The sequence below is a fragment of the Schistocerca cancellata genome, chromosome 2 (assembly GCF_023864275.1).
Source record: "Schistocerca cancellata isolate TAMUIC-IGC-003103 chromosome 2, iqSchCanc2.1, whole genome shotgun sequence".
NCBI lineage: Eukaryota > Metazoa > Arthropoda > Insecta > Orthoptera > Acrididae > Schistocerca > Schistocerca cancellata.
The window spans coordinates 916,593,297-916,737,475 of NC_064627.1; the positions used below are offsets into that span (position 1 = coordinate 916,593,297).

The 144,179-nt window shown below is 43.8% G+C and overlaps 1 protein-coding gene and 1 non-coding gene across 2 annotated transcripts; both read left to right on the top strand.

The window, feature by feature from the left end:
• Positions 1 to 43,287: 43,287 nt before the first annotated feature.
• LOC126159898 (uncharacterized) lies at positions 43,288 to 116,048 on the top strand. Its single transcript, XM_049916707.1, has 2 exons — positions 43,288 to 43,555; positions 115,648 to 116,048. The coding sequence occupies exons 1-2, from the start codon at positions 43,288 to 43,290 to the stop codon at positions 116,046 to 116,048; spliced, it is 669 nt and encodes a 222-aa protein (XP_049772664.1).
• Positions 116,049 to 125,149: 9,101 nt separating this feature from the next.
• On the top strand, positions 125,150 to 125,224 carry Trnas-cga (transfer RNA serine (anticodon CGA)). The gene has a single exon. It is a non-coding gene; the product is annotated as a tRNA-Ser (tRNA).
• The last annotated feature ends 18,955 nt before the right edge of the window (positions 125,225 to 144,179 follow it).

The following is a 144,179-nucleotide window of genomic DNA, read 5'->3' on the forward strand; positions in this document are numbered from 1 at the left end:
ATAGGCCTTGAAAAACTGAACACAGATCAATCGAGAAAACAGGAAGAAGTTGTGTGTAACTATGAAAAAAATAAGCGAAATATACAAACTGAGTAGTCCATAAGCAAGATAGGAAACATCAAGGTTAGTGTTAGCTCAGGAGCGCCGTGGTCCCGTGGTTAGCGTGAGCAGCTGGGGAACGAGAGATCCTTGGTTCTAGTCTCCCCTCGAGTGAAAAGTTTAATTTTTTTTATTTTCAGACAATTATTATCTGTCCGTCCGTCCGTCCGATGCGAGGTAACTGCGCCGTAGTATGGGGCGCTACACCTAAACAAACATCGAAACAAAACATATGTTTTGCCGGCCGAAGTGGCCGTGCGGTTAAAGGTGCTGCAGTCTGGAACCGCAAGACCGCTACGGTCGCAGGTTCGAATCCTGCCTCGGGCATGGATGTTTGTGATGTCCTTAGGTTAGTTAGGTTTAACTAGTTCTAAGTTCTAGGGGACTAATGACCTCAGCAGTTGAGTCCCATAGTGCTCAGAGCCATTCAAAACATATGTTTTGACAGAGCACAGGGAAAATTGTGCGACTGTGAAACTGTTGCATTCATTTGTTGCAGTTTATGTGACAAACTCTTATGTTTTCATCACTTTTTTGGGAGTGATCCACAAGAAAACCTAAATCGGGCAAGGTAGAAGAATCTTTTTACCCATTCGCCAAGTTTACAAGTTAGGTGGGTCGATAACATATTCCTGTCATGTGACGCACATGCTGCCACCAGTGTCGTACGGAATATATCAGACGTGTTTTCCTGTGGAGGAATCGGTTGACCTATGACCTTGCGATCAAATGTTTTCGGTTCCCATTGGAGAGGCACGTCCTTTCGTCTACTAATCGCACGGTTTTGCGGTGCGGTCGCAAAACGCAGACATTAAACTTATTATAGTGAACAGAGACGTCAATGAACGAACGGACAAATCATAACTTTGCAAAAATGAAGAGGGAAAACTTTTCACCTGAGGGAAGACTTGAACCAAGGACCTCTCACTGCGCAGTTGCTCATGCTAACCACGGGACCACGGCGCTCATGAGATCATATTGTCATTGATATTGCCTATCTTGCACATGGACTACTCAGTTTGTATAATATGCTTATTTTTTACATAATTCCACACAACTTCTTCCTGTTTTCTCGACTGATCTGTGTTCAGTTTTTCAAGGTCTATCCACTGTGCCAACTTATAACTAAATCTGAGGGGGGTGCGATGGGGATGTTCCCTTGTAAGTAGAACGTGGAATCCTGTTTTATCAGACATGAAGAAACAACGGCATCTGAATCGGCCGGCTACGAATAATCATTTGTAACGATATATCATTTTCAACAGTATTCACCACCGGAGGCGCTGCAACTCTCTTGGCGCCAGGGGGCAGCAGGAATGATTGAGTGCGTGCGCACTGCATCTAGCGCATGAGCTGTTGTACTTCCGATGCATGTAAAGGTGCAGTCATTTGCGTGTGGAATCAGCGTAGCTTTCCTCACCTGATGATGGCGGCCAGGTGGACCGCTGAAATATTGTGCTCAGATGACAGTTTGATCCGGCTGGAAACCCGACAAGAATTTGATAACGAGCCGTTGATTTTTGCACGCGATGATGGCGCCCGACAGCGACTCACGTGTGTTCCATAGGATTTGTATCAGGCGAATTTGCTCGCCGAGACATCAAAGTGAGTTCACTATAATGCTCCTCAAACCGCTGCAGCACTTTTCTAGCTCTCAGACACAGACAATTGTACTGCTGAAAAATGACATAGTCGTCGGGAAAAACATCAAGCCGCCCGGGGTGGCCGTGCGGTTCTAGGCGCTACAGTCTGGGAGCACGTGACCGCTACGGTCGCAGGTTCGAATCCTGCCTCGGGCATGGATATGTGTGATGTCCTTAGGTTAGTCAGGTTTAAGTAGTTCTAAGTTATAGGGGACTGATGACCTTAGAAGTTAAGTCCCATAGTGCTCAGAGCCATTTGAACATTTGAAATATCAAGCATGAAGGGATGCAGATGGTTCGCAGCTGCTAGCGTGTCTTCCATTACTACGACAGGTCCCATGCAAGCGCATGACAATGTCTCCCATAGCGTAAGACTGCTCCCACCAGCTTGCGTCCGTGGCACGCTGCACGTTTCGGGCCGATGTTCACCTCGATGACGCCGTTTGTGGGGACGAGCGTCGACCTAGTGTAGCCGAAATGTGATTCACCCGAAAAGCCGACACATTTCCATTCATCTACGGTCGAATTCCGATGGTCCCGTGCCCACTGCGATCATAATTGGGTCAACTTGCGAACAGTTCGTGGTGATGTGCTGTGGAGCTCCATGTTCAACAATGTACGATTCTGCTCTCTCGACGAAGATGCCACCGATCACCATCCATACTACTTTACAGAGCAGACAAGCCTCTGAACGCCACGTTCTGTAAAGAGTCGTGCATGTCCAATCATTTAGCGCCTAGTGGTAGTTCGACTGTCCTTCTTCCTCTTCCCATAGATGCTTACGACAGTAGCACGTGAACGTTCGACCAGCTTCGCTGTTTTGGAGATACTCGTTCACAGGCTCCGCGTAATAATAGTCTGCCCTTGTCAAAGTCACTTATCTCAATGGATTTACTCATATGCATCCCATATCTTCGCTAGCGTGATCCTCCGTCCGTGTCTGCTCCGCTTACATACTTTTGTTACGCGTCAAATGTTCACAACGCCAACAGGTGGCATCCAACGTCGCAGTGGACGGTGGTCATCGTGTTTTGGCTGATCACTGTATATTCGCTCTTCAGTGTGACGCTCTTTGCCCAACTATGGAAGACTTCGTTGGGCCTCTATCAGCAATGAGGAAATGGCTCGCTACACAACACTTTGATACTGACACTGAACTACATACCGGTATAAGCCAACGGTTACAATCGCAGGCTGCAGATTTTTGCAGAGACGGTATTGAAAACTTGTGCCACTTTATGGTAAGTGCCTCAGTTTGAATGGCGACTATGTAGAAAAATAGCTTAAGAGTGTACCATTAAAATACATACAATAAAATTTGTTTTTTTGATATAGTTAATTTTTTATTTCGAAACGTCTGTTACTCTCTGGGTAACCCTCATACTACCCCTCGTATTGATTTTCCGTCAACGTCAATAGTTCACAACCACTTTACGGTTGGTGACAGTGGGTGAGTAATTCGTTACCATTACAATAGTTCTCTCTCTTTCTCTTTGTATCTGTGAGTGGTGATGATGATGATGATGAGCGTTTGGCGTCATTGGCCGGGAGGCCCCTCGCGGGGCAGGTCCGGCCGCCTTGGCGCAGGTCTCATTACATTCGGCGCCACATTGGGCGACCTGCACGCCGGATGGGGATGAAATGATGATGAACACAACACAACACCCAGTCCCTGAGCGGAGAAAATCTCCGACCCAGCCGGGAATCGAACCCGGGCCCGGAGGACGGCAATCCGTCACGCTGACCACTCAGCTACTGGGGCGGACTCTGTGAGTGGTAAGAGGGAGCGACTGACAATAAGACGCAGTATCTGCCTGGATAACTCTTATTTTACCGCTATTGCCATATCTATGGATGTATGTGGCACAAAACAGAATGTTCACAACACTCCATTAATAAAATGTTCTCGGTCTTACATCCGTATCAAGTGCTTTAAATGCAACAACATTTCAACCAAGTATTTCTCGGGCATCGTGAAGGAAAATGACTGCTGTTGGTTTGTTTGTGTGCGCTTATACAGATTGTTCGGAAATTCCCCTTACAAACTTCTAGGACTAGTAGAGGGAAGTAAGTACTAAATATTCTGAATAGGAACCATGTCCGGAAACGTACCGTTTCCGTTCTACGACCGTTTCATTTCGGATTTGTAACGCATCCACGTCTGACGAGGGAAAGATAAAAGTTGCAGAGTTGCTTGTTCTGGTACACAGTAGTGTAGACATGAAGCAGTGACACTGAATGTCCGTCAGGAAATACAGTTTCAGGGTCATGATGCACCACCTCACTTATCACGTGCGCTTCGGAGACATCTCAACAGACGATCTGGTGAAACATGGATAGGCCGAGGCTGTCCACCCGCGTGGCCAGTGCAATCACCTGATTTAACTTGGGAGGGGGTGAGGGGGGGTCGAATTCAACGTTTAATTTATGAGACTACAGAGGAACACCTGCCGGCATGAGTTCTGGCCACCGCACTAGAAACTGAAGGAGACTAGGTGGGATGGAGAGTGCGTACCAGAACATACTTTGTAGGTACAGTACGTTGTTTGTAACAACGTTGATAGCCGCCACATGCACCAGTACCGTTCTGTACATACAGTATGCTGGGTTCTTTTTTGTTTTGGAATAATGTAAATACGTAATTTGTAATTGTCAATACTAACAAATGCGCTTAAAGTGACAAATTGATGTTTCGATATGTTTCCTTTCGAACTGTTAGCAATAATGTAATATGTTACGCCTCATTCAATTGCTCAAGTACAATTGTATGAGTGAAACAAGTGAACCGAAACGGTCGTAGAACGGAAACAGTACGTTTCCAGACATGGGTTCCTATTCAAAATATTATGTACTCACTCGTCTCTACAACTTCTAGAAATTTGTAACGGCATATTCCGAACACCCGGCGTACTCTCCTTACCGGCTGGGACATGCTGAAAAGTAATGACTACGATTTTTTATCTCAAACTTTTAAAGCTCTTTAAATAAAATAGACGTCACTAACATTCTACATCTTTATTCTTCATGTCTACATGTTTCCAGCCCGCCACCGCTAGAGGGCTCCGAGCTGCAATGTATAACATGGCGGTATGTAACATAACAACCCGTACGACGTTGCGTGAGAAACGGCGTACTGTAATCTAGTTTTGAATTGTAAGAGTTGGTCCGCACGCGAAGCACCCTCTCCTTCAGCATGAGAATGACAGAGCACACACGGGTGCTGCGATATCTGCAACAGTCCGACGCTTTGGGCTGGCTATCATCGATCATCCTCCATCCCTCCGTACACCGCCGGCCGCTGTGGCCGTGCGGTTCTAGGCGCTCAGTCCGGAACCGCGCGACTGCTACGGTCGCAGGTTCGAATCCTGCCTCGGGCATGGATGTGTGGGATGTCCTTAGGTTAGTTAGGTTTAAGTAGTTCTAAGTTCTAGGCGACTGATGTCCTCAGAAGTTGAGTCGCATAGTGCTCAGAGCCATTTGAACCATTTGAACCTCTGTACACCCATCTTTTTAGAGATGTATGCTGGTCTTGGCCTTTCAGTACAGGATGTCAAATCAAACGCCTTGCACCCGTCTAATTTCCGATCCCTTATTTTATTTGGCTACCAGCTTCGGCGATTTACTACGCCATCTTCAGGCCTGCTGACCGACGTGTAGGAAGATTCCAACTTAGGTTCTTGTCAAAATAGGGGTCAGCATAAAAATGCTGGTATCTGTAGATTTCTGCCTGATAACAGCGATCACTTCAACCATCATCTGCCGATTCGGCAAATTATAGTTGAAGTGAATGCTATATCAAGCATAAATCTACAGATACCAATATTTGGTCGCTGATCCCTATTTGCACCGAGTCGGCAGTTGATGGTTGAAGTGGTCGCTGGATCAAGCAGAAATCTACAGATACCAGTATTTGAATGCTGGCCCCTATTTTAACCAGAACCGAGCTTAGAATCTTCCTACACGTCCGTCAGGTGGCCTGAAGATGGAGTAGTAAATCGCCGAAACTGATAGCCAAATAACATAACAGTTCGGAAATTAGACGGCTGAAAGGTGTTTGACATCCTGTCTCCCCCATACCATCCATACTTGGCCCTATCCGAGTTTCATCTGTTTACAAAATTTAAAGAGCGCTTTCGAGGACTGCCCTTTGATGGCGACGAAGCGATTCAAGCAGAGGTGAGATTGTGGAGCCATTAACTAAGTCAAACATTGAACAGTGAAGTTATGAACAAACTGGTCTCTTGTTGTAAGAAATGTGTTGTCGGCAGGATGGTTCAAATGGCTATGAGCACTATGTGACTTAACATCTGAGGCCATCAGTCCCCTGGAACTTAGAACACCTTAAACCTAACTAACCTAAGGACATCACACACATCCATGCCCGAGGCAGGATTCAAACCTGCGACCGTAGTAGTCACGCGGTTCCGGACTGAAGTGCCTAGAACCGCTCGGCCACCACGGCCGGCTGTCGCCAGGATGACTATGTTGATAAATAATTATGCAGACGTGAAGAATAAAAATATAGAATGTTAATAAAGTTTGTTTTATTTAAAAAAGCATTAAAATTATGGTTGTCAAACTGCGGCCCGCGGGTCGCATGCGGCCCGAATCATGTGTTCGTGGGGCACGAGGTTCTCTGCCGTATTTTATAATAATATGCTTCTACCTATTAACAACAGAATCCACAAGAGACTCATGGATTCAGCAGTAGAGGGTAGGAGGAGTTGGGGCAGACCGAGGAGAAGGTACCTGGATTCGGTTAAGAATGATTTTGAAGTAATAGGTTTAACATCAGAAGAGGCACCAATGTTAACACTGAATAGGGGATCATGGAGGAACTGTATAAGGGGGGCTATGCTCCAGACTGAACGCTGAAAGGCATAATCAGTCTTAAATGATGATGATGATGATCCAAATACGTCAGCTTACCTTAAGAGCCTCTTAAGAGTATTTTTTCTTACTCAGTAACAAGTAAAAATAGTTACAGGGACAGTAAAATATCAAGATGTGCTTAATTTTATCTCAAGTTGGTGAATATGGCAAAATTTGGTGCTTACCTCAGGGGCTGACTGGTTATGTAGCGCCGACACTGCGGGTTTAGTGTAAGTGACATGGGGAATACTTTACCGTTTGTCTTCCAATGGTGACAACTCACGAGCGTGCGTAATTAACACCCATCAGTGCGGAGGTATAGATGTCAGACAGAATTAACATGGATTCGTGATTGAGCGTTATGGAGTCCGCCATCTTCAAATGTGCTACAAGTCGGTAGCAACGAATATGAATCCAAGTTGGTAGCAACTGATAGAAATCAAATTAAATTTTTTGCAATACAATGCACTGAGCGAGAGAAAAGCGACATTCAAAACATTTAGTAAACATCTGTGAACGTGTTTCATGTGACAGTTACTGATCTTAATTAATAACATACTAATTTATGTAGGCTCCCAATTAATAGTAAGATCGATAAGGGAAGGTGGGGTTCAGTGACCAGGACGGAAAAGTGACCACAGCATATTCTTTGTCCTGAACAGCGCTCCTGCGTGCCTAGAAGTGGTCAGACTAATTCTATTATATATCGCCACGGTTGATAGTGAGTTTAACAGAGGAAGCTTGTTCCATTATTTTCCAGTACAAACTTTTTTGTTAGTCGTCTGATATAAGATAAGTCATTTATATTATTTTGTTGCCTCGGTTGCATGGAAAGTAATAACTTCTAAAAATTTAAATTTTTAAAGAACGTATTTTGGTGTGCAAATGTAGCTCCTTGTTATTTACTTCACTTTGATAATTTGTCCTGTGGGTCACTAACGCCGACATGGCGCCCGATCGGGAAAAATGGCCAAGGTATTCACCGAAAGAATAGTTAGTTACTTCCAAAAGAGACGCATAAGGCGACAGATAAACCTCTGTAAACCCTTTATACACAAAGGTGTCATCCGCTATACCGTTCTTTTGTAACAGTTTTGAATTATCGGTAATTGAGTCATATCATTTAAAACCGCCTCTGTCCTGTTATATTTGCCCTAATACAAAAACGCGAGTGAAAACGGTCTGCTGCAGCCACTTGGTATTGTTTCTGACACTAGGACGTGAATATGCCTTGAAGATATGGCAGGAAATCAGAAAAACTAACATGGGATCTGTTGCCATGGCGCTGCCCACGGTATTCGCTTAGCTACGGAAAACTTGTCACTATGTAAGCCTTCGGAAAAATGCACGCAGTTCCAATATAGCATTTTCTTTTACAGTTAAAAACATTCGGTGTAATATGAGGGTAGTTCGAAAAGTTCTCGGAACGGAATAGAAAAAAAGTACTTACATGACTGAAACTTCTTTTATTTTTCTATGTAGTTCCCTTGTAGATTAATGCACTTGGTCCAATGATGTTCCAGTGCCTTGATCCCATCTCGAAAATGAGTTTCCTCCAGGCCTGCAAAATAGTTGTCAGCTTCGTCTGTTATTTCTTCGATTGAAGTGAATCTTCTTCCACCAAGAAAAATTTTCAGTTTTGGGAAGAGATGGAAGTCTGACGGAGCCACATCAGATGAAAAAGCGGGTTTGGCGACGATTCATACCTTAGTTCGTATAATTTTGTCATGGCGACGGCACATATGTGCGCGGGCATGTGTCAAGAGTCGCAGCACCAATCTTGCAGATAAATATTTCATTTCTAATTCTTCAGTTAAAATGTGATATACCTTGTCAGATGACATCTGGCAATCGTGAGCAATTCCACGCGCTTTCAATCGGTGATCCTCCACGACCATTTCGTGCACTTTTGCAGTGATTTCTGGAGTAGTGACACATGTTGGCCGACCACTGTGCGGGTCATCATCTAAGCTCTTCCGACCAAATTTGAATTCATTTATCCCCTTGGCAATAGTTGAATATGAAGTAGCAGAGTGCGCCAGTGTATTTTGGAAATCGGCATGAATGTCCTCTGCTTTCACACCTTTCATTTCGAAGTACGTAATCACTGCTCGAATCTCGATTTTTTTCCATCTCCGCAAATCACCGCGCGGGAACAACAGAGCCACGTCACCGACACAGCTCCCTTCCAAGAGCTCTGACGTGTCACTTGTTTACAGGCAACAGTCCAATGATTATCACGTGAACAACTCGTTGCGTTAACGCTGACCTCTCGTGGTGATTCTGAGAACTTTTCAGACCAACCTTATATCTTTTAATATGCAGATTCAGAATGGATAAGTGGTACCTTGAATGGCCACGTAGCCTTCCCCCCCCCCCCTTTCCCCCTCACCATTTTCACCCCTTCGCTTCGTCTCTAGGTGATACCCTAGAATGTCTAGAAAGTCAATGTTGACTCTTAAGCAAAAACGTTTGACTACTACTGCTTTAAGAGGATCCACATAAAAAATTCGGAGGCATTACTTTTCCTACGTTTCGTAGAAATAATACTGTATAAAAACCACATTTTTGTGCTTTCCGCTTATAAATAAGGAACTATTCTCGCAAGCAGCGACAGAAGACTCACTTGACATCATTCCCTACCACTTACAAGGGAACCTCCCCATCGCACCCCCCGTCAGATTTAGTTATAAGTTGGCACAGTGGATAGGCCTTGAAAAACTGAACACAGATCAATCGAGAAAACAGGAAGAAGTTGTGTGGAACTATGAAAAAAATAAGAAAAATATGCAAACCGAGTAGTCCATGCGCAAGAAACGCAACATCAAGGATAGTGTGAGCTCACGAGCGCCGTGGTCCCATGGATAGCGCTAGCAGCTGCGGAGCGAGAGGTCCTTGGTGCAAGTCTTCCCTCGAGTGAAAAGTTTATTTTCGCGAGCTATATTTCCTGGATTCATACTGCCCACGGAATACATCTCACGTACTTGATGCACTCTCGTCCAAAGCAGCGAACAGTCAACTGCCAGCCAGGGAGCCTCGTTAGCAGGAATACTCTCTCTTCCGTGCGCTGTAGTCGGCTGACGTCGTGTTTCGATGTTTATTTAGGTGTAGCGTCCCCATACTACGGCGCAGTTACCTCTCATCGGACCGACGGACGGACAGATAATAATTATCTGAAAATAAAAAATTAAACTTTTCACTCAAGGGAAGACTTGAACCAAGAACCTCTCGTTTCAGAGCTGCTGACGCTAACCACGGGACCACGGCGCTCCTGAGCACAAACGCTCAATGATGTTGCCTATAGTGCGCATCGACTACTAAGTTTGTATATTTTGCTTTTTTTTTCATAGTTCCACACAACTTCTTCCTGTTTTCTCGATTGATCTGTGTTCAGTTTTTCAAGGCCTATCCACTGTGCCAACTTATAACTAAATCTGAGGGGGCTGCAATGGGGAGGTTCCCTTGTTAGTAAAGGATAACAATTGCATCCGCTTGGAGGTGTGTACTTGTAGCTATTTTCGAAATCCCGCAGGAGTATCGCACCCAGTGACAGAGGAGCGAGTGCCAGAGAAAATCTGCGCCATTAGCGATTATTTCCACGCCGCGTTCCGCGCTCCCCCCTGGCGACGTGCGCGCCGTGGGGTGATAATCAGTGGAGTGTACGGAGCCAGCGGCCGCGCCGTCGTATCCGCGTAATCAGACACGCCGTGGGCGGGCGGTGACGAACGCGCCGCGCGGCTCGGCGGCTGGACGGCGATTCGCGACGCTCGCTTCCGGGCGCAGGGCACCCCTTCCGTCCACCCCCGGCCGCCACTTACTCACCACCCGGCGGAAGTGAGCTCATGCCCGCGCGGGCACTGCCCCGGCGCCCTGACAGCACGCGCAGTACTGCAGGGGCAGCCTCTGCTCGCAGCACTGCTGCAGCCGAAGCTACCGTCTGAGAAAGTACACTGCTGGACATGAAGGCAGGCCCGGATGAAGGAGGTGGCAAATCGGGGTATCTACCCTGGGCGGCAATTTCAGGGGACGCCAAATTTACACTACTGGCCATTAAAATTGCTACACCACGAAGATGGCGTGCTAAAGACGCGAAATTTAACCTACAGGAAGAAGATGCTGTGATATGCAAATGATTAGCTTTTCAGAGCATTCACACAAGGTTGGCGCCGGTGGCGACACCTATAATGTGCTGACATGAGGAAAGTTTCCAACCGATTTCTCATACACAAAAAAAGCAGTTGACCGGCGTTGCCTGGTGAAACGTTGTTGTGATGCCTCGTGTAAGGAGGAGAAACGCGTACCATCACGTTTCCGACTTTTGATAAAGGTCGGATTGTAGCCTTTCGCGATTGCGGTTTATCGTATCGCGACATTGCTGCTCGCGTTGCTCGAGATCCAATGACTGTTAGTAGAATTTGTAATCTGTGGGTTCAGGAGGGTAATACGGAACACCGTGCTGGATCCCAACGGCCTTGTATCACTAACAGTCGAGATGATAGGCATCTTATCCGCATGGCTGTAACGGATCGTGCAGCCACGTCTCGATCCCTGAGTCAACAGATGGGGACGTGTGCAAGACAACAACCATCTGCACGAACAGTTCGACGACGTTTCCAGCAGCACGGACTATCAGCTCGGAGACCATGGCTGCGGTTACCCTTGACGCTGCATCACAGACAGGAGCGCCTGCGATGGTGTATTCAACGACGAACCTGGCTGTACGAATGGCAAAAGGACATTTTTTTCGGATAAATCCAGGTTCTGTTTACAGCACAATGATGGTCGCATCCGTGTTTGGCGACATCGCGGTGAACGCACATTTGAAGCGTGTATTCGTCATCGCCATACTGGCGTATCACCCGACGTGATTGTATGGGGTGCCATTGGTTACACGTCTCCGTCACCTCTTGTTCGCATTAACGGCACTTGGAACAGTGGACGTTACATTTCAGATGTGTTACCAACCGTGGCTCTACCCTTCATTCGACCCCTGCGAAACCCTACATTTCAGCAGGATAATGCACGTCCGTATGTTGCAGGTCCTGTAGCGGCCTTTCTGGATACAAAAAATGTTCGACTTCTGCCCTGGCCAGCACATTCTCGAGATCTCTCACCAACTGAAAACGTCTGGTCAATGGTGGCTGAGCAACTGGCACGACACAATACGCGAGTCACTACTCTTGATGAACTGTGGTATCGTGTTGAAGCTGCATGAGCAGCTGTTTCTGTAAACGCCATCCAAGGTCTGTTTCACTCAATGCCCAGGCGTATCAAGGCTGTTATTACGGCCAGAGGTGGTTATTCTGGGTACACATGTCAGTTATAGTATAATATATTTGTCCAATGAATACCCGTTTATCATCTGCATTTCTTCTTGGTATAGCAATTTTAATGGCCAGTAGTGTGTATTCTTGAATAAAACGCCTAGGATTCAGCGGACGTTGATTTGTCAGTTATTTATATGATTTTGAAAAGCACCTAGTTTGTTATTGAACATTTCTGAATACATTCTGAGTTGATTTCTGAACGCAGCTGAAGTTGATTTTTGAATGCGTGCATAGTGTACGTGATGTCTCTGCCATGGGAATCCCCGTCCCATTTAGAAATTAAAAAAAAAATTCCCGCATACAAAAGCGGACGGGGCTATACGAGCTGAGCCAAATAAACTCAAACGGGTTAATGCCAACTGCTGTTTATTTATATTGTTGATTTGGTGAGCGAATGATCAGTGTTGTTATAATTATTACCGAAATCCGTAGATTCAGACTATCAGTGTGGAAATAAATGACTAACAGGAACAACGAGTAAGAAAGATTGCATATTGTCTTCTCGGAGTATCCAAGAAAATGAAATTTTGACAGAAAACTTTTGCCAGATTGCTACACTATTACGGGCCAGTGGTGCAGTCCCCGGTTAGCAGCAGCTTAAGTTCTACTCTCGGAATAGCCAGGAAAACGCGTTGTATGAACACATAATAACGCCTAACCGCAGATTAAACACGGGGTAACTGAACTGGTGATTCTGGCAGAGTTAGCGAAGAAAACGTTTTGACAATGGCAGGAATAGTTACAGAATTAGTGACCTTAAGACTGTATGTTAAAACGAGGAAGGAGAAGAAACGGGGACATCACACAAATTATATGGATGAATATGACGATTCCAAATTTATATGAAAATTTCATACTACTACTTTTCGATCTCATTCTTGAGAAACTGGAGCGCATGAATAAAATGTGAAACTTATTTCTTAATACAAACCTTTTTACTTTCCTAATAGGCATTTTATATTGGTACTTCGTGAACTATATATTCTGTCGTGTTATTTATGTAAATCAGGTACATAAAACTGACCATTTATGCCAAAGCAGTCTCATTTATTTGGCCTGTGTTACAAATACTGCCGGCCGGAGTGGCCGAGCGGTTCTAGGCGCTACAGTCTGGAACCGCGCGACCGCTATTGTCGCAGGTTCGAATCCTGCCTCGACATGGATGCGTGTGATGTACTTAGGTCAGTTAAGGTTAAGTAGTTCTAAGTTCTAGGGGACTGATGACCTCAGGAATTAAGTCCCATAGTGCTCAGAGCCATTTGAACCATATTTTACAATTATTGAAATATTAGAAAGACTTATTTTGTTTTATCTAGTAAACAGTGACAAAATAGACGAAATCAAATCGATAAGCAGCACTAGTCTTTGGCACTATTCGTATTAACAGCTTCTTCAGTATTAGACCACGACATTTTGCTTTTTCATGTAGCAGAATGTTTGACGATTTTGATGAGGTAATAGATTCTTTCGCAGAGATGAAAGCACGCCGGAAAAGCTGTAGTAAGTTTAGAGAGAAAAAAATGCTGAGACCTAAGGATTGAAGAAATATGTACTGTTTTGCTTGTCTCTTGTCTTTACTGGTTTTATATTTCTTGCATTTAATTTTATGTCATACAAAAAAGAATTATTAGCTAATAGCCAATAGAGAGTGCTAATTTTCTGAAGAGTTCCTATTTCCTGGTTGCGAATAATCCCACTCAACATTAATTGTGTTTTTAGATGTGGGGTAGGATGTCATACCGGCCGACTGGGAGCAGGAGAGGCACCATAGACATTTTAATTTCCATTGTCCTGAATATAAGTTTGATGGCTTCCAGCCGGCCTGCATGACCGAGCGGTTCTAGGCGCTACAATCTTGAACCGCGCGACCACTAGGGTCGCAGGTTCGAATCCTGCCTCGGGCATGAATGTGTGTGTTGTCCTTAGGTTAGTTAGGTTTAAGTAGTTCTAAGTTCTAGGGGACTGATGACCTCAGAAGTTAAGTGCCATAGTGCTCAGAGCCATTTGCACCGTTTGATGGCTTCTATTACAGAATCAGTACATTTGAATTCCACAGAGCGAAATCAATGACGTGCGATATAAGAATACTATGTAAAGAGGCATGCCACTGCACTTTGACACACTTAAGAACAAATAACACGTCTTACATTTCCTCGAACTTGTATGTCTTGTACATCAGACTCATCAGAATCATATGCGCTACAAGATGAACATATTTTTGAAAATCGGATTTTTTTAAAACTTTTGACGTCCTACCTTAAATACTCCAGGGGGGAGAGGGGGCGCCGCAATCAAGTTTTTCTCCCGGTTTGGAAATTAATAGATGCGGGGCACATTCAGACAGCATGCAGTAAACGTCAAACTGGTACAGAATGTACAACAAGATGGATGCGCAGATGTTTTTCCTTCCAGCGCGACCGTGCAACGTAGGTACTACACGACCGCAGTATTATTGAACTTGCCCTCCCGTGGCCGGTCTCGTCAACATGTGCTGACGTTGCATTAAACAAGCACTAAGGGAAACTCATGCCACTGTGAGTGCCCTCAGTACAGTTATGCGTATACTATAATGTGGTTCAGGGAGTCCTCTTTAAATATCACAGTAAACCGACCGAATCACCCTCACTTCCAAGTGTGGTAATATTGTGGTCGTCTAACAGCAGTAGCGCTGTCTACATTCTGTTACAAGATTATGCAACGGGCTTTCATTCGCTAAACACATTTGAATATTATGTTCGTGGTTTGCCAGAAGACCGTGTCACGTCTCGTATTAGAAATGGAAGCGTCTGCCCAGTGTCGGAATTCGACAACGGCAGGTCCGTGGCCAATCGAAACTGCGGTTTATCGATATTGCTCCGTAATATTGCAGCCCGCATTTTTCAGGATCAGGCGAGCATGGAATTGATGGTATCTCTTCCATAAGAATGTACACGGGTTTCACAAACAGAAAGCTTGGGAAACTCAGCTCGCTATTTTCCCCCATGAGTTCCACAATGCTGTCGACATCAGCACTCAGGTTGATGCCGTGTTCCTGGATTTCAGGAAGGCATTTAACACCGTCCCGCAATGCCATTTAGTGCAATACAGACGAGCTTAACGAGTTTCAGATCACTTTTGCGACAGGGCTCTCTCTTGCAGAGAGAATTCAAGACGTCACTCTCAATCGAACAAAACCGACAGATGTAAACATGAGGGCGATTCAGCTGCCTCTAACATTGCGTTTTATACAACCCACAACACCTTCAAAACCCCCACGCGAGACATTCATATTCTTTTGCTCGCTGTGTGCAAACTATTAGTCCTACAGAAAAAATGAACAGGACATTTTTTAGAAAATTTATTGCAGTTAAAGTTTCTACTGTAATACATTTTCGTTGGTGGGCACGGTATTCAAGTTCTTTTAAGAAAAACGCGTTTGAAAGTCGGTTTTCTATGCTTTTCTCGAATAATTCGAAAACTATAGCCTCTAGCGAAAAGTGTTGCAAAATAAAATCAACTACACTAAATTTCCTACAAAGAGGTACAGGTATTTTTTCTGCGGGACTAACAGTTTACATGTAGCGAGCAACAAAATATGAAAATCTTGCGCCTGGCATTTGAAAGCGATGTAGGTTGCATAAAACCCAAGCATAGGCGCAGCTGAATCAACTTGTATATAAATGATCTAGTAGAATTCGTCGATAGCTCCGTAAGACTATTCACAGATGATGTGGTTGTGTAGAAGAAGATAGCATTGAAAGAAGACTGTAGTGATATGCAAAATAACCCGCACAGGATTGATGAATGGTGCAGGGATGACAGTTGACGCGAAACATAAATAAATGTAACATGTTGCATGTAAATAGAGAAAGAAATCCACTACTGTACGGCTACACAATTCATGACAAAGTGCAGGCAAGACTATCTATCGTAATGTGTGTAAGAATAACTATTAGGACTGACCTTAAGTCGAATGTCCACATCAGTGGAAAGTAGACGCCAGATTGAGATCCGTAAGGAGAAACTTAAGGAAGTGTAGTTGGTTGGTTGGTTAGTTGGTTGGGGAAGGAGACCAGACAGCGTAGTCATCGGTCTCATCGGATTAGGGAAGGATGGGGAAGGAAGTCGGCCGTGCCCTTTCAGAGGAACCATACCGGCATTTGCCTGGAGTGATTTAGGGAAATCACGGAAAACCTAAATCAGGATGGCCGGACGCAGGATTGAACCGTCGTCCTCCCGAATGCGAGTCCAGTGTCTAACCACTGCGCCACCTCGCTCGGTTGAAGTGTAGTTCATCCACGGAAGAAGTGGCTTACAAAACATTTGTTCGACCGTTTCGTAAGTATTGCTCACCAAACTGCGACTGTTACCAGATTTGACTAATAGAAGAGATGGGGAAGATTAAATGAAGAGCAGTGCATTTCGTTACATGGTCGTTTAGTTGGTGCGAGAGCTTTGAAGACATCCTCAACAATCTTCAGTGGCAGACGCTACAAGAGAGGTGTTGTGCATCATGGAGTGGCTCACTATTGAAATTCCGAGAGAGTGGGTTCCTTCCTCATACGTCTTACGAAATGGCCACAACGAGAAAATTCGACAAATTAGACCAAATACACGGGGGTTTACCGTCAATCATTCTTCCCGCACCACATTCATTGTAGAACTGCGAACTATTAGTCTTACAGAAAAAGTGAACAGGACCTTTTTGGGATACATTTTCGCTAGAGGCTGTAGTTTTCGTATTATTCAAGAAAAATATACAAAAGTTACCTTCAAATGGGTTTTCGTGAGTAACTCGAAAACTGTGGCTTTCGGTGAAAACGTATGACAGTACAAAATTTAACTACGTTAAATTTCCTACGAAAAGTTCCTGTTTATTTTTTCTGTAGGACTAATACTTTGTGCATAGCAAGCGAGACTATACGAAAATCTTGTGCGTGGTATTAGAGGGTGTTACGGGTTGCATAAAACGCAACAGTAGAGGCAGCTGACTCACACTGTATATAAACGATCTAGTTGGGTAGGTTATAAGCTCTATAAGGTTTTCACTTTAGAAACCATTAGTCGTCGTCTGTGGATGTGACATGTTACCCCTGATATTATAATGGTTTGCTTAGATAAATTATGTTGTTCTTGTAGTCTCCAGTCCAAAGACTGGTTTAATGCAGCTGTCCACGCTACTCTATCCTGTGCGGACCTCTTCATCTCCGAATAACTACTGCAACCTACATCTTTCATGATCTGCTTACTATGTTCATCTCTTGGTCTCCCTCTACAATTTTTACCCCCTATACTTTCCTGCAAGGCTAAACTGCTGATTCCTTGATGTCGCAGAATGTGTCTTATCAACTGATCTCATCTCCTGGTCAAGTTGTGTCATACATTTCTTATCCCCACAATTCTGTTCAGTACTTCCTCATTAGTTAAGTGATCGGCCGATCTAATGTTCAAAATTCTTCTGTAGCACCACATTTCGCAAGCTTTTAACGCCTTTTTGTCCAAACAGTTTATTGTCTACATTTCACTTCCCTACATGGTTACACTCCAGACAAATACCTTCATAAAAGACTCCCTAACATTTTAATCTATATTCGATGTTTACTGCTGTTGTTTCATCGAAGTTTCTTTCACAGTCACATTACCAACAGTCTACTGTGACAGCCTTAGAAGGGTACAAATATCCCTGATAGCTTTGTTACTCAGATGAAATCCAGTGACTAGTCCACGTTTGAAGTCACTGAGCTCTCTCACTGATCTCATTCGGCTGTGACTTCTTCTCTACTATCTTCTCAATACTCCCATCTTCCTTTTATATGGTGTTTCCACATCTACTGATATCTAATGGTCAAGTGGTCAGTCGTATTTTGGAGCAAAACAAGTATCTGCCTAGACAGTGAGACAGCTTTACGAACTAAGCAAGTCAACGACGCATTCGTCCATTTCTTGCCATTATGCTTCGCACTGATAATAAGGTTACTGGGTGTCCCCTTGAGGGGTATCATGTTAAATTTTGTCTAATTTTTGCGTTAGATCATCAAAATCCCTGGTTGGTTAGAGAACTCTGTCAATAATGACAAACTGCCTATTGGCTTCTGTCTCGGGTTCTTCGGCCGACGTTCATATAATGATTTTTCTGACGTTTCGCCAGCACGAGTGGCTGGCATTGTCAAAGGTTCACCCTCCATTGCCGGTGGTGAATGGAGGGTGAAGCTTTGACAATGCCAGCCACTCGTACTGGCGAAACGTCAGAAAAATCATTATATGAACGTCGGCCGAAGAACCCGAGACAGAAGCCAATAGGCAGTTTGTCAACAAGTGGCCACGAAAGCCTTAGCAATTCTGTCAATAATGCTCCAAAATGTTCCCGTTTGGTGACAGGGGGGGGGGGGGACATCCGGCGACTTGACAGCCAAGGCAGGGTTTGGCAAGTACGTTAGACAAGCAGCAGAAACTCTTGCCGAGTGCGGGCGGACATTATCTTGCTGAAATGCAAGCCCAGAATAGCTTGTCATGAAGGGCAACAAAACAGTGTAAATACTATTGTCGACATATGGATGTGCTGCAAGGGTGCCGCAGATGACAACAAAAGTAGTCCAGCTACGAAAACAAATGATACTCCAGACAGTCCCTCCCGGTCGTCATGCCATATGGCAGCCGACCATGTGGTTGGTATCCCACCACTATCTGGACGTCCCAGGCATGTCTCTGTTAATCACTGGGGCTCAGGTCGAAACGAGATCCGTCACAGAAGACAATACCACTCCAGTCAATGAGATTTCAGTCTGAAAACTTTTCTGGAAACGTCCAAGATAGCAGTGGGTACCAGCCTGACTGTCAGGTGCCATACGGTCCAACAACCAGGAGTGATCTTCTGGGGTGCCATTTCTTTTCATAGCAGGACCACTTTGCTTGTCATCCATGGCACCCTTACAGCATAGCAGTACATCGACGATATTGTACACCCCGTTTTGTTGCCTGTCATGGCAAGCCATCCTGTGCTTTCATTTCAGCAAGATAACGCCTGTCCACACATGGTGTGAGTTTCTACTGCATGTGCCCATTAAGTATGGCTATGTTTCTGTCATTGATAAACAAATATACAAATTGGTTTAAATAATTTATTGAAAATCTAGCCTTTTAACAGCAGCTTCACTCACATATGCGTTTGACACATATATTGAACACATTTTCTCCTCCCCCACTCTTTATGCACCTCTCCCTCTGCGCTGCCTGTCCACCTCATCCTGCTGTCTATATCCTGCTTCCCACTCCCTCTGTGTCTTCTTCCCATCCTCTCCTTCTTTTTATCCATTTTCTCCACCCCCTCTCTATGACCACAACTTCCTCCCCCCTCCATCTAATCATGTCTTCCTCCCCTTCTCCCTTTCCCTCTCTACCTCCCCCTCTTCTTTTCCACCTGTCCACCTCCTTCTACATCTTCCACATGCCTCATGCATCTGGCTCCTCCTCCCCTCTCTCTGTTTATTTCCTCCTCCCCCTGGTTCTGTTAATCCACTCCTCGATCAGCCTCACCCTAATCCAGCATGCTCCACAGCACATTTAGCCCCTGCCACACAGTTGAGTAAAGCAGTCTGCTACTACTCTGACAACACACCTGTCATACAGGGCAGGCTACACAATAGGCGCTTGAAAATAATTTATTTGCCTCTGATGTACAGGGCGCCATGCAGGCCAATAAGGGTATGTCAACACAGTATGCCTGTCACGAAGGGCAGCCTATATGTTGGGGCCAGGAAACCATTCCTTCTCCATGATACCTAGGCTGCCATGCAAAGCAGGTTGAGTTGGCAGTCCGATAATGTTTCCACATAACATTGCTATTGTGCAGGGTAGCCTATATGCCTAGGTCTGGAAAAACGTTTTTTTCCCTATTTCCACTACTAATGGAGCTAGCAGATTATAAATCCCACTGACGAGGCCTCCTGTTTTTGTGCTATATTTGGTTGAAATAGGTCCAGGGGTATGGGGGAAAATGCCAGACATACACATATACACCCTGCTTTATATGTATAACAGATAGAACAATACCAAAACAAAGCTTTCTCCACATTTGCACTAACAATTAGTCAGCATGAGAGATTTGTCCCATTATCCCATTATCCTGACATTATTTCTTAAGAATTTCAGTAACATAATATTCATAACATCATGCTTTAAATAATATAGAACTGCAGTGTCAAGTTGAATAAAGTCGTCAATTTGACCAGATTCCTGCAGGTCTGTTTGTGGTATATAAGATTTAAATAAAGACAGTTATTTAGCTATATATGAAAATGGATGACATAATATCAAACAGCTAGTCAGCCAAAAGTATGTGTCATGTATTTATGAAATACATAAATGTTATGCCATATTTAATCTTTTAAATGGTGATCAGGTTGCTACAACGATTCAAGCAATGGCTCAGGTGACCAACTTTTGAAATAGGCAGTCAGAGCATAGTTCAATGTCTTCAATCTTCGTGTCTTGGAAGGTGAGGTTGATTTTGGTAATGTTTACACATCCAGAGAGCCATTTGGGCCTAAGTGTTCCACAGAACTTATAAATACTTAGATATGCATCTGTCTGGCATTTAGAAATATTTACGTGTGATCCTGTTCTGGGCTTGGAAATATTTTGGGACTCGAGCCTTAGTGGGCACAGGTTCATAATCTGGCAAACATTTACTGAACTTTTCAGTGGAGGTGAATTTTGTTATTGTATGAAGAATTATGTGTACTTGTTGAACTTCAGTATTTTGTTACAGCTTAAGCGATTCGATGCACGACTCCATGCCTTCAATATAGTTTCGTAACTGCATGCAAAGACTACTTGCTCTGCAAAGTCAATGACTTTGGTTTGTTGTTTTTTTTGTTTTGTTATAATAACCTGTGGGAGGCTTTAATTAGGAACAAATCTGTGTGTGATTTGAATAAATGAAAAATGAAATTAACCATTTGCTTGTATCTCACATTATTATCCTACAGGCTCACACTCTTAACGCTTTCCTTTGAATTACACTCTCTTAACGCTGTCCTTTAAATTACAATCCACTTAAAAATTCATTTCTTTATTTTACTAATATGTCTGTGCTAAATTAAGGTGCCCCGTGAGTGGCCATGGTTCTTTAAGGGCTTAAAACAACAGTACATGGTTGAACCTCTCTCGCTCAGAAGAGTCATATTCAAATCTAAGGTCGTGTGCTCACCCACTAGTGTTTAGGTAGCAACTAAGCGATCCCCAGTGGCAGTTAATTTCTCGTCTTCGATTGTTTCCGAGCCCCAGTAGCGTTGAACGCTTATCTATACTACTGGTATTAATCACGGTCCTGGCATCTTGCTGCATGCGAGTTGGAAAATTTTCTGCCGAAATCGGACTGAAACAGACAAGTCTGTTCATTTTTCCAGTTATAATCTTTCAAGAAATCTGCCCTGAGATCTTCACAAACTAAACAATTTCTCCTTGTCTGATAATGTACACAGAGGTCTCATAAATAACTGAAAGTTTCCTGGAGGTGACTTGTACCTGGGATCTGTGCCATTATGGGCAAGTGCTTTACCAACTGTGCAATCCAAGCGTGACTGACGTCGGCTCTCACTACTTTACTTCCAACAGTACCTGATCTCCCAGCTCCAAGGTTCGAGAAACAGTCTGGCACACAGTTTTAATCTACCAGAACGTTTCAAATAAACGCGTGCTCCACTGCAGAATGAAAATTAATTCTAGACTCGAGAGAAATATTATGCAATAACAACTCACAAGCACATACTTCTAGGTTCAACTGATTATTTCAGTATTTATGAATTTGTGTCGAACTTTTACATATTTGCAACTCCTTCTTTTTCTGTGTTAACTCTACACAAAAATGACGGTAGTATATGATTGCTGATGTTTAAATTCTCCATCCCTGTGGTTACTTAGTGTTCAGAGAGGCACAAACATCTATTATTTCACGTTTTTCTCCATCTTCTAGACACACAACAAGCTCATATATCTTGTTTTTCAGCCCACTAATGGTACGATGAAACGATCTTTTTCATACTTTTCTGGAAACTGTTACGTATACTACGGTCCTATTGTAACTGCTTTCACGATTTTCTGTCTGAAACCGGACTTTGAACTACAAAATGTGAGTCCAGTAAACATAGGGACTTTGTCTTATGTGCTTGTGGGCCCCTTACCTTTCTACGTGATGCTCAGCGAATCTGTCCTTTAGCTTCCTATTCACGCCATTATTTACGTACCCCGTCTCCCAATTGCAGCAACAGTTATAGACAGATATGACACTTTGTTTCAGCCAAAAGCGATCCATTTAACTCTTTATTAACGCAGCTGACAGCTGTCTTAACCTAGGGCTGGTCATAGTACTGCGAAGTCTCCACATACCCTCATGAGTGTGTGGTGTTGCTGCTCCTACTTCCTCAATGTCAGCTTCACTACTATACTCTAATTTGCTAGCAAGACTGCTTGCAGCTCCTCCTTAAAAAGTGCCTGACTTTCTTCATCGAAATCTGTAACACCTGGCTGAGTTTGTCATTAGATTTCACAGTTCTTGTGACCTGATGTTCTATTCCTAGCTTTTCTGGTGGCCTTTGGCCTACACACCTTTGTTGACTGCTGTCTAGGTGCAGAACTTGACTTTTCTTCAGATCTAACCTTTAAGTTGTTCCTACAAGTCTGCTGCACTCTACGTTGCTCAAAAACTGATGGAAGCTCTTCTAATATTTCAAGTCAAACAAAGTGCTAACTTGAATTTGGAATCTGATTTCATAGGTTTACTCCTTTTCCTTTCTATATCACTAATGACCGCGTTGTCGATGGGACGTTAAACCGTAATCTTCCTTCCTTCCCTTTGCTTATTACTCGTTATTTTTTCCCAGTTCCCACTTTCTCTTTTCCTTTCAGTCCACCTAATTCAAATTACGATGTTTATAATTCTGCCTGAGCGGCACAAATCTTTCTTCCTTTTTCCACGATTCTCTTGTATCGACTGCATGATCTACAACTGCATGGGCGAGACTCACCAGATACTTGACTGGCCTCCCCACTTTAATTGCCCCGAAGAAACATCAACCCGCAGTCGTAACCTGTTTCTCCCAAACTAACTGAACTACTCCAACATCCACATTAATCACACATTATGCCATTTTTACAGTAAACCGAAAAACACTAATACACAATATGCAATAAAGTAACAATTACTGAACACCTATTTTCCGATGAGCTACACAGTTAACTTCCAGACTGTGAGCGGACATAAACACGACAATGTAAACTCCATACAGATATTCGAAAAATGTAAGTTTTAAGTCACAGCAGACGTAGAATGACTGAAAGGTCAAAATCACTAGATATTTAAGAACAATAGTAAAAAGACACTATCAGGAAATTATGCAAAAGCACTGTAATGTATCCGTATAAGTCTTAACGACTGGACGGCGGGAAGTCGTAAACACAACAATGAATGTGTATCGAACTAGAAGTCCGCCCCTGGTAGCTGAGTGGTCAGCGCGACGGAATGTCATACCGGGTTCGATTCCCGGCTAGGTCGGAGATTTTCACCGCTCAGGGATTGGGTGTTGTGTTGTTCTTATCATCATCGTCATTTCGTCCCCATCGGCACGCAAGTCACCGAAGTGGCGTCAACTCGAAAGACTTGCACCAGGCGAACGGTCTACCCGACGGGAGTCCCCAGCCTCACGGCATCGAACTAGAAGTCATCATTGTTGGTGGAAAGGAAAAGGTCTTTCCTTCATGATGCCAGCAGGTACCATAGTCTTCTTTTCCACGGCCATAAACAAACTAAGCAATTTCTATATGTGCAGTCCGTATAACCAGTTTGTTCTCCCCTTTTCTGCAGCTTCTGTGACTATTTTTCGTTCATTTTTGTGCAATTGTTAGTATATTCCAGAATGAGATTTTCACTCTGCAGCGGAGTGTGCGCTGATATGAAACTTCCTGGCAGATTAAAACTGTGTGCCCGACCGAGACTCGAACTCGGGACCTTCGCCTTTCGCGGGCAAGTGCTCTACCATCTGAGCTACCGAAGCACGACTCACGCCCGGTACTCACAGCTTTACTTCTGCCAGTATCTCGTCTCCTACCTTCCAAACTTTACAGAAGCTCTCCTGCGAACCAGTGCTTCTGTAAAGTTTGGAAGGTAGGAGACGAGATACTGGCAGAAGTAAAGCTGTGAGTACCGGGCGTGAGTCGTGCTTCGGTAGCTCAGATGGTAGACCACTTGCCCGCGAAAGGCGAAGGTCCCGAGTTCGAGTCTCGGTCGGGCACACAGTTTTAATCTGCCAGGAAGTTTCATGTTAGTATATTATTTGGCCTTCCTCCCAGGTTATCACCAATTTTCCCCTATCACGATCCCCTCTGTTAGATTTAGTCTTGACATCTGATTTAAAACCAGCAACAACATTGTCACTGTGTGCAGCCTGAAGATGACTACTTACAGTGGTGGAAGGCAGTCTCCTAATAGAAGGCGACCAAAATAAATCTGGTTAGAAAAATATTTGATGCTCCTTAAGATAGGCAACTCAACTTACAACTAAGCGTGGATGAGAAAGTTGTATTGACTATCTTAAGGAGCATCACATATTTGTCCGGCCAGTTTTATTTTACCGGCCCTGCAATAACTGCAGCGATGTAGACATATTACGAAGTATACTGCTCACGCTAAAGGCAGTTGTAAGCAGGACAGGAATACGGCAAACATTTACTAATGTCCTTGGCTCAACAAATTTATGGACTCGCAAGTATCGAGCAAGGAATGTTGGCGGGTTGTGATATTATGACTTCTCAGTCGAAGAACTTATGGGGAGGAATTTATGGTTGCATTGCTTAAGGCTGGCTCCTCTCGCAAGTAGTCATCACAACATGAAAGGGAACGGCCTAAGTCCGATGCAAAGGTCTTACAGCGCGGCAATATTTCCCTTCAGTGATCCAGGATACAACAGGAAACCTGATTCTCTGAAGCTGAAAGGGGATGTGAACGCCACTTCTCCCGGTTGCGAGTCTAGTGTCCTAACCACAGTGCCTTCTTACTCTGTTAGGTTACTGCTACTATGGACATCGAAGCTTAACATTGGTAATTGTGCTTCTGGTCCCTATAGGCCGAGACTCTCAAGATTTCCAAAGCTATGTTGGCCATGGTCAGTAAAAAACTGAGCACTGTGTCTATGACGATCAATTGATTACCCTCGATTCTGATTCTTTTCCTAGCGAACATACATTCAGAAATGAATAGCGTAAGTAGTAGCGAAGGTGGAATGCTGATTGGTGGCACAACTTTGATCAAAGTCTAGTGGTACCCTAAAAACTAATTGGCAGGGTATTTTTGATCAGCGTCTAATGGTAAACTCCATCAATGAACCACCCGATTGTAAAGTCCATCTAGTAGTTTTTCGGATCTGCCATTGCCATTTTCTGTATTCTCGTGAATGAGAAGTTGTACTGAGGAATAGGTGCGTACGATGAACATGTGTTGATGCTTTAGAGAGAAGTGAAACTAAGTATTGCTGTAGTCTGGGCTCCCTACGGCAGTAATGTAATAATGTGACATTTCAGCAGCGACCTACGAGTCGTGTTGCATTCGAAAGTAGTGAAGCGTGTGTTTTTCTCGGCGACCGTGGGATGTTACAGTATGTCGAAAAGTATTGCACTGGTGAATGTAAAATGCGCTTCTCGTTCTAGGACTCATTGCGTCAGCTTTTCATAAGCCTCATACGAACTGTCTGGCAGGTGGGAGTTCCGAAATAAATTCTAGTCTGCAGTGTTGGAGTGGCTTTTGTTTACTGGAATGGAAGTTACATCCTCACTGGAGCATATAGAACAATGTTGTGCCTGACTGCATTTAGAACAGGACGCAGTAACCCGTTCGCTACAAGTAACGAGGTGACTGTTTCAACTTAATACCGCCGTTTGTTATCCTTGTTACTTGTATCCAGTGTCCGTTAGTTTTAAAAACACATAAAACGATGATAGTTTTCCTTTGGCTGATTTTGTAAATTTCCTGAACAAAAACTTTTATTTGTTGTGAACTAAAGGTGGACTGGTTCCCTCTCTTGAACTTTGTGTATCGACTTTCTGTTTTCGTGGGAAGTTGCTGTCTGCTGTCACAGTGAGTAAAAATGTTGCAGTGGGAGAATCAAGTTTTTTTTTTTTTTTTTTAACGAATGGTTCTTCGATAGTCCCGCCTATGAATGCTTTCAACTTCGCAGTGTTAGCTTCTGCAATTGTTTTTCTCTTGACATGTATAAGTCACTGGCGGCTGACGTAAGGAATCAAGAATGAGACCGCAACGATTTTTTGTTATTCTATCCGAGAGCACCCAATGCGTATATGGGGTCCATATGTAAAATTGACAAAGAAAGTGTTGAAACGTTTACGTGCTAAGTTTCAGTCAAATTATGTGAGAGGAATTAATCGAAATTTCTGCCCTACGTGTTACCGCCTCCAGAGACAAGCTAAGCTAACGTACTTGAAGATCTTCTGTCTCCTGACTGTAGCATCAGAGATTGAAACTACAGCTTATGTACCAGCCAGATGGCGCTGAAGGAATGGACCTGGGGAAGGCCACAAGCATATAAGAAAAAAGCAATAAATCAATAGAATAATTATATATTCTTTAATGAAAACAAAATCGAATGTGACGTAGAGCTTTCCAGCGTGGGACATCAGTGACCAATTCCGGAGAACGCCTACGTGTTACACAGCCGGTTCTAGGGTGCTAATTAGAGGTTCACGAAGGAAACAATCAAACAGTAAATTAAATGAAGATACAAAGGAATTAAAGACATAAGCTACCAGTGGGTATTGATTTAAATTAGTGGGGCAGATTGAAAATTTGTATTGGACTGGAATTCGAACCTGGATCTTCTGATAGTTAAACAAATGCGCTGACCACTACGCCAGTCGGACACAGTGGGATGTATGTGGACACTACGTCTGGATGGCGCAGTGGTCAGCGCATCTCTTTTGTAAGCAGAAGATCCAGGTTCGAATTCCAGTCTGATCAAATTTTCAACATGTCCCATCGACATAAATCAATGCCCACTCGCAGGAAATGTCTTTAATTTCTCTTTGGCACATTCATAGCGGCTGCAGCATCATTATAGTGTCTGTTCTTTCGGACATGTCCGAAAGAACAGACATGATGTATGTAAGAAGTTAAATACTCGTTCATCCCTTAGAAAGACATAAGTAGAAGAAAAGTCGAAAAACATCTTAGTAAAAAGTAGGAGACTGTTGCTGACCAAAAGAGGTACACATTTTGATTACAAAGGGCGGATGGAATGGCAAATCATATCCCATGGGCATTTGGTTTGCAGATGAGTAGCAGGGCATGCTGTTTACGTCCATAAACACGGCGGTAACAGTAGGCACGTGCATACTCTCGCAGCGTGACCGAATCCCTGACCCACGTGATTCTACACACTACTGACTCCAAAGCAATGGAGGTCAGTGCTTATTAATTCTTGGGGAGACGATAGTAGAATTTAAATTAGCTAAATGATTGAAAGTAAATTAATCTTTTAAAAAACTATATTGTGAATACTGAAATCATTACAATGCTCTTTACAAAAATCAAAAATTACTTTTTATACCAAATATTACTCTGACATGAGATTAATTATTGCAATGGTAAAGGAGTAGTAAATATATAACTTCTGGAGGCCAGTCATGTGAAACTAACTAACTAACTCGAACTTATAAAAGAAAAACCTCACTAAAACTTTGTTGTAATTTTGAACATTGCAAGTGATGTACTTACAAGAATACTATCTGATAAAAGAGTCACCAGAACTAAGTGAAACTGTATGACTGCATTTGAATAAATTTTTACCAAAATGTAGAACTGTATAATAAAAAGGGTGCCCAATGAAATTCTGTATTGTGCAGTGCAGTGGACAGAGCTACAATGCGTGACGTCACATTACGTGACTTGTCACGTCAACACACAAAACTAATAGTATAAAACATTAAATTATGAAACGAATTTTTGAAGGAATATATAGTCCAAAATGATTCTGTGAAAATGCCCTGTAATTCTACGAAGACAGACTGACTAAACAAATTTCCAAAAACAGCGTGATACCGAAGTAAATGTAACAGTGCACTTTGAGTATGAGACTGTCTGCAAAATAAATGAGATCTAAAATTAACTTTAACTGACATGAGTTCTTAAATGCAACGCCTAACTATGACTGATCCTAGTGTTTCCTAACGGTGTAAGGTAGCTATAATTTCACATCTTACAAGCACTCATCTACATACTTTGCCATTATTTACAACCGGAATTAGGTATCATTTGATAGGTTGTACATAGTATATATGAATATTTAAAGAAGACTGACAGTGTCACGTACACATTGTAAAGAGTTGTTAACAGTTATTGCATGAATGGTGACGGAGTGTCTTTATTATCAAAACGGCGTAATGAATGATTGCCTATGCTAGTAGAGCTTGGAACACCAGTGGAAATGAAACAGCAGGCGTAACTCAAGTCCAGGGTGGAAAAGCCCGCGCAGGAGTGTTGGTCCTGCTTGACACAGGAAGTAGCCAAGATGGACGGTTTGGGCACCTAAGTGCTGAAGCACAATACAGCAGCGGCCGGCTAATATTGTAGTGGGTCCCGAAGGATAACCAGATAATACTTTGGAAACTCTGAAAATCTTGGACGCAGCACAGAGGAACGAGGAAGCATTACTTCGGAAATCACGCAGGCTGGGTTATTTCTGAGGTTTTTTCCTCTGAGAAGCGTACCATTGTATGTATTCCTAATTAACGAGGACAGGTATTTCCTCGCAAACTTCCCGCGCTGGATGACAAAAGACAAAAATATGGTTGGTCGGTATTCGGAAGAATTTGCAGAGAGGGAGAATATTTCGTGTTTTTGAGAAGTGGATTCGCCTTCTGCAGTTACGAGGGAGGGGAGGCAATCTTTGTTGGGGAGCCAGCGGTGGAGAGAAAGGGGTCTTCCGTTTTGAGCGTCAGTGTTTGACGGTCGCTTAGTAACAGCTTTTGTTGGTACAGGCGGACTTGACGTGTTTGCTCTCGGTAGATTTTATAGTTAGAATGGTTAGGTACTGTACTGTTGCGAACTTATACGACTCTGGATTTTGTCTCCGAGTAAAGAGTCGTCGTTGACTACGTAGCGTTCAGTGATTGAGAGCACTTCTCCTGCCGCTACTCATGCTGAGACTTCATCTGAACTCCGTCCTTGTGGCTGGCAGTTCGCGTTTCTCGTCTGTAGAACACAGATAGCAGGAGACACTATTAGATTATACTAGTCAGAGGACTGCCTACTGCCATCCTAGTGTTTGAATGAGTTTTTTTTTTTTTTTAATTTTGTGGCTGGAGTTCTTCCGTTATTGCAGACGTGTACGAGAACCATCACTCAGATGCACTGGACGCAGGACATATGGTGATATTGCTAATTGCTTTGGCTTATTAGGGCTACAAACCTAAACAGCTATGATTACGTAAATTTTATTTCTACTGAGCTTGCACACCACTGTGGATCATCTTTGAAAGTAGTGTCTTGTAGTGTTTTGTACGTAGATGATGACAGTCATCTCGCGTTATTTATGTTAGTTCGCGTAGGCATAAAAAGGGGCAGATTTGGGCAACTGGTCAATTGTACTAGTGAGGAAATTAATTTGTATTCTTTACGTCCATTGGACATTGATATATAAATATTTGTAATATATAAAGGGGTTTAATCTACAATAAATGTATAAGCAGAAACAGCATTTATCATTTTGTAGTCAGTAGTTCACTTAATCATTCATTAATGTTTATGTTTTAATTTATATCTTAAAGAGTAAGGAGGAGGCGATAATACGTCCATTAAGATATCCTAAGATCTGCTTCAGGAGATAATGAAACAGGGCCAAATCTTCATTTTCGCATTCAGTATTTTCCGTTGCGCACATTCATTTTTACACTCGCCTGGAGTAGCATCTTGGATATGGCTTAGCCTAGCGGGATCCTACTTAGAGTCATAGCAGTCATAAAGTGGTCTTAAACCTCGGAAATTTACAAAACTTTTTTCCCTTTTATAATGTTTAGGTTTACTGATAGTGATCACAAGCTTGTGTGTATAGTTTCAGTGATAAAGTCACGCAATAACATTAAAAATAATATTTGTGTATATTATTGTATTTCTTTTCAGAGGCTTTGCGATTCAGCCCGCTGGTGGTAATTTATTGATATTTATGTTCTGTCATTTCTCGTCGTATTTTCTTGGTATTGTAACGACACTGCTCGTTCACGACGCTGCTAGTAGCCAGCTTCTTTGCTCCTTTGTTGTAGATATTTTATGTTACATGCCCGGAACATAATAAATGTGGGTAGTGAAAATTGTGTGTACTTTTAAGAGAGAACTTTTATCAGGGATCACTCCATGACAACTAGGGCGAAAGCACGCTTAGTAGTACAACAGATCACTAGTTGTAACAATATAGAAATGACAGACACATGGGGTAGTCAGGAATTCCTATGGGATGAGAAAGAGCTAGCTTTGTTATAAGCACAAGGCACAGATGAGGAGAATACAGATACAAGGGAACTTTTTGAGGATGATAGACACTGTCAAGCCTGTGGTGGATAATCTGATAGCGAAGATGAGGAACAGAGATACGGGATTATAATGTAGGAAATCCAAGTGAACGCAGAACAACTTAGGATCGTGGTAGATCGCCGTCAGTGACAAAGTCACGAGGTAGCACATCAGGGGTGCGCGGTGATGACTTTCTTGAATACCAAGAAATGGAAAGGGAAAAGGGAAGAAGATCACCTAATAGCAGAGAAAGAGAAAGTCACAATAGGAGAGAAGATTTAGATAAAACAGATGTGTTGAACATCTTTTCATACCTAAAAGGATTGGGAAGTAAAATTCAGAAGTTCAGCTCAGAAAAGGGAAATAAAATTCAAAACATTAGTGCTGAAATGAGAAACAAAATTCAAAACATTAGTGCTGAAATGGGAAGTAAAATTCAAAACATTAATGTTGACATTAAGTCGATAAAACATGAAACGAGGGAAGTGAAAAATGAGGTAGTGATGCTCCGAATAAAACTAGAACGAGAGATTGCGGAGGTCAGAAGAACAGCGAACGAGGCGCTAGTACTAGCGAGTAGGGCAAAGCGGATTGCTCTTGAAACATTAGAAAAGACAGAAAATACGACAAAGACAGGTAGAGGTGCATTAACGAAGTTGCAGAAGCACGTGAAACAAGTAGAAATAACGCAGCTGCAAAAGACAGAAATTGCACCAAACAAAGCATTGACCGCGGAGCTCTCCCAATTCAAACAAAACATAGAAAGTGAAATTAAGGAATTATCTCAGGAAGTCAGGTCGTAACCTAGTCATGTCAGAAAAGACATAGTAGGTGATTTGGAAATAACAAAATCGAAAGAGGCAGTTCAAACTCAGCACGATCATGTCCAAGCCAAGATGATATTAGAATGTGCTCGAATGCAGTTGCTCGTCAACTACAGACTGAAAGTGTATCTGCAGAGCAACGAAATATCGCTAGAGATATGGTCCTCGCGTCTACACAGGGCACGACTGGGTCGCAAATTGCGAATACGGAGAACAGCAAAGAGAGATTTCATGTGCATAATTGTTACCCGATAACGCGAACCACGGAACATTTTTCCAGTGATGAAAACGTGACAGGGAGGAGAAGAGAGGATGACCAAGGAAACGGTAGACAGAAAACGTTATAATGACAAATGAGAATATGGTGGGCCGAGCGGGAATAAATTCTAATGAAATTTTCGATTTTACGAAAATTCCTGCATTACAAAGACGAGGGTAATGTTTTACACCCAAAAACTTTTATTGGACAGTTGGATTTATCATTACCTCCTCACTGGCCTCTGATGTACAAACTGGACTTCGTATGTTCACATATCGAGGGGACATCGGCCGAATGCATGCGGATCATTGCAAAAACGTGCACATCATACAAAGAGTTTTGTGACGCATTTTTAAACAAATACTGGTCCAAGGAGACACAGGATAGTATCAAACACGAAATAATGATGAGCAGAGACTTGGAGAGTTCAGGGTTCCGTTGTTCAGTGAAGTATTTTGAAAACTTGATCCAGAAAAATCAGTATTTGGACTACCCATGCACACTGGCTGAGATCATAAGTTTGTGTTACATGAAGTTGCCAATTTCCTACCAGAAAACGCTCTTCCGCCGATGTGGAATTGATGTAGAAGGATTCAAGGGCATCCTAAGTGAGTTGGAGTTCGCTTTCAATGGGCATCAGGCGCGAGGAAAACATAGGCAGAGAGACGTGCAAAGTTAAAGAAGGGAGAACAACAGAGGAAGTAAAAGAGGCCATAATGGGCAAAACAATGTTAATCGGCCGCCTCACCAAAACATGAACCATAGATATCGTAGTGGTAACAATGTGCAGTGGAAGAACCATGGCAGAGAATATAGGCAACAAAATAAAGGCAGATGGGAGCCACAAAATAATGGCACATCATGGGGGACAGTAGAGAAACTCGTCAACAGTCTGACCAAGGAGCCGGCCGGTGTGGCCGTGTGGTTCTAGGCGCTTCAGTCTGGAACCACGTGACCGCTGCGGTCGCAGGTTCTAATCCTGCCTCGGGCATGGATATGTGTGATGTCCTTAGGTTAGTTACATTTAAGTAGTTCTAAGTTCTAGGGGACTGATGACCACAGATGTTAAGTCCCATAGTGCTCAGAGCCATTTTTTCTGACCAAGGTTGGAGTGGAATGAATAACAACAGGAATCGTGAACAATCAATTGAAATTAGGCCACCTAACCCTGGGAGAATACGCCAAAATGACATAGCATAAATAGGAAGAATTAGAGGAGCTTGTATGGCGAAAGTTAAGTATATTGTAAATACGAGTAGTTAGCAATTAAGTTATTGCACTGCAGGGATATGTAGATTTATCAATATTTTCTGTTCTATTATCATGTTAAAGGATGTACTATAGTGCTTTAAAAAAGGGCAGGATGTCAAGGGTGAGAAAATTAGGGTGTGGTTCTTTGTGTAGGCTGTAACTATGTCCACAGCAAGCTGATCGTACGATTTGCGTGTAACGATGATACAGTGAATCCGGATGCGCAAAGGGAGGTTCTACCTCCCACATAGTAGTACGGTGCGAATCACACGAGACAAGGGTTGAATACAGACCCACCGGACGGAAAGCTGCCGGAAGGAGTCCCTCCACCCATCGCAGCAACACCTCCGCCTTCGGTCAGCCCGGCCGGAGAAACACGACGAGAGATGTACCTCCAGCACAGGAACTGGGCCGACGAACCCGATACTGATCCACAGACCGATGACGCACCCGCAGTGGCGAGTGCGGCGTCCACCGGATGTTAAGCACACAGAAGATGCAGATTGCCGCACAGACAGCATGTCGACGAGCAACAGCACACTGGTTAACATAAGCGTTCATGTGCACTTTAACCACTGCGGAACAGCCTCTATTGATATCAATGCAATTAGAATGCCAGTCAAATTGCAGTTATTGCGAGACATGCTGCATACGTCAGACATCGACATTGTCCTTCTGCAGGAAGTATGTGTCGAGAGTTTCCCCGACCTCTCTGAGTACGATAGATACACTCCCGGAAATGGAAAAAAGAACACATTGACACCGGTGTGTCAGACCCACCATACTTGCTCCGGACACTGCGAGAGGGCTGTACAAGCAATGATCACACGCACGGCACAGCGGACACACCAGGAACCGCGGTGTTGGCTGTCGAATGGCGCTAGCTGCGCAGCATTTGTGCACCGCCGCCGTCAGTGTCAGCCAGTTTGCCGTGCCATACGGAGCTCCATCGCAGTCTTTAACACTGGTAGCATGCCGCGACAGCGTGGACGTGAACCGTATGTGCAGTTGACGGACTTTGAGCGAGGGCGTATAGTGGGCATGCGGGAGGCCGGGTGGACGTACCGCCGAATTGCTCAACACGTGGGGCGTGAGGTCTCCACAGTACATCGATGTTGTCGCCAGTGGTCGGCGGAAGGTGCACGTGCCCGTCGACCTGGGACCGGACCGCAGCGACGCACGGATGCACGCCAAGACCGTAGGATCCTACGCAGTGCCGTAGGGGACCGCACCGCCACTTCCCAGCAAATTAGGGACACTGTTGCTCCTGGGGTATCGGCGAGGACCATTCGCAACCGTCTCCATGAAGCTGGGCTACGGTCCCGCACACCGTTAGGCCGTCTTCCGCTCACGCCCCAACATCGTGCAGCCCGCCTCCAGTGGTGTCGCGACAGGCGTGAATGGAGGGACGAATGGAGACGTGTCGTCTTCAGCGATGAGAGTCGCTTCTGCCTTGGTGCCAATGATGGTCGTATGCGTGTTTGGCGCCGTGCAGGTGAGCGCCACAATCAGGACTGCATACGACCGAGGCACACAGGGCCAACACCCGGCATCATGGTGTGGGGAGCGATGTCCTACACTGGCCGTACACCACTGGTGATCGTCGAGGGGACACTGAATAGTGCACGGTACATCCAAACCGTCATCGAACCCCTCGTTCTACCATTCCTAGACCGGCAAGGGAACTTGCTGTTCCAACAGGACAATGCACGTCCGCATGTATCCCGTGCCACCCAACGTGCTCTAGAAGGTGTAAGTCAACTACCCTGGCCAGCAAGATCTCCGGATCTGTCCCCCATTGAGCATGTTTGGGACTGGATGAAGCGTCGTCTCACGCGGTCTGCACGTCCAGCACGAACGCTGGTCCAACTGAGGCGCCAGGTGGAAATGGCATGGCAAGCCGTTCCACAGGACTACATCCAGCATCTCTACGAACGTCTCCATGGGAGAATAGCAGCCTGCATTGCTGCAGAAGATGGATATACACTGTACTAGTGCCGACATTGTGCATGCTCTGTTGCCTGTGTCTATGTGCCTGTGGTTCTGTCAGTGTGATCATGTGATGTATCTGACCCCAGGAATGTGTCAATAAAGTTTCCCCTTCCTGGGACAATGAATTCACGGTGTTCTTATTTCAATTTCCAGGAGTGTACATTACACACACTACAGACGGCGGCAGCGGAACAGCGATACTTCTACGTGGCGACATAGTAGCCGAAGACATGGTGTACCTGCCGTCAGCGCGAGGACTGGCGCTCACAGTACTGGGAGTACAGATCGTTAACATCTACGCATCGTCAAGATCCGACAGACGGCGCTATCGATCCCGATTTTACGCAGAGGAGATTGCACCACTATTCTTAGGTTGGTATGAGCATGTCTTATTTGGAGGCGAATTCAACTGCGTGCTCGCACTAAAAGATCAACACCCACACTATAATTCATGCCCAGAGCTGCGTCAACTGATACAGGACACGAATCTCATCGATACATGGGAGACGATACATGGCGACAGAGGCGGATACACCTACGTCACAAGTCACTCCGCAAGTCGCCTCGATCGAATTTATGTAACACCTCGTATGCACAGTCTCCCTAAGTCCTCAACGAGTGTGGAGAAGTCGCAGTTATTGGAAATTGAATACAGCACACCTCAGGGAACCTGAGTGCAGACGCTTAATCGAAGACACTTGGCACATATGTGAACGACTCTTCTTGACGTATCCGACGACGCTGAAGTGTCGGCTGGAATGCGTTAAGCCTGCCTTGTGGCGAGCGTTAATCGCATACGGTAGAGAGCAGATGATGTGGAGGCCCCACAGGCCGCAATAGTATTTCACTATGCTCCGCGAACTATCTGTACAAGCACCTTCACAGGAGCGTAGTGCCGGTATAAAACGAGCACAGGCCCAAATAATTTCCATAACCCGCCGCCGTCTGGAGGGTGTCGCAATCCGTGCAAGGGCCTTTGAACGAGTCCGTGGAGAATCACCGTCGATGCATCACGTTATCAGAGAAAAACAACGTAGCCGCAGAAACTTAATACAGACGATCGTACTGCCAGATGGTCGCCGTATGACAACGCAAAAATACATTGCCAATGCTTTTGTCGAACACTACGGTCATCTCTACGAAGAAGCGGAACACATCAGGCAGCCTTTCATGAGGTCCGACGAACGCTCTCCGCGTGTCTCGACGAGACGGCCAACCGGTAGTTAACAAGTGAAGTCACAGTTGACGATGTAATGGAAGCGCTTTATAAGGAAGCGTCGCACAAATCGCCGGGGGCCGACGGATTTCCGTTAGAGTTTTATCGTACATTTAAAGATCTCATGACTCCACGATGTACTGCCATGTACTGCGAATTGATGTCTCCCAATGGAATGATCATCTCCATCCACAAACCATCCGGCGGCACAGGGATACAGGCCTACCGGCCACTGACCTTTCTTAATTGCGACTACAAGATCTACACCAGGATACTTACAGCACGCTATAAACGCGTAATACGCCAAGTGATATCACTCGACCAAACCCAGCTAGGAGGAGATAGCAATATACAAACGGCACTCAGCGATTACCGCGATGTTATCGCACTGGCATCAACATGTCGTCTCCGACGTGCATCATTGGTATCGATAGACTTCGATTGCGCCTTTGACAGGTTGAGCCATGCTAATCTCACGGAAGTGAAGACGCAAATGAAGTTTCCGGAAAGTTTCGTCACCGTCGTTATGAGACTACTCCACGGATCCGCATCCAGGGTGCTCATCAATGGACGCTTGGTGGGGCCCATCACCATCTCACGATCGGTCAGACAAGGGTGCCCGCTGTCGACGATATTGTATGCCATCCCTGTCGAGCCGCTGCTCTGCGGGCTCCGAAATCGACTCCAAGGAATGACCATAAGGCACAATAAGTTTATATGCCGAACATACGCAGATGACCTAGTATTTTTAGAACGCTCGGGCGACGAGGCAAGAGCAGCCTTGCATTGGATTAATTTGTATGGTATGGCTACGGGAAGTCGTATGAACACGGCAAATTCGAGAGCGATGAACATCGGGAGAGGACACCCGACGGAAAGTGTAGCACCATTACAGCCGATCAACAAGATGAAATGCCTAGGAATTATTTCTACTACAGACGTTCGACGGACGGCGGCACTGAGCTACAGACATCTTCTGCAAACAATTCGTGCGAGTGTCCGAAGTCACAGGTTAAGGGCTCTGGACATGGTACAACGGGTCACCTTTGCCAACACTTATCTAGCCTCTCGCACCCCCACCTGGCACAAGTTCTTCCTACGCCGGTGATGCTGGCGCGCCTAATGCTGGCGGCATCAGGATATTTTCTGAGCATAGGTCTGCTTTTTAAGGTGGGATGCGAAACCCTCGCCCTTCCTAGAAGTCGTGGAGATCTTGGACTAGTCCACGTACGCGACCGAGCAGTGGCTGTTTATGTAAGCACGATGATAAAGATGTGGACACGACACCGAAAAAGTCTAATGGGCCCTTTGATAGACGAATTGGCTCCACCTTTCTCGTTTGGTACCGGTAGCGATGGCTCACATCTCATCATCGCTTCCCCATATGCAGACCTTTTTTGTGGAACACAGTTATGTACATATGGAACTACCAGGACGGCAACGGCACGTGATATATATCGCATCTTGACGACGGCCGAAAAATGCCGTAGAGGGCCAACGACCAACAGTTAGGTAGCCAGTGGTATGGCGTACAGTGCACCACCCACACCTTGATAAGGGGACACGCGCACTCTGTGGTATCAGGTGGTAAATAGGAAATACGTGACTCGTTCCAGGTTGCATACAATTCATATGGAGGATGAGCCACTGTGTTGTGCAGTGCAATGTTATAGACACAGAGGAACATTGCCTGATATGCGGGCCTTCGGCGGATGTGTGGTGTTTGGTCCAAAAAATGATTGTCTTCCTCCTTCGGGTGGTGCCGCAAACAGTAGAACCACGGATACTACTTCTCCCAGATATGCAGGGAAATCAGATCTCGTACGGAAAGATATAGGTGTTCATTCTTTCCGCACGCTGTACGAGATTGGAATAATAGAGAATTGTGAAGGTGGTTCGATGAACCCTCTGCCAGGCACTTAAATGTGATTTGCAGAGTATCCATGTAGATGTAGATGTAGCTCCCCGAACTAAGACAAACGCAGTGACATGGATTCGGGGTTTCACTGTGCTTTACCTGTTCCGAGACGGCAGTAAGAATATACTCGACTTTTGGACCTTATTACAAGAACATCACTCACAGCTTATGAGACATCCGAGATATCGAACATATTACGCTAATTTCTTAGAGAGTACCTTGCTTGATCTCCCACCCAGTTGGCGTGTCCCAGGTAGGAGAATGTAATTATTGCTAAGTATTCAGAGCAAGAAAGTACCAGGATAGTGGAGAGGATCCACCACCACACGTGAGGACGTACCCGGCACCAACGCGAGGTACAACGGGATTAGCGAAGTACGCGCCCAAGAAGAGGGACGTGGTCCATTATTGTTTTGTACTGACAGAAGCAGTTTATGTCTTTTTTATTGTTACACCATTATGTAAAAAAAATCCACTTGTTTACGTTTTCCAGAAATATTTTATTTCATATCATGTACCAAAAAAAATCTGATAGTACCAGTTTATGTTTGTTATTGTTACACCATTATGTAAAAGAAAGTCCACTTATTTACGTTTTCTAAAAATACTTCTTTTTATAAAGGACATCGTCTTATATGAAAAAAACTGATCGAAGCAGTCTATGTTCGTCAGTGAAAAAAAAAAAAGTGATCAGCGCGACGGACTGTCATGCTTAGGGGCACGGGTTCGATGTTCGGCTCGGTTGGAAATTTTCTCCGCTCAGGGACTGGGTGTTGTGTTGTCCTTATCATCATCATCTCATCCCCATCGACACGCAAGTGGCCGAAGTGGCGTCAACTCAATAGACTTGCACCAGGAGGCAGGTCTACCCGTCGGAAGGCCCTAGCCACACGACATTTCCGTTTTTACAAACGCGATATCGCCCCGGCGGTAATAGTGACTGAGACGCACCACTTTCGAGTCTGTATATTTACAGTTACGTATTCTCTACTTCCTGCCCGCGGACGTTATACGTACTGTGCACCTCGTTAAATTACTAGAATTTGACAGGAATGACACTTCAGACATTAATCAAATTTAATGGCCAAGACAGGACTGCAGAAAAACCAACCCATCAGCTCGGAGCTGAAGAGAGTTGCCTTCAATTGGAAAAAAGGTTCAAATAGATCTGAGCACTATGGTACTTAACATCTGAGGTCATCAGTCACCTAGAACTTAGAACTACTTAAACCTAAATAACCTAAGGACATCACACACATCCATGCAAAAGGCAGGATTCGAACCTGCGAACGTAGAGCTCGCGCGGTTCCAGTCTGAAGCGCCTAGAACTGCTCGGCCACACCGGTCGGTACTGACGACTCTAAACGCCGAGAGGACAACCTACAGCATGGTTGGGAATGATACGTTGCACTGATTAGAACGAATATAATTTCTTGCGTAAAAACACTGTTTTGTAACTGATAAGCCAGATTATGCTTCGAAGTATTCATGTTGACCTAATTTGTTAATGAAGCCATTGTGTAGGACAAAGTCAAAGCTTCTGAGTATCTAGAAATACTGCTCCTCCAGTTCCATTCCTTGCCGTGCCTTTGGAGATAAACACAATCTAAATAAAGAATTTTTCGAACGTGGACTGCTCATTGTAAAAAAAAAAAAAAAAAAAAAAAAAAAAAGTAGAAAGAAAGATCCTCATCATTTAGCTACAATATTGCAGGTCAGCAAACGGAAGCAGTTAATTCCGTAAATTATCTGTGAGTAGGCATTAGGAGAGATTTAAAATGGAATGACCATATAAAATTAGTCGTCGGTAAAGCGCATGCCAGACTGAGATTCATTGAAAGAATCCTAAGGAAGTGCAGTCCGAAAAGAAATGAAGTAGGTTACTGTACGCTTGTTCGCCCACTGCTTCAATACTGCTCACCGGTGTGGGATCCGTACCAGATAGGGTTGATAGAAGAGACAGAGAAGATCCAACGCAGAGCAGCGCGCTTCGTTACAGGAACATTTAGTAATCGCGAATGCGTTACGGAGATGATAGATAAACTCCAGTGGAAGACTCTGCAAGAGAGACGCTCAGTAGCTCGGTACAGGCTTTTGTTGAAATTTCGAGAACATACCTTCACCGAGGTGTCAAGCAGTATATTGCTCCCTTCCACGTATATCTCGAGAAGAGACCATGAGGATAAAATCAGAGAGATTAGAGCCCACACAGAGGCATACCGACAATCTTTCTTTCCACGAACAATACGAGACTGGAATAGAAGCGAGAACCGATAGGGGTACTCAAGGTACCCTCCGCCACACACCATCAGGTGGCCTGCGGAGTATGGATGTAGATGTAGAGTTAGAACGACGTAATGGAGAAAGGTTTCTAATGTATATTTATGTACAGGCAGCCAGTTTCTGTCAAGTGATCATTTTTATCTTGGTGACAGTGTATTGAACGTAGGAACGGACTGTCGATTTTGCATCTGATGACTGAGGAAAAATCCAAAAGATAAGTGGTGCACATGTGTGTGATAGATGATCTCTACGCCGAAACTGGTTATCCGCGAATAATAAACATATACTGACGAAAAACAATCGCAACGCCAAAAAGTAATTAACGTAGAGTAATGAAATTTCGGGAATACATTTGTCTAGGTAATATATTGTAAGTGATTAACATTACTAGATTAAAGTTTTACGTAAGCGTGAGGTGAGTCATGGCAAATGTGAAATGCTAGTACATTAATAATAGATTTAACAATGGTGTTTCATAGATGCTGGATGTCGGCTTGTGGGATGGATTCTATGCCTGTTGCACTTGGTCTGTGAAAACAGGGGCGGTTAATGCTGGTTGAGGATGTCGCTGGGGTTCTCATCCGATGATGCGCCATACATGCTCGTTTACAGACAGATCTGGTGATGGAGCAGGCGAGTGCGACACGTAGACACTCTGTAGAGCATCTTACGTTACAACATCGGTATGTGGGCGAGCGTTATACTGTTGGAAAACGCCCCATGGCATGCTGTTCATGAATGGCAGCACAACAAGTCATATCAATAGATTGACGTACAAACATACAGTCACAGTGCATGGGCTAACCTCGAGAGTGCTCCTGCTGTCATACCAAGTCGCACCCCAGACCGTAACTCCAGGTGTAGGTCCAGTACGTCTATCACGCAGACAGGTTGGCTGCAAGTCCTAAACTGGCCTCCTCCTAACCAACACACGGCAGTCAGTGGCACCGAGGCAGAACCAGCTTTTGTCACAAAACTCAACAGACCTCCACCCTGCCCTCCAATGTGCTCTCGCAAGTGACAGTGGTTTGGCGTCAGTAGAATGCGCGCTACAGGGCGTCTGGATCGGTGCTGTCATTGAAGTAACCGATTCGTAACAGTTCGCTGTTGCACTGTGGCGCCAACTGTTCCTAAAATTGCTGCTGCGGATGCAGTACGATGTACCAGAGCCCTACTCTGAACAGGATGATCTTCCCTGTCGGTAGTGCCAAGTGGCTGTCCGGAGTCTGGTCTTCTTACTACACTATGTTCTAGTGACCACCCCTGCTAGCAATCATGTACAGACAGTTCTAGCCGGCCGATGTGACCGAGCGGTTCTAGGCGCTTCAGTCCGGAACCGCGCTGCTGCTACGGTCGCAGGTTCGAATCCTGCCTCGGGCATGGATGTGTGTGATGTCCTTAGGTTGGTTAGGTTTAAGTAATTCTAAGTGCAGGGGACTGATGACCACAGATGTTGAGTCCCATAGTGGTTACAGCCGTTTTGCTACATTCCTGACAAGTCTTGCTGCAGTATCGCAGAAGAACCAAGCAGCTTCTCATAGCCCTATTACACGACCTCGTTCAAAGTCAGTGAGCTATTCATAATGGCGTCTTTGTCGCCTTAAACGCATTCTTGAATCTAACATCGACTCACCACGCCCAATCTCAAAGCTAGCTAACACTCAGCACCGTTACAGCGCCTATTTCGAGTAAACCTGATTTGCATCCTCATAGTGGCGCTACTAACGCCACACTTATCCAACCAGCACGAAATTTGAATAGACATCATTTGTGCAGCGGTTTTTATTTATTTATTTTTTTTGTCTGTGTACATAACAACAGCTTTCAGATGTTTCATGATGCTGTTACTTACCTAAATTTTTAGTTACTTGATCACCTCAAAGAAGTCTTCAGAGAATTTCCAGAGTTACGTATGTCAACAGACGAAAAGCTACATTAAACAGACAAGTAGGACAACTAGTATATAGGAGACTCGTAAGTGGTAAAGCTACACACAGTTTTTGAAAGAAAGCAAAAAGAAATTTTTGGTACTATGCTGAGTACCCATTCGTCACTAGGCGTTAAGGAAAGGTGGAACAGCGGGCCTAATAAGGCTCTGAAAAGGACTACCACGTTCCACTGACAAGGCTACTGAAAAGTAGCTACAGCAAAAAGGTGTGTCATTCACTGCATCACTAACGCGGAAGTTAATTTCAGGCCAGGGTTTGTCGGTTTCATTTTCGAAAGCTTCGGAGGTGAATGTCAGATGGCGCTACGAAGCCAGTGGGCGGGACGTTTAAGCGGCGCAGACGCGTCAGCTTGCCAGCGCGGCGAGAGCAGGCGCGCGCCATTCAGCGTGTTTGGCCAACTCGGAATAAGCCATCTTGTAATGGAAGCCCCCTTTGTCGCGCCGAATAATTCCATATTCATGCTTAACCCCTCAGCCCGCAACTTTTCTCCTTTTAGATTCCTGCCGCCCCGCTGCGCCGCCGTCGCCGTGGCAACGCCGTCGCCGCGTCGCCCTTTCTGCCGTTCACGTGCACGACCACGTGCCCCAGTGAATGGCCCGCAGAAAAGGGCGCGCGCGCCGTCTAGGGCGCGATGCGGGGGCGGAGGAGGGCGCGCTTAAATTGAAAATAATTTGCCAGCATTGTGCGCATACATTGTCGGCGCCGGTGAATGCGCGAGCGAGCGGGCTCGCGTCCCAGCAGGGGGTGGTAGAGGGGGGAGGGGAGGGGGGGAGGAAGTGACTTTCCTCGCCTCTTTTTCGCCTTTTCTTCTCGAGCTCAGCTCCGCGATTATGTCTCTTTGTCTCAAAGAGAAAAGGAGCCCGAAGAATACAGTGTATTTATTGTAGTGGGTTTCCACAGGCACTACTATTCAGGCGAGTACCGCACGGGGTGTTTTCCGTCTCCCTTTCTCTCGCCCTCCCTCCCTCCTCCCCCACCCGCCCGCCGCCGGTCCCTATTCGCGGTCTCCGGCCGCCTTTTCATATGAAATGAACGGAATAAAAAGCATCTTTTTCCCCGGCGTGAATGACGTTAAAGTTCGTCATAAGGAGCCCTATATATTTTTGCATGCGAAAAGTCGGTATTGTTTCGGCGAGGGGGGCCCTTTCGCGGCTCCCGCCGTGGCCTTTAGTCGTCGCGGCGCCGGCGGCCGCGCTGGACGCGTCGCGACGCCACACCGACGCCGCGGCGACGCCTCGCCCGCACCTGTCGCCGCCGGCGCTCCCAGCCTGCGGAATTGGCGACGCGCGCGGTAATTGGATTCGTGACCCGTCGCCGCCGCCGCCGCCGACGCTTCGCGCTGTCGCCGCCAGGGGGACGGCGGCTCCGCCCGGAGGTAAGTTCATTTTCGTCTGCCGTCCGAAACTCGGCAAGTGTACGTGACAGAATGGGGGAGCCACTGCAGACAATGCGACGCCACCTGTTCTCTCCCGACGCCCGCTAAATTCAGTTGGAAATTAATCGACTATCGACTGCCGCAAGAGTGAAAAACTGCGTCTCCGAACGCCAGTGGCGAATGTGCAGCTCAAAAAAGGAAGTGATCGTGGCTCGTGCGTGGTTCTAGTGGCCACATGACTACAATCAGTGCAAGGGCCTTTCAGTTACAGTGTGAAACAGGCGTTACTTCCTGAGTTTTCGATTCACCGACTAAGTGCCTTGTGTGCATAACGGTGGGGACAGATATGTCCCATGTTATGTTTTGTAAGGAATCTGTTATGTTCACGGAATACTCTCCGGCGTCCAAAACAAATGTGGCAGGAAGCGAACCCCCCACCACCGGAAGTAGTTCCTGCTACTGCCGTGCCTTGCTTGCGTGCAGCAACTATACGTTCTCGTCACATAGCCTTGTTGTTGTTCTTGTTGTTGTTGTTGTAGTCTTCAGTCCTGAGATTTGTTTGATGCAGCTCTACATGCTACTCTATCCTGTGCAAGCTTCTTCATCTCCCAGTACTTACTGCGACCTACATCCTTCTGAATCTGTTTAGTGTATTCATCTCTTGGTCGCCCTCTACGATTTTTACCCTCCACGCTGCCCTCCAATGATAAATTTGTGATCCCTTGATGCCTCAGAACATGTCCTACCAACCGGTCCCTTCTTCTTGTCAAGTTGAGCCACAATCTCCTCTTCTCCCCAATCCAATTCAATACCTCCTCATTAGTTATGTGATCTACCCATCTAATCTTCAGCATTCTTCTCTAGCACCACATTTCGAATGGTTCTATTCTCTTCTTGTCCAAACTATTTATCGTCCATGTTTCACTTCTATACATGGCTACTTTCAGAAACTATTTCCTGACACTTAAATCTATACTCGATATTAAAAAATTTCTCTTCTTCAGAAACGCTTTCCTTGCCATTGCCAGTCTACATTTTATATCCTCTCTACTTCGACCATCATCAGTTATTTTGCTTCCCAAATAGCAAAACTTCTTTACTACTTTAAGTGTCTCATTTCCTAGTATAATTCCCTCAGCATCACCCGACTTAATTTGACATAGTCTTATGCAGACTATATCAATAAGTATGACAGCGCTCATTAGCGACGAGTTCCAATAATTTATTATCATAAAACATACATTACGTTTCCTGAATGTGACAACGTTGTTAAAAGTTCACTTTCATTTATACAACTTTGAAAACTAGTCTAGATTAGAATCCAGTGGACAATTACTAATATATCTGGTCGAGTGTTCAGTTGGGTTCTTCTGGGCAGAGAGTATTCAGGATGTCCCATGAGCAATGGTCAATATTCAAGGTACGATCATTCAAAGCATAAAAGACTAGTAAACATGGGCTTGAATATTATGCATACCTTAACAGCTATGAGCACTTGTTTATCTCCGATGCTGCGAAACAAAGGTCTTCTACTGCATTCTCTTTGCTTACCATATTTTGGGACGTGGTAGTATGGCTTGAAACTAGAAGAATATTCCATTAAACAAGGGCTATAGAGGCATATATTGCAAGAGTCGTGAGGACTTACTCATTTTCGCTGCTGTGAAACACATCTCTTCTATTGAACAAGTATTCATAGTTCTTAAGACATACATTTTGGAGACCATATTTACTGCACAGGTCTTTTTTCATACTCCCTCCTCGCATAGTAATCTGTGCAAACAGCAAATTTCTCGGTATCGAAGTGAAGAAGTGCTCGTAGCTCTTAACGTAAATATTACAATGCCTATGTCTACTAGACTTTTTTCCTTCAAATGGCCATTCTTGTCATACCCCTGAATATTGAAAATTTTTCCTGAGACGCCCTGTATACACAGTTCTCATGCAGTCTGTTGATACTCCGAATATTGACGCTGATGATACTGTGCGATGACCGAGAGGATTGGTGTGTTTTCTCTTTCTGCCGCATTTATCGAATTGATGTCCTCCTGAGAATTATTTGGGCGATGTAAGGCGGAATCACAACACAGTCCGCGTTATAAGCGCCCTCTATGGCGACTGACCGTAACTGTGTATCCTGTCTGGAGGTTTGCTTTGCTCTGCAGCGATCCCATTGCCTACGGCTACGTCCGTATCTCTGGAGGACACAACAGCAACAAATAAAGCTAATCGGACAATCAATCCAAATAATGGTGAGTGCGCTAGGTGCAGTTCTCATCCAACGTGTCACTGTCCTCCTCAAGAATGAACTGAAAGATCTCGTTTGCATAGCGCTAGAAAATGGGGATTTTAGCTGCGAAATATTTTGTAATGAAGAAAAAATGTTTCAAATGCCTCTGAGCACTATGGGACTTAACTTCTGAGGTCATCAGTCCCCTAGAACTTAGAACTACTTAAACCTAAGGACATCACACACATCCATGCCCGAGGCAGGATTCGAACCTGCGACCGTAGCGGTCGCGCGGTTCCAGACTGTAGCGCCCGCTCGGCCACTTCGGCCGGCTTTCTCATTTTAAGGAAGATCGTTTTGACATTAGCGATTTTCCATGTTCAGGAAGACCTTCGGGGTTTGATGAAGATTATTTAAAAGCATTAATCCACAACGAACGACGTCAGTGTTCTCGAGAACTGGCAAATGTGATGGACTCCGGTCATTCCACCATCGTGCGACCTTCTTATGCAGTGGGGAAGGCTCCAAAATCAGGTTCATTCGCACCGCATGCTCTAAGCCAAAGTCTCGAAAATGAGCCGATGGGCATATGTGTATCTCTGCTTACTCGTCATCAGTTGGCTCGTGAAGAATGGAATAATTGGTCCCAAACAATGCAGCAACTGCAAGTATAAGGACCTGCGCGCATCCACAAAAAATACTGTTACGCATCTGCTGGAAAAGCGGCAATGTGGTGTATTAAGTATTCTTCCCCAAGGTGTAAGCATCACTGCTGATATTTAATGTCAACAACTGAGGCGTCTTATACACATAGTCCATCCAAAACGACCAGAAAGACTGCGCGAAGTGATGTTACTGCACAATAATGCCCGCCCGCACTCTGATAGATTGACAAGAAACATTATACAGGATGTGGATTGGGAAGTCATCTCCAAGCCACCTAATTCAACCGATCTTTCGCCCTCAGGTGTTCAGCTTATCTGCTCGCTGTGGAGCATTCTTCAAGGCAACGCCTTTGCGGATAAGAATGCGCTTTCTTCGCCTCAAAACCACCTGATTTCTACAGTCGCGGAATCGGCCTTGGCAAACTGTTGTAAAGAATTAAGGAGAATATATTATTGATTGAAGTCTCTATTATGTGTCAATCAAATATAAAACTGTCAAGATACTAGCCGTTGTTAGTCATAACAAAGTAAGCTTAAAGATCCAGAATGAATTTTCACCCTGCAGCGGAGTGTGAAGTGATACGAAATTTCATGGGATATTAAAATTGTGTGCTGGACTGGGTCTCAAACATGGGACCTTTGAAATTTGTGACCACGTGCTCTATGCCATCCAGACACAACTGATGGTCCGCCCTCACAACTTTATTTCTACAAATAAACCGTCCAGGAGTGCTAATGCTGCAACGTATGCAGGAGAACTTTTGTAAAGTTGGGAAGATAGGAGATGAGGAAATGGCAGATGTAAAGCTGTGAGGGCGAATCGTGAGTCATACTTGGATGACTCAGTCGGTGCAGTGCTTGTCCGTGAAAGACCAAGGGCCCAGCTTGGAGTCTTGGTCCGGCACATGGTTTTAATGTAAGACGTGTCAAACTAAGAAATGTTCTCATCAATTTTGGCGCATCGTGTGGTTACCAAATTCACAACAGTTACCAAAGGCATCGTTTTCCTTCCAGACCGACATGATTTCGTCAAGTAATGGTCGCCATTCGTCGCTGATAATAATCAGGAAGCGTAACCATCGCCATCACTACATGTCGACCATGGAAGTGTGTGCCTAGAACAGTAGCTCTCAGCCTTTCTGAGACAATTACCCCCGAGTGCGATCAGCTACTAGCGAAATCTCCCCTATCCCCACCGCTACCACTCCCCTGACCCAAATAGCAATTTTACCGCGTAAGTTAACACTAGAACGACACGTCATTTTCTTTATAACAACATTTTTTTCGTAGAATGTTGAAGCAATTTCCAGTGCGTCGTGAGTGCTACCTGGAACACCTTCCCAGAAAAGGAAGGTAAGTGTCCATATCGAGGGTGCACATATTTGTCACAGAACTTCTTCTCCACCACTCCTCTCCCTAACGACACTTGTTTCACCCACACCCTGCACCTCCATTTAAAATGACGCAAGTTAAATGCGTGCACTACATCTACTGTTCGTAAATCATGTGACTGCTGAAGCTCATGCTTCTGCACTGACAGAAATTGGAAGACTCCTGGCTGCCAGTGCTTTGCGTATCACAACTGCCATTAATAATAATAATTATTATTATTATTATTATACTGTGTAGGCCTTACAGTAGTGTATTAGTCAATACGTGGTTATTGTTGTGTTGTCTATTACTACGTTTTTCTGTTGCGAAGTGAGTAATCAAGCTTTTCTGATCCATTACGGGGGCTAGCTACTGCTTAGAAGACATTTTTATGAGATATTTAAGTATATATGATACACATGCATCAGCTTTACTGCCATAGCTGCACAGTAGAAATTACGAAGTATGTTTTAGTAGATGCAATATGTGAGGAAGATTTTGTTCATACATTCGTTTTCAGGGTTGCGACTTGCACCAATTTCTGTCATGCATGAATCTTAGAATTTGAAAAGGAATGTAATTATTGGTATCTTATGTGATCACTATTACAGTATCCTGAAACAGTAATAATAGTAATGGTCTTCAAAAAATAATTTAGTTTCGCGACTAAAACGCAATCGTTGTGTTTTGTTTCTATCCCTCAGAAAATTTCCTGTTTTCCCCTTGGGGGGCGGGGGGGGGGGGGGGGGTAATTACACCCAGGTTGGGAAACACTGGTCTAGAAGGACCGCAAAGCGTTAGGGAAATACGTAATTGTCCAGTACAGTTGCCCATTGTTAGCAAGTAACCCTTCTTCGCAAGATCTGTACAAGGTGTTTCACAGGTCCTATAAGGACGACTGCAGAAATGTACCTTTTGGACGTGAAATAAGTTTGAAGTTCTGCTCGCCGGGCGGTGTGGCCGAGTGGTTCTAGGCGCTTCAGTCTGGAATTGCGTGACCGCTACGGTCGCAGGTTCGAACCCTGCCTCGGGCATAGATGTGTGTGCTGTCCTTAGGTTAATTAGGTTTAACTAGTTCTAAGTCTAGGGGACTGATGACCTCAGATGTTAAGTCCCATAGTGCTCAAAGCCATTTTTGAAGTTCTGCTCACTTTCAAGTCTCCGTTTCACAGTGCGCACTCAGCGGAAGTCATCACTTCTAAACTGTGTGCTCTACAGGACCCAGGGCGTGGGCAATGTTTCGAGACCTTGCCGTCGGGTCCTATACGACGAAGGACGTCTTCTTCAAAGTCGAGAGCGCGGCGCGTCCACGGTGGACCACAAGCAGCCCTCCCATTTGCGAATGCACCAGTTTCTCGCAGCCATTGTTGTAGTAGGACGAAAATGATACGTGGTGTTGTAATTACAACAAGGATTGACGACGGCGCCCTCGTCACAGTTTGTGTGCGTACCCTGAAACGGGAGATTTGAAAGTGATCCGACCTTCAAATGGTACATTTCTGCAGTGGATCCGTATCATAACTTCATCTGCGAATATTCCTCTACAACCCCCACAAGACCGTGAAAGGAATAGTGAAAGACCTTGTATATAGTACTTCCATATTTGTTTGACCGGAGAAGCCGAAAATTGCCCTCTATCTTTCTCTCGAATCACTGCACAGAATAAGTCGACTCTCATAGGCAAATGAACAATGTTTCATAACTTTCGCAATTGCGAGGAAAGTATAGCTGCTTGTTATCTTTTTTTATGAACAGTTAAGTTGATTAAAGTAAACTACAGAGCAAATAAGGTTAAAAAAGACATCTCATTTAGATACTTAATGCTGCTATTGCGAAAGGAACTTTAAAACAGCAATAAAATGATCATACCTGCCGAAATAAACTTAACGGCAGTCTACACGAAGGTGGTTTTGCCCCATTATCCAGCTGTCACTACTTTTAGCAATGTTTAGATAGTTCATCACCATCACCATAATCATGTAAGACTGATTATGCCTTTCAGCGTTCAGTCTGGAGCATAGCCCCCCTTATACAGTTCCTCCATGATCCCCTATTCAGGGCTAACATTGGTGCCTCTTGTGATGTTAAACCTATTACTTCAAGATCATTCTTAATCGAATACAGGTACCTTCTCCTCGGTCTGCCCCGACTCCTCCTACCCTCTACTGCTGAATCCATGAGTCTCTTGGGTAACCTTGCTTCTCCCATGCGTGTAACATGACCCCACCATCTAAGCCTGTTCGCCCTGACTGCTACATCTATAGAGTTCATTCCCAGTTTTTCTTTGATTTCCTCATTGTGGACACCCTCCTGCCATTGTTCCCATCTACTAGTACCTGCAATCATCCTAGCTACTTTCATATCCGTAACCTCAACCTTGTTGATAAGGTAACCTGAATCCACCCAGCTTTCGCTCCTATACAACAAAGTTGGTCGAAATATTGAACGGTGCACAGATAACTTAGTCTTGGTACTGACTTCCTTCTTGCAAAAGAGAGTAGATCGTAGCTGAGCGCTCACTGCATTAGCTTTGCTACACCTCGCTTCCAGTTCTTTCACTATGTTGCCATCCTGTGAGAATATGCATCCTAAGTACTTGAAACCGTCCACCTGTTCCAACTTTGTTCCTCCTATTTGGCACTCAATCCGTTTATATTTCTTTCCCACTAACATTACTTTCGTTTTGGAGATGCTAATCTTCATACCATAGTCCTTACATTTCTGATCTAGCTCTGAAATATTACTTTGCAAACTTTCAATCGAACTTGCATCACAACTAAGTCATCCGCATATGCAAGACTGCTTATTTTGTGTTCACATATCTTAATCTCACCCAGCCAGTCTATTGTTTTCAACATATGATCCATAAATAATATGAACAACAGTGGAGACAGGTTGCAGCCTTGTCTTACCCCTGAAACTACTCTGAACCATGAACTCAATTTACCGTCAATTCTAACTGCTGCCTGACTATCCATGTAAAGACCTTTGATTGCTTGCAAAAGTTTGCCTCCTATTCCATAATCTTGTAGAACAGACAATAACTTCCTCCTAGGAACCCGGTCATATGCCTTTTCTAGATCTATAAAGCATAGATACAATTCCCTGTTCCACTCATAACACTTCTCCATTATTTGCCGTAAGCTAAAGATCTGGTCCTGACAACCTCTAAGAGGCCTAAACCCACACTGATTTTCATCCAATTGGTCCTCAACTAATACTCGCACTTTCCTTTCAACAATACCTGAGAAGATTTTACCCACAACGCTGATTAAAGAGATACCTCTGTAGTTGTTACAACCTTTTCTGTTTCCATGTTTAAAGATTGGTGTGATTACTGCTTTTGTCCAGTCTGATGGAACCTGTCCCGACTCCCAGGCCATTTCAATTATCCTGTGTAGCCATTTAAGATCTGACATTCCACTGTATTTGATGAGTTCCGACTTAATTTCATCCACCCCAGCCGCTTTATTGCACTGCAATCTATTGACCATTTTTTCCACTTCCTCAAATGTGATCCTATTTCCATCATCATTCCTATCCCATTCTACCTCGAAATCTGAAACATTACTGATCGCATTTTCACCTACATTGAGCAACTCTTCAAAATACTCCCTCCATCTGCCCAAGGCATCCACAGGATTCACCAGCAGTTTTCCTGACCTGTCCAAAATACTTGTCATTTCCTTCTTACCTCCCTTTCGAAGACTGCTAATTACACTCCAGAATGGTTTTCCAGCAGCTTGACCCATAGTCTCCAACCTGTTTCCAAAGTCTTCCCACGAATTCTTCTTGGATGCTGCAATTATCTGTTTGGCTTTGTTTCTTTCTTCAACATAACTTTCTCTGTCTACCTGGGTTCTGGTATGTAGCCATTTTTGATACGCCTTCTTTTTCCTTTTACAGGCTGCCTTGACTGTAGCATTCCACCAAGCTGTTTGCTTCATCCTACTTTTACACACTACTGTTCCAAGACATTCTTTAGCCACTTCTAGTACTGTGTCCCTGTACCTTGTCCATTCCTTTTCCAATGACTGTAATTGACTACATTCAACTAACTGGTACCTTTCTGAGATCGCTATTATGTACTTGTGCCTGATTTCCTTATCCTGAAGTTTCTCCACTCTTATCCTCCTACATATGGACCTGACCTCCTGCACTTTCGGCCTCACTATCCCAATTTCACTGCAGATTAAATAATGATCAGTGTCATCAAAGAATCCCCTGAATACACGTGTGTCCCTCACAGCCTTCCTGAATTCCTGATCTGTTATTATATAGTCAATGACAGGTCTAATTTTCTTGCTAGACACTATCAAATCTATCCACATCACTCGTTCGTTTATATACCTTATTGCAACTACGCTGGGTTCCATTTCTTTCCTGATGTAAATCCCTACACCCCATTGTACTATTCCTGCTTTGACTCCTGACAGGTAGACCTTGTATTCTCCCACTTCCTCTTCTTTCTCACCCCTTACCAGAATGTCATTAACAGCTAAAACGTCCAGCCCCATCTTACTTGCAGCCTCTGCCAGCTCTACCTTCTTCCCAGAGTAGCCCCCATTGATATTAATAGCTCCCCATCTCATTACCATTTGTTTGCCAAGTCGTATCTTAGGAGTCCCTGGTTTGTCAGTTAGAGGTGGGACTCCGTCACCTCCAAAGGTCCGAGGCATTTTGCTCTGATTGTTGCCAGCATCATATTTAAATTACCAGGGAAGCAGGTTGCTAGCCTTACTTGCCCCGAGTCCCATTGGGTTTTACCCCTAACGGCTGAGGGACTAACAGGTGGATTTGGTAGTCTTTGCCGTATGAGCACAAAGGTGACCAGACTCAGAATATGTCCGAGATGCCCAGCCTTATTCCAAAGTAACTGGTATCCCGACTGTCGGGACCACTTACTTGGCCACTCATACGTTGCCCGTGGTTCATGAACTAGGACATGACTACAGGAACCCACACCACGAAGATAGTTGTCTTCTAAAATATTAGTTTAAGCAGTATTTCTTTTGAACGACAATGGAATTTCTACTTTCCAAAATAATATTTTTATATCTTTCTTGTCAATTTCTAACACGGAGCTCAGAAAATATGTCATTCACTAATGGAATCTATCAGTAGAAAAATATTGAAAAAGTTCACACCTTTCAGACAACACTGGATACATTTACGTACTTTTTCAATGATTTTCCTATTCAGAATAAACAAGTGAAGTATCTTTCTTTTCAAAAAATGGTAACTAGTCCCGTAGTATTTAAAGGCGTAGAAATTCGCACTAGTTCTTCGATGTCTTGGACTCTATACACTGATGAGTCAAAACTTTATGATTCCCTGTTTAGTAGCTTGTTTGTCCGTGTTTGGAACGAAATACATCGCTGATTCTGCGTATCAGGGATGCGACAGTTTGTTGATAGGTTTTTGGAGGTATATGGCGTTAGATGTCCGAGCACAGGTCATGTAATTGGCGTAAAATAGCGAGCAGCTGATTTCCGTTCCCTGTGACGGCGCCCGATAGCGACCCAGATGCGTTTCATATGATTTACATGAGGCGAATGAAGTGGCCGAGACATCAACGTGTGGTCACTGTAATGCTCCTCAAACCACTATAGCACGGTTCCAGTTCCTAGACACGGACAATTATGCTGCTAAAAGATGACACCGCTGTCGGGGAAGACATCAAGCATGAAGGGATGCAGGTGGTTCGCAGCTGTCAGCGTGTCTTCAATTACTACGACAGGTGAAGTGCAAGCGCAGGAGAATGTCTCCCGCAGCATAGTACTGCCCGAATCAACCTGCGTCCTTGGTACGCTGCACGTTTCGAGCCGTCGTTCTCCTCGATGACGGCCTTTGTGGAGACGACCGTCAACCTAGTGTAGCGAAAATGTGATTTACCCGAAGAGCCGACACGTCTCCATTGATCGACGGTCGAATCCTGATGGTCCGCTGCCCACTGCAGTCGTAATGTACGATGTCGTTGGGTTAACATGTGAACACGTAGGGCTAGTCTGCTGCGGAGTTACATTTTCAGCAGTGTGCAATGAACGGTGTGCTGCGAAGCACTTTTGCGTGCACAAGCACTGTGCTCTTTTGGCAGAGATGCCACAGATTACTATCCGTCCTACTATCTATCTATCCTACTTTACAGAGCAGACAAGGCTCCGAAAGCCATGTTGTGTGAAGAGTGGTGGACGTCCAACCATTTAGCACCTGGTGGTAGTTTCACTATCCTTTTACTTCTTTCCGCAAATGCTCACAACAATATCTCGTGAGCATTCGACCAGATTCACGGTTTTGGAGATACTCGTTTACAGGCTCTGCGTAATAATAAACTACCCTTCGCCAAAGTTACTTATCTCAATGGATTTCACCATTTTCAACACACATCTTCGCTAGGCTGGTCCCTCGTCGTGTTTGCTCCGCTTATGTACTTTTGTTATCGCGTCACGTTCCCGCAACGCCACCAGGCAGAAGAATCCAACGTATCGTTTGGCGGTGGTAATAATGTTTTGGCTTTTCAGTGTAATTGGAACAACACATCTCGGAGTTGACAAGCAGACATGTCTGTTGTCAAGTAAGTTTAATCACATGATGTTTCTTTGTAGCTGTGTTTCGGTAAGTCATCATCGACTGCTAAGGTCATTGAACATTGCTAGAATTGTTTATGTTCTATCTAAACAAGACACACCCACTGCAATTACGACTTACAAGCCAGTGGTTTCTGGGTGGGGTGTTGGGGCTAGATAGCGTTCCAGATGTTTTCCTTTCGGTTCAGGTGCGCGAATTTGTTGGCCGAGACATCAACGTGAACTCACTATCAAGCTCCTCACACCACTGTAGCATGATTTTGGCGTTGTGACACAGTTATCCTGTTAGAACATGCAATCGCTGTCGTGGAAGACATTAAACATGTAGAGATGCAAGTGTTCTTCACGTAGTCTACAGTATTCTAAGAGCCTTCGGTTACTACCACAGGTTTCATTGCAGTCCCGATGAATATCCCCCACAGCATAATACTACCCCCACAGGTGGGAGTCCGTAGCGCGGTGCGTGTTTCGATTTTCGAGCAGTCGTTAGCCTGGATGACGCAGTATCCGGAGTCGAATGAAGATCTGGCGTATCAAGAAACGTGATTCATCCAATCATTCGACACTTTTCCATTGAGCCACTGTCCAGTCTTGATGACGCTGTGTCCACTACAGTAGAAATTGACAATGTCGTGTTTCAACATGGCATTGTCTACTTTGTTAGGCAATGTGCGCTGAAGGGTGCGGATCTGCTCCAGCATTATTCTCTATCGTCAGATCTGCCACAGATTATCGCCTGTCCTGCTTTATCGGGAGAAAGGGGAGGGGTGGCACGGGGGGTGGGGGTGGGGGCGGGACGGACAAACCTCCAACCACCGTGCTCTGTGATGACACGACACGCGGACGTCATCCAGCACCTCGCCACCTATACTTGTTTCACGTCCTTTCAATAGATGCTCACGGTAGTAGCACACGGACAATCGACCAGTTTGGCCATTTCTGAGATGCGCATTCCCAGCTACTGGTCCATAACAACTGTCCTTTCTCAAAGTCGCTTATTTCAGTGGACTTCCCATTTATTTCTCTAAAATGACCCTTTTTCGTCTCTGCTCCGCTTACAACTCTGCTCAAAAGTGCCTATAAATTTTTTCTGTAATAGTGCAAAAGGGCGAACAGGCTTAGATGGTGGGGTCATGTTACACGCATGGGAGAAGCAAGGTTACCCAAGAAACTCATGGATTCAGCAGTAGAGGGTAGGAGGAGTCGGGGCAGACCGAGGAGAAGGTACATGGATTCGGTTAAGAATGATTTTGAAGTAATAGGTTTAACATCAGAAGAGGCACCAATGTTAGCACTGAATAGGGGATCATGGAGGAACTGTATAAGGGGGGCTATGCTCCAGACTGAACGCTAAAAGGCATAATCAGTCTTAAATGATGATGATGATGATGATGATGCAAAAGTGTGGCGCCCTGCGATTTAACCCTCGGGCTCGGTGACGCTTCAGACGGCAAGGTGTCGACAAATGCGAAACAAAGGCCAGAGCTCAGAAGACCATATGCAGTGCTAGTTGAGTTAATGAGGTCGCACTGGGAACAAATTTCACCACGGCTCTGCCCAACGCCACCGCGGACGTCCCACAGATGGGAGGGTCGTCACCCATCCTTTAACTGCATCTCATCCCTTCTTCTGACACCTCTGTGATGGGGGTCGCAACCGCAACACCCGGCGCTGAAATATGCTGTTTTCTTATAGATGACCGAGGAAAACTTTTCAGACACACTACCACCCAGAATCTACTCGTAAGGGCCTCAGGAGGTGGCAGAAGGAACGTCAATAAAACCACCCCTTCCAGTGAGGCGTTCATTTATACACATTTCGCGGTCGGAAACGACAGTTTACAGCTCAATGTGCAAGAGAATGACGTTCGTGACAACCTATGACACTGTAGACAACCCCTGACGATTCACCTCTTTTCGAAGGACGCCGTGGGGCTGCAAACGCACTGAAAGTGATATGACCCCTGCACAATGAAGTGCGACCACAGTTTTTGCTCTAGTACAGGATGCAGAACCACTATGAACCTTTCAAGATCATTAGACGAGATTTGAAAGTTTTCCAAAACAGCAAAGAGTGTTTATGCTTTTTAAGTCCTCCTGTTTTGCGCACTCCAGACGCGAGGTCGCGGGGGCGCGACACTGATATGAATTAAATGGTCCCTTTAACACAGTCCAGTTTGTTGACATCATCGATGCCATCAGCACACCTTTGTTGGTCAGTTTAAAAATGTACACTTAGTATGAAAATATAGGCTGATTCACCCAAAACATACGTTTTTCATATTAGGTGCATTGTGCTGCCATCTACTGCCAGGTACTCGATATCAGCAACCTCACTAGTCATTAGACATCGTGAGAGAGCAGAATGGGGCGCTACGCAGAACTCATGGACTTCGAACGTGGTGTCACCTATGTCATTCGTCTGTACGTGAGATTTCCACACTCCTAAACATCCCTAGGTCCACTGTTTACGATGTGACAGCGAAATGGAAACCTGAAGGGACACGTACAGCACAAAAGCGTACGGGCCGACCTCGTCTGTTGACTGACAGAGACCGCCGACAGTTGAACAGCGTCGTAATGTGTAATAGGCAGACATCTATCCAGACCATCACACAGTAATTCCAAATTTCATCAGGATCCACTGCAATTTTTTTGGCAGTTAGACAGGAGGTGAGAAAACTTGGATTTCTCATGGTCGAGCGGTTGCTCAAAAGCCACAGACCACGCCGGTAAATGCCGAACGATGTCTCGCTTGGTGTAAGGAGCGTAAACATTGGACAACTGAACAGTGGAAAAACGTTATGTGGAGTGACGAATCACTGTACACAATGTGGCTATCCGATGACAGAGTGTGGGTACGCAAAAGCCCAGTGAATGTCATCTACCAGCGTGTATAGTGCCAACAGTAAAATTCGGAGGCGGTGGTATGGTGTGGTCGTGTTTTTCATGGAGGGGGCTTGCACCTCTTGTTGTTTTGCGTGGCACTATCACAGCACAGGCCTACACTGATGTTTCAAGCACCTTCTTGCTTTCCACTGTTGTAGAGCAATTCGAGGATGGAGACTGCATCTTTCAACACGATCGAGCACTTGTTCGTAACGCACGGCCTGTGGTGGAGTTGTTACAAGACAGTAACATCCCTGTAATGGACTGGCCTGCACAGAGTCCTGACCTGAATCCTAAAAAAGTACTTTTGTGGTGTTTTGGAACGCCGACTTCGTACCAGGTCTCAACGACCGACGTCGATACCTCTCCTCAATGCAGCATTCCTTGAAGAATTGGTTGGCGTTCCCCAAAAAGACTTTCCAGCACTTGACTGAACGTATGCCTGCGAGAGTTGTGGGCCAACACCATACTGAATTCCAGCATTATCGATGGAGGGCGCCACGAACTTGTAAGTCATTTTCAGCCAGGTGTCAAGATACTTTTAATAACATTGTGTATATAATTAAAGTGAAAGCGACCAACTGATCACTTCAGTGTTGATGCACACCACACTCATACTGTTACGGGAATCGGCGAAATGCCTAGATTAGTGAGGACAATGGGCAAGGGCCACTACATCAGTAGTGTGTAGATATGTTGAGAAGTTGTATGTAACGGGTGGCGTTGTAGGGTAGTCCGGGCAGTTGCGATGACCACTGTGTCTAGATGGCGCAGTAGTCAGTGATTCTGCCTAGTTAGCAGGAGACCTGGCTTTGAATCGCAGTCTACCATAAATTTTCAACTTTCCCCATTGATATAAATCAATGCTCTCTAACAGCCAACGTCAATCATTTCTTTGTGTCTTGGTATATAAAACAGTCTGCCTTAAGCATAAGACAGTTTCTTATATATCTTATGCATAAGATGACCATAATAGCAACTTTCATTCATTTTTATCCAGTGTTTACTTGTGTTTTACTGTGGAATAAAGGGAACCGAATGATGATGGCGTAATATCATCAAAACATGTATTGGTAAAAAAGGGAATAACGAGAACTGTTTTTTCGCTCATGTCGGTATTCTCCAAATACTTTCATTAGAGTATCAGTATTTGAAGAAACTGTGTCGCAGTTGTACTGCCACCATCCTGTATCTTGCATGAGAATAAGATACATAACATTAGAGCAGGTATAGATGCACTGACAGGAATGTATTTGAACCTCACCGACAAAATTTCGGAGGTTATTCAGGGACATTTTCTGAGTATTTTCATACAAGGGACCCGTTTTCTCTAGTTGAGTCGATACAGAGTAATAATTATGATTTATTTGTTTTGTTACCCAAACCACCTTCGTTTCTGTGAAAATAATTCTATTTTATGATGCATACTGTTTAATAAAATCTCAAACAAATCACTTTCATCTACAACAAATTTGAACAATGATGTACTTCATCAATATAAATATAGCACATTCATTTTCCTGTAATACATATGATATTTTAGGGATAATAAAAGGAATCTCTAGAGAAGAACGTATGATACACAATGCGTGCAAGATGTAAGAGGGAACAATAAGACTTTAAGACTACGAACAAAGCGTTCTGATTAAAAAGGGTGTAATACTGGCAGGTAGTTTTCTGACGCTACTGCTCAATCTGTACATCCAACAAGCAGTGATCGAAACAGAAGAAAAGTTCAAGAAAGTCAGGGTGAAAGGATGTCAGTGATAAGATTTGCTGATGACGTTTCTGTCATCAATGAAACTGAAGAAGAATTAGAGTAGGTGAACGGAGTGAACAGTCTAATGACAAAGAACAGAGTAAACCGAAGACAACCTAAAGCAATAAGGAGTGGAAAAAGTGAGATTAACGATGAACTTATCATCAAAACTGGGGACCTCAAAGTAGACGAAGTTAACAAATTCTGCTAGCTTGGAAGCAACATAACACATGACGGACGAAGCAAGAAGGAAATAAAAAGCAGTTTAATGCAGGCAAAGAGGATATTGTGGCCAAAATGAGTTTTCTAGTAGGAAACATCGGTGTTAATCTGAGGAAAATATTTCTGAGAAAGTACAGTTATGGTTCAAATGGCTCTGAGCACTATGGGACTTAACTTCTTTGGTCATCACTCCCCTAGAACCTAACTAACCTAGGGACATCACACACATCCATGTACGAGGCAGGATTCGAACCTGCGACCGTAGCGGTCGCGCGGTTCCAGCTGTAGCTCCTAGAACCGCTCGAAAGTACAGTTCAAGCACAGCATTGTATGGTAGCGAGTCACGTAGTGTGGGAAAATTGGAAAAGAAGAGAATTAATGAGTTTGAGGTGTGGAGCTGTAGAAGGACGTTGATTTAGAGTGATAAGGAGTGACGGGGACATTCGCAGAATCGGTGAAGATAGATACATGTGTAGGACACTGAGAAGAAGAAACGACAGGATGAAGAGGCACGCTTTAATACATCAGGAAATAACTTCCGTGGAACTTAGAGGGAGCCGTAGAGGATAAAAACTGTAGGAGAAGACAGAGACTGGAATATATCGAACAAGTAACTGGGGATGTAGGGTGACCGTGCTACTCTGAGATGAAGATGTTGATACAAGGAGCTAACTTGCGGTGGGCCACATGGAAGAAGATCGATGTCTCCGAAAGAGAAAGGAAAAAAAAGCATGTACCGTGTGGAAAATGATGCAGAACAAAAGTAGATCACTTGGTTTCGGGCTCGAGTCGTAATCTGCCGCTAAGTTTCAAAAATGGTTCAAATGGCTCTAAGCGCTATGGGACTTAACATCTGCGGTCATCAGTCCCCTAGACTTAGAACTACTTAAACCTGACTACCGTAAGGACATCACACACTTTCATCCCCGAGGCAGGGTTCGAACCTGCGACTGTAGCAGCAGCGCGGTTCCGGACTGAAGCGCATAGAACCGATCAGCCACAGCGGCCGGCTTGCTAAGTTTCAAGAAAGGGCACGCTCCCCGGAAGGTTAGATGGTTCATAACTGAATATGGGTATCTTTCATCCACTTGCAGTAAGCTTTTACTCATACGCCATGAGCTATGCACCATGGATGTCATGTTCATCAGCAGCTAACGGTAACGTGACTGGAGAGTGCGAAAGCGGTGCGAGGTAGCCCCGCCGTCAACCCTAGGTTGCGCGACATACAGTTCGTGCTCTGGAGTGTAGTGTGTGAGAAGGGTACTTGCCTTTTAGGGCGTGACTCATGTTTAATGGCAGGCCATCGCTCCCCCCGGTGGTCCTGCCCTGTCCGCCACATTCCTCCGGCAGCGTTCCCGCGTGACTGGAATGGCCTGGAACACGCTGGCGGCGGCGGCGGCGGCGACACCAAGGCGTGTCGCGCGCTCCGCAGACTAATTTGGTGTTGATTCGGTAACACGCCTGACGAATGGGGCTCGGCCGCCCCTCCACGAGCCGGCGGCTGCCATGAATATGTACGAGCTCCGGTGGGCGGACTCGGCGGCGCCGCATTTCACGGGGACACTTGTGCCTCGACGTTGGACCCTGCGGGACCGTGGGCGTGGAGAAGTACTTGAGCTGCGGGAAGTCATTCAGAGGGTAAAGAGCGTTTCGCTGTACAGACCGTGCTTATCAAGAGTACTACGTCAACGGAATGAAACTTCCTGACACATACTTCAACTCACAACTAAATCTATACTCTGCAGACCGCAGTGTAATGCATGGCACAGGGTGCTTCCCACTGTAAGACTACTAGCAATAACAATAGTTCCGTTTGGCTAAGAATACATAAATTTGTGATGTTCAGACTGCGTTGTCAGCGTTATTCTCGAGACATGGTACACATCTCCCTTGACTGAATACAATTCGCCAGAACAGTTTACACAGAGCCCAAGTCAAATGAACGAAACCAAGTCCAGGCATCGCCGTTGGTGGACCGCAAGCGAGAACCTGACGACAGTAGCAAGTTCATGTGTGTAGCAGAAGTCGTCATCTCACAAACGGTCTGAGCGCAGTCGATGATCAAGAAGACCGCAGACATACGAGAGCCGGAGACTGCTGCGCTGTCATCTCTGCCACCCCAGAGAACACCAGTTCCCGCCCAGTGACCCTAAAGCAACGGGAGCGTCACCACTGATGTGATCTCCCGGGTTCGATTCCCGGCGGGGTCAGGGATTTTCTCTGCCCCGTGATGACTGGGTGTTGTGCGATGTCCTTCGGTCAGTTAGGTTTAAGTAGTTCTAAGTTCTAGGGGACTGATGACCATAGATGTTAAGTCCCATAGTGCTCAGAGCCATTTGAACCATTTTTGAGCTGATGTGATCTGGAAAACGTTCTCGTTGGAATAGTTACTGAAGTCACTGATGGATACAAGATACTTCCGCTTCTGACCAGGAAAGGAGAGACGTAATATGCCGAACTTGTGCCGCCTCCGACGTTACGGTAAGATTGCTAGATGGCGTGGGTTGAGATTCGTCCAACTCTACGACCCTTGAACGCGGTGGTATCGTCGCTGGGAGCGTGGGGTATCGGTGTCGTGGTTGTCGTGACTGGTGGGTAAGGTCCAGACGCCACTGGAAGCCGCTGCTGCCTGGTGTGGAGGTGGTTTGGGAAGCGCCGAGTACTGCTGGTTGTGACGTTTTTCCTCCCACTTCTGCTGCTGGTAAGGGAAAGTGGTGGAGGTAGCAGACGAGGAATCTGCGGTCAAGATTATGTGGACGGCTGCAGCTTGATTCATGGCTACACCGCCACTGACAGTCCTCTGCTTCCATTTGGTAGGAGGACGCATCTCTGAGGTCTGGTGACTGTTATGGGCTCTCACTCTGGGTGCCGACCAAACGTTCGAGCCCATTCAAGGTTGCACGTGCGGAAACCTCGACGTGATGACCCTTGTTCGTGATGCTTCGGCAGGGGATGTGGAGGAAGTTCCGCAGCTTTCTGCCAAGGTACAGCTCCGTTGGCGCTTCCTAGCAATCAGTCTGGCCCTGTAAGAGCTTGAAAATATTGTTAGGGACGACTGCATTTCTGCCTTCGCTCTCTTCTTCAACATGAGGATAATCTTCACTCTGCCTTGGACAGTGAGTGAAAAAGGCAGTAAGGAATATCGAGGATATTCAGCCCGGTTGTCAATTGAGTAATTATTGCCACAACATGTTTCGGGACAACATTAGCCAACTCCCAAGTGCTAAAAACAAAAACCCACATAAAACAATCCACCTTACACCGAAGAACGTATGAGGATTACAGACGTCCTGAGTTAAAAACCTACCTTAAAAAAATTTTAAGCTGTTAGGATTCGTCACAACTTAAAAACAAACTGTACACTTGCATTGTCAACTCAGTCCATAGCCCATTAAACATCACAAGCCTGCACCCATCGTTCCCAAGGTACAGTTGCAAACTGAAAGCCACTATCATCACCAACCAGCGATGATACTTACTTACAGCCTAATACTCAGCACGAAACGTACTACTGTCTGTCATTAAATCTTTGAGAAATTTGTGTCTGGTGCTAGCCCATTCTAACATTAAACTACCTCTACGCAGCAGTCTAAATGGAAATAACACGCATGAATCCTATGTCAATAGGTAAAATACGAATGTAATGGGCTATGACCAGACAGGTATTTATAGAAGGTTTAATAACGGACAGTAGCATCGTTGGTGCTGAGCATTACGCTTTAAGTAAACATAATCGTTAGTAGGTGATGGCAGCGGCTTTCAGTTTGCACCTGTACCTCGGCAACGGTGGATGTGCTATATTGTGATGTTTTATGGTTTGAGTTGACAGTCCACGAGTGCATCTTGTTTTTAAGTTGTGACAAGGCGAAATGGCATAGCAGTTTTTTAAGATAGGCTTTAACTCAGGACGTCTGCAATCCTTATATGTCTGTCGGCACAAGAAGGATTTTTTTCTGGATTCCTTGTTTTTAGCGCTTGAAAATGGGAAAACGATGTCCCGGAACTTGTTTTCGCAATAATTACACGATTCACAACTGGGCAAAATATCCTCAGTATTAATTATATAACAGACGTATGCCGGCCGAAGTGGCCGAGCGGTTCTAGGCGCTACAGACTGGAGCCGCGCGACCGCTACTGTCGCAGTTTCGAATCCTGCCTCGGGCATGGATGTGTGTGAAATCCCTAAAATAGCACAAGACCTGCAGGCAGACATCATGTACTTACAAGAACCTTATAATAGAAACGGGCAACTGATATGTCTACCAAAACATACTACCACAGTAACAGGCAGCAATGACTGTAAGGCTGCAATAGTAATTCTAAATAGAACTTATAACATAATTAAGGTAACACAGTTATGCAATCAACACTTGGTTACCATAGAGATAACTAACGGGAACGTCACAAGGGTTATTGCATCAATGTACGAACAATACAGCCATCAAATACAGCCGTATGCAGACTACATCAGAGACCTAGTAATGTATGCCAGAGGCAAAAAATTAGTGATAAGTGCTGACATTAATTCCAGATCGACCCTCTGGAACTCAGACAGAACAGATGGCAGAGGACGCATAATCACCGATCTAATACAAGAAACACAATTACATGTAATGAATACGGAAGGACATATACCAACATATGCAGGGTTCGATGGCACGAGCAGTAATATCAACTTCACGCTAGCAAATAATGCAGCAATGGCATACGTAACAAACTGGACTGTACACGACAACATAACCAGTAGTGATCATAATGTCATAACATACACACTAACTCACACTCAGAACACAATGACCAAATCACACACCAGACTCTTGCTGTTGCACAAAGCAGACTGGAACAAATTAACGCAAATCATCCAACGACACGGTCTAGAAACCATCAATGGAAGTATCGATTATACAGCACACAAGTTAACACAGGTGATACAACATGCACAAAACACTTCAATACCGACAGCAAAGAACACAAATTGCTCACCAGTACCATGGACCAACGAACTTACGAGACTCAAACAAAACGCAAGACGCAAACGAAAATTATATCAAAGGGCGATAGCAGATAGGGACAGACGAATAAGACTTGAAGCATATAGGCATGCACAAGACTTATATAGACCGACCCTATACAACACGCGTAGATAACAATGGGAGCTATTTGTAACAACACAAACAGAGCAAAATATATGGGGGGAACCATACAAAATACTAACAGAGAAGATAAAAACCCCACTAGTTCTGGGAACGCTAACGCAGGATGACGGCATGATGACGAGGGGATGGAGGAATACAGCGGAGTTTCTGCTCTATAAACAGCTTCCTGACGACGTTATCGATACAGACACACAATATCATGCAACACTAAGAGAAAACCTACACACACCATACAACACTGCAACTGTCACCTGTCCTTTTGCGCAAGAAGAGGTTGCGCTAGCAATATCAGAGCTCAAAAACAAAAAAGCACCTGGACCAGATTGTATCCACCCGGAAACACTGAAAAAACTAGCACCGCAGACCACCCCGTTCCTAACAACGTTACTGAACGATGCCTTACGGCTGGGCAGGGTACCTACAGTATGGAAAACTTCCAAAGCAGTCATTATTAAGAAATCAGCGGACAGGGATCCTTCAGATCCAAAGACTTACAGTCCAATATGCCTAATAAACACCCTAGCAAAGATTCAGGAGAAGCTACTGTGTAAGCGCCTGCAAACACACAGAGCTCTCAGGGGTATAAGCCAACACCAGTTCGGCTTCAGATCTGGCAGATCAATAGATGATGCCATCAACCAGGCCCTGCACATTGTTAACACCACAAAACAGAAATACGCCATGGCAATAATGATTGACATTGCTGGAGCATTTGATAATCTTTGGTGTTTCAGAGGCTAAGACATCTGGAGGTACCGCAATCACTGTACAACAGTTTTCTAGACTACTTTAAAGACCGAGTAGGCGAATGGCAGATGGACAGCCGGAAAGTAATTAAAAGAATTACCAAAGGCTGTCCTCAAGGGTCGATCTGCGGCCCCATTTTCTGGGACATAACAATCGAACCCCTCCTACAGCTTCTGGATGGGGATGACAGGTCAGACGGAATTGTCGCCTACGCAGATGACCTATTAGTTGTAGTCACTGCAAACAACAGAGTCCAGTTAGAAGAGAAAGCCAGTGGATTACTACAAACAATTACTCAGTGGTGTCACAACAACAAACTCAGGATAACCGAAAACAAAACAACATACACTTTACTGAAAGGATCACTCCAAAGGAATCCTTCGGTTAAAATTCGGGACACAAACATCAAACGAGCACGCATTACGCGCTACCTTGGGGTACACATAGATGAAAAATTGAATTTCCACGAACTCATAAGGCTAACTACAGACAAAGCAGAAAAAATACTCCACAAACTGGTGAGGCTAAATTCAAAACAGTACAGACTACCTCTACCAGTCATACGTACATACCACTGTGCGCTCTTCGAATCAGTACTCAGCTTTGCAGCTAGCACGTGGGCACATAGACTGAACGTGGTCACCAACAAAGCATCCGTCAGACGAGGGCAGAGAAGTGTCCTACTTAGGCTATCTGGAGCCTTCGGTACCACCTCAGCGGATGCACTGTGTGTGGTGCTCGGAATATGCCCCATAGATATCACGATCAAATACAGAGCTGCAAGATACTGGTTAAAGGTGGGGAGACTAGATAAGGTAGACACAATAACCGGTGTGCCCATAGAGACGATACGTCACCTTAAAAGTTGGCGTTTGTATACATGGCAAGGTGAGTGGGATGTAAGTGATAAGGGGCGTAGACTGCACGACTTCCTCCCTGACATAAGGGAGCGGTTGAGAATGAGACATATCGATCCCAGCCGCGGTATGGTACATTTCTTAACCGGGCGCGGACCTTATCCCACGCACTTAAACCGCGTGAGTCTGAGGCAGACACCTACATGCACATGCGGGGCAGAAGGTTCCCCAGAACACACTGTCTTTTTCTGCGGGCAATACGCGAACAATAGACATACACTACACCTAGATTACACAGATACAGACATAGATATATACACAGCAATAAGAGACGAAGAACAATCGATATATACACAGTAGTAAGAGACGAAGAACAATGGGCACAATTAAACGCACTGACAAACAGTATCTCAAAAACAACACATGACGAGTATATGCGGAAACGACATCACAGACATGCCTATGTGCAGCGTAACAGAAATCTCCAAAGGATGGACAGCGATACCCACAGTGACAACGAAAACAGTGACAATGAGGAGGAACAAGAGGAGGAAGCTGAGATGTGACAGTAAATAAGCAAATTGCTGGCAATCTAGCCAAGAAAACACCAAATGCTGTACATGGATGCGCACCTAAAGTAGTTAATACATAGGATTAGTAACAAATAGGATAAGCAACATTATTTCTCCACTAACAACCATTTGTGTGTGTGTGTGTGTGTGTGTGTGTGTGTGTGTGCGACTGGCGGTCAATGGCTCGAAGAAACCATTCCGAGGTATTCACCGTCAGTCACACTCGGTGATGGTACTAACAAATCTCTCATCTATCCGATCTTCTTTTTATATTCTTCTTAAAAAACAACAAAATTTTATTTATATTTCAACCTTAAATTATTGTTATTTTGAAAAGTATCATTCTTTGTAAATGTTGTAGATAAAACAAAAGGAAAGAAAACTGTAAAAAGATGAAAAACGAAAATTGTAAGATGTACGACCTGTTTTAAACATCAGGTAACAGGTCTATAGTTTGGCAATAAATAAATAAATAAATGTGTGTGATGTACTTAGGTTAGTTAGGTTTAAGTAGTTCTACGTTCTAGGGGGCTGATGACCAAAGAAGTTAAGCTCCATAGCGCTCAGAGCCATTTGAACAATTGTACGAGGGCAGTTCAACAAGTAATGCAACACATTTTTTTTCTGAAACAGGGGTTGTTTTATTCAGAATTGAAATACACCAGGTTAATCCCCAATCTTTTAGCTACACAACACTATTTTTCAACGTAATCTCCATTCAATGCTACGGCCTTACGCCACCTTGAAATGAGGGCCTGTATGCCTGCACGGTACCATTCCACTGGTCGATGTCGGAGCCAACGTCGTACTGCATCAATAACTTCTTCATCATCCGCGTAGTGCGTCCCACGGATTGCGTCCTTCATTGTGCCAAACATATGGAAATCCGACGGTGCGAGATCGGGGCTGTAGGGTGCATGAGGAAGAACAGTCCACTGACGTTTTGTGAGCTCCTCTCGGGTGCGAAGACTTGTGTGAGGTCTTGCGTTGTCATGAAGAAGGAGAAGTTCGTTCTGATTTTTGTGCCTACGAACACGCTGAAGTCGTTTCTTCAATTTCTGAAGAGTAGCACAATAAACTTCAGAGTTGATCGTTTGACCAGGGGGAAGGACATCGAACAGAATAACCCCTTCAGCGTCCCAGAAGACTGTAACCATGACTTTACCGGCTGAGGGTATGGCATTAAACTTTTTCTTGGTAGGGGAGTGGGTGTGGCGCCACTCCATTGATTGCCGTATTGTTTCAGGTTCGAAGTGATGAACCCATGTTTCATCGCCTGTAACAATCTTTGACAAGAAATTGTCACCCTCAGCCACATGACGAGCAAGCAATTCCGCACAGATGGTTCTCCTTTGCTCTTTATGGTGTTCGGTTAGACAACGAGGGACCCAGCGGGAACAAACCTTTGAATATCCCAACTGGTGAACAATTGTGACAGCACTACCAACAGAGATGTCAAGTTGAGCACTGAGTTGTTTGGTGGTGATCCGTCGATCATCTCGAACGAGTGTGTTCGCACGCTCCGCCATTGCAGGAGTCACAGCTGTGCACGGCCGGCCCGCACGCGGGAGATCAGACAGTCTTGCTTGACCTTGCGGCGATGATGACACACGCATTGCCCAACGACTCACAGTGCTTTTGTCCACTGCCAGATCACCGTAGACATTCTGCAAGCGCCTATGAATATCTGAGATGCCCTGGTTTTCCGCCAAAAGAAACTCGATCACTGCCCGTTGTTTGCAACGCACATCCGTTACAGACGCCATTTTAACTGCTCCGTACAGCGCTGCCACCTGTCGGAAGTCAATGAAACTATACGAGACGAAGCGGGAATGTTTGAAAATATTCCACAAGAAATTTCAGGTTTTTTCAACCAAAATTGGCCGAGAAAAAAAATGTGTTGCATTACTTATTGAACTGCCCTCGTATGATGGCTTCACATCAGTTATATAGGCAGTAAGGAGTTGGTGAATGCCATGTTCTTCGCAAAACTCTGTAAAGGTGGCGGATTTGAAGTGGGCAACATTGCCTATTACTATTGCCCTCGGTAGGTCTTTGATGGGAAAGACTTAGGTAAATGTCTTAATTGCGGTATCGGTCTTGTAGGATGCATATGCCCCACATATGTAAATTTTGAAAATGAGTCTACCGCTATACAGTTAGGTTGGATTTACCCATATCTCTGTTATATACCTCTCCAATCTGAAACGTACAATAGGCTACAACATCTCTACTACTAAAGGTCTGAAGTCCTGCAACTTTTTTGACTTTATCACTGCCGTAGTGGCAGTTGACCCCGAATAAAGAAATGTGAAGTTATTCACATGAATACTAAAATAAATCCGCTAAATTTCGATTACGCGATAAGTCACACAAATCTGAAGGCTGTAAATTCAACTAAATACTTAGGCATTACAATTAGAAATAATCTTAATTGGAACGATCACATACATAATGTTGTGGGTGGAGCAAACCAAAGACTGCGATTCATTGGCAGAACACTTAGAAGGTGCAATAGGTCTACTAATGAGACTGCTTACACCACGCTTCTCTGCCCTATTCTGGAGTATTACTGTGCGGTGTGTAATCCGGATGGGACTGACGGATTACATCGAAAAAGTACAAAGAAGGGCAGCTCGTGTAGTACTATCGCGAAATAGGGGAGATAGTGTCACAGACATGATAAGTGAATTGGAGTGGCAATCATTAAAACAAAGGCGTTTTTCGTTGCGACGGGATCATCTCATGAAATTTCAATCACCAGTTTTCTCCTCCGATTACGAAAACATTCTGTTGGCACCCACCAACATAGGGAGAAATGATCATCACGATAAAAGAAGAGAAATCAGGGCTCCCACAGAAAAATCTGAGTGCTTGTTTTTCCCGCGTGCCGTTCGAGAGTGGAACGGTAGAGAGACAGCTTGAAGGTGGTTCATTGAACCCTCTGCCAGGCACGTAATTGTGAATAGCAGAGTAATCACGCAGATGTAGATGTAGAAACCAAATACTAAATTCAGAGCCAGTATGTCTGCTAAGTATACCTCCAAGAAGTGGAGACGGAGCTGACGATATTGCCACAAGCTCTTCGCGATTTTCTAAACAGTTACAATTTTTAGAAAATACTGCAATGAACTCCGAACACGGAGGTTCTAGTATCTTAGGAAATGAAAGCCAGTCAACAACAGATGGAAGTACTATGTCGAATCAAAATGTTCAAACTCCATAGTTGCCAGATGTGCTTCAGACAGTTAACGCACCAGAACCACATTGGAAAAAATGCGTTCCGCTGCGTCTGCAAGCAAAGGAGACCAGTTGTTGGACCTTGAAATAGTGGAGCAACACATTGATAGAAACTAAAATGACGACCTTCTGTTCTTTCAGAGTTCGTTACCATACATGGTTAAATTGCATCTTCGCAGAAACTTATGCTCCGAAAAAAAATTGAGAATTTAATTGTTGCAGAACCTGCATCGGTTCAAGATGCCATTTCCCTTTAGAAAACTGCCGATATTAATGCTTCGTCATGCATGGGGGAAAGGAAACAAACCAGATGACTAATCAGCAGATATTCTCTTCGAAGCCACTAGGCAACAAACCAGATGACTAATCAGCAGATATTCTCTTCGAAGCCACTAGGCAACAAACCAGATGACTAATCAACAGATACTCTCTTCGAAGCCACTAGGCAACAAGTAAGGAAGAACCAACACGACCGTTCGTCTAGCGACTAGTTTAGTCAGCTAACGCTCAGTGCGACCTGTCTCGTAACTTCACAGCTGTTTCTTTTGCATGCTGTGTCGCATGGCGAATCGCGAGGTACCCAGGCGCCAATCGAGGCGCGTCCGACGCGGCCCTAGCCTAACGTAGTGTCCCTCCAGAGGGTCCAAAGCTAAATGACACACTCCATTGATAAAGTGGAGTATCATGCAGTAATTCATTTTGTGCATTGGAAGGACAGCGCTGCAACAACCCTTGCTGGGTTGGTGGAAGTGTACGATAGCAATGCACAGTCATACAGCACGCTGGTTAGGTACCGGGGAAGATTCAAGTGTAGTCAAACAGGTCAGAATATTGAAGAACGGAGTGTCAGACCGTCTCTCTGGGAAAAACTGGAGATCGCAAGAGGAGTGGCCGCCCTGGTCGTCGAAGGCCAGCGTACCGCAATCAAGACGATAGTGGTGAATGCGAAAATCAGTCATGTATCAGTTTCCAACGTCTTGCCAAACATGTGGAACATGAAAAACGTGGCTGCCCTCTGAGCTCCATGACTGATCAGATCAACAAAAAATACCGTCGAGCCGAGGCATCAGCGGAAACGTTGCAGTTGTCTTTCGCTAATCCAGATTGCTTCTGTAGCCGTCTAATCATCATGTACGAATGCTGGGTGTAACATTATGACACCAGGACAAAAGATCAAAGCAAGCACTGGCGAAATGTGGGTTCGGAACCGCTGAGAAAGGTGAAACCACTATCATCATTGGGTAAGGTGATGCCGACTGTTTTAGGGACTGCCAGAGCGTGGTACTAAGAGATTATACTGACAAAATCATCACAGGAGTATGGTACCAATAACTAACGAAGAGGTTACAGGAGGCTGTCGAGATGAAACTCGTGGAAATCCGCCCTAATCCACCACAGCTCATTCTGTGCAAGACACAGTCAGACATGCTGCTTCTTTGGGACGTAAAATTTTGCCTCACCCCTGCATTGTCCTGAGATGGCACCCAGTGATGCTCTTCTCTTTCCTCAGAAAGCAACCACTGCATGGGATGCATTTGCAAAGTTATGGAGAGGTCATTTTCGAGGTGGAACTTTTCTAGTAAAGCAGCGGACTCCTGCAACAGAAGTGTTGGCCATGTATCCAGCTGTAGCGCCAGCACTATTTCTTTGGTGTGACTTGGTAAAATAACGACGCTGCCGCAGCTAATGCAGGTGGCTATGGAAACGGGCCAGACTAGAGCCTACGAGACGCTGTTAAATTAGCGTATACTTGCTGACATAGCAAGCACTGTCTGCAAGGCGTCGAGGCGGTTACCACATGCCACAGCTAATGGGAGACACCAGAGACGTAACACCGTTGGCAGAGCAGAAAGACAGAGCTGCTGCAGCATGAGTGACCTGTTTGCTTCGCGTCCAAACCATAGTTCTGTTGTATTGTATGTGATAGAAACGTATATTTTAACGAAACAGGGACTAGCCGAATCGGTATAAATACTGTTGTTTCTAGTCAGAGGTATTGCAGTGTGACAACCACCAGTCCCGTGGGGGGGGGGGGGGGGGGCTTACGATAATCTCCGAGTTTATGTGGATCAACAAGTCACCATCTCTGCACTCTGCCTCTGCTAGATGAGACCAGTGGATTTAGCGCCCTTCTACTGGTGGGTCATCTGCACACCTACCGCAGGCGCTACCGAACTTCTACTGTGGAGGGGCTGTGCAAATGCTCAGCCGCCATCACTTGCACGGGCAAACTCGTAATTGCCTGTCTTCCTTTGCTCATATGGGTAGATGCTGTTACAACTGCTGTGAGTTACCTTATCCACCCTGGGTCCGCGACGCAGTTCTACGCATCTCAGCGTAGAACTGCGTCGCGGACCAAGAGGTTCTAGTATTTTACGAAATGAAATCCAGTCAGCAACAGATGGAAGAACTAAGTTATTTCAAAATGTTCAAACTCCAAAGTTGCTAGATGTTCCTCATATAGTTAATGCACCTGAACCACATTGGAAAAAATGCGTTTCGCTGCGTCCGCAAGCGAAGGGGACCAGTTGTTGGAGCTTGAGTGCAAAAAAATAAAATCGAAATAGTGGATTCGGGCTGCCGTTGGCCTGCATTGTGGGATGATGCCCACTGCTGTGGACAGCTCATTGCGGACTCACCCCGTCATCATTTCATCGTCCGTGCAGTGCTGCACTCAGTCCGGTCGCCATGTTATCGTCACATCAATTCACGGGCCCCCTACTGCTTGCGTCCAGGGTATGCTGCCTTCTCATAGTGTCGTCCCGATTGTTGCGGTGTGTTGAGCAATAAATTAATTTTCCGACAATGATGTTTTCATGTTGACACGTCAGACGACAAGAAGGCTTAAACTGTACTGTTACTCCGCCTAAGAGGTGAGTTACTGGCTTCCTGACTCAAACATATGGGCAATCCAAGCTCGGACATTACACAGCGCTGGGACAAATGTTTCGCAATTGAACGCTGAGTATGTACAAAACGACAAGTCTCATTGACGCAGATTGACTTTCGAGTTGATAATCAGAACTTAATAACTAGTATCAGTCCAAATTCAAGAAGACTGAGACGTAACCGCTTAAAGAAGAGTCGATGTAGAGTATACACCGACGGACATCCTTTTCCCCCGCGTAGTACAGCAGCTCAACGTGGTGTAGACTCAACAATTCGTTGGAAGTCCGCTGAAGAAATAGTACGCCATGCTGCCTCTACAGCTGTCCATAATTGCGACAGAGTTGCCGGTGCAGAGTTTTGTGCACGAACTGGTCCTTCGATTACGTCCCATAAATTTCCGATGGGATTCATATCGGGCTGTTTGGGTGGCAGAATTATTCGCTCGAACTGTCCGGAATGTTCTACAAATCAATCGCGAATAATTGTGCTCCAGTGAAAAGGCGCATTGTCATCCATAAAAATTTCGTCGTTGTTTGGGAACATGATGTCCGTGAATGGATGCAAATGGTGTCCAGGTGGCCGAATGTAACAATTTCAAGTCAACCATCGGTTCGGTTGGACCAGAGGACCTACTCCATACCTTGTAGATACAGTACACACCAGTCTGGAGCCACCACAAGCTCGCACAGTGCCATTCTGACACCTGGAGTCCATGACTTCGTAGGGTCTTACGAACTGAAATCGAGACTTCTATGATCATGCAACTGTTTTCCAGTCGCCTAGGGTCCAACCGATATCGTCACGAGCCCAGAGGAGAAAAATAATTCAAATGGCTCTGAGCACTACCGGACTTAACTGCTGTGGTAATCAGTCCCCTAGAACTTAGAACTACTTAAACCTAACTAACCTAAGGACATCACACACATCCATGCCCGAGGCAGGATTCGAACCTGCGACCGTAGCGGTCACGCGGCTCCAGAATGTAGCGCCTAGAACCGCAACGCCACCGGCACATTGTCATCCATAAAAATTTCGTCGTTGTTTGGGAACATGACGTCCGTGAATGGATCCAAATGGTATCCAAGTGGCCGAACGTAACAATTCCAAGTCAACCATCGGTTCAGTTTGACCAGAGGACCTACTCCATTCCTTGTAGATAGAGCCCACACCAGTCTGTAACCACCACAAGCTCGCTCAGTGCCGCTCTGACACCTGGGGTCCATGACTTCGTAGGGTCTTACGAACTAAAATCGAGACTTCTCCGATCATGCAACGGTTTTCCAGTCGCCTAGGGTCCAACCGGTATCGTCACGAACCCAGAAGAGACGCTGGAGGCTATATCGTGCTGTGAGCAAAAGCACTTGCCTCGGTCATCTGTTGCCATATCGATTAATGCTAGATTTAGCCGCACTGTCCTAACGGATATGTTCGTCTTACGTCCCTTGATTTCTGCGGTTAATTCACACAGTGTTGCTTGTCAGTTAGTACTATCACCAGACTTCAAATGGCAGTTCTGCCAATGCTCTGCCCTTTTATACAGGGTGTTACAAAAAGGTACGGCCAAACTTTCAAGAAACATTCCTCACACACAAATAAAGAAAAGATGTTATGTTGACATGTGTCTGGAAACAATTAAATTCCATGTCAGAGTTCATTTTAGTTTCGTCAGTATGTACTGTACTTCCTCGGTTCACCGCCAGTTGGCCCAATTGAAGGAAGGTAATGTTGACTTCAGTGCTTGTGTTGACATGCGACTCATTGTGTAACGTATAATATATATATATATATATATATATATATATATATATATATATATATATATATATATATCAGTTCATGATATCCAGTCTTACAAATTTAATGTCTCTGTCCAGATCATCCGCTCTCAAAAATCCACCAACTCACTCCCCACATCCGCCACTGCTGGCGGCTCACCTCTTACTGTGCAACGCTACGCGCTGTTAACAGCCAGCTGACCAACACTACAATGGCAGACAACAATGCAAACTAGCCACAGACTGCACACAGCACAGCCAGTGATTTTCATACAGAGCGCTACGTGGCGTTACCAATAAGAAAACCTAAACAGCGTACATACAATTGCTCTACAGTACTAGCATCAAGCTCATCAGTACGTAGCATCAACAGGTTAGTGTTCTTAACGAACGTGGTTTTGCAGTCAGTGCAATGTTTACAAATGCGGAGTTGGCAGATGCCCATTTGACGTATGGATTAGCACGGGGCAATAGGCGTGGCGCGGTACGTTTGTATCGAGACGGATTTCCAGAACGAAGGTGTCCCGACAGGAAGACGGTCGAAGCAACTGATCGCCGCCTTAGGGAGCACGGAACACGACGAAAACACCTGCAATGGACGAGGCAATTCTTCGTGCAGTTGACGATAACCCTAATGTCAGCGTCAGAGAAGTTGCTGCTGTACAAGGTAACGTTGACCACGTCGCTCTATGGAGAGTGCTACGGGAGAACCAGTTGTTTCCGTACCAAGTCCAGCGTGTGCAGGAACTGTCAGCAGGTGATTGGCCTCCACGGGTACATTTCTGCGAATGGTTCATCCAACAATGTGTCAATCCTCATTTCAGTGCAAATATTCTCCTTACGGATGAGGCTTCATTCCAACGTGATCAAATTGAAAATTTTCACAGTCAACATGTGTGGGCTGACGAGAATCCGCACGCAATTGTGCAATCACGTCATCAACACAGATTTTCTGTGAACGATTGGGTAGGCATTGTTGGTGGTGTCTTGATTGGGCTCAATGGAACACGTTATCATGATTTCATACAGGATACTCTACCTGTGCTGCTAGAGCTTGTGCCTTTACAAGTACGACACAACATGTGGTTCATGCACGGTGGAGCTCCTGCACATTTCAGTCGAAGTGTTCGTACGCTTTTCAACAATAGATTCGGTGACCGATTCATTGGTAGAGGCGGATCAATTCCATGGCCTCCACGCTCTCCTGACCTCGACCCTCTTGACTTTCATTTATCGGGGCATTTGAAAGCTCTTGTCTACGCAACTCCGGTACCAAATGTAGAGACTCTTCGTGCTCGTATTGTGGACGACTGTGATACAATACGCCATTCTCCAGGGCTGCATCAGCGCATCAGGTATTCCATGAGACGGAGGGTGGATGCATGTATCCTCGCTAATGGACATTTTGAACATTTCCTGTAACAAAGTGTTTGAAGTCACGCTGGTACGTTCTGTTGCTGTGTGTTTCCATTCCATGATTAATGTGATTTGAAGAGAAGTAATAAAATGAGCTCTAACATGGAAAGTAAGCGTTTCCGGACACATGTCCACATAACATATTTTCTTTCTTTGTGTGTGAGGAATGTTTCCTGAGAGTTTGGCCGTACCTTTTTGTAACACCCTGTATACTGTGAACGCCACACTACCTCCGTCCGTATATCCCGTGATTTTTGTCTCCTCAGTATATGCTTGGTGATGAATATAAGTAGCCCGTAGACGGTGCTCTACGGCGTTATCATATAACCAATGAACTAGTTCCCGCGGTAAGCCAGCTGCGGACCGAGCTGCGGGGTAGGAGAGCTGGGTGGCAATCCCCGGTCGCGGCAGCAGCGCACGTGGTGGCCGACACATGGCAGACACGGGTGTCGCCGGCGTTATTGCGCTGCAAGTTGGCGACTTCGGCGAACGCGCAGGAGAGGAAAGAGGAAAGGGGAGCCTAATGGCCGCTGCCGGCGCTACTTTGCAATTTAAATCGCGGTGTCCGGCCGGCGGCGAGCGCCGTAATGGCCCGCCGTGGCCGACCGCCAAATCCCTTGGCGGGCGGCCCTGCACGCCGCGTGTTTAACATTTATATTAACGCGCAGGGTCGCCTGAAATAAAGAGGGGCTTTAAAACGTGCGCCCTGCGCCCTCCGGGCAGCTCCGTGTCCTCGCCGAATCGCCGTGTCCCTATTTTAGTATTCGGATCGCAGCCAAGCTGCCCGGACTTTGCACCGTAAATCGCCAGGTCACGGGCTCCAGTGTGCGTTCCCCACCGTGAAGTCGAGAGCCCGGTCTCAGTTTTCGAGAGCTGATAATAAACCGTAAGTCATATACCGCTGCAGCGAAATTGCGTCCTGCATTCCTACATACCTTACGGCGAGAACTTGCTCTGTGTAAGAAGTGCCGAACAATTTCACTATGTCTTTAACATAAGGGCAGTGGCGTAAGAAGGGTGTGGCAGCTTGAATAAGAGCTCTGGGCACCGTTTCCGTGGGGCAGTATTTTTGTTCAAAAAACGGTTCAAATGGCTCTGAGCACTATGGGACTTAACTTCTGAGGTCATCAGTCCCCTAGATTTAGAACTACTTAAACCTATCTAACCTAAGGACATCACACACATCCATGCCCGAGGCAGGATTCGAACCTGCGACCGTAGCGGTCGCGCGGTTCCAGACTGTAGCGCCTAGAACCGCTCGGCCACTCCGGCCGGCAGTATTTTTGTGATAAGTGAAAATATTAAGGAATGTCAGAAGAAAAGGGAAAGAGCGAGGTGATGTATGAACAGGAACTAGAAGAAGAAGTGTAAGAAGAAAGGAAAGGATTGGAGTGGGTGGGGATATATGGCAGGAAATCATGCACAAGTTCGATATGAACTGTCTTGAGCAACAAAATTCCATAAGGTTAATTTCCTGTAATATGCGTTCGCAGCTTCTACATTTTTTAAAAAAAACCAACATTACATTCGCTATTACCTGCTAATCTTTATAGTTCACTGTTGCAAATTCTGCATTTATGACACTTTCAAGCAAAAATTTGTTGTGAGATTGTGTTACTCTTTCCAGTAATGTAATCGTTCCTGGTTATTAGTGACACAATTACATTTGTTACCGACAGGTAGGTAGAAGTCAAACTGACTCCCAGGCAAGCCATAGTTCAGTCATCAGGGACCCCTCCCCCAGTCTATTTATACGAGGTGCATTCAAGTTCTAAGGCCTCCGATTTTTTTTCTAATTAACTACTCACCCGAAATCGATGAAACTGGCGTTACTTCTCGACGTAATCGCCCTGCAGACGTACACATTTTTCACAACGCTGACGCCATGATTCCATGGCAGCGGCGAAGGCTTCTTTAGGAGTCTGTTTTGACCACTGGAAAATCGCTGAGGCAATAGCAGCACGGCTGGTGAATGTGCGGCCACGGAGAGTGTCTTTCATTGTTGGAAAAAGCCAAAAGTCACTAGGAGCCAGGTCAGGTGAGTAGGGAGCATGAGGAATCCCTTCAAAGTTGTTATCACGAAGAAACTGTAGCGTAACGTTAGCTCGATGTGCGGGTGCGTTGTCTTGGTGAAACAGCACACGCGCAGCCCTTCCCGGACGTTTTTGTTGCAGTGCAGGAAGGAATTTGTTCTTCAAAACATTTTCGTCGGATGCACCTGTTACCGTAGTGCCCTTTGGAACGCAGTGGGTAAGGATTGCGCCCTCGCTGTCCCAGAACATGGACACCATCATTTTTTCAGCACTGGAGGTTACCCGAAAAATTTTTTTGGTGGCGGTGAATCTGTGTGCTTCCATTGAGCTGACTGGCGCTTTGTTTCTGGATTGAAAAATGGCATCCACGTCTCATCCATTGTCACAACCGACGAAAAGAAAGTCCCATTCATGCTGTCGTTGCGCGTCAACATTGCTTGGCAACATGCCACACGGGCAGCCATGTGGTCGTCCGTCAGCATTCGTGGCACCCACCTGGATGACACTTTTCGCATTTTCAGGTCTTCATGCAGGATTGTGTGCACAGAACCCACAGAAATGCCAACTCTGGAGGCGATCTGTTCAACAGTCATTCGGCGATCCCCCAAAACAATTCTCTCCACTTTCTCGATCATGTCGTCAGACCAGCTTGTGCGAGCTCGAGGTTGTTTCGGTTTGTTGTCACACGATATTCTGCCTTCATTAAACTGTTCGCACCCACGGACGCACTTTCGACACATCCATAACTCCATCACCACATGTCTCCTTCAACTGTCGATGAATTTCAATTGGTTTCACACCACGCAAATTCAGAAAACGAATGATTGCACGCTGTTCAAGTAAGGAAAACGTCACCATTTTAAGTATTTAAAACAGTTCTCATTCTCGCCGCTGGCGGTAAAATTCCATCTGCCGTACGGTGCTGCCATCTCTGGGACGTATTGGCGATGAACGCGGCCTCATTTTAAAACAATGCACATGTTTCTATCTCTTTCCAGTCCGGAGAAAAAAAATCGGAGGTCTTAGAACTTGAATGCACCTCGTATAGCAGTGTTGGCTCGATGGCCGTTTGCAATGGAGCTCCCAATTGATGCTGCTGCAACGTGTAAAGTCTTCGCACTTATCCAGATTAGACTTCGAATTCATCGTCAGTTGACAAATGTAGTAACAGCAGGCTAGTATAGATAGTAGAAGAAGAAGAAGTAATAGTTTTATTAATCTTTGGATCACATTTGCAACGCTATTACACGTGTCATGGTATACAGGGTGCTTCCGGAAGAGCGTGCAAAAATGTAACGGGACATAGAGAATGTTCCACTGAACAATTTGACATAGCACACTTGGGATCGGAGAAGCCATCTTAAGGACATGCGGAAGTAAACTTGTCTACCGCTCTGTCTACCACTACTGTTTTCCAGCTTATTTACAACTGACATGCTTACAAGGTTACACGTACTGTTAATTTGCATGTACAGTCTTTATTTTCTGCAAGGAAACAAGGAGGACGAGCCTGATTACTTGGAAGTCACGAATGCGGTTTTGTTTACTTTACTTATTATGAGATGGCTCTGTTGTATCGTATTTACGTTGTCCTAAGACAGAACGTGCTATGATCAACGAGAGACCCATTCATTACAGACACATTTATTACTCAGTACTATGAGATTAGAAGGAGCATAAGATAGGAATGTAGTGTTTCGTCCGTACTTTTCAGTCCGTACACGCTAAATGCAAAGAAGGAAATAAAAAGAGTTTCGAAAGAAGAATTAGAACTCAAGGCGAAAGTATATTGATCATGAGATTCGATGATAACATTCGTACCCTCATTTAAAGTGAGGAAGAATTGCATGACCTGATAATTGGAAAGAACAGTCTATTAGAACACACTAACGACTGAGAGTAAGTAAAAGAAAAACGAAATTCATAACGAGTAGCAGAAGTGATACTAGCAATAAACTTAACATCAAAACTCGGCACCACAAAGTGGAATAAGTGACGGAATTTTGCGAATTCGGAATCAACATAACACATGGTGGCCGAGCCAAGGAGGATATAAAAAGCAGATTAATGCATGCAGAGAAGGCATTCATAGCCAAAACGAAGTGCACTAATATCACATGTAGGAATCCCACAAGGATGTTCGTTTGGAGTACAATACTGTATGGAACTGGGTCACGGCCTGAAGGAAAACCGGAAAAAACGAAAATCGAAGCATCTGAGATGTTGCGCTGTAAAAGGGTTTTGAAAATTCGGTAGACTGATAAGATTGAAAATGTGAAGGTGCTCTGCAGATACGGTGAGGAGAGGAACGAATGAAGAGTTGAAATAGAAAATGTTCTATGGTCCATTTTTTCGTAAAATTGTGTTGTCGGTACTACATCTACATCTACATTTATACTTCGCAAGCCACCCAACGGTGTGTGGCGGAGGGCACTTTACGTGCCACTGTCATTACCTCCCTTTCCTGTTCCAGTCGCGTATGGTTCGCGGGAAGAACGACTGTCTGAATGCCTCTGTGCGCGTTCTAATCTCTCTAATTTTACATTCGTGATCTCCTCGGGAGGTATAAGTAGGGGGAAGCAATATATTCGATACCTCATCCAGAAACGAACCCTCTCGAAACCTGGCGAGCAAGCTACACCGCGATGCAGAGCGCCTCTCTTGCAGAGTCTGCCACTTGAGTTTGTTAAACATTTCCGTAACGCTATCACGGTTACCAAATAACCCTGTGACGAAACGCGCCGCTCTTCTTTGAATCTTCTCTATCTCCTCCGTCAACCCGATCTGGTACGGATCCCACACTGATGAGCAATACTCAAGTATAGGTCGAACAAGTGTTTTGTAAGCCACCTCCTTTGTTGATGGACTACATTTTCTAAGGACTCTCCCAATGAATCTCAACCTGGTACCCGCCTTACTAACAATTAATTTTATATGATCATTCCACTTCAAATCGTTCCGCACGCATACTCCCAGATATTTTACAGAAGTAACTGCTACCAGTGTTTGTTCCGCTATCATATAATCATACAATAAAGGATCCTTCTTTCTATGTATTCGCAGTACATTACATTTGTCTATGTTAAGGGTCAGTTGCCACTCCCTGCACCAAGTGCTTATCCGCTGCAGATCTTCCTGCATTTCGCTACAAATTTCTAATGCTGCAACTTCTCTGTATACTACAGCATCATCCGCGAAAAGCCGCATGGAACTTCAGACACTATCTACTAGGTCATTTATATATATTGTGAAAAGCAATGGTCCCATAACACTCCCCTGTGGCTCGCCAGAGGTTACTTTAACGTCTGTAGACGTCTCTCCGTTGATAACAATATGCTGTGTTCTGTTTGCTAAAAACTCTTCAATCCAGCCACACAGCTGGTCTGATATTCCGTAGGCTCTTACTTTGTTTATCAGGCGACAGTGCGGAACTGTATCGAACGCCTTCCGGAAGTCAAGGAAAATAGCATCTACCTGGGAGCCTGTATCTAATATTTTCTGGGTCACATGAACAAATAAAGCCAGTTGGGTCTCACACGATCGCTGTTTCCGGAATCCATGTTGATTCCTACATAGTAGATTCTGAGTTTCCAAAAACGACATGATATTCGAGCAAAAAACATGTTCTAAAATTCTACAACAGATCGACGTCAGAGATATAGGTCTATAGTTTTGCGCATCTGCTCGACGACCCTTCTTGAAGACTGGGACTACCTGTGCTCTTTTCCAATCATTTGGAACCTTCCGTTCCTCTAGAGACTTGCGGTACACGGCTGTTAGAAGGGAGGCAAGTTCTTTCGCGTATTCTGTGTAGAATCGAATTGGTATCCCGTCAGGTCCAGTGGACTTTCCTCTGTTGAGTGATTCCAGTTGCTTTTCTATTCCTTGGACACTTATTTCGATGTCAGCCATTTTTTCGTTTGTGCGAGGATTTAGAGAAGGAACTGCAGTGCGGTCTTCCTCTGTGAAACAGCTTTGGAAAAAGGTGTTTAGTATTTCAGCTTTACGCTTGTCATCCTCTGTTTCAATGCCATCATCATCTCTGTTGCATGTCTCTAGAATTGTTCCAAGTGTCAAATCACAGAGAAAATATTTCAAGCATTGCTTACTAGATGGCACATGGTTTACGTGTCCAGCAATGTTTGGCAGTGGGGTTCCAAGTGCCATGCTTCAAAGTCTCCTCCACGTAGCCTGGAATAAGTTGAAGAGATAGGACGCAAGTCTTTAGTGAATGGGCACTGCTTTTTCAGCTGCGATAGAGAATTTTGCAATTGTAGAGAAACGAAGAAAGGTAAGCAAGGCCTTTGGTCCGCAAGATCTACAGAAGTAGAGCCAGCTAAAGCTATGAAGCAGTTCTATGTAATTACAATGCATACAACTGACGAGCTTGATTTTGAAGATGCTTCTGAACCATTGCGTCAATGCAGACTTGCAAGGTCTCGAAATGGAGTCTGATCAAACTGTCTCATACTCATCCATAGCAAACAGCTTTACAGGGTAGTCAGAAACAGACTGAAAAGCGTGTAAGGTTGTTGCAGGGTAGGTCGTCCTGAGAAAAAATTATTAAGAAAATAATTCGATACATTGCGCCGTTTCCAAGTTAATTGGCACTGAAGTTAGCTAATTAGGCCGCTGCGCTCACAAATCCAAACAGCCTGGCAGAGACAGTGTCGCCAAATATGTTCTCCGTTTGGTTTCCTCAAAATGAACAAACTTAGCTTATGCTAATCTAGCTTAAATTTATCAAAAAAATTGCTCTGAGCATTATGGGACTTAACTTCTGAGGTAATCAGTCCCTTAGAACTTAGAACTACTTAAACCTAACTAACCTAAGGACATCACACACATCCATGCCCGGGGCAGGATTCGAAGCTGCGACCGTAGCGGTCGCGCGGTTCCAGACTGTAGCGCCTAGAACCGGTCGGCCACTCCGGCCTGCTTAAATTTATCACTTTAACTGGTAATGAGTAATTGAACGAGAGGAAACTCATGGAGGTACAGATGTCGGCGGATTACCGCATTTTAGGGTAAGCAAGTGCATCAGCCTGATTGGCTAAGCTAAATGGCAATCAAATCGAAAACGGCGCAACGTATCGAATTTTTTTCCTAACGATTATTTCGCAGCACAACCTTCCCTGCAATTCCATTACAAGCTTTCCAAACTGTTTCTGACCACCATGTATAAAATATCTGATTCCGAAACAGAATGTCAACGTATTCGGAAGAGAAAATACCGTGGCACATCTATGCTGTGCCATACTTCATCTGAACAACCAGCCACGTTTATCAGTTGAAAAGCAGAAAGACCTCTTACGATGTTTCCATTTCTTCCTCAACAGCCCAGGTAGTTCTATAGTAAACTTTACAGCATCTGACCCAACGAATGAAGTTTTGTAAGACACAGCAGTCAATAGTGAGATTTTTTCTTGAATTTAATAATGTTGTCCTCTTGTAAAAACTTTAGAGGAAATGTAAAATTTTTTTTGTCGCCTACGGTTCTACTAGTCAAAATATTACTGAAGTGTTTCTGTACTTTTATTATCGCAAACAAAACATAGTGCCTCTGTATTAATGGAACGCTACTTGAAACAAAAACTATTTTATTGGCAGTTAGAACAGTTAGTTTCCTGGTTTGGCACTTAGAACGTTCTTAATAAAATATTTTTTCATTTATCTCATTATTTTTTGCCGTGATAATGTGGGCAGCATAATTCTAGGGTATAAGAAAATCGTCTTGGTTTTCTGGATAAAAATATGTTATGTCCTAAAATACACATTGTTTTTTGATACTCCTGAATAACGTGAGATCCGACACCTACAGATAATTCAATTTCCATTTTTCATCTGGAAAACAATGAAAAGAAGAAGGCACAGGCTGATAGGACATGCATTAACACACCAAGGAATAATTTCCGAGGAACTTCAGAAAGCTGCAAAGGTTAAAGTGCCTAAGGGAAGACAGAGATTGGAATATCTCCAACAAACAACTGAGGACGTCGGGTGTTAGTGCTATTCTGAGATGAAGAGATGGGCACAGTTATTCAGTTAGCTACATGTCCCACACATCATTTCTTCTATTCTTTTATCGAAATGAGTGTAAAGAGTCGGTTTACAGGATATTTGTACATGATAAGTGTTAACGTTAATGAGAACGCTATTATTTTACTCCTCTTCATGCAACTACACTTAAAAACAAGTTTCCAGTGGAATGGAGTAGAAGCAGTTGTATAGGAGAAATGATTATAAATTGGATATAAAAAATGCTTCGCTGCCTGTCAGGCATTTTACGTTAACGGGCAAACGATTAAAAAATCTTGTTGCTGCATATTGAACTTCTCCCTGAACCACTAACAACTTTAACAATGGGTAAAAAAGATCATACTTCCCTCTAGTGTTGTAGGTATGTACGTCACTGTTCTCCTGAAATTGTGAAGAATATATGCATTGTGACGGCGCAGTTAAAATGCCGAGTCCCTTGAAAACGTAACTACAAAATGTCCGTGGGTGAACACCACACATTATTCTTACTGCTCGCTTTTGTGCAGTCATTAATTTCTTTCTAAGAGAGGAATTACCCCAGAAAATTATTCCGTACGACATTACTGAATGGAAATGTGCAAAATATGTCAGGGGCTGATACGTATGTTTCCGAGATTAGCAATCATACGAAGCGCAAAAGCAGCTGAACTTAATTGTTTGATAAGCTCCGTAATATGCTTCTTCCAGTTCAAGTTTTCATCAGTATGTACACTCAAACATTTGGAGCATTCTACGGTACATACTAACTTTTGCTCATGTGCTACATCAGTTTTACCATGACTCTACCTATCGTACAAAACTGAATGTAGTGCGCTTCTCCAAATTTAGCGAGAGTCCATTTTCAGAGAACCACTTACTAATTCTTTGGAAAATATCGTTTACCAACTCTTCTACTGCTTTCGCTCTAATGGGATTTATTATAACACTAGTATGATCCGCAAAAAGTACCAATTTTGCTTTTTGAATGTTAAATGGAAGATCATTCATACATATAATAAATAGCAGTGGACCTAAAATTAGACCTTGTGGGACACCCTTTGTGATATTATCCCGGTCACTAAAATTTTTTGCATTTCCGGTACTCTCTAAATTATTCAGCACAACCTTTCGCATTCTGTGAGAGAAATTCGTGGTGGGTTGCAACAAAATAGTCAGAAGACTGATGACTTACGGAAAATAAAAGTACCACAGCTGTGAACTGAAACGAGGGCAGTGTGCGACACGCTTGTCAGGGCATCCTCGCTCCATCATACGTTTGTTGCAGCTAGGCCGGTAGGTAGCTCTCATTACGATAAGACGTGTCGCGTTTCCCACGGCGATTAGCTAAAAGAAGGGAAAATAAATCATAAATTGTGGTGTAGGGGGGAGGGGGCGGTAATGACGCGCTAATGATGTCGCCGCGCTGCCCCCGGCCCGGGCACCCCTATGTAAATTGCGCCGGTACAGAGGTGATACATCATGCGCCGTCACGCCGTGATCCGCGCGCCGCGCCGTGATGGATTCCCGCTTTTGAGGCGTCCGTCTGCTGATGGGAAGACCCGGCGTCTAATCCCGCACCATCCATCAACGGCCGCCGTGGCCGGCACCCTCTGCCCCGCCACGGCCTCCCAGAAGCCCGGCCGCCTCTGCCGGCAGCCAGTTCACTTGCCGCAGCGCGCCACCGTGGCCCGCGGAGGAACTTAACCCGGAACACTGGCTGGCGCCCCGCGCCGTCCAATACCGCAAAGTGGTTGAATAACGAAGTGAAGAGCTGCAGTACTATCCTACCTACATTTGTAAACGACTACAGAGGGGTCCAAAAAAAATGTATCCACTGTTTAAAAGTCCATAACTTGCAAAATAATTGACGGAGTTGTCTCATTTTGGGTGAAAGTGTAGCTCAAAGTCCGACTCAAAGATATCACTGTAGGTGTTCGAAATGGTCACCATTAACATCCACACACAAACGATGCCACCGAACTACTACGCGAACTACTGATTGCAACGTGTTGAGTTGGATATTTGCACATGAATGTACGATGGATTCTCGAAGTTCATCCAATGTGCGTAGCTTTTGTCGATAAAAGACGTCCTTTAGTGTTCCCCACAGTTAAAAGTCCAGAGGAGTTAGGTCTGGGGAACGTCGTGGATACTCCACAGCACCTCTACGGCCTATCCATCTTCCTGGTAGATTTTCGTCGAAATACGCCCTAACACTCTTCCGTCTCCATGCAAGTCTCGGATGGCAGGTAAATTGGATGTCTGAAGCTTCTGAAGGTACACGTCACCGGTAACTGTGCCGTCAAAGAAGAATGGCCCAATCAAACCCCGGTAAGACAACCCACACCACACATTTACTCCTGGGAAATTCACGGCTTTGTCTACATGGACATTTGGATTTTCGGCGGCCCAGTAGATGCAATTGTGGCGATTTAGTGTACCACTGAGTTTTAACTGTGCCTCATCAGACCACACAATCATCTGCAAACTCTTCATCGTTGCGCACCATGTTCGTAAACCACTCGCAGTACTCCATTCTACGATCTGGGGCGTCCTCATTCATTGCGTGTAGCAATCGTGGGATGTAGCACTTCCACTTTGCTGTCTTCAAAATTCGCCGAACACTTGAGCGACTCACTCCAGTATCACGGGCGCACTGTCTCACAGACTTCTGTAGTGAGCGAGTGAATTGTTGTAACACACGACGGGAGTTACCTCGACTTGTTACTGTTACAGGTCGTCCAGATCGTTGTTTGTGTACATCTTTAACACAGTCTTCGGCTTCGAATTTGTCTCGAATGCGACGAATCGTTAAACGTGTCGGTGGCTGTGTTTGATACTCTTTTCGCCATTGCCGTTGAACCTCATTAATGTTTTCATACTTAAAATACCACTTCAAAACTGACTTCCTTTCATCGAATGTAAGCCTTGCGCCAGCCATGTTTACTCGAGTAACTAGGTGCAACTAAGAACAAAACACTAACTATCTGGCGACTGTCATCTGACAAAAAAAAAAAGAAAGATAGAAAGAAAAAACGCAATACAACGCTTGTGTGGCAAACTACAAACTGTTACACTACCAAAGACGAGACAACTCCGTCAATTAGTTTGCCAGTTATGGACTTTTAAACAGTGGATACATATTTTGGACCCCTCTGTACAATGTGCGAGGCAGAGAGTGAATTTTTCTTGTTTATACTTGATGACATCCTACAGTCTCAAACACTGAAATTTATTCCTGAAACTCACCTTAACCGTAATTGGTACAGATGTACAACCTAAAGCGTCATAAGAAAATTTTTGCCAGAGCAATACCCGAAACACCATTTTCCACTGAAGGCTAACAGTTGCCTTACCACTTAGGCTACCCAAGCACTCTCTCCAGACAAGCCCAAACATCCATATGCCACACACATCTATTTCTTAACTTTCTGTGAATTAATGATCTATGAGAAGAAACAGACAGGAGTGTGACATACGGAAGTTTGGGTCGGTATGGTGAGCGTTCTCGGATAGCCTAAGTTGTCAGCGACCCCAGCGACAACGACTCCGACCTTCCTTCTCTTCCCGGATACGTCGTTTTATCCAGGTATTAATATGCGTGCAGAGACAAGCGTTTGACAATATTGTACCTGTCGCGGGGTTGGTGAAAAGCACTTTCTCGATTTTTGCACCTTCCTATTGGAACGATTTACTCGTCTCCGACACCACCCGCCCTACCGTCAATATTTCGATAATTATTTGCGTAGTGTCTTCTTGGAGTCTTCTTCCAGTTGGGGCGTGCTTGGTATGAGAGGTTAGACCTACGTGCGTGTCCTTCTCCATAGAAGGGCACAATTCTACGAATAAGATTGTTTCGGGTTTCCACCCACACCCACCGTGTCTCCGTCAGCCTGTAGCTGACCGCTCTACTTCCTGAAAAAAAAGGAAGAAAAAAAAACTACGCGCATTAAGGCAATCAGTAGCGTAGGAGAACTGAAATCAGGTCTTTAAAAGAAAAAGAAAAATAACAGTGGTAAGCGATACTCGATACTCGAACCATTTTGAGTAGAATAACACGTCCTCTCTCGGATGCTGACATCTATGTATATTGTTCACGTAATTGTCTCTGAGCCATAGTCAATATCCAACTGGTCCGCCGCTCGTGGTCTCGCGGTAGCGTTCTCGCTTCCCGAGCGCGGGGTCCCGGGTTCGATTCCCGGCGGGGTCAGGGATTTTCACCTGCCTCGAGATGACTGGGTGTTTGTGTTGTCCTCATCATTTCATCATCATCCAGGAAAGTGGCGAAATTGGACTGGGCAAAGGTTGGGAAATTGTACGGGCGCTGATAACCACGCAGTTGAGCGCCCCACAAACCAAACATCATCATCAATATCCAACTGAGTACATGGAATGGAATTCTCAAATACCTTATGCCTTGGTATCGGCAAGCCAAAGTTTATAATTTTGTGTTTTGCTACGATACCGGTATGAATGTCAATTTGTGACCATATTTTTATTTTTTATTGTTACAGAAAGACAAGATTGAGACCACGGAGGAGTATACAGACGGCGTGTAAAGTCAGAAACAACACTTTCGAATATCCCTGTATTGAGATAAAACTAGCTAAAAGATCCAGAGCTCCAATCGCCAACAACATAACCATGCACGTGACCAAGTTCTAAAGGAACACAATGCGCGACACCGTCTTACCAAAAGAGCAAACCTTACGAATTCATACATTAATCGCTATTATTCAATAAAATGTAAAACACACTGAGAAGAAACACAAGAGGCTACAGAGAAAGAAACGGGAAGCAAGAAGGAAGAACATGTGTCGATTTTACCAACTGGCTGTTACATCCGGTAAGATTAAAGCGCACCACCGAATAAAACCTATTAATCGAAATTTAGCTTTAATAATAAAGCGAGAGTGTGGCTTTAATCTTGACATAATGAACACAAACAGTAGGTATGGTCACAGAAGCTACTGGACCCGCAAAAGGTAAAATAGTTACGAAACATAGCGCTACGTTCTTGCTATAAAATAGTTAATGACAAATCTGTTGTGACAATAATCTGGTACAGTAAAAAAACTAAAAGTAAAAATAGACACTAAAAAAACTTAGGCATTCACTCACACTTGTTAAATAAGCGGTATCCTGAAGGCCTTCCGAAGCAGATACAAGAATAATGAAAATTTTCGTTACCCAGAGCTTGCGGTGGAACCTGTCGAAAGTAGGTCTCCTCCACTTCGCGTTCCCGCGATCGTCAGGTAGGCATCCGCTCACACTCTGGTTCGGGGGAACCGGCGATTTATGTCATATTTCCTGACCAAGTTCACCAAAGAAAACGTACCCCATACGTCCGAAAATTTTCGAGACTATTAGTCCTGAGCTATATTAACGACATAGGAAACAATCAGATTAGCCGTCTTAGATTGTTTGCAGATGATGCTGTCATTTACCGTCTTTTAAAGCCATCAGATGATCAAAACGACTTGAAAAATCATTTACATAAGATTTCTGTATGGTGCGAAAAGTGTCAATTGACCCTGAATAAGGAAAAGTGTGAAGTTATTCACATGAGTACTAAAAGAAATCAGCTAAATTTCGATTACGCGATAAGTCACACAAATCTGACGGCTGTAGATTCAACCATATACTTCGGGATTACAATTACAAATAACCTAAACTGGAACGATCACATAGATAATATTGTGGGTAGATCAAACAGAAGACTGCGATTCTTTGGCAGAACACTCAGAAGGTGCAACAGGTCTACTAAAGAGACTGCTTACACCACGCTTGTCCGCACTATTCTGGAGTATTGCTGTGCGGTGTGGGATCCGCATCAGGTGGGACTAACGGATGACATCGGAAAAGTACAAAGCAGGGCAGCTCGTTTTGTATTATCGCGAAATAGGGGAGATGGTGTCACAGACAATACGTGAATTGGAGTGGCAATCATTAAAAGAAAGGTGTTTTTCGTTGCGACGGGATCTTCTCATGAAATTTCAGTCACCAGTTTTCTCCTCCGATTGCGAAAACATTCTGTTGGCACCCACCTACATAGGGAGAAATGATCATCACAATAAAATAAGAGAAATCAGGGCTCGCACAGAAAAATTTAAGTGCTCGTTTTTCCCGCGTGCTGTTCGAGAGTGGAACGGTAGAGAGACAGCTTGAAGGTGGTTCATTGAACTCTCTGCCAGGCACTTTATTGTGAATAGCAGAGTAATCACGTAGATGTAGATGCAGATTAATAAAAAATGGAGAACAGTTCACATGGCGGTTTTAATGCTTCAGGTTTTCCACGTATTTTCTCCCCTTGAACGTTCATAGAACCATGTGAAACTCCGAAAATCCTTCTTTGGAATGGTGTTCAACTCGATGACTTTTCCAGGGAAGAACTGTCCGTATTCAGCTTTCAGTGAGTCGTGAGAGGCGTCCACGCGTTTTTCTTTCTATCTCTCTATATCTTTTTTTTATAATTCAGGAGTCAAAATGGGTGGGACGAACTTTGCACACTATTTTCTGTTCTGCAAAACATTGTGGTGAAAGTCTCGGGCACTTAATATGGAGAAGTTGGTTTGACACAGTATGGCCCAACGCCCACTACTTAACACTGTCTGCTCATAACTGACTGGTCGAAAGCACATCTGTTATTTACAGTCGCTAGTTCAAGCTGCCACCGTAGCTACTGCGCTGGAGTCTCTTACAAGCCAGGAATAAAATCAGTCTCGGAACTTCTTGAACGAACGATGTAAAGCACTTTGTCAGTAGGCTGTTTAGGTTTTTATGTTGGTAACGCCACGTAGCGCTCTGTATGAAAATCACTGACTGTGCTGTGTGCAGTCTGCGGCTGATTTTCATTGCTGGAATATTTGCTGTTGTAGTGTTGGACAGTTGGATGTGAACAGCGCGTAGCGTTGTGCAGCTGGAGGTGAGCCGCCAGCAGAAAGGTTCATGAAAGGTATAGGTTATTGTTAGTCAGGGCCATTCTTTTGTAGGGATTATTGAAAGTCAGATTGCGTTGCGCTAAAAATATTGTGTCAGTTTACTGATGATCAGAATAAGTAAAGAGAGAAATGTCTGAGCACGTTCAGTTTTGCTCAGCTGTTTGAAAATCAAATAACATGAGAGGTTTACCAGCACAGTAATTTATACACTACTGGCGATTAAAATTGCTACACCAAGAAGAAATGCAGATGATAAACGGGTATTCATTGGTCAAATATATTACACTAGAACTGACATATGATTACATTTTCACGCAATTAGGGTGCATAGATCCTGAGAAATCAGTACCCAGAACAATCACCTCTGGTCGTAATAACGGCCTTGATTGGCCTTGGCATTGAGTCAAACAGAGCTTGGATGGCGTGTACAGGTACAGCTGCCCATACAACTTCAACACGATACCACAGTTCATCAAGAGTAATGACTGGCGTATTGTGACGAGCCAGTTGCTCGGCCACCATTGACCAGACGTTTTCAATTGGTGAGAGATCTGGAGAATGTGCTGGCCAGGGCAGCAGTCGAACATTTTCTGTATCCAGAAAGGCCCGTACAGGACCTGCAACATGCGGTCGTGCATTATCCTGGCGAAATGTGGGATTTCGCAGGGATCGAATGAAGGGTAGAGCCACGGGTCGTAACACATCTGAAATGTAACGACCACTGTTCAAAGTGTCGTCAATGCGAACAAGAAGTGGCGAACAAGAAGTGTAACCAATGGCATCGCATAACATAACGGCGGGTGATACGCCAGTATGGCGATGACGAATACACGCTTAAAAATGTGCGTTCACCGCGATGTCGCCAAACACGGATGCGACCATCATGATGCTGTAAACAGAACCTGGATTCATCCGAAAAAATGACGTTTTGCCATTCGTGCACCCAGGTTCGTCGTTGAGTACACCATCGCAGGCGCTCCTCTCTGTGATGCAGCGTCAAGAGTAACCGCAGCCATGGTCTCCGAGCTAATAGTCCATGCTGCTGCAAATGTCGTCGAACTGTTCGTGCAGATGGTTGTTGTCTTGCAAACGTCCCCATCTGTTGACTCAGGGATCGAGACGTGGCTGCACGATCCGCTACAGCCATGCGGATAAGATGCCTGTCATCTCGACTGCTAGTCATACGAGGCCGCTGGGATCCAGCAAGGCGTTCCGTATTACCCTCCTGAACCCATCGATTCCATGTTCTGTTTACAGTCATTGGATCTCGACCAACGCGAACAGCAATGTCGCGATACGAAAAACCGCAATCGCGATAGGCTACAATCCGATCTTTATCAAAGTCGGAATCGTGATGGTACACATTTCTTCTCCTTACACGAGGCATCACAACAACGTCTGACCAGGCAACGCCGGTCAACTGCTGTTCGTGTATGAGAAATCGGTTGGAAACTTTCCTCATGTCAGCACATTGTAGGTGTCGCCACAGGCGCCAACCTTGTGTGAATGCCGTGAAAAGCTAATCATTTGCATATCACAGCATCTTTTTCTTGTCGGTTAAATTTCGGTCTGTAGCACGTCATCTTCGTGGTGTAGCAGTTTTAATGGCCAGTAGTGTAATTTTCCAAAGGGGACGTTTCAACTTGTGTATCGTGCCCAAAGGAATTTCTTTCTTCTGGTGTAACGATAGTGTCAGTGTATGTTTGCTTGCACAAATATTTCATATCTGGGAGGCTAACGTAAAGGCTGGCATACTAACAGCATAACGAAAGTTAGTGTGATGTATGTTTAGCCGGTCGGTGTGGTCAAGCGGTTCTATTCGCTTCAGTCTGGAACCGCGCTACCACTACGGTCGCAGGTTCGAATCCTGCCTCGGGCATGGATGTATTGATGACCTTAGGTTCGTTATGTTTAAGTAGCTCTTAGTTCTAGGGGACTGATGACCTCAAATGTTAAGTCCCATAGTGCTCAGAGCCATTTGAACCTTTTATATATATATATATATATATATATATATATATATATATATATATATATATATATATATATATATATATACTGGCAACTCCGCCTTCCATGATGTGATGCTTCAATGTTTCACACTGTCCTCCAATAGTGCCTACCCGGCTACGTTGGGGGACAATAGGTGTAAGACACTGGCTGCTAAGAGCTCGTTGCGTTATTTTTCTGTCCGTACGGACCCAGATTGTCAGCGTCGTCCTCCAGGGAAGTCAGCAGTCGGCGTCTCAAGTGACTGTGACCGGGAGGGAACAAGTGTCGCGGCACAGTAGGGAGCTGCGGGCGAGAGTAGGTGTGGCGTGTAGGAGGGAGCCGAGCCGAGGCGAGGACCCCCGATATTGGATCATGTAGCGTCGCGGTGCCGCCCACGCGTCGCCAGCGCCGCGGCGCCGAAATTGCCAGCAGGCAGGCAGGAGGCTACAGGCTGCGTAAAAAGCGTCGCCTCCGCCCCCGCCCCCTCCCCCCGCCCACGCTTCCTTCCGGCGCGGCCTTTGTCTCGCGGTCCCGCTTTCCCTTCCGGCCGCACCTGCTGGCGCCTAGCCGACAGGCATCTGGCGCCGCAGCCCGCGCGTGACAGATCGCTAATACGCCGACAACCGCGAACCTAATCACTTTCTGAACGTGCGCTTTCTCCCTGGAGGTGCCTACCGTCACAAACCGAAGAATTGTTTCTCTTATACGAGGGCTATCTAGAAGGTAACAGACGTTTTGTCTGTCGCGGTGGTGGGCTGGGCTACAACTGCCGTCTTGGTGCCATACAATTCCTACAATCAGTACGTATCCAGTGTGGTGATGAGCGTCTCTGCTATTCTGCCCTCTGTTACGTGTTCAAATGTGCGGTGCGTGAGGTGCTTTCTATGATTAGGTTTCTGTAGGCAAAAAAAGCAAAACAATAGAAATTAATGGTGACCCTATGTTTTTAAACAACCCACCACCTTAATACTTAGTGGGTCTATATATTATACTACATATTACAGCATTGTAACATTTCATTTTTCTATAACTGGCATAACTATGAGCAAGGTTAATCTGTTATGCTATCCTACTTCTGCTAATCTATTCTGCAGCGATTACAAGTGTGCCAGTTGATGTATAAACCTACTATTAAAGGCCTGCTCACTGAGCTAAACCCATGTGAGCGTGCCCCTGGCACTGGGCTGGCCAAGTCTGTATTGTCGCTGCAGTCCCTACTTGTTAGTGTTTGTTAGTATTCTAATCTACTACTAGTACTACTAAGTCCTGTATCTTAAGTAGAGTGCAGTTGTCGTTGCCTGGTAGCTGATGCACCCTCTGGCCTGGTCCAGTAGTGCGGCGGATTCCAGTCATGAAGGGACTGGCCAGTTCCGCACTCAGCGGTATGGCGGGTACATCTCAGTCTATTCCGGGTTTGATGTTATCCATCTTGGTTTCTTAGAAAGTCAAGATCTTTTGTGATACCTCGTTTGCCAGAATGTTAAGGATGCCGAAGGTATCGGCACGTCGTATTAGGGCATAGGTGTCATTGTTGGGTAATTGTGCTCTTAGGTCATGCGCCACATCATCATATAACAACCATTCATAGATGATGTGCTCAGGTGTACCGTCTTGAGCGCCACAGTCGCGCGCTGGTGTAGCTCTTTTCCCAAATCGACATAGGTATGTCGGGTATGGCCCATGTCCCGTGAGAAAGTGCAGTAATCCTCTGCTTGGCTCGAAGTAGGCCATCTCAAGTCACTCTTTGATGTTAGGTAGCAGTTGAAAGACCGTTCTACCAGTTCCTTCGTTTTCCCATGATGTTTGCCACAACTCCTCTCCCCTTCTTTGGATAGCAAGTTTGTCTCCCACCTGAACCCCCAAGATGTCCCTGATCTTGTCTATCTTTCCTTTGGAGACCCAGTACCATGCTGCCTGTTCTCTTATTTTTATGTCCAATGAACATAATCCCATCAGCACCAGTAGAGCCCACCCCCTCCCAGGAGTCGTTCTGTTGGCCCCTACAGATCGCATTATCACATTTCTCTGCACCCTTCTCACGGCCATGGCTGGTGGCGTCACCCTCGTGAGACTGTGCGCCCAGACCACACACGCATAACCTACTACTGACGATAGGATGTTGTTATGATATGTGATTTGTATGGAAAACGAATAATGATGAAGACCGAGTGAGGCAATGGAGTATTGATTTAAAAAATGGTCGTACCAATGTTCATGATGAGGAACACCGTGGTAGGCCTAGCCTTGTGACTGAGAAAGCAGTGTTTCTCATTGATTTTCTTGAACGTGGTTCAATAATTTTCTCGGAGAGATACTGTCAGACACAAAATTAAGACGGGAGGTACAAAACAAGCTTCGGGGAAAACGTAGCGGTAAAGTTTTATTTTTTGATGGCTACGCACGTGGACACACTGTCAATCGTACTCGAGAGCTCCAACGGCGTCTTGGACAGGAGGTGCTTGATAATCCACCATACAGCTCGCATTTGGCATCGAGCGACTACCACCTCTTCCCAGCAATGAAGACATGACTCGCTGCACATAGGCTTGATACTGACGCCGAACTGCATGCCAGTATAAACCAGTGGTTGCAATCGCAGGCGGCAGATTTCTACAGAGACGGTACTGAAAACTTGTACCACGGTATAAGTGCCTCAATCTGAATGGCCATTACGTACAAAGACAGATTAATAGTGTACCTTTAAAATGAATATAATAACATTTGCTTTTTTCCAAACTGTTAAATTTTTAATTTCAAAAAGTCTGTTACTTTCTGGATAGCCCACGAATGTTCCGGAAATTCTAATCATGTGTTGCTGTGGTTTTCAGTCCAAATATTTGTATGATGCAGCTCGTCACTCCAGTATATCCTGTGCAAGGCTCTTCACCTCTGCTACCGCAGTCTACATTCATTTCAACCTGCTTACTGTATTCATCCCTGAATCTTCCTCCACAATTGCTATCACCCACACTTCACTCCATTACCAAACTGACGATTCAGTGGTTGCTCGGGATATCTCTTATCCACAAATTGCTTCTTTTGGTCGAACTCATCAACAGATTTCTTTCTCCACAATTCTATTTAGTAACTCTTTATCAGTTATTAGCCTAACGCATCTCCTTTTCAACATCCTTCTATAGCACCACATTTTGAAAACTTCTATTCTCTTCTTAGCTAAAGTGCGTGTGGTTCACGATTCACCTCTGTTCAACGCTACGCTTCAGACAAATATGTTTAGAAAAGACTTCCTAACCTCAAATTTATATTCGGTATTAACAAATTTTTCCTTTTCAGAAATGTCTTTATTGCTGTTGCCAGTCTGCATTTCACGTACTCTCTACTGCGGCCATCACCAGATACACAGCATAATTCATCTACTACTTTTAGTGACTCATTTCCTAATCTAATTCCTTCAACATCGCGTGGTTTTGAAACTTCCCCTTAGAACTATTATATAAGACTGTGCTTAAACTGACACACAATATTTTTAGCGCAACGCAATCTGACTTTCAAAAATCCCTACAAAAGAATGGCCCTGACTAACATTAACCTATACCTTTCACAAATCACTTACCTCACAAAAATCTTCATTACTCGATCTACTGCAATACAGCGAGAGCCACTACTGCCAGCTAAATAAAAGATTCAAACTACGGAAGGCACTAACTACTGATAGGCATAGTTAGCAAATGAAAGATTCTAATAGAGAACAAACAATATATTTACCTTAATAGTCATAATATATATAGCAGTTCATAATATCCAGTATAACAAATTTCAAAACTCCGCCATCTCTCTCCCCACATCCACCACTGCTGGCGGCTCACCTCCAACTGCGCAACGCTACGCGCTGTTCACATCCAGCTGCCCAACACTACAATGGCAGACAACAATGCAAACTAGCCACAGACTGCACACAGCACAGCCAGTGATTTTCATACAGAGCGCTACGTGGCGGCGGCTTTACCAATATAAGAACCTAAACAGCCTACTTGCAGTTTAATGCGACTATATTCCACTACCCATCTTTTACTTTTGTTGACGTTAATCTCACAGCCTCTTTTCAATACGCTATCCATTTCATTTAACCACTCTTGCAAGGCGTTTGCCACCTCTGACACAATTAAAACGTCGCCCACATACCCTCTTCTCCTTGAACATTAACTCTCTTTCCAAATTTCTCCTTGATGTTTCTGATTGTTTACTCAATGCACAGACTGAATATCATCACCGATAGGATAAGAACGTCTGTCACTCCATTCTCAGCTATTGCTTCCATTTCACGTTCTTCGACTATGATAACTACAGTTTGCTTTCTACACAAGAAAGAGGCCCCATGTAATACTTCGCGTCTGTACTTTATCCTTGCTACCTCTAGAATTTCAGTGTATTTCTGTAAGCAGTGTGGAAAGCTTTCGGCAAATGAACAGATCCTATAAAAGTAGGTTTCCCTTTCTTCACCCTATCTTTAAAGATGAGTTTCAGGGTCGGTATTCGACTGCATCTTCATAAATTTCTCCCGAACCCAAACTGATCTTCTCTGAGGATTGCTTCTACCAGTTTTAACATTCCTCATCATTCTTTTCTGCTGTGGTACCATTCCTGCGGCCTCAATAGTGTAGAATATTGTACCTAGTGGATATTGTACCTAGCGGATATTGTTCCTAGGAAGGCATGATGTTTTTCGTTGGTACTTCGCTCTACTAACTGATTTTAGAATCGCACAAAGCAATGTACAGTAGGGACTGCAATAAGCAGTTTCCAGCGTTTCCTCCAGTTTTTGGTGTTGTTCCACTTGAGGCTGTGTTCTGTGTAGCGTTTGTAAATATCTCGAGTTCTATCTGTATAAGTGCATTAAAGCTATTTGGAATATATTGTTCCAGAATTTTGTGGAAGTAAAACTCTATATACTTTTAAAATTAGCTATACAGGGTGTAACTGGTATAAGTGTACATAATATTTATATTTGGTGTCTTAATATGTACACACATCAGTGTGTTGGTTGCTTTTTCCTCTTGGTCAAACAGTCTTCCCAGAAACACATTACATAATTCTCTCCTGATGTTTCCTGCACAATCGTAACTGCGCCACAAAGTGAACTACACCGGACAGTCTACTAATCATTTTGTGTACACCCTTCGTTACATCACCTGCTGCCCAAGGAAAAATAAGCGTTAATGGTTTGCTCTGGTCACATTTATTTGGAGGTACTAACAAACCTAAAAACATACTGCTCCTAATAGCTACAATTATCAGGCTGCAAATTAAGTAAATACTGATGTAATCTTGTTCAATACACTTTTCTCAGTCACCAATAAAAATGTCTGCACTTATGCCCATTAAACCCTGTATAACATGCAGACAATAAGGCCATGCTTCGCAAGTCATGCACAGTCTTGTACCTTGAAACAGAAGAGTGCCTTTTATTATGGAACATCAGATATTTGCAAATTAGTTTAGTTCGTTAACATCTTAACAGTTTTACTTGTTTTAATAATGAAAATGTATTAGTTTCCAATAGCTTTAATTTCAAAACGTATTTAACTTGTACTGCATTTTAATAATATTTCTGCTTAATTTGATTTAACTTACCGATTATTTGTGTGTAGTAGAGTAATAATGTAACAAATAGATTAAATACAGTAGTGACAAGATTTTTACAACTGCAACGCTTTTAAATTTCAATAGTATTTTTGTTGTTAGGTACATGACTTTGTTGTGCTCAGGTGTACCGTCTTGAGCGCCACAGTCGCGCGCTGGTGTAACTCTTTTCCCAAACCGACATAGGTATGTCGGGTATGGCCCATGTCCCCTAAGAAAGTGCAGTAATGCTCTGCTTGGCTCGAAGTAGGGCATCTCAAGTCACTCTTTGGAACTTTTTACATTTGGAAAAACCTTAATTTTTCGGAGTAGTTTTCGTAATTTCAGAAAAAGAGTGCAGTGCATAAAAAGTAAGTGCCATTATTTTAAAATGGAATAAGAAAATGTATTAAAAGTCTATCACGCAAGTGAAAATCGGAAAAAGCGTCCCAACGTAAAAAAAATTCCTCTTGTCGTTAGATGTCTATACAGCAGTTAGTGGTAGTCAGTTTCAGTTGTTTGTTTCAAATACTTGTTTAACTGCAGTATCTCAGCCAAACAGAAAAAAGTCAGACGCTGGGACCCAACAATACAGAATCATGAAATGCATATTAAATGAGAGGACTTCAGTAACTAAGTTACTCATTATTGTGGCAGGCCAACTAACTTTTATCGAACGCTGGCGTACACTTCAAACTGACACAGTTACATGGCACTATTTTGTCACACAGTCACCAAGCCTCCGTAAGGATCAGTTGGAACGTTCTGCCAGTCCTTCGATTACTCGACGACAGAAATCCATTCGTTGGTCACGGGGCCATTCGGGAACCACTGCGTTAACATCCTCATCCATGGAAAATTTTTCTCTCCCAGTTGTTCTTTCAGCTTCCAGAAAAAATGGAAATCGCATGGTGTGATCGTCATCAACCAGTTCTGTGCAACGTCAGTCGAGTTGCTGGCACGAATTCACTACCACTGGACGTGACAATGCATTTGGTTCATAAACCACCAAGATTTTATGGTGAAGCTGTGTGCGATTTAGACGTTATGATCACAAGAATTTTACTGTGTCGCGTACTTCAACTTCGGTGTACGTTTCCATTTACTGCGGCATTTTACTCCCACACTGCAATGCTCCTGTTTTCCGTACCGCAACAAAACTGTGTCTCCTGGAAAATCGTAACATCTGCTCTCTTCTGGTAATGCGCCAGTCTTGTTGCGCAATGGTCTGAGCGTCAAACGACAAGTGTCCCTTACTTTCTAAACTCTGGAGTAGCGCTCTACCAAAACCACGGTTCGGTAGTTTTGGTGCAGTGTATAAATGACGTAGTGAATGGCAGGATTACAGTATTAGTAGGGAAAGAAACATAAATGAACCGGGAGCCGACGACTTGTCTTCGTTTTTCGTTTATTTTTTCGTTTGTTTTGTATATTCATTGTTTGTTTTATATATTTACAAAATATAAATTTCCTCTTATAAGTAAAAAAAATGTTGATGGTGTACAGCAACCAGAAGGTAAATTGGTATTAGGATACTTTCTTCAAAAAGCTTCGTTACTGGTTTCGAATTTTTCAAATTCATCATCAGACGATTTTTTCATGCTTTCGTCAAAACTACTAATACATTGGTTTCCTGTGATTTGCCGTGAAATGTTCACCATCTAATGATGAGTTGTGAAAAATACGAAACCGGTAACTGTACTTTTTGAATAAAGTAACCTAAAAACAATTTGTGTCTGGTTGCTGTACACTATCAACAGTTTATTTCATATTATAGGCACGGTCTCCAACAATGTCTATATATAACAAAACTGGAGTAAAAACAATTAGCTGCTCACGTAACTTGTATGTAACCATAATAATTACTTTTGATGTAAGTACGGTTTACGTCGACAAACACAAAAAAACATTTTTAATTATTGTTGTTATTTTGTACTCAATAGAAGGTGGTTCATCATTATCAAAGGCACCAGTTTACTGTTATAACTGATAAACGCCGAAGTTGTTTAACAGGAAAAGAAACATGTTTTATATAAGCTCCACGAAGTATTGGAGCGATGTTCGACTTTTTTAAAATTTTAACTTTGTCTGAGTGAACTGCGTTTTCTAGTGCTAAGTGATAAACCTGTATTCTTCTTTTTTTACTTTTACTTTGTTTCACATTATAGATCAACAATTCTGGAATAAAATGGGAATTAAAGAATGACAGTTTCTATTTTGCTATAAATAATGTTTATTTTTAAGTAACAGACAGGAGGATGACTACGTAGAACAAAAATGTTCCATAGGTTATGTGGCCCTTTACGCTCAGTTTCTAGATTATTCAACAATTCAGGGTTGTAGGAGAATCTGTTTTAAGACAATGACAGCATTCGCGAACAAAGCGATCGACATGAGTTTACGCCCGATAGGTATGCAGCACACCTAACATACAGGTAACGTGGTTACAGTCTTAACTGACCAGAGCTGCTAGGATAACTACCGTAGTCTACACTCACTTACGACAATCTACGGCAGCCTACAGTAGTTTTGGAGCTCTGATCACAGATACAGAATGATGTAGCTAAAGTAGAGCACACAAAATATAGCTGGAACGTGAGCAGTTTTCGCAGAGCTATAGCGAACATTGTGGCAAATTTTTTGGCTTTACTACTAATTTTTAACATTTATAGCCCAATTATGACAGCAGACCTTGTTAAATGCACCTATATATTTTTCCCGAGGAATTGGAAAGAGCAGTACAAGAGTGAGATAGCATTTGTGGACCTTTGTCAAGTAGTAACAGGACAACAGAGCCGCTAATCAACGTACTGTTGTCAGGAGGTCTGGCAAATTTCTATTTTGCTCTACCAAAATTCCAGCAATTATATAAATCAGGTATGGTTGGTGCACTTAACTTGAAGTGCATCATTCTGTGCCCTGCTGTTGTAGTGATTACGCTACTTGCCGCCAAGCTTTTCAGCGCTTCACAATGTACACGACAGTCGGAAAAGTGGATATGGTATTCATTAATGGCGATTGTCGTACATATCTTTTGGAGGAGAAGTGTGGTTGTATGCTGAAGGATTTTCTGATCGTGCCAATCCCTCACGATCTGCCTTAGCAAATACAGTATTTCAAAAAGTTCCAGAAACTGGAAGTATGAAGAATAGGAAACGCCAACGAAAGAGAAACATCAACTTATGAGAGAAATGCCATTACCGTTTCAGCAACTGCAACTTGGAATGCGCGATTGAGATTAGCCAACGGAGAAGCTCTGCAGTTTGGACATTTCGACACGTTTCATCCTTTTCACATTCACTTCATCAGCAGCTTCATAGGAAAGGCATTCAAAATTGGTTACAGTTCTCTGAATGGCGTCTACGAAACTACAATGTGATATGACCTTTCCGCGTAATACTTTCCTTGCTGCGGATGAAATACCGTTTAGAAACCATGGGTGAATTAAATTCGCATTATTCACAACTGGTGAGTTGACAATACGCGCTATCTGAGAGAAGTGAATAAACGACCATGGTCTATCAACATGAGGTGCGGCCTTCTCGAGAATCGCCTCATTGATCTCACATTTACTCATCGAATTATAAACAGTCACAAGGGTCTATAGTCCCAAATAGGCATGAGGTCGCAGTTACTGAAAGACATCCCAGAGGACATATGGAAAACCATGTGGTACCAAAATGCGAATGTCTCTCTCATTCTGCTTCCATAACTAGCTGTCTTCTTAACAAAACATTTGGAGCGTGGCCCTGAAATAAAGAATGGCATGCACGCTCACCAGACTTAACAACTCTGCACTCTTATCTGTGGTAGAATTTAAAACAAGAGGTCTACAAACAAAACACCAACAACTGCCGAAGAAATGAAATGACAATGACACATGGCTATGCTACAGGAAGTACAGCTGAAATTCAACGTGCAGTATTATCTGTCCAGAATCGCTTTGCTGCATATATCTTTTCTCAAGGTTAACATTTTGAGCAGCTGATATGGCAGTCATAATAACTGACACACGAAGATTACAGAGTTACGCATTTGAATTTTTGGCACAACGGGCAGACATTGCAGAGAGCTCTTCTCGTGCCAGGATATTACTTTACATCGCTTTTATATTGTTACTATTTGGTCAAGTTCCACTCACGTTATTTCGTTGAAATCATCTTCGATAACTGTTTACGATGCTTCTGAAGAACATATATAGTCCCATTAAAAAAAGTTAGTGTCATAATTTGGGAGCTGTAAATAATTTTTTTTTTCGTACGTCGTAAAATTGCTCACATGTTCCACTATACCTTATCGAGGAAGAAAAAAGAAACTATACGAAGACACTTAGCCAACAAAGTCGCCGGATCCAATTGAGAACGTTCCAAGCATTGTGGGAAGGGCCTTCCAGCTATCATCGAGGTTTTGACGCTCTAACACTCTTGAGGTTGTAAGTAGGCTGTTTAGGTTCTTATATTGGTAACGCCGCCGCCACGTAGCGCTCTGATGAAAATCACTGGCTGTGCTGTGCAGTCTGTGGCTAGTTTGCATTGTTGTCTGCCATTGTAGTGTTGCACAGCGGCAGCTGGATGTGAACAGCGCGTAGCGTTGCGCAGTTGGAGGTGAGCCGCCAGCAGTGGTGGATGTGAGGACAGAGATGGCGGAGTTTTGAAATTTGCAATACTGGATATCATGAACTGCTGTATATATTATGACTTTTGATGACTATTAAGGTAAATACATTGTTTGTTCTCTATTAAAATCTTTCATTTGCTAACTATGCCTATCAGTAGTTAGTGCCTTCAGTAGTTTGAATTTTTTATTTAGCTGGCAGTAGTGGCGCTCGCCGTATTGCAGTAGTTCGAGTAACAAAGATTTTTGTGAGGTAAGTGATTTGTGAAAGGTATAGGTTAAAGTTAGTCAGGGCCATTGTTTTGTAGGGATTATTGAAAGTCAGATTGAGTTGCGCTAAAAAATATTGTGTGTCAGTTTAAGCACAGTCTTGTATAATTTGTTCTGAGGGGACGTTTCATATGTCGACCCTTAGCCTAGGATACCTCACTGGAACCTTCTGATTTTTTTCTTGTAGTTTGTGTAATTAGTGTAGCTATTGTTTATTTCCAGCGCGTAATTATAGAGAGAATTTCCTTTGTAGTTGCAGTCTTTCATTGTTGTACAGTAAAACGGGTGTGGCACGCATATAGATTTGCACCAAGTATTTCGCAGCTGCAATTAACTAGATATTATTTTCAGTGCTATGTTAATGTGTTCTCTTATTTTTGCTCTTCAAATTGTGCTTTTCTGTGTTGTCGTGTGAAATATTGTGACAATAATGGCGTGTGAAAAACGTAACACTAGGCTCCAAAGTAAACTGAGAAATGACAATGAAGACGAAAGCAGTGTGTTAGCGCCACCATGTAATGAAGTAACTAATACTCAAAGTAGTAATTTGGTAACTGTGCGTAGGGAAATGGAGCGGGCGTCAAATAATGGAGTAGGCAGTGAAACAGGTAGTAAACAGGGAAGCATTATCGATCGATCGGTCGGCAACAGCTCGCCTCAGGAATCGGGAATGACAGAACACAATATTGCAAATACTGTAGACTCAGGTTTTGGGTTCTCACCGTTTTCTCAAATGAGTTAAGACACATTTTCCGCTTGTCAAAATGTGAATGTTGCCGGTGCAAATTCACTGCCGAAAAGCACTGAGGAACATGTTTCAGACACCAGTGCATTGTTATTACAATTAATGCAACAAATGGGACAAAAGTTTCAAAGGTTAGACACAATGGAACAACACCAGAGACAAACACAGCAACAGTTAGACACAATGGAACAAAATCGTCAAAAGTTAGACACGATGGAAGAAAATCTTCAAAAGTTAGACACAATGGAACAAAATCTTCGGAAGTTAGACACCACACTTGAACAAACACGTGAAGATTTAACTACTGAGTTACATAACATTGAATCGAAATGTCAAAAAGTCTGTAATGACGTAAAAACACAAATTTGTGAGCATTTTCAGCCTATTTTTTCGCGGCATGAAGATGCATTACAGAATCACGAAGCAGCCATAAAAGGACTGCAAACCATTGTCCATGAAAATCATGAGACATTGTGGGCTAAAATTGACTCAGTTGCATCTACCGATTCGGTTACGCAACTTGCAAAATCTCAGGAAAACTTAAAGGACACAGTAGATTCGATTTCAACACAAATGGACACTCTGAAACTTGGTTCAGAAAAACACACTGAGGAAATGTGTTCACTATCGGAGAAAGTAGCTGAACTTTCGGATCAGGTCACTAACTTATCTACAAAGGTAGATGATGATCTGAATGACACAAGACCCGTAGCCTTCACTGACACAAGAGTATGAACAAATTAGAAAATTCAAACAAAATCAAATCAATACACAGTACAAAAGAGAAATCCGGGAAGTACAAGATCAGCTGATACAGGTAATACAAGAATTACGTATTTCAGAGGACACTCGCGCCCCAGTACGGTAAGAGCGACATAGAAATACGGAACAGCCACAAAATAATAACACAGGGCATTTCGGAAATTATGAAAGAAATTGGCAATGTGCACCGAATTTTGAGATGGAACCGCCGACACGATGTAACAATGACCGACATGCGACTCGCCGACATGATGATTTTGACTATAAGCTGTTCATTACCACACGTAAATTCAAAACGTTTAAGAATACTGGCAACGACATTCATCCACAAGCGTGGCTCCATCAATTCTTTCATTGTTTTCCTCCCAACTGGTCATTAGAGCACAGATTAGAATTTATATGTGGCTATTTAGAGAATGAACCAGCTGTAAGAATGCGATCGGTCATTCACGATTGTCACAGCGAAGGAGAATTTTATCATGCCTTCCTCTCAGCATATTGGTCTCAAGCTACACAAGACCGAGTAAAACATAGCATCATAATGATGAAACATTTCGAACAATCTTAATTTTCCAGTCTTGTGAAATATTTTGAAGACATGTTGCACAAGAATCAGTACCTGTCAAAACCATATGCCCCTCAGAGCTCATCCGCATTTGCTTAATCAAATTGCCTGAACATTTACGACATATTATTTTGGCAGGACGTTGCAAAGACAACATTGAAGCTTTTCAGGGACTCTTACAAGAATTAGAAATTGACACTGACAATCGCGGAACGCGAAAACAGGAACACAACAATTACATGTCACATCCGTCGCAATTCCGCGATGAAAGAAATAATAAGTGGACGTGACAAGGCTATTCTCACACCACAAATCGTGACCAAAACAGACACCACCCGTATGACAACCGTTGGCAGAGTAGTAATAATTACAGGGAAAGATCACCTCTCCGAGGTAATGACTATCACAGAGACAATCAGAGAAACAGACAATATGGGAACCAAAATAATTATTATCAAGGGAGACAGAATAACTTTAGATGCAATGGTCCAGCACGCAGTTACGACTCAGGGAGAAATTCTCCACCACGTGACCGACAAGAAAGAAACTATGGAATCTACCGACATGACGACAGACGATATGATCGTAACGACAGACCTGAACTGCATCAGAACTGGCGGGATTTAAACAGGGCAGGGCCCTCTCGTCACGGTGAATTTGTAGAAGTTAGGTCTCCAAATCCCAATAACGACGCGCGCCAACAAAGAGACAATAGGCAATGACTCACACCACTGGCAGCCACAAAACGTACTTATGAAACTGACGACGCAGCTGCTGTAGCTAGTGACTACGTAAAAATGGAAGACATTAGGGACATCTTACTCCAGGAACACGACTTAAAACTTAACAACATTGCATATTCTGTGATTCAAATTACTGTAAATGACGTAAAATTTACGGCAGTACTTGACTCTGGCAGTCCCATTTCAGTAATTAGTGAAACAGCTTTTAGCAAGTGCAACAAATCGAACGATTGCCCCACACTTCCGTTACGTAAGATTAAATTACAAGGTGCAATCTTTGGAAAAAGTGTAGATGTACGCCAACAAACCAACTTAGAATTCTTTTGTCAAAGCCACAGCTTCTCTATGAACTTTCTTATTGTTCCATTATTGTCGACGGAAATTATACTGTGAGTAGACTTTTTGAATGAATACAAAGCAGTCTTAAGCTTTCACGATGCTGAAATAAGTTTAGAGAAAGAAGGTAAGTCAGTAGCTTTGAAATTTGAAGATTGGCTCTCAAACCATGACGAAGAAATTAATCGGCTTTACCTCCTGTTAGACAACAGTTCGGAATTTTCGACGGAACTTGACACTAACAATCACTCTGCAAGTACTGACAGGGATGATATCGACGGCATATTTGAAACTAATGAGTTAATTCAGAATAAAATTCAAACAATTGAGAATTGTAATGACACTGACAGGCAGGACCTTTTTGAGATTTTACAAGCACAGTCTTGTATAATTTGTTCTAAGGGGACGTTTCATATGGCGACGATTGTGCACCTACACAGTCGCAGCAGATGGCTGCTGGCCATCTCTACAAGGACTACAGTGGGTCTGCATCTTTGATGACCCACCAATACCATTATTTCTACAAGGACTACAGTGGGTCTACACCTTTGATGACCCACCAGTGCCATTATTTCTACAAGGACTGCAGTGGGTCTGCACCTCTGGTGGACCACCAATACCGTAATCTCTACCAGGACTACAGTGGGTCTACTCTGTGATGACCTACCTACCAATATTCTTCAAAACTTCGACTGACTCTGCTGTGGGTTTGCTCTGTTGTGGCCCATTACCTGTCAGCATGTCAAGAGTCAGCACTGTCTTTCCATTGGAAGGACAACACTACTTCTTCAAGACTGCATGGAAATCCACTACTTCCGTGTGCATTGTCTTTTACTGCTCAGACTTTGAGAAAAGAAACGGCAGTTTTACTGTGATGAAAGAGCAGAACTGTCTTTATGGACTGTGAGAAACTTTTAGCTTTTGACCAATATTTTATCAATAAGTGTGTGCATTTGATATCTTTGTTATTGTAATTATGAAAAATTTTATCAAATCATTATTGGCCACTGCCCAAAACAATTTGTAAAATTTTTTGTGGGGAGCATGGGTGCTATGTAAGTAGGCTGTTTAGGTTCTTATATTGGTAACGGCGCCGCCACGTAGCGCTCTGATGAAAATCACTGGCTGTGCTGTGTGCAGTCTGTGGCTAGTTTGCATTGTTGTCTGCCATTGTAGTGTTGGGCAGCGGCAGCTGGATGTGAACAGCGCGTAGCGTTGCGCAGTTGGAGGTGAGCCGCCAGCAGTGGTGGATGTGAGGACAGAGATGGCGGAGTTTTGAAATTTGCAATACTGGATATTATGAACTGCTGTATATATTATGACTTTTGATGACTATTAAGGTAAATACATTGTTTGTTCTCTATTAAAATCTTTCATTTGCTAACTATGCCTATCAGTAGTTAGTGCCTTCAGTAGTTTGAATTTTTTATTTAGCTGGCAGTAGTGGCGCTCGCCGTATTGCAGTAGTTCGAGTAACAAAGATTTTTGTGAGGTAAGTGATTTGTGAAAGGTATAGGTTAATGTTAGTCAGGGCCATTGTTTTGTAGGGATTATTGAAAGTCAGATTGCGTTGCGCTAAAAAATATTGTGTGTCAGTTTAAGCACAGTCTTGTATAATTTGTTCTAAGGGGACGTTTCAAGGTCTACGACCTAAGGCACGAATAGGACAGAATTTGGCACGATATTCCTCTTGAGGACATCCAACAATTCTATCAATCAGTGTCAAGACGAGTAAGTTCTTGCGTAAGGGCCAGAGGTGAACCAACGTGTTATTGACTTGATCAATTTGTGAATCTCTTGTTCCTGAAAAAAATCATCCAATTTTTCCGAAATTGTAATAATTTGTTTGTCTGTACATGAATATCACATATACTGATTTCCGACCCATTTGGATAACTCCCTTCATGGTTCGTGTCTCTTTTTTCTTTCTTAGAATATATTTTGAGTGCCCTTTCTAAGCGAACATCGCTCTGTGTCTAACTCTACGGGATAGTATTATCCAGTTATGGTTTCAGCTGGGTGTGGCATACCTGAAAAAATTTTCGAACCCTTTTCCTCACCAAACTTTAGCCCTTGTTTCGGCCAGAGGCAGTGTTACACTCTGTTAGTGTGCTGTCTCCTGAGGGACACTAATTTTTTTTGTCCAGTCTAATCTGAGCAATCAAGGAGGGCACATTCTTTCTTGTTACACAGAGTAGGCTTAAAATGGAAACTGGTCCGCAACGGTGATGGTAGGAACGACACGACGGCAATGTCCTTAGCGCTTGTACTAAAATTCTAGGAGGCAAGTGTGGATAAAAGTGGCAAAATAATAAAACTTTAACTATAAATAAAATATTAAAGCCTCCTAACATACACATACACAAATAAATCCAAAAATCATCCTTTCTTCCAGATCTAAAGCTTATATTAAAAGGGGAAAGTTTAGTGGAAATATTGAAATAGTAGACCAGTTGAGTATGGCTGGCTGGTCTCTGATGTCACTAAAATTTTAAACTGGAGTAGCACACACTACTCAAAATTATATAAATTCGTCTCCCCATCAATGAAAATTGATGGCCGATTCCCACCTACATTTGATTCTACGCTCTTATCACAGTTAAAATGTGATGTATACTCATTCACATATTGGGGGGGGGGGGGGGGGGAGGGCAACGGAGGGACGAAGAGGGAGGGAGGATCCTTTCGCCTCCGGCCGGGGTGGCCGAGCAGTTCTAGGCGCTATAGTCTGGAACCGCGCGACCGCTACAGTCGCAGGTTCGAATCCTGCCTCGGGCATAGATGTGTGTGATGTACTTAGGTTAGTTAGGTTTAAGTAGTTCTAAGTTATAGGCGACTGATGACCTAAGAAGTTAAGTATGTTTGTGTATGAGAAATCGGTTGTAAACTTTCCTCATGTCAGCACGTTGTAGGTGTCGCCACCGGCGCCAACCTTGTGTGAAAGCTCTGAAAAGCTAATCATTTGCATATCACAGCATCTTCGTCCTGTTGATTAAATTTCGCGTCTGTAGCACTTCATCTTCGTGGTGTAGCAATTTTAATGGCCAGTAATGTACATAATGGCCGTATGAGTGCAGGTTGTCGACACATCGTTGACGACATATGGAAGTTTGGGCTGGCCGTGAAGCGTACTCGGATACGCTAATGTACGCAGAACGCTCTCGATAATCGGGGAATCCGGGTTCGGGTCCTGGTCCGGCAGAAAGTTTCACTGTTGTCATTCCATTATACAGATGATGGCTGTCCATATTCGCAACTGTGTAACACAACAGGCTCTTTATCCGTACAAAGTAACTAGTGCCGTCGACATGGGATTAGTTTACTATTAATTATTTATTTATTTTCCTTCAGCCAAGGATAATCTTATAATGATATAGGAATTGCCACGGGGATGCAGTACAAATCAATACTGCAAAATATCCATACGCACGCAACAGAAACATACTATTTGGTGTAAGTAGGCTCTCTAGGTTTTTATGTTGGTAACGCCACGAAGCGCTCTGTATGAAAATCACTGACTGTGCTGTGTGCAGTCTGTGGCTGGTTTGCATTGTTGGAATATTTGCTATTGCAGTGTAGGGCAGTTGGATGTGAACTGCGTATAGCGTTGCGCAGTTGGAGGTGAGCCGCCAGCAGTGGAGGATGTGGAGGGAGAGATGGCGGAGTTTTCAGAGCGGTTGATCTGGACGTGTGTCCATCAGAGAGAGTAAATTTATAAGACTGGATGTCATGAACGGATATATATATTATGACTTTTGAACACTATTAAGGTAAATACATTGTTTGTTCTCTATCAAAATCTTTCATTTGCTAACTATGCCTATCAGTAGTTAGTGACTTCAGTAGTTGGAATCTTTTATTTAGCTGGCAGTATTGGCGCTCGCTGTACTGCAGTAGTTCGAGTAACGAAGATTTTTGTGAGGTAAGTGATTCATGAAAGGTATAGGTTATTGTTAGTCAGGGCCATTCTTTTGTAGGGATTTTTGAAAGTCAGATTGCGTTGCGCTAAAAATATTGAGTGTCAGTTTAATGTTGATCAGAATAAGTAAATAGAGTAATGTCTGAGTACGTTCAGTTTTGCTCAGCTGTTTGAAAATCAAATAACGTAGAGGTTTGTCAGCACAGTAATTCATTAATTTTTCTAAGGGGGCGTTTCACCATGTGTGAGCACATGCTGCTCTCCACATGTTGGCCGTCCCTAGGCACGTGGAGCCAGGCCAGCTACTATCCGAGCCACTGCCTTGCTGCAGCATTTTAAACATTCCCACCACCAATTAACTAATTAATCTACGTTTGCAGCACTTACTACTGTGCTGCTTCCTACCCTACACAGAGCTGCACTATTTTCGTTGTGATCCGACCGAAGGCGAGATTCCTTCCAGCGACGAGGCGATCCACATCCACAGGTGGCCGGCCAGCACTCAGTCCATCCTTATTTCCCCTGTGTTTTGTATTTTATACGTTTCAGTTTTGAGTCTTTATCTGAAGTACCACTATTACATTACTCTGGAAGTTCTGTCTACTGTTTCTTTGAATATCACAAACTGTTCGCTATTCTCTATTATCTCTTTTATATTATTTGTTATCAACATATTCTTTCCTCACCTATCTCCTTGGTGAGGGAGGCACATTGAAATATTATGTGTTCTGTGGTGCCTGACTGAGCACCACAGTCGCTCATATCTGACTCCTTTCTTCCTATCCAATGTAAATATTCCAGATATGGCCCCTCGCCAGTGAGGAAGTGCACAAGTCCCTGGCTTGGTTCAAAATATTTTAACTTTAATCCTTCCCTTATGTTCGGGAAGACTGTATACATCCTTCTTGCGGTGTGGTAGTTTTTCCAGTTTGATTGCCAAATGCTCAGTACTTCCTCTCTTATTTCTCTTTTCTCTTACAGTGACACAAATCTGTTAGTTCAAGGACTTCGAGCCAGATGCCCTGTAGCGTGTATTCCATTGACCCAAAACACCACCATTTGCGACTTAAGTGGTGGCGAGCGAGAGCTCACGGGGGGGGGGGGGGGGGCAGGATGGAGGGATGGAGGTCCGTTGTGCTTCCTGATGAAAGCTGGGGTTCTCCATCGGTGCCAGTGATGGCCGTGTGTTGGTTAGAAGGAAGCGATTTGAGGACCTACAACCAACCTGTCTGCATGCTAGATACCTACACTTACACTTGGAGTTATGGCCTGAGGTACTATAACGTATGACAGCAGAAACAGTCTCCCACTCACCATGAGGACAAATTTGTACGTCAAACTGGTGATTCGACCTGTTCTGCTACCATTCATGAACAGAATTCTAGGGGTGTTTTCGAACAGGATAACGCTCGACCACATTGCGCTATGGTGATGCAACGTGCTCTATAGAGTGTCGATATGTTGTCTTAGCCTGCTCGATCACCAGATCTGTCTCAGATCGAGTACATATGGGACATCATCGGACGACAACTCCAGCGTCATCCACAAAAGAGCATTAACCGTGTCCGTATTGACCGACCAGGTGCAACAGGCATGCATCTCGCTCCCACGAATTGACACCCGGCACCCGTACAACACAATACATGCACATTCGCATGCTTTCATTCAATTTTCTGACAAAAGCTTAATTTGCACCTGTGCTATTGCAATATTAATCACTTAAATGTTACCTGTTGTTGTTTTTGTGGTCTTCAGTCCTGAGACTGATTTGATGCAGCTCTCCATGCTACTCTATCCTGTGCAAGCTTCTTCATCTCCCAGTACCTACTGCAGCCTACATCCTTCTGAATCTGCTTACTGTACTCATCTCTTGGTCTCCCTCTACGATTTTTACCCTCCAAACTGCCCTCCAGTACTAAATTGGCGATCCCTTGATGCCTCAGAACATGTCCTACCAACCGATCCCTTCTTCTAGTCAATTTCTGCCACAAACTCCTCTTCTCCCCAATCCTATTCAATACCTCCTCATTAGTTATGTGATCTACCCATCGAATCTTCAGCATTCTTCTGTAGCACCACATTTCGAAAGCTTCTATTCTCTTCTTGTCCAAACTATTTATCGTCCACGTTTTACTTCCATACATGGCTACACTCCACACAAATACTTTCAAAAACGACTTCCTGACACTTAAATCTACACTCGATGTTAACAAATTTCTCTTCTTCAGAAACGCTTTCCTTGCCATTGCCAGTCTACATTTTATATCCTCTCTACTTCGACCATTATCACGTTTTACTTCCATACATGGCTACACTCCACACAAATACTTTCAAAAACGACTTCCTGACACTTAAATCTATACTCGATGTTAACAAATTTCTCTTCTTCAGAAACGCTTTCCTTGCCATTGCCAGTCTACATTTTATATCCTCTCTACTTCGACCATTATCACGTTTTACTTCCATACATGGCTACACTCCACACAAATACTTTCAAAAACGACTTCCTGACACTTAAATCTACACTCGATGTTAACAAATTTCTCTTCTTCAGAAACGCTTTCCTTGCCATTGCCAGTCTACATTTTATATCCTCTCTACTTCGACCTTTTATCAGTTATTTTGCTCCCTAAATAGCAAAACTTCCATACTACTTTAAGTGTCTCATTTCCTAATCTAATTCCCTCAGTATCACCCGACTTAATTCGACTACATTCCCTTATCCTCGCTTTGCTTTTGTTGATGTTCATCTTATACCCTCCTTTAAAGACACTGTCCATTCCGTTCAACTGCTCTTCCAAGTCCTTTGCTGTCTCTGACAGAATTACGATGTCATCGGCGAACCTCAAAGTTTTTATTTCTTCTCCATGGATTTTAATACCTACTCCGAATTTTTCTTTTGTTTCCTTCACTGCTTGCTCAATATACAGATTGAATAACATCGGGGAGAGGCTACAACCCTGTCGCACTCCCTTCCCAACCACTGCTTCCCTTTCATGTCCCTCGACTCTTATAACTGCCATCTGCTTTCTGTACAAATTGTAAATAGCCTTTCGCTCCCTGTATTTTACCCCTGCCACCTTCAGAATTTGAAAGAGAGTATTCCAGTCAACATTGTCAAAAGCTTTCTCTAAGTCTACAAATGCTAGAAACGTAGGTTTGCCGTTCCTTAATCTTTCTTCTAAGATAAGTCGTAGGCTCAGTATTGCCTCACGTGTTCCAACATTTCCACGGAATCCAAACTGATCTTCCCAGAGGTCGGCTTCCACCAGTATTTCCATTCGTCTGTAAAGAATTCGCGTTAGTATTTTGCAGCTGTGACTTATTAAGCTGATAGTTCGGTAATTTTCACATCTTTCAACACCTGCTTTCTTTGGGATTGGAATTATTATATTCTTCTTGACGTTTGAGGGTATTTCGCCTGTCTCATTCATCTTGCTGACCAGATGGTAGAGTTTTGTCAGGACTGGCTCTCCCAAGGCTGTCAGTAGTTCTAATGGAATGTTTTCTACTCCCTGGGCCTTGTTTGGACTTAGGTCTTTCAGTGCTCTGTCAAACTCTTCACGCAGTATCATATCTCCCATTTCATCTTCATGTTCATCCTCTTCCATTTCCATAATATTGTCCTCAAGAACATCGCCCCTGTATAGACCCTCTATATACTCCTTCCACCTTTCTGCTTTCCCTTCTTTGCTTAGAACTGGGTTTCCATCTGAGCACTTGATATTCATGCAACTGGTTCTCTTTTCTGGAAAGGTCTCTTTAATTTTCCTGTAGGCAGTATCTATCTTACCCCTAGTGAGATAAGCCTCTACATCCTTACATTTGTCCTCTAGCCATCCCTGCTTAGCCATTTTGCACTTCCTGTCGATCTCATTTTTGAGACGTTTGTATTCCCTTTTGCCTGCTTCATTTACTGCGTTTTTATATTTTCTCCTTTCATCAATTAAATTCAATATTTCTTCTGTTACCCAAGGATTTTTACTAGCCCTCTCCTTTTTACCTACTTGATCCTCTGCTGCCTTCACTACTTCATCCCTCAAAGCTACCCATTCTTCTTCTACTGTATTTCTTTCCCCCATTCCTGTCAATTGTTCCCTTATGCTCTCCTTGAAACTTTGTACAACCTCTGATTCTTTCAGTTTATCCAGGTCCCATCTCCTTAATTTCCCACGTTTTGCAGTTTCTTCAGTTTTAATCTACAGTTCATAACCAATAGATTGTGGTCAGAGTCCACATCTGCCCCTGGAAATGTCTTACAATTTAAAAGCTGGTTCCTAAATCTCTGTCTTAGCATTATATAATGTATCTGAAACCTTGTAGTATCTCCAGGGTTCTTCCATGTATACAACCTTCTTTCACGATTCTTGAACCAAGTGTTAGCTATGATTAAGTTATTCTCTGTGCAAAATTCTGCCAGGCGGCTTCCTCTTTCATTTCTTAGCCCCAATCCATATTCAGCTACTACGTTTCCTTCACTCCCTTTTCCTACTACCGAATTCCAGTCACCCATGACTATTAAATTTTCGTCTCCCTTCACTATCTGAATAATCTCTTTTATTTCATCATACATTTCTTCAATTACTTCGTCATCTGCAGAGCTAGTTGGCATATAAACGTGTACTACTGTAGTAGGCGTGGGCTTCGTGTCTATCTTGGCCACAATAATGCGTTCACTATGCTGTTTGTAGTAGCTTACCCGCATTCCTATTTTCCTATTCATTATTAAACCTACTCCTGCATTACCCCTATTTGATTTTGTGTTTGTAACCCTGTAGTCACCTGACCAGAAGTCTTGTTCCTCCTGCCACCGAACTTCACTAATTCCCACTATATCTAACTTTAACATATCCATTTCCCTTAGAACGCCAGTTTTCTTTCTCCTGTTAACGACGTCCTCTTGAGTAGTCCCCGCTCGGAGATCCGAATGGAGGACTATTTTACCTCCGGAATATTTTGCCCAAGAGGATGCCATCATCATTTAATCATACAGTGAAGCTGTATGCATGTTACCTAGACAAATGTATTCCCGAAATATCGTTTGTCTACATTAATAATTTTTGGGGTACTCGAAACTTTTCCCGTCAGAGTATACTGTGGAGCCCCTGCACGCCCCCAACACGGCGATCAGGCGGCCGTACGTGTTTAGCAGAGGCGGGCGCATCTGCCGGGCGGTATCTGACATGCGGTGGCGCGGCAGGCGGCGCCACCGGAGGCGTCGCTGACAGCGTGGCGGCCGCGATAAGCCGGACGGGGCAGCCGGCTATGCAGGCCGTAATCTGCGCGGCCGGCAGCGGCGGCGGCGCGCGACCCGAGGAAGTGGCCTTGTCAGATGGCCGCCGCGATACTGTCGAGGTGCGCCTCAATGGCGCCGCCGGAAATGGAGTGCGGCCCGGCCGGCGCGGCGCGCCTTATCTGGGAGGAGCTGCTCCGGAAGACCGCGACGGGCGCGGCGGCGGCAGCGGCCATCTCCTCGCCGGAGGACGCGCCGGCCATTGTGCGTCCCGGCCGGCCACGGGCGCGCGGCTTCTATCTGCCGCGGCCGGCCGACGTACCCTTCCGCAGGTTCACGTGGCAAGCGCGGCCCAAGGAGCTACCTGACACCCTGGCAGGGTCGCCAAATGGCTGCGACGCTCGTGACGACGACGCAAGCAGTACGGTTCCTGCTGACGGAGAACATTCGAAATCTACACCTGCATCTCTTCTAAGGGTCCCACCTTTTGATGTGTGGTCGAGTGTATTTCTTGTACTACACTACTGGCCATTAAAATTGCTACACCACGAAGATGACGTGCTACAGACGCGAAATTTAACCGACAGGAAGAAGATGCTGTGATATGCAAATGATTAGCTTTCTACAGCATTCACACAAGGGTGGCGCCGGTGGCGACACCTAAACGTGCTGACATGAGGAAAGTTTCCAACCGATTTCTCATACACAAACAGCAGTTAACCTGCGTTGCCTGGTGAAACGTTGTTATGATGCCTCGTGTAAGGAGGAGAAATGCGTACCATCACGTTTCCGACTTTGATAAAGGTCGGATTGTAGCCTGTCGCGATTGCGGTTTATCGTATCGCGACATTGTTGCTCGCGTTGGTCGAGATCCAATGACTGTTAGCAGAATGTGGAATCGGTGGGTTCAGGAGGATAATACGGAACGCCGTGCTGGATCCCATCGGCCTCGTATCACTAGCAGTCGAGATGACAGGCATCTTATCCGCATGACTGTAACGGATCGTGCAGCCACGTCTCGATCGCTGAATCAACAGATGAGGACGTTTGCAAAACAACAACCATCTGCACGAACAGTTCGACGACGTTTGCAGCAGGATGGACTATCAGCTCGGAGACCACGGCTGCGGTTACCCTTGACGTTGCATCACGGACAGGATCGCCTGCGATGGTGTACTCGACGACGAACCTGGGTGCACGAATGGCAAAACGTCATTTTTTCGGATGAATCCAGGTTCTGTTTACAGCATCGTGATGGTCGCATCCGTGTTTGGAGACATCGCGGTGAACGCACATTGGAAGCGTGTATTCGTCATCGCCATACTGGTGTATCACCCGGCGTGATGGTATGGGGTGCAATTGGTTACACGTCTCGGTCACCTCTTGTTCGCATTGACGGCACTTTGAACAGTGGACGTTACATTTCAGATGTGTTACGACCGGTGGCTCTCCCTTCATTCGATCCCTACGAAACCCTACATTTCAGCAGGATAATGGAGGACTGCATGTTGCAGGTCCTGTACGGTCCTTTCTGGATACAGAAAATGTTCGACTGCTGCCCTGGCCAGCACATTCTCCAGACCTCTCACCAATTGAAAGCGTCTGGTGAATGGTGATCGAGCAATTGGCTCGTCACAATATGCCAGTCACTACTCTTGATGAACTGTGGTATCGTGTTGAAGCTCCATGGGCAACTGTACCTGTACACGCCATCCAAGCTCTGTTTGACTCAATGCCCAGGCGTATCAAGGCCGTTATTACGGCCAGAGGTGGTCGTTGTGGGTACTGATTTCTCAGGATCTATGCACCCAAATTGCGTGAAAATGTAATCACATGCAGCTCTAGTATAATATATTTGTCCAATGAATACCCGTTTATCATCTTCATTTCTTCCTGTTGTAGGAGTTTTAATTGCTAATAGTGTACTAACCCCCCCCCCCCTTCCACAGCAACCTGACAGGATCGCCAAATGGCTGTGACTCTGATGACCACAAAGCATACAGTTCGGTTCCTACTGATGGAAACAATATAAAAGTACATCTTATATCTGTCCTATAAAACTCACTGTCTGGTGTGTGGTATAGGGTATTTAAGGAACCAGTATTCCTCACTCCTACCTTGCACCGCTCGCGAATGGTACATCGGAAGAATGATTTTCAGAAAACCCGAGTAGGGGGTCCAACTTTGGTAAAGCAGGCCAGGGTCGACTGAAGCTGATGCTTCCGAAAGTGGAATGTCCATATGTCATCATTTCGCTAAAAATGCAAAAGTGATGACATCAGAAAGAGGTAAAAAAGTGAAAGTAATGACGGATGGGCATATATTAGGACATTTACGGAATTACTCTACACAACATAACACTGCAAGAAATCTATGTTTTTCGTAGTTTTATTACAAGTTTACATCCTCTGATGGTGCCTGTATGAGTTTTTGTAACATTTTAAAAAGACTGAAACATCTGATAATGATCATGCAGATCTAAATCGATCATAAAATAAAAGAGTTTTACAAAAAAACCTTTTAAAATAAATAAATTTTAAACACTGGATCGATGTTTATTTCACTACGATTGTATCTTGTTTCATCATACTAAGCAGGGTCCCCAAATGGCTGTGACCCTGATAGTGAGCCGGCCGCGGTGGCCGATTGGTTCTAGGCGCTTCAGTCCGGAACCGCGCGACTGCTACGGTCGCAGGTTCGAATCCTGCCTCGGGCATGGATGTGTGTGATATCCTTAGGTTAGTTAGGTTTACGTAGTTCTAAGTTCTAGGGGACTGATGAACTCAGATGTTAAGTCCCATAGTGTTCAGAGCCATTTGAACAATTTTGCACCCTGATAGTGAACATGACACAACCAGTTCCATACTTGATTCTAAACGAACTTCAGCACTCCAGTATCCACATTTCGTGTGTGGTGGTGCAAGGTACTTCCGACACCTCTTCTTTTTATATGCATATAATTCCGCAGCTGGCGGCCGACCAGACGCATTGCCATCCTCAGCCAAAAGTGTCATCTGGATGCCGTAGGTTGGCTGTTGTCAGCTTTTATTACTTGGATCCGCTACTTCTCTCTCAGTTGACATCACGACACTGTGTGGATTCCATTCCAGTAGTCCCGCCAAGGAAACAAGGAAAATCCGTTTCACTACCAAGACTCGAAACCGGATCCCCTGAATGCAGTCTGACACACTGGTCACTAACCTACGGAGTTGCACTGTTAGGACGTGGGCAGAGCTTTAAATACCTAGGAAGCAGAACAGAAAGAGACATTTTGTAAGGAAAGGAGAGTATTCTGCATCAACATGGACAAAGAATTAAGAAAAATAGTATTTTTTTGTATGAGGCATCATCCTCCGACGTACACGGTGAAGAAGAAAGATACAGAAATACCGGAGTTTTCTGAGATAAGGACTTCGCGAAGAATGTGAAAAACAAGTTTGATGGATAGAGTGAAAAATGTAGATGTTCTGAGGAGACTGAAAAAGCAGAGAGTGTAATAAAAAAAAGGAAATGAAATTGGATAGGGCACACATTAAGAAAGAAGGAGGAGCTCATAAAAACCATCGTAGAATAGCTAGAAGGGAAGAGGAGGCGCGTGAGGAAGAGTATTAAGAAGGAAGCGACGTACGGTCAGAAATAGTGAAGCCAAGGGCCTACTAATAAAGCAAAAAAAATATGATGATGCCAGTTCTCAGTGTGTTGCTGAAGACTTTTCCGGTAAGAAGCGACACGTATAATAACGTATCACCAGGAACGACAGCTGTCATCATTACTTTCGTCACGCTAATTCATCTACTGCTTGGATGAGGACGTTTGAGGTCTGCCGAAAACGCCCAAGAGGACTTTTAGCAGCATTTTTATGACATAGATTAAACCAGTATGGCTCGTGAAAAACATGAATATCAGTCGTACAGAACGTCGTTTTGATAGTGCTAGACTCGACTTATCTACAGATAAATGGACTAAATCAGCGATAAAATAGAAAAAAGACATACGAAGAGTACTCCAAAGCTTTAATTACTGCCTCGAAAATGTAAAGTTTAATTTGCCGACTTTTTACAGCTACATTTCTCTAATCCTGGTATGTATCCAAATCCCTGCGTTTCATTACCGTAGCACGCTGCTAGAAGAAGGAAAACAAAATGATGAAGCCCATTGATAATATGCAGTATCGTGAGATAATTCGTTTCCAGGATTTGAAGGGGAACAACGGTGAAACAATTCAAGCAAGTTGGTGGAAGCGTACGGCCACAATTCACAATCATATGACACGGCAGTATAAATGAGTTACAACGAAGTGACAGATCATGTCTCTGTGGGAAACCGGGGAACTCAAGAGACTTGGAGGATCTCGTGCACAAAGACTGACATATTACAATCGAAGCGATAGTGGATGAAGCGGAAATCAATCTTGGATCGCGCCGGCCGAAGTGGCCGCGCGGTTCTGGCGCTGCAGTCTGGAACCGCGAGACCGCTACGGTCGCAGGTTCGAATCCTGCCTCGGGCATGGATGTGTGTGATGTCCTTAGGTATTAGTTAGGTTTAACTAGTTCTAAGTTCTAGGGGACTAATGACCTCAGCAGTTGCGTCCCGTAGTGCTCAGAGCCATTTGAGCCAATCTTGGACCAGTTTTCAACACTTTGCACGACATTTTGAGCATGAGAAAAGTCATCGCCCGCTGTGTAACATGACTGCTCACATTCGTTTGAAAATCCCGCCGAATCACAGCTGCGGAAATGTTGCAGCTGTGTCAGCCAATTCACACGACTTCTTTTGCCTGCTAATAACCACGGACGAGGGCGGAATTTATTCTCGTGTCCCCTATGCAAAGGAGCAAAACAAGCACTGGAAATACGTGGATTCAGTACCGCCTGTAACAGTAAAGGCCAAGCCACCGACCAGCAAGGCGATGCTGAATGTTTCTTGTGACTGCCATGGTGTGGTGGAAACAGCTTATAATGGTAAGGGGCAAACCATCGCGAGAGAATATTACTGAAATCTTATGAGGAGATTATGGGAAACTATCAAGCCGAAGTGCCGCAGGAAGGTGTCCAAAGAAGTGTTTTTGCTTCTTTGGGTTATCAAATTTTGCCACAAAGCTGTACTCCCCTTTTTTTTGGGATATAGGATCAGTTGCGTCGTAGACATTTCCAGACTGACGACGAGGTGCTTTTCGAGATCGAATGTTTACTGAGCAGCCAAAATGCAGACTTCTACAAGGAAGGTCTTCGCCGTGTCATCCGTAGTTGCGAAAATGTGACAAAATGAGGTGTGAATTTATAAGAAAGGGCTAACACTACTGAAGCTTGTATTTTTCGAGGCGATACTTAAAACTTAATGACTCACCCCGTTCCTGTAGAACAGAGAAGTATGCACCGGCACGTGACTATTTCAGTACGAGTAGTGCCCTAAAGCGGTCCTCTCATGGAACGTGAGAACGCATGTGGATGAGGAGCTGGTGACGTCACAGTGTGGAATTTCACATTCCACTATACTGTGAAGCGTAAAATGAAGAATCTGGTATGTCAGATTTTTGCCTCGTGAAGAGAAACGCAGACAACGAGATGCGACATCGTTTTTACATCACAATCAGAACATACGAGACGCCTTGTTGTGTGGAGATAAACTCTGTGTTTGCAGAGTTATTATTTTTTTTTTTACCACAGAGTACGAGGTATGAACGTAAACTGTTTTAAAGCATCAGCAAGTTGAAGAACTCTCAGAAACACATCGTTTTAGATACGATTTGTTATAATACACTACTGGCCATTAAAATTGCTACAAAACGAAGATAATGTGCTACGGACACGAAATTTAACCGACAGGAAGATGATACTGTGATATGCAAATGATTAGCTTTTCAGAGCATTCAGAAAAGGTTGGCGCTGGTGGCGACACCCACAGCGTGCTGACATGAGGAAAGTTTCCAACCGATTTCTCATACACAAACAGCAGTTGACAGGCGTTACCTGGTGAAACGTTGTTGTGATGCCTCGTGTAAGGAGGAGAAATGTGTACCATCACGTTTCCGACTTTCATAAAGGTCGGGTTGTAGCCTATCGCGATTGCGGTTTATCGTGTCGCGACATTGCTGCTCGCGTTGGTCGAGATCCAATGACTGTTAGCAAATATGGAATCGGTGGGTTCAGGAGGGTAATACGGAACGCCATGCTGGATCCCAACGGCCTCGTATCACTAGCAGTCGAGATGACAGGCAGCTTATCCGCATGGCTGTAACGGATCGTGCAGCCACGTCTCGATCCCTGAGTCAACAGATGGGGACGTCTGCAAGACAACAACCATCTGCACGAACAGTTCGACGACGTTTGCAGCAGCATGGACTATTAGCTCGGAGACCATGGCTGCGGTTACTCTTGACGCTGCATCACAGAGAGGAGCGCCTGCGATGGTGTACTCAACGACGAACCTGGGTGCACGAATGGCAAAACGTCATTTTTTCGGATGAATCCAGGTTCTGTTTGCAGCATTATGATGGTCGCATCCGTGTTTGGTGACATCGCGGTGAACGCACATTGGAAGCATGTATTGGTCATCGCCATACTGGCGTATCACCCGGCGTGATGGTATGGGGTGCCATTGATTACACGTCTCGGTCACCTCTTGTTCGCATTGACGGCACTTTGAACAGTGGGCGTTACATTTCAGATGTGTTACGACCCGTGGCCCTACCCTTCATTCGATCCCTCCGGAACCCTGTCTTTCAGGAGGATAATGCACGACCGCAAGTTGCAGGTTCTGTACGGGCCTTTCTGGATACAGAAAATGTTCGACTGCTTCCCTGGCCAGCACATTCTCCAGATCTCTCACCAATTGAAGACGTCTGGTCAGTGGTGGCCGAGCAACTGGCTCGTCACAATACGCCAGTCACTACTGTTGATGAACTGTTGTATCGTGTTGAAGCTACATGGGCACTGTACCTGTACACGCCATCCAAGCTCTGTCTGACTCAATGCCCAGGCGTATCAAGGCCGTTATTATGGCCAGAGGTGGTTGTTTCAGGTAGTGATTTCTCAGGATCTATGCACCCAAATTGCGTGTAAATGTAATCACATGTCAGTTCTATTATAACATATTTGTCCAATGAATACCCGTTTATCATCTGCATTTCTTCTTGGTGTAGCAATTTTAATGGCCAGTAGTGTATAAATAACAATAACAATGCAGAACGTCATTTGGAATGTGTCTTCAGATAAATACGGCACACTAACGTAAACTTATAAAAACAACAATATGGGATTGTGGGTCCACTTTGACCGCGTTGTCGCGTGTGGCACGAGAAATGTATCGCATATTGCCAGAAGGTTATGAAAATTGTAGCGGGAATTCTGACGACTTCTGTTCCTTATTTATGTCCTCTTGTATGATGGGGAAGTGATTTTGTGTGTGTGTGTGTGTGTATCTCTTCCTTTCCTGTGTCCTGTGTCAATTTTCTTAGAGCAGTAAAGGGTGTGTTGTTGCAGAATCTTGTATTTTCATTTATTACATTTTTCCCTTCCACCATAGCCTTTTGAATGTCATAATTTCCTTCTGTTGTTAGTTTTCGGTGTAAACTTTGTTTCAGGATGTGTAAATCATCTTCGATTTTAGTGTGGTTGTGGTTTTTGTTCATTATGTGTTCTGTGAAAGTGGAATGTGTGCTGTCACTCTTTAGAGCTGTCATGTGGTCTTTGTATCTTGTTCGGAAATTTGGGCTTGTTTGTCCTACGTATTTGTTTATTAACTACCACTCATACACATGCAAATGACATAATGTATGCTGAGATGAAACGGCAAAAAAAAAAACCTTAGAAAATATGCTGGAAACAGCGGCAACAATCCTGAAACTATGCTGTGACGCTTGGTTACTAAGGTATTATGAAATTATTTGAAGAAAACGGTATTTGGAACCAAACAGTATGGATGTAACAATGTATTATAAGTATGGTATTTTTGTACGTTTTAGAATCAAAGAATCCACCGACGATGGCGATGTTGGTTGCTGACACTAGTTTAGGAATAAATAAATAAATAACCAAAGTGTTTTACATCAAGGCGGACCTACAGCCCCAAATTGTTGTTTTTGTATGCGAACGCGAACCAGTGGAAGAGTTTTAAGATAACATTATTTTTAAATTAGGAGTAACTACACAGGGTGTTTGACTATTAAAGGCACAAAGGAAAGAGGCGAGAAGAGGCCAATGAAACAAGCCAATAATCCTAATAAAAAGAACAGCCATGGCATTATCACAACACTGTTAAGGGTGTCGTTTAAGGTGAGAAGACCCACATGTGGTACATGCAAAATGGAGCACCGACACACTTGCACATGGCTGTTAGGGAATACATAGCACAAACCTTCGACAAGAAGTGTATCATTCGTGGATCGCCAAAACCATGGCCTTCCCAGTGAAAACAGTGAATTTTTTATGTGTGCATATATTTGAAAGCTTCGATGTGTCTAGCCCTGTTGATATTGTCGGTGAACTCCGAGACAGTTTAGTGAGTGTTGTCAATGCATTGGAATCACACGTGAGATTTTTAAACGTGTGCAGGTATCAATGAGGAGATGTGCTGTAGCCTGCCTTCACATGAACGGTGGCCATGTGGAACGCATTTGGTAATGTATTTGTCCTCAAGTGCATATCTGCAGTTTGTATCCACGGGAACTCTGCTATAAGGTGTTCATGCACTCCATCGAAATATATGGTATCGAGGAAACCATTGCTTTCTAGACTTACGTGTAGATTATTTGTTTCGTTGCGATCTACTTGCCCCCTCTCGTTTGTACCTACAACAGTGAAACACCCTCTTTATTGGGTGATTCAGCAAAGACTTTCACCTCAGATATTTCTGGAAACGTTTAAAAAAATGTCGTAATGAACGACGACTTGGGTGAAAGTCCTCGCTAGACGACCTATAATCCAAAAACAGCAGTATCAGAAATTGAGTCCACCTGGATGCGAAACACTTTGTTATTCGTTTATTTCTTTAATTCTCACAAACTAGTTTCGGCAACAAATATCACCATCACAGTCTTTTTTTTAATCTTATTTATTGTATGTTACAGCGTGTTTTTGAGAATTATTGTCGCTGTTTGCGACATATTTTCTGTGCGATTCTTTTTTGTTGCCGTTTTTACTCAGCGAACATCATGTCATATGCAAGTTCGCTGGATGGTATGAAACTGATTCTATACACAGAAAAACAAAACTTTCGCACTTTGTTTCTGATCGCTGAGTAAAAATGGCAACAGAAAAAAATCGCACAGAAAATATGTAGCAAACAGTGACAATAATGAAACTTCCTGGCAGATTAAAACTGTGTGCCAGGCCGAGACTCGAACTCGGGACCTTTGCCTTTCGCGAGCAAGTGCTCTACCAACTGAGCTACCCAAGCACGACGCACGCCCTGTCCTCACAGCTGACGAGGTACTGGCAGAATTAAAGCTGTGAGGACGCGGCGTGAGTCGTGCTTGGGTAGCTCAGTTGGTAGAGCACTTGCCCGCGAAAGGCAAAGGTCCCGAGTTCGAGTCTCGGCCCGGCACACAGTTTAAATCTGCCAGGAAGTTTCATATCAGCGCACACTGCGCTGAAGAGTGAAAATCTCATTCTACTGACAATAAGTCTCAAAAACATGCTGTAACATACAATAAATAAGATTAATAAAAACCACTGATGATGGTGATATTTGTGGCCGAAACTAGTTTGGGAAATTAATGAAATAAACGAATACCAAGGTGTTTTGCATCAAGGCGGGCTCAATTTGTGATATTGCTGTTTTTCTATGCAAACACGGACCAAATAGAAGAGTTTCAAGATAATCCTTTTTTATAGCTGTAACATTTACAAAGATATCGATATCAACTTCTCTTTTTCAGATGGAACTATAGTAATTTCTGATGTTAACATCGTACTTCTAAAAGAGAAGATTCATAGACATTTCGCTCTTCAAAATCCATTTAATAGTTTCGTGTTACTTACAACATCACTGGCTACAGCAAGCCAAACTGCACATGAGCACGACGTGTTCCGACACGCGGGCTGAATTTTGTTCAAATGGCTCTGAGCACTATGGGACTTAACATCTGAGGTCATCAGTCCCCTAGATTTAGAACTACTTAAACCTAACTAACCTAAGGACATCACACACAGCCATGCCCGAGGCAGGATTCGAACCGGCGACCGCAGCTGTCGCGCGGTTCCAGACTGAAGTGCCTAGAACCGCTCGGCCACACCGGTTGGCCGGGCTGAGGCACGACCTGTCTTGGCTTTGCTCAGTCCTTCTCGGAAGTACTCTGTACAACACGACGTTTCGTGTAGCATTGAGGAGCGGCGTTTCTCGGTCGGCGTGACATTCTTCAGTACGGCAGAATCGTAATGTCAGCGCTGTTTACCTTACGCTGTTTGTTCGTGGTACGAAAAAAGTTCATAATCCAGTCGCTGTCTGTACGAAAAAGAGGCAGTCTAGTGAGCTATCGTCAGAAGCCTTTAAATATGAATGGGAATCACAGAAGAGGAGGAAAAGAATTCTCAGTAACTATTACGCAGTCTCATAATCGACAGCTGCTGTAAATTTGCTATTGAACAACACTAGACAGAAAGAATTTGAAGATTTAGTTGATGATGAAAAAGCAAAAAATTACAGTGGTTGACTAACGGGATTCATTGTTCTGTACATCAAAAAGTACTTTACGCTAAATTTTCGGGCATTTGGAGTACGTGTTAAAACTGATACGAATACAAAATTTTCTAAGGTCGCTTGCATCATTACACTGTCAGTTGCAATATTTTTCGTTGGAATTGCAAGAAGAGTGTGGAGACTTTATATATGGCTGAAAAGTACCTCGGTTACGTGAAGTAGCAGGCCTGGAACGATCTGTCGATTTAAAAACTACTATTCTTGAATTCTTGAAGGAAAAAGGACAGAAGGAACGAAAATTAGAACATACAGAACGCACTGCAGAACTCTCATTTTAAATAGACCTGACTGTACACTGCCCCCAATAAGACACTGCAAGGTGAGAAACAACTTGCTTCTGATTTGGTGGGGATGCACTGAAAAAGAAAATAGCATTGAGAAATCGACAAACCGTGTCAGAAAACACCGTCCATTTTCTTAACGTCACTGGCGTTAAAGAAAATGGCAGTTTTGAAGAATTCGTTGTGGCCTTGAAAGAATTACAAGGATAGTTTTCTAAACATTTAAAGGACACTGCTAATGTTATATCCATTTTAGAGCTGGTTTCCAGACCGCCGCTTAGCTGAAAGCGCCCTGTGCATGTGCAAATAGAACATTGATCTGCAGTGTAACTCCTGCTTAAAAGACAAATTCTTTTACGTCACCACTATCCATTGTTTCCCTTTGGAAGAGTTTCCACGTCTCCATAATGAGGTTGCAAACGTCATAAAATATTTCGATCAACATGTGAGTTCGGAAAGCTTTCTTTGATTATGCAACTGAGTAAGCCACGATTAAGTCACAACCTGAGTGCAAAATTTGTGAAATTGTATGTCTCTCTCCGTATGCCGATAGTTTGTAACAGAAGAAAATTATATTGTATCTTTAGTGCGCCAAAAAATAAGTAAATAGTACTGAAAATTTATTTTGTTGATGATCAACGTTGTGTAGAAATAAGAAATGTAAAACTAAGTCGTATGCAGTGTGACTGCGTCGCCATTTAAATGCGTCGCATTCGCTGTTTCTCTCTCTTCCCCTTCCCACGTTCAGATTTTGTGACATGGCAATGCGACAAGTGAGCAGCCAGCCAGGCGAGAGGGCTGAGCACACTGTTCGTAGCTTACAATTTCTGGAACTCATCCATCGGTTTTGAACAAGAAACCGACTGCTGTCTTGCGCGGAAGTTCGTGATTTCAAACCCAAATAAGGAAATGTCTCATGTTGGATGAGTAGGAAACAGAATATTTCGCCTGACTTCACGTTACAGAACTTTGTTCACTAAGATAAACTCAAAGATGAAGTAGATACACAAAATCCGACGAACCATGAGGATTTAAAATATCGTATTATTGCAGCATGTGCAATGATATTGGAGGAATTTATTCTGTCTGTCCAGAAATGGGTATGTCGAATACTTGATAACATAGCCCTAAGTGGAATTTTAAGGAAATGTGTATGACCATATGCTTTGGTGATTTCGTTTTTCTTGCAGTTGCTTAAGTAATTTCGCAGTGTCAGTGTTTGTCATGACTCCAAGTGTACCTCTACTCCCTGTTTAACAAATCTGTTCAAATTTCGATGGCCACCTTTGTTTCAACGCTCAGGGAGATAGAATGGAGACCTCTTACTGGTGTTAACTGCTGAATCATCCTTGCCTTCCAGCTGGTGTGAGTCTAGCTGCATTTAGCCAAGTATGATTAGTATCGGTTTTAAATTATATTTTCTCTACTATTAGATTTTCGTAGTCCAGAACCGCGCTGCTGCTACGGTCGTAGGTTCGAATCCTGCCTCGGGCATGGATGTCTGTAATGTCCTTAGGTGTTGTGACTTGGCAAGACAGCCAAGCCACTATGATTGGTAGCCGAAAGGCACGCGCTAAGCTCACGCAGGCTGGCGTGAGGTCTGGAACAGGACAATGTAATTAATATAGCCAATAAGGTACGTTGCTGCTGGAATACTTAACTTTAATTCATAATTGATGAACATCGGTCTGACGGTATATGCATCACAAGATAAATAGCAAATGATAATGGCGCCTTGCTAGGTCGTAGCAAATCACGTAGCTGAAGGCTATGCTAACTATCGTCTCCGCAAATGAGAGCGTAATTTGTCAGTGAACCATCTCTAGCAAAGTCGGCTGTACAACTGGGGCGAGTGCTAGGAAGTTTCTCTAGACCTGCCGTGTGGCGGCGCTCGGTCTGCAATCACTGACAGTGGTGACACGCGGGTCCGTCGTATACTAGCGGACCGCGTCCGATTTAAAGGCTACCACCTAGCAAGTGTGGTGTCTGGCGGTGACACCACATTAGGTTAGTTAGGTTTAAGTAGTTCTAAGCCTAGAGAACTGATGACCTCAGATGTTCAGTCCCATAGTGGTTAGAGCCATTTTTTGAAGTTTTTCGTAAACAGATTGTCTTACACGCGTCAATCTGGAGCGTTGCAACAGCTTGACGCATGTGTTCGGAACAACACAAGCTTCCAGTTTCGTTTTCTAATTACTTAGCGGTGATTCAGTGGTGACCATCCTGAAAACATACGTAACTAACTTAGCACCGCTGCTTCACTAGCGTAGACTGTATGGTCTGCACAGATAATTGTTTGGTTTTCCTTTAATCGAATTTTTACCTTGTTCACAAATTCGCCGGCCGGAGTGGCCGTGCGGTTCTAGGCGCTACAGTCTGGAGCCGAGCGACCACTACGATCGCAGGTTCGAATCCTGCCTCGGGCATGGATGTGTGTGATGTCCTTAGGTTTAATTAGTTCTAAGTTCTACGCGACTGATGACCTCAGAAGTTAAGTCGCATAGTGCTCAGAGCCATTTGTTCACAAATTCCAACAGCTTCTAAACTCTCCATGCTATTGAAGGCCACAGAAGCACAGTCTTTTCCGAATGTACTTCTACGAAATATTCACATAAAAAATTTCGTCTCCTATTTCACTTCCTTAAAGAATGAATCTCCAAAATCCTGAAACATGTGCTTTCTTTATTTCTAACCGAGAAGTCAAATACCAGTTTCCATTGATTTAACTCTAAAAATGCTTTAGTACTGCTTTAATAATGGTTTCTTTTCAAAATAAACTTTCAACCGCATCTTTACTCCCTTTCTGCTTGAATTTACAAAAAGTACTGAAACACGTATTTCTTTATTTATGACCGAGAAACGAAATACCAATTTTCGTAGCTCTAGCTTCAAATTTGCCACATAATTGTTCTGTACTTCTCTCTTCTAAATCGTAGCGAAAATCATCGACAACTTTGGAAATGTCACGCGGACGTCCACATCAAAGGCCCCAACATCTACTGGTAACTAAGGTGCTGTTTAAGGGTAACGGCGCATTGAAAATTTATCTGAAAAACACTGTCTTGGTACACTAAATGTCTGTTAATGATTCCAACGGCGTTGAAAGCTCTCAGAAGAGGTAATATAAAAAATTAACGTACTGACGTAGATGAATTCACCGTGGGCTTGTGGTTGCCGGCATGGTAACTCAGCATGTTCAATCATAGGGTTAGCTGCTCTCTGTCACTGAAAAAAGAAAAGCCTGTGTGAATGGATCAACGATGAACTTGAGCGGGTGTCTAGGACGTCCGCCCCTAACAAATGGAATGAAAAAAGTGAGATTTTAAAAAAATGGTCAGAGTGGCAGATTTATAGTGTGAAAGAAAATGTAAAATAGCTTCAAATCTCGCTAAGGACTTTTTTATCTTCGCGGTTTTAACGTGTTGTAAGGCGTTATTAATTTAATAAATAGCGAATGGCTGCTACTGAAACGAGCATCATGACATTAATGTTCTTCTTTGTCAAGAATAACAGTTTATTTACCAACATGTTATAATTTCCGACGTAGCACCTACCACAGCCGGACGCTAAAGTTTTTTATTGCAGCCTACTGATCTGTGCATATTTGAATTTTGGAGCCCCAAATTACTGTTCATAATCACCTGTACAGCTGAACTAAAAAGAAAGTAGGCCCTACTGTTCCAACCTACTTCTGAATGAGATTTTCTGTTTGGTTTTAGCCTCTGGCATAAGACAAATACAGCTTATTAACAGATCTTTTTCACTGATCTGGAATCATTCTCCATATAGGTAACTGTTCTTTCATAATGTTTTGCAAACATACACATACTGATGTAACAAAGTACCACGTGTACACGGAAATTGTGTATAACTTCCCCAGTCTGCATCTTATGTATATTTCGTCACTTCTCACTTTATATTTTCTCAAAACACTTGCAACGCTGTGGTAATATCGTGATCTACTAACAAAGAAGGGAGTTTGTTTGCAGTTGCTCCTCTTTTAGACAAACGGGAACCATTTCAATAGCTCACTGCAGTACGCTGTTGACATACTAGTAATCTGATGAATTTTTCTTATTTCTGTTAGTGACTGATTGAAACGTTTTCAGTTCTGTAATTAGGTTATTGGCTCATTTGGAACTTGGTTTCGTGCGAGACTTAATTTATGCTTGTTAGGATTCCAGCCTCAACTTACATTTCTTTACAACCCAATCTTGACATAATTCTTATTATACTTACTATACGACTTAAGTACCCTTCCCTCAAATCCTGTTTATACTTTTGTAGTATTCTGTAACTGAATTACTACACTTTTGAGTAGTGAGTAAAGGTATGGTAAAAAATTTACAGACAAAATAATCACAGCATATTTTGTTGTATCTCTTATGGACAACTAAATTTCGTTTAACTCCAGTCCGTGTCTAGTGTCCACACGTACACTGAACCTATTGTACAATGAAGACGCATTCATGTGTAATTATCAGTTACACGTATGTGTAACTTACGTAGCGAACATTTTGTTCGAATATCCATACAGTACTCATTCACGTTGTTACAGCTCTAGTGACTTCATTTCAATTTTTCACGCTTCTGACATACTTGTTTTCTTCTTCTGGGATTCCTGTACGTTCTGGTATGGGAGATTAAATGGAGCAAAACAGTTTTCTTGTGGTGTCTTTGGTCTGTTTCCCTACACTTCTTAATCTCTTGCTTCTGGCCCTCAAGTTACTTTCCCAAATAAATTAAATCAACTAACCTACAACTAAAGCACACGGAATAATAGCAGTTAGCACACACACGATTAGTTTCTATTTCGGTTATCAAAATCCATTCGCTGCAATGTTTGTATCTTACTTGTACTGTCTACGTTACTTCGCTACTGCTTATTTTGCTTCATGCTTTTTCTACCAAGAACGCTTTTAATTTTCACAGTGTGTACTGTAACTCATATTAACGCAACCACCAAAACTGTACACAATACATAACGTACGGTGGAAGATACGGCTACAGAAAAGACCATCACCGAAAAAACGTACTCCACTTTGTGAGAGGATTGCATCAGCCTCTAACGGCTATTTTGCAGCAGTCGTACGGGGCGCTGTGACGTCACATGCTGAACTCTTCTTCCACGGGAGCACGTACAGCTCTGTGGATTGGCGTCACACCGAACCTACCTGTCCTCCTCTGTCCTAGTAACACTACCGTTGCTTTCAAAGTTACCGCCCTCCTTCAACTGGTCCGCTATTGAAACGTTTTGTGTATGTTGTATCCAACGTGCTTTCTTTAGAAAAAGCTGTGATATCCTAAATGAAATCATTATCATGTGATCATTGAATTATATGAGTAGCGGAATTTTCAGTTCTTCGAGTGGATTGTTTACGAGCAACAAAAAATAGCTATAGCTCCATAGATATTAGTTTTGCATTAAAAATGACACACAGATTACCGATTTCTCATTAAAGAGGTACAGGCTTCCGTTACTTCCAGGATACAGTCTGTTCTGTATCTTCCATTTTTTTCTTTACATACCTTAATTGCAAATTTTTGGATATTTTAGAAACTACAGACAGCAGCTTTACTTCTAAATATGACTATAACTGACTGTTGTACAATGAATCTGATGTTTTTAGCACAGGAATTGGCTCGTTGACAATGTTCGTAAGTCGTCATTATAATGCGAGTGACGTGCCCTAGCGTAGGGTCGCGACACTTAGCGGCTGATAAAGCCTCGTACAGACTTCTGCTTACATTACGCTTTTCATCTATTCGTATCCTTGTAACTGTTACATATTTTCTGTGTTAAATGTAAAGAAACAAGTGACTCAGTCAGTATTCCTTCGTTTACCTGTGCGCTTGAGGCCCATCAGTTTGTTCTCTGCTGGCTGTAACGACGAGACAACTCGCTCGTGAAGCTTTTTAGACTCCCAAAATGTATACGACGTTCTAGAAATGTTGTTCAACTGTTAGAGTGGCGGCGCAGTTGTATCCTTATCTTGTCGATACCTTAAAAAACAAAATAGAAAATAAAGGTCACGAAACTGGAAATGTGAAGAATAAAACACTTTGATGAAAAAGAATAGCAACTGATGAGAGATATGCTAACATTTTAGCAGCGGTAACACACACTGCGTATGTCGCTACGCTTTTTGTGTTTTACAGTTTGCAAGGACCGAATGTGTTCTTAGGCTGCACCGTACGTTCCGTATTAAGATCCATTGCTATCCTCCAAGTGATAAGAACATCGCTAGATAATATTATCAATTTGAAGACTCCGGCTTTCTTTGCAAAGGCAAGAGTACGGAACGACCAAGAGTAACTAAACAACGTGCTGAATGAATGAGACAGTTCCGTATTAAGATCCATTGCTATCCTCCAAGTGATAAGAACATCGCTAGATAATATTATCAATTTGAAGACTACGGCTTTCTTTGCAAAGGCAAGAGTACGGAACGACCAAGAGTAACTAAACAACGTGCTGAACGAATGAGACAGTCTTTCAGGCATAGCGACAAGAAATCTTTTCGGAAGGCTAGCCGCTAATTAGCAAATTCCAGTGACGTCTGTGTGAAGACTTTTAAGGAGACGCTTACTGCTACGTCCTTATCGTTTGTAGTGGTTTTAAGTTCTGAAGCCCATGCTCTATGGTTTACGTGCCAACTGTGCAACCGAAATGTTGATGCAACGAAACTCCCCTGAATTGAATTTTTTATGTACCGTATCCCGGAGAAAAATTTATGGGCGTTTGTTTTTCGGCGAAGCAATGTAACTGACATTTCTTGTCTTGATGCGCTAAAACTATAGCTCTTACCTTAACTGAGACACAAAAGTTTTCCGGCAGCAAGACGGTGCTCCGCCTCACTGGCATAACTCAGTACGTGATTGGTTAAACGACTTGGTACCTGACCGCCGCATTGGCTGCAATGGGCCGGGTGACACAGCTTGCTTTCGCATGAACTCCACGTTCACTCGATCTGACGTCTTGTGTGTGTGCCTCAGCTACCAGCTGATTTACCCGACTTAAGAAATTGTAATGGAGCAGTTGTTGCGACAATTACCCCAGACACACTGATCAAGGTTTGGGAAGAACTCGCCTGTAGACTCACTGTAAGTCGTGTAACGAATTGTGATCACACTGTACAATTGTAAGAAAAACTGTCTGAGTGCGTCTTTTATTTGGTGCGTTATTTTCAATTCTAAGTTGAATGAAATAGATGCTACAACACCCTAAAACTCCGACAATCATTTTCAATTACAGAAGTTGCTAAGCAAATATTGACATTTGTCCTCATTATTGTCAACTTGAAAACATGCAGCAGAAAATGGCACTTTAAAGAAGATAAGGAAACAGTTATTTTCAGTGCTACATGGACATCACATAGGCGGAGGAGGCCAAGCTACATGTCCCTAGATTAAGAGGAAAACAGGAGACGCAGAAATAACGACATAAAGTCACCTCCAAACGCTAACAACTGCAGTATGCGTACACACCCACAGCTCACTAAAAGCTAGAACAATAAAATAAAACCACAGCCAAGATACATTTCAACATATCACAACTATAGATAGACAAAATAAGATACATAGTGAGAATATGGTGTAACTTAGAACCCTAGGAAATTTTGTGTGGAAGCATGCATTGAAATTCAGAAAATAAGTAGCTTATATACCAATTATGCTATCGGAACTGGGAGTGACCACAAGAACCTTTGACATAATATGCAAAGAACGTACAAGAGCATGGAAACGCAAAACAGCCCATTTGACACCAGTGGAACGTGTGGACTAAATACATCACTCACAAAAATGAAATGTATATAGGAATAATCAGAGGTGATTATAGCAGACTCATTCTTCTGAAAAACTGCTACACATAAACAGTAGTGGTACAAAAACTAAAGAAAAATAGTAGAAAAGTTTCCTTCAACATAATGAATAATGAAGCAGACAAATTACACGTGTGTACAGACACAAAATTCTCCCCTCCAAGCAAACACGCTCTTTGCTATAAGGTAACTAAACACAAACGTAACAAAATAAATGTTAACCTCTTGTGGGAAGCATCAGAGCTCTTGTAATTAAAATTATGTTCAACTCATTTTAGTTTCTCTGAAATATGCCCTTCAGATCCAATTTTGTCTTGTTTAATAATTTCTGCACACTGTCATTTTTCAATTACAGAAGTTTCTAAACAAATATTGACATTTGTCCACATTATGGTTTACTAAAATTCTGCTGGTGAACGTTACACGATTCTATCCAAACAGGTTATTGCCCATAATGCAATCAAGAACTGACACACTTGCTAAATTACCATACTTGCTACTTGTCATAGGCTATTGGCTTTGCTTTGGGGACATGCGAAGGTTAGATAGGAAGAAAGTTATAGCTGACTTTTACGTTGCTGCTATCGTGGTCTTAGTACTCTAATCTGGCGCATGATTTCGAAAAAAAAAATACAAAAGTAAGAAAAATGTGCTTCACTCTCAAAGATGAAATTTGCGCTTTAAACCAATCATAATCTGCCACATACGACTAATTTGTCACCCCACTGACGACAGTAAATACTTGGAAGTAATGGTTGCTAACAGCGAAATCATTCCACTACATCGTTAATATCCATTCGGTATGCGTATCTTCATCGAATGCGAATATGATAGCGTGAACTTCGTAGTTCACGTCGTTATCATCAGAACAGCCACTGAAAACCTACTGTAGCCTTGAAAAATTGAGCTAAATGTTCAATTAAAATTTTGAACCAAGTTTTATTCATATCTATACCCAATTTTCAGATATGAGACCATCATAATCCAGTCAGACTCGGATATTTTAACAGCATCTTATGCAAGCGCAACGGGAATTTCACTGAAAATTTCTAAAAGAATCACATTAATAAATATTAACCAGAAACACTGTTGCATTAATGAATATCAGTGTAATGAGCCTCATCTTGTAGACTAAAACTCAGGCAAGGCAAACGTATTTACCATCTACACAATCTGAAACTAAGCATCCGGGCTAAGAAACTTGTAATCCTGATAAATAGTGACAAAAACTGAAATGACCATATGTTACTATTGGCAGGGAAACGCCCTCTGGGGCTCTTCGGCCCCCTGATGCACTTCGACGATTTGAGCGTTGATGAAAATGAGATGAAAAGGTTAGAACAATACAAACAATCAGTTCAAGAGCAAAAATAGTCTCCAGCCCATATCTACATCTACATGGTAACTCTGCAATTCACAGTGAAATGCCTGGCAGAGTGTTCATAAGCACATCTTTAAGCTACTTCCCTACCGTTTTCCTCTCGAACAGCGCTCGGCAAAAACGAACACTGAAATTTTTCGGTGCATGCTCTGATTTCTCTTATTTTATTATGATGATCATTTCTCGGGGTGGGCGTCAACAAAATATTTTCACACTCTGAGGAGAAAGTTGATGATCGAAACTTCATGAGATGGTCCAGCCGCAGCGAAGAACGCCTTTGCTTTATTGATGATGCTCCAGTTCGTTTGTCATACACGTGGCACTCTGTCCCCTATTTCGCGATATTATAACACGAGCTGCCCTTCTTTGAACTTTTTCGATGTCTCCCGTCAATCCTGTCTGATTAGAATTCCACATCGCACAGCAATATTCTAGAAGAGGGTGGACAAGCGTAACATAAGCAATCTGTTTAGTAAACCTGTTACGTTATTTAAGTGTTCTGTCAATAAATCTGAGTCTTTAGTTTGCTTTCATCACAAGGCTATTGACGTAATAGTTACAATTTAAGTTATTTTAAATCGCAGTCCCTAAGTATTTAGCATTAGTTGAGTTTACAGCCTTTAGAGTTGTGTGATTTATCGTGTAAGAGAAATTTAGCGGATTCTTTTTAGTGCTTATGGGGAGACTTCGCAATTCTCATGATTTAAAGTTAACTTCCAACTTTTGCATCATAAAGATGTGTTGTCTAAATCATTTTCCTATTGTTTTGATCATCTGATGACTTTACATGACGGTAAATAACAGAGTCATCTGAAATCAATCTGAGACGACTGCTCAGATTATTTCGTAAATCGTTGATGTAGATCAAGAACAATAGAGGGCCTGTAACACTTCCTTGGGGAACACCAGATATTACATGTCTTCTACTCGATGACTTTCCATGAGTTATTACAAACTGTGACCTTTCTGAGAGGAAATCAAAAATCCAGTCACACAACTAAGATGATAAGCCACAGGCACCCAATTCAATTAGGAGTCGCTTGTGAGGAACAGTGTCAAAATCCTTCTGGAAATCAAAAAATATGGAATAAATTGGACATCCCCTGTCGATAGCATCATTACTTCGTGAGAATAAAGAGTTAGTGGTGTTTCACGAAAGTGATATTATCTGAATCCGTGTTGGCTGCTTCTCAATAAATCGTTTTCTTCTAAGACAATCATAATGTTCGAGCACACTGTATTTTCAAAAATCCTACTGCAAATCGACGTTATTGTTATGGGTCTATACCTAATTCGACGGATTACTCCTGTTTACTTTTTGTTGGGTTTCGGTGTTACTTATGCACCTTTCCAATCTCTGAGTACGGGTCTTTCTACGAGCGAGCGGTTCGAATAATTGTTAAGTTTGGAGCTATTACGTCGGCGTACTCTGAAAGGAACCTGACTGGTTGCAGTCTGGACCGGAAGCCTTGCCTTTCTTGTCTTTTAAGCTGCTTCGCTACACCGAGGGTATCTACTTCTAAGTTATTCCACTTGGCAGTTGTTATTGATTCTAATTCTGGAATATTTACGTCGTCTTCTTTTGTGAAGGAATTTCGGAAAACTGTCTTTAGTAACTAAAGCTCTGCTTTAGTGGTGCTGTGATTAATAACATCACCATTGTTATCGCGTTGGTAATCGAACCAGGGCCTTGTGATCTAGAGGCAGCAATGTTAATAACTAGATCACGAGCTGCAGATAATGAAATTCATATAGTCACACTGATCTGATGATGTTGCCACTCCTGACTGCGTATATCAGCAAATAACATCACGTCGACTTACGTGGTAGCTCTAAATATGACGAAAGACAGCTGAAGAGTGGATTGCGAAGCAAGGAAATTGCATTTTTTTTATTGAAGGAGAGCTGTTAGGTGAGAACACGTACCATGAGAAAACCCAGTAGTGGTGTAAATATGTAAAGCCATGTGGTTGTACACTCCTGGAAATTGAAATAAGAACACCGTGAATTCATTGTCCCAGGAAGGGGAAACTTTATTGACACATTCCTGGGGTCAGATACATCACATGATCACACTGACAGAAGCACAGGCACATAGACACAGGCAACAGAGCATGCACAATGTCGGCACTAGTACAGTGTATATCCACCTTTCGCAGCAATGCAGACTGCCATTCTCCCATGGAGACGATCGTAGAGATGCTGGATGTAGTCCTGTGGAACGGCTTGCCATGCCATTTCCACCTGGCGCCTCAGTTGGACCAGCGTGCGTGCTGGACGTGCAGACCGCGTGAGACGACGCTTCATCCAGTCCCAAACATGCTCAATGGGGGACAGATCCGGAGATCTTGCTGGCCAGGGTAGTTGACTTACACCTTCTAGAGCACGTTGGGTGGCACGGGATACATGCGGACGTGCATTGTCCTGTTGGAACAGCAAGTTCCCTTGCCGGTCTAGGAATGGTAGAACGATGGGTTCGATGACGGTTTGGATGTACCGTGCACTATTCAGTGTCCCCTCGACGATCACCAGTGGTGTACGGCCAGTGTAGGAGATCGCTCCCCACACCATGATGCCGGGTGTAGGCCCTGTGTGCCTCGGTCGTATGCAGTCCTGATTGTGGCGCTCACCTGCACGGTGCCGAACACGCATACGACCATCATTGGCACCAAGGCAGAAGTGACTCTCATCGCTGAAGACGACACGTCTCCATTCGTCCCTCCATTCACGCCTGTCGCGACACCACTGGAGGCGGGCTGCACGATGTTGGGGCGTGAGCGGAAGACGGCCTAACGGTGTGCGGGACCGTAGCTCAGCTTCATGGAGACGGTTGCGAATGGTCCTCGCCGATACCCCAGGAGCAACAGTGTCCCTAATTTGCTGGGAAGTGGCGGTGCGGTCCCCTACGGCACTGCGTAGGATCCTACGGTCTTGGCGTGCATCCGTGCGTCGCTGCGGTCCGGTCCCAGGACGACGGGCACGTGCACCTTCCGCCGACCACTGGCGACAACATCGATGTACTGTGGAGACCTCACGCTCCACGTGTTGAGCAATTCGGCGGTACGTCCACCCGGCCTCCCGCATGCCCACTATACGCCCTCGCTCAAAGTCCGTCAACTGCACATACGGTTCACGTCCACGCTGTCGCGGCATGCTACCAGTGTTAAAGACTGCGATGGAGCTCCGTATGCCACGGCAAACTGGCTGACACTGACGGCGGCGGTGCACAAATGCTGCGCAGCTAGCGCCATTCGACGGCCAACACCGCGGTTCCTGGTGTGTCCGCTGTGCCGTGCGTGTGATCATTGCTTGTACAGCCCTCTCGCAGTGTCCGGAGCAAGTATGGTGGGTCTGACACACCGGTGTCAATGTGTTCTTTTTTCCATTTCAGGAGTGTATGTTCACACAGCGGATTCCTTTTAAAACCGTGATAAGATGACGGCAGTCGTAGAAAGATATTCTAATGTTGAAAGAGATTAATTACAGGATAGACAGTCCCTCTGAACGGTTACAGTCCGTCTCAAGTCCCACACAAAATCATCAGCTGTGTAGCTATTTAATGAGAGCAAAAAATAATACAATGAAAGCATTCTTCCTACTTTCACTTGAGTGAGAGAGGGAGAAGTTGAATGCCACCAGCGCTCTCGCACGTCTTAAACTGAAGTCTCTACCTACTTGGAGCATGGTTCCCAGCCAGTCACAAAGAAGTGCTGATTTCCATTACCACTTGAACAAATACACTACATGAGAATGCGTTCTGTATAAACACGACTCGAAAGCAATACGCTGTAAGTAGGCTGTTTATGTTTTCTTATCGGCAACGTTACGTAGCGCTCTATATGAAAATCACTGGCTGTGCTGTGTGCAGTCTGTGACTAGTTTGCATTGTTGTCTGCCATTGTAGTGTTGGGCAGCTGGATGTGAACAGCGCGTAGCGTTGCGCAGTTGGAGATGAGCCGCCAGCAGTGGTGGATGTGGGGAGAGAGATGGCGGAGTTTTGATATTTGTAAGAATGGATGTTATGAACTGCTATATATATTATGACTATTAAGGTAAAAACAATGTTTGTTCTCTATTAAAATCTTTCATTTGCTAACTATGCCTACTAGTAGTTAGTGCCTTCCGTAGTTTGAATCTTTTATTTAGCTGGCAGTAGTGGCGCTCGCTGTATTGCAGTAGCTTGAGTAACGAAGATTTTTGTGAGGTAAGTGATTTGTGAAAGGTATAGGTTAATGTTAGTCAGGGCCATTCTTTTGTAGGGATTTCTGAAAGTCAGATTGCGTTGCGCTAAAAATATTGTGTGTCAGTTTAAGCACAGTCTTGTATAAATGTTCAAAAGGGGATGTTTCAACGCTCTGCAAGAAACGAAAGTGACACATACATGGATTAAGCCAACAGCATGCAGCGATCTCACCGAAATACATGTTGAAACAGCAGGTCTGCAACATCTTCCGTACAATACGAAAACTTATCACCGGAAAATTTCGCGGTGAATACCATGATTGTACCCCGCAGGTCAGATCCCGTAAGTTCCGCGAGACATACCAAGCAACTTAGCGGATTATAGATAGTTGCGGCAGGCAGCCAGGTTTTACAGATATTAGTGAAGTCTGTTCTCTCGAACATGTCTGACAGAGCAGACACCACTCATCATAATATTAATACGTGAACACTAAAATCGAAGTACCGATTTTTAATATTAATTGTACAAGGCCATTGACCTTTACACAAATCGAAAGGTACTTTGCCATATATGTGCACAAATAAAAAAATATGATTTTATGTAGCGGCGAACAGTGGTAAAAGTAAGTAGAGGCTTTCACATTCATAACACTGATGTTACACTATCTACCACGCATTAAAATTTCCAGTACGTGAACATCGAAAATTGAAGAGATACCGACCTCTACCCTGCACACCGATCATGTACCATAACAGAAATTAACAACATTTCGTGAAATCACATTCTAGGGTCTTTCATGTTTACATGGTCATTTGCAGTAAAACATGCACACCGGGCAGCTCCAATGTGAAAACTGCTAGATCGATAATGTTGTCAGCAGTGAAAATCAACATATCGCAGTAACAATTCTATAAATAACGTTGTATATTGGCGTAGTTATTTCGCTTACTTTTCTGCAAGTGTAACTGTGTGGTCATTTGCTGTCAGAAAATTTGAAGTAAGCTCCTAATTTTTAATTTCTTCATTTTGAAGAACTACGACTTCCGACTTCCCTTATTTTGCGAGCACTATATTTGTTTTAGAGTATGTCTAGAAGGAGAATGCTAATGGGTCAGAGTAAAAGACGCAGAGCTAGACACATACAGTTTTTGGGTAGAGAAACTAATAGCAATGTAAACATTCATAACGATAATGCGCCTGTTTTATTTAACGATCATAATACAAATACGTGAGCATCGAAAAATGAAGTACCGATTTTTAAGATCAATTATACAAGGAGGCCAATGAAACTTATATAATCGAAATGAACTTTGCCCTAGATGTGCACAAAATAAAAAGTCATGTGTATACATAGTCATTATCAGGGGTGAAAGGAAGAAGACACACACATACGAGAAGTTTTCCTTTGTCTCTGACATTTCTACTAACTCCTACCACGCATATGGTAGAAACGACACACGAAAGTAACAACGTTTCGTGAAGGTGCATTCCAGGGATTTTCAAGTTGAAATGTTAAAGTTGTTCATCTGCAGTAACATACGCATACTGGACAGCTACAACGCTCAAGTGCTACTTTTTAGATGTCAACAGTGGAGAAAAAAACGTAGTAGCAAATCCATTAAGGACAATAAACGTCGTTTATGGCCGTCGTTTCTTCACTTACTTTGGTCTAAGAGTAAACGGAACTAACTCTGTGTTCGTTTGCCGCATTCGCTAATTTTCAGCATCTTTAATTTGTTTAGCTGCAACGTCACTTATTACAAGGGAACTATATTTGTTTTAGGCTACGTCTCAAAGAAGAACGTTAACGGGTCGGAATGAAAGACGAAGAGCTAGAGAGAAAAAACTTTTGTGTAGACAAAGTAACAGCGACAATGCAGATGCTGATAACGATAATTCTATTGTCGTTATAAAAGATGCATTTCAATGCGCACTGAACATAATTCCGAATAATTTTGAGAATTGTAGTTTCAGTTTGATGAACTTACAGTGCACATTTTCTAATGCAAATCATTTCGATTCTGAGTTGACTTTACGCGATAAACGGCATTCACTTTGTGTTGTCATAAGCGAAATAAGTTAATTTGCCTCCAAATGATCTACATCTACATCCATACTCCGCAAGCTACCCGACGGTGTGTGGCGGTAGGTACTTTGAGCACCTCTATCGGCTCTCCCTTCTATTCCAGTCTCGTATTGTTCGTGGAAAGAAAGATTGTCTGTATGCCTCTGTGTGGGCTCTAATCTCTCTCATTTTATCCTCATGGTCTTCTCGCGAGATAAAGTAGGAGGGAGCAATATACTGCTTGACTACTCGGTGAAGGTATGTTCTCGAAACTTCAACAAAAGCCCGTACCGAGCTACTGAGCGTCTCTCCTGCAGAGTCTTCCACTGGAGTTTACCTATCATCTCCGTAACTCTTTCGCGATTACTAAATGATCCTGTAACGAAGCGCGCTGCTCTCCGTTGGATCTTCTCTATCTCTTCTATCAACCTTATCTGGTACGGATCCCACACTGGTGAGCAATATTCAAGCAGTGGGCGAACAAGTGTACTGTAACATACTTCCTTTGTTTTCGGATTGGATTTCCTTAGGATTCTCCCAATGAATCTCAGTCTGGCATCTGCTTTACCGACGATCAACCTTATATGATCATTCCATTTTAAATCATTCCTAATGCCTACTCCCAGTTAATTTATGAAATTAACTGCTTCCAGTTGCTGACCTGCTATATTGTAGCTAAATGATAAAGGATCTTTATTTCTGTGTATTCGCAGCACATTACACTTGTCTACATTGAGATTCAATTGCCATTCCCTGCACCATGCGTCAATTCGTTGCAGATCCTCCTGCATTTCAGTACAATTTTCCATTGTTACAACCTCTCGATATACTACAGCATCATCCGCAAAAAGCCTTAGTGAACTTCCGATGTTATCCACAAGGTCATTTATGTCTATTGTGAATAGCAACGGTCCTACGACACTCCCTGCGGCACACCTGAAATCACTCTTACTTCGGAAGACTTCTCTCCATTGAGAATGACATGCTGCGTTCTGTTATCTAGGAATTACTTTGTTCATTAAACGACTGTAGGGAACTGTATCGAACGCCTTGCGGAAGTCAAGAAACACGGCATCTACCTGGGACCCCGTGTCTATGGCCCTCTTAGTCTCGTGGACGAACAGCGCGAGCTGGGTTTCACACGATCGTCTTTTTCGAACAATTAAAGAGAAATAAAAGAATTGTTTCAAGAATACACATAGCTATAATGCATCATTTGCCACGTTCTGCAACTAAAATTTCAAACGTTAAAAGATAAAGGGCTTTTGGTGTCACAGATCAGGTCCACTGACGCAAATGGTCGAGTTTCGACAACAGGCGATATTAGTACCTAAAATTCAATGGGCGCGACGACTGTTGATGAAACGGTTTCAGTGCGGATGCACAACCAATGTCCGGACTCCTACAGGAATCAGAACTCTGAGGGTAGCGGATTAACGGGCGGGGAGTGTCGCGGTATGGCGAGCGGGAAACTGGGAATGAGGGTCGGCCGGGAAGTGTGTCCGGAAGGCCGAGCCGGTTAAGGCAACCATTCTACAGAAGCGGAGCGAGTCCTGGCCGGCACAAATTTTCAACTCTCGTCGTTGCATTATCGTATTGACCCGTGAGGCTGGAAGTCACAATTTCCTTACTACCGCTTTCCCATCCCGTTTCCTTTCCATTCGTTTCACCCCAGATATTGATAGCCAGCCAGATGTTGCAGCCTGCGATACTACAGAAAAACAACCGACTGGCGAGCCGCGTATCGCATCCTTTTGGAACACGAACGACGCGTGAAGAGCTAGCTTGTATCACGAGGAACACAACAGCTGTTTCACCATTCTAAACACTAACGCCCAACAGCGAAACAAAGTTTATACCGCAGAGGTTACAAGGAAATGCAAAGAAAATAGCGATTTAGCGAACGATTTGTGTCATCAGCCTTTGTTCATACACGCGGCGCACCTTTATTGTTCGCCTGCAGCACATTACATCAATTGCAACTTACGCGACAGCTGTACAGTTTTTTCTCTAGGCTGAACACTGATCAGTGTGTTGAGCAACTGGCTGAGTACTAATCCTATGAGTC

Coding starts and splice junctions, on each gene's coding strand:
- LOC126159898 (XM_049916707.1), top strand. CDS start 43,288: ATGCGAAAAGTCGGTATTGTTTCGGCGAGGGGGGCCCTTTCGCGGCTC. Junction 43,556..115,647: donor GACGGCGGCTCCGCCCGGAG/GTAAGTTCATTT, acceptor GTGGCGCGGCAG/GCGGCGCCACCGGAGGCGTC.